Source organism: Schistocerca americana, chromosome 2, assembly GCF_021461395.2.
Source record: "Schistocerca americana isolate TAMUIC-IGC-003095 chromosome 2, iqSchAmer2.1, whole genome shotgun sequence".
Classification (NCBI taxonomy): domain Eukaryota; kingdom Metazoa; phylum Arthropoda; class Insecta; order Orthoptera; family Acrididae; genus Schistocerca; species Schistocerca americana.
In genome coordinates, this window is record NC_060120.1 from 436,705,142 (window position 1) to 436,849,320 (window position 144,179).

General features: G+C 40.0%; 1 long non-coding RNA gene across 1 annotated transcript; it reads right to left on the bottom strand.

Moving 5' to 3' along the window:
- Positions 1-46,199: 46,199 nt before the first annotated feature.
- LOC124596131 lies at positions 46,200-115,241 on the bottom strand. The gene is made up of 4 exons (XR_006978283.1): positions 115,178-115,241; positions 73,321-73,459; positions 54,318-54,500; positions 46,200-46,748 (listed from the first exon to the last, which is right to left on the bottom strand). It is a non-coding gene; the product is annotated as an uncharacterized LOC124596131 (long non-coding RNA).
- Between the last annotated feature and the right edge of the window lie 28,938 nt (positions 115,242-144,179).

Consider the following 144,179-nt stretch of genomic DNA (forward strand, 5'->3'; position numbering starts at 1 on the left):
GCAGATTTCCTAAGTCATCACACCAATGTTAGTAATGCTTATCCCTAAAAAAAAAACAACTTCAGATTACACCACTTCTCATTCAGTATTGTCTTGGTCATAATCCATGGAACTAGTATTAATCTAATCTAATCTAATCTAATCACACACACACACACACACACACACACACACACACACACACACACACACACACACAATCGATTACAAACATGCTTTGTAAACAAATGATGTCATCTGACAGAGATGTAACGTTAAAAATGAGAGGAATTTTTTATAAACAGAAACATCATACTACAATGATTGCATACTGAGGCAGAGAGAAAAGATTAGCTTCTGAATAAGTAGCCAATAATATTGTCTTTATATTTCTGTGTTTCATGATGCACATACCATGTGTACAATCTCCATGTGATCCACACCAGTTCAGAGGGTAGTGTGGGATGTGTCAGTGTGAGGGAAGCAGTGCAAAGGACAATGGTACTTACAGTGGAGCCACAGGTGTTCGTTGTTGAAAGTTAAATGACAACAAAGTCATGGATATGGTCTGATCAGTTATTTGCTGAGAAGTTTAATGGTGTCGAGTACCAGCAAAGAGTGCCATGCAGTGCTTAGTCCAAAAATGGTGTCAGACAGGAACTGTTATGAACAAGTCAAAAAACATTCAGAAACAAGCCCAAACACTGGGGTCCAAAGGTACCAAAAGATTAATGGTGGTCACTTTCGACATCAGCTACAGTTGGGTTAGTACTGTATTTCCTTTCCTCTGCTGTGTTTGTTTGTACCCTGTCACTTTGCGCATTGGGCCACTTTTATTTGCCCTACTTTGTGTGAAATATGTTTGAAAACTGTAAATGATTTCTAACTTTAAACCTAACTTGAACACAATAGTAATCAGATGACCAAGTGGTGGAGGAAGAAAGCAGAAAATGTTTAGAGAGCTGCTGGTAATGTCCTTGGTCTGGTATGAACTGAGTGCTTGCATTTTGAAGTAGAGCGAAGAAAAAAGTATAAGTGACAAACAAATGGAGATGCTTTAGATGAGTTACAAGCTGTGCCATTGGCCAAATGCAAATTACCAAGTGGTTTAAACCAACTAGGCAAGAAACAAACAATCAAGTCTTCAGCCAAACGAAAATTGCGAAATGGTTTGAACCGAAGAGGACGGATGTGGATGAAGCAAAACTTATACAACCTCCAGAAGTTAACTCACCTGCTGATTGCCACCAGAAAACAGAAGCCACAGACAAGAAAGATACTTTTTCTAGATCTATCAAAAGCTTTTGGCATTCTGGACCACAACATTCTGCTCAATAAATTAGAAAGACGAGGAGTAAGAGGTGTAACACATAGCTGGTTGTGTTCATACCTAAAAAACTGCAGGCAGAAAGTATCACTTCAGTATGAATTCAACAAAGTGAATAAAACAAGAAACAACTCCTTTCTGTCTAGCAAATTACCAATAAAATATGGTGTACCACAAGGCTCAATCTTAGGTCCACTACTCTTCTTGGACGACTTAGTTGAATATGAATCCCACAAAAACTATCCTGTTTGCCAATGACACCAGCATATAGCTCACTGGATCCAGTCGAGAAACTTTGTGGTCCACAGCAGAAAGTTCTATGAAAAGACTTTCTGAGTGGTTCAAGAACAACAAATTCATTATAAATACTGATAAAACTGTGTGTGTCGATTTTCATTTAATTCCTCCAACTAATGAAATGTCTATTTGAGCACAATTAAAAAATGATCCCCTAGAAAATGTAAGTGTCACAAAATTTTTGGGTCTATGGGTTCAGCAAGACTTAAAGTGGGACACATATATAAACAACTTGTCTAGAAAATTGTCATCTGTGTGCTATGGCCTAAGAATTTTAAAGGCTACAACAACCAAAACAACAGTACTGCAGGCATACTATGCACAGTTCCACTCACTAGACCGATATGGGATCATTTTCTGGGGATACTCAACTCACAGTGTAAAGGTTTTTAGAATGCAAAAAAAAAAAAAAAAAAAAAAGCTCTAAGAATAATTTGTGGCCTTAAAAATATGGAGTCCTGTAAATCCCATTTTACTGAGCTTGGTGTTCTAAATGTTCCAAGTTTATTCATTTATAAAACTGTCTTGTTCACTAGAGACTACCTCCTGAAAACAGGCAAACTGCTACAGAACAAAAATGTACATAACTATAGTACCAGAGGGAAATCAAATATACATCAAAAATATCACAGAACAACCACCTATCAGAGGAGCATAATTAACATTGGTGTACTACTACACAATAAGATATCAGAGGAAATAAAAAATGCTACTCATCCTATATTTAAAGCTAAACTAAAGGCATTTCTAATAAAGCACTGTTTCTACTCTGTCAGAGAATTTTTGAATATGTAACAAAATTAATTGTAATAGGTAGCTATTTTTAATTTGCCTACTGTTTTGCTAATACTATGTATTATTGTAGCTTATCTTTGACCTGTCCAATATCAATTGTACAATTTGTGCTGTATGATAAAACAGGGCCAATAAAAAAAAAATCAAATCAAATCCAATCAAGTAGCCTGGGAGCGGCTGATGTTAATTTAATGATAACGTGGTAGGCAAATAGTTTGACTTATTCATTTTGGTGCAACAGTTTGCAATTCTGGCAATGCTCTTTAGTTGTGGTGCAACAATCTGCTGTTCTGGTGATTATTTTTAGTCATTGTGTGTTAGTATGGACAACTGTATTGAATTTTATTTGAGAATCAGTTATTCAGTACACTATGTGAACTAGTTAAACGTGAAGAGTTAATTTACATTAGTGAGTTAATGTACTGGAGAATGCCACTGCGCAAGTAAATAGTTGCCTGTGTGGGAGCTAATTGTTTGCTTGCATTACTATGCTAAAATTTAATTATTTTGAATATTAACTTTTGTAATACTCCCATTCGAGGGAACATATTTTTTTAATAAAATTCAAATTGACTCTAAATCTGTATCAGCATACACCACTGTCCAAATGGACTATTCACAGTTCATCTTACTTGATGTTTTCATATTTAATTGTGCTTTTGATTTGTTCATTGACTGGTTTCATTAGGCTGGGCTATTATTATTAAGAGAATTTTCTTAAGGGTACAATGCAACTGCACACAACCAGCCCATAGACTATTAGTTTATCCAATAAATTAATTAAATGGTTGTGTGTATGCTCAGAAGTAGTTGTAGCAGAGACATTGTTATTGGTTTGCCTTGTCATGGAGTAATCAGTTGTAGCAAATCATGTTGAAGAGCCTGATGTTGGACGTGCCAGCAGGGCGTGGCGGGGGGGGGGGGGGGTTCTTCAGGCAATTCTTCCCCTGACAGCTTGAGAGGCCAACCCATCAGCAAGTATTTCAGGACCATCAGAGCAGCTGGTTGTGCCTCAATAGTGTAGGAGTGCCATAGGAATGTATAAATAACTCAATGATGAATTGCTTCATTTCACTGTGTGTCTGGAAACAAACTGTGAAGAGATACAGCACATCTGTTTTAAAGCACTGAGTGGAAGTGTGATAGTGAATGAAATATTGAAAATTTACCAAGTAGAGATCCCATTGATGAATGTGATGCACTGCACACTGGCAATTTAGACATGGGTCCAAAACAGTGTGAGAAGTGCTGTTTGTGGTTGGTGATAAGATGGAATTTGTGACCATACAAAAAACACAAATTTATGGGCATCATAGTGATGGCCAACACTTCCTTTCTGATTTGATAATTATGTTACTGAGCTGGAGTAAATGTCTTTGATGTAAATGTAATTATCCTGACCATACTATCCTCTGAATTTCTCTCATCTGGGGATGCTTCTTTTGCCAACATCAATGGGAAGTGAGGCTGGTAAGCCAACAATCAAGGTGCTAATTGCAGGGCTGTAGGCAATTTCCATAAAGATTTCTAGGTTTAACTGTAGGTAATTAAGAGATTTAGGTACATGCATATTGTGAATAACCCAGACATTATTTGGATGGCTAAAGACCTTCTTCACTGAGGATGCAACATAAACAGTTTACTGGTTGAGAAAAAGATGTATTTTTAATGGTTACACTTAAGACATTTCTGTGCAAAAGCTGCAAAAACCAGATGTATATTGCACAAATTTTCATCTTTCTTTTAACCAATGGTCAGAATATTGTCAAAATAACTCACAAAATACAGAATCCTGCAATAGCCTGTTCAAAAAACCTTCAGAGTATGGCAAGAACATTAGCTGCACCAAAAAGCAACTTATTGTATTGATACAGTCAGAATGGCATGTTCAAGAAAATGTCCTCTGTGAGTCTTCATGAAGAAAAATACAACTCTGCTAAACTGATCTATGTGTATGTTTTATGCAATGAAAGCTTAAAAAAGGCTTCTTTTGACAAGGCATGGGATAAGAATCAATGACCGCTTGAGCATTGATGGTTTGCTTAAAGTATCCACACAACCAAAGAGGATCTCCTAGGTTCCTGACTATCACTGGTGGTGAAACCCACTTAATGTGGAAAATGGGAGCAAAGACTTATGGTTCCAGTCTATCTAGTTCAGTGTTAACCTCTTGTTAATGGCCAATGAAATAGGGCTGGTTTGAACATACTGTCTGGATTAAGACAATGTGAGTTTGAAAGTCAACAGCTTTCCCCAAACCAGTTCAAACAGTGGCACAAACTGCACACAAAGTGTATCAATGGCAACATAGTGTACAAACAAGCTGAGGGATTGTGCTTCATAATGTAAAGAAAATCCAAAAGCAGAATATGCATTGAGCCCATATGTTCATGACTGATGGATCTGCCACAGCCAATAATGACCACGTCTGAAACACCTGATTAGAAGTGACTGTCAGTTGCACCTCGTGGTGGCCATATGCCAGCAATTTTGACTGTACTTCACTGAGCAAGGAAATACCCACACTAAGGTATGTAGGCTGGTTTATAACTGAGACCATTGTGGTAGTATTGAAAAGAAAAGTGACTGAACCGTCTTGCACTGTTGTCTATAATGAATTTGATGGATTCCAAAACCTGATCACTGCTTGAACTGTGATTTATTTGAATCAGCTGGAGCCCCCGTGCTATGGCATACTTGTGTAATGAGCTCTACACAATCATTTATAACACTTTCATCATAATATGGACACTCCAGTCTTGGATGCAAGGAGAAACAGTCTAGAAACTTGGAGAGAAATTATACCACTGTGAATGGTGCCTGGTACTATGCTGGGACTCAGCCTATCACAGAAACCTGCTGCGTTGTATGACTATAGCTCTGGGTCACATGTGAAATCTCAAATTCTGCTGAAAAAGTTTGTTGTCCTAGTAGCGATATTCCAAGAGTATGTGTAATTCACAGTATTTCAGCCTTGACAGGGTCAGACTGCCACAAAGATTGTATGTGGACCTCTTTATCAGAAGCTTACCGAATAACACATGATTTACCATGCTCTCTTGTAAATTTACATTTTTTACTTGAAGCCTGCAAACCTGCAGCCCAAGATGCATGGCTTACAGTGACTCAGTCCAAGATGCATGGCTTACAGTGACTGACTTGTGATATTATAAAAAGTCTAGCTTAGCTGCAACCATATGAATACTGTTGGGAAAATGCTCAGAGAATAAACAGAATATGCCAGGCAATGGTAACCCCAATGGGTTAGACAATAAGGATAACTTTTTGACCAAGTAATACGACAGAAGATCTGTAAACAGCAAATAGGTAAATTGGTATTCCGTATATTTAATCTCACTTGCCTGAAGGTGCAGTCCCAGGCAAATCTGATATATTTTCCAGTCTTCTTGATGCTTGTTAAATGGCTGAAATTCCAGGATGGCTGACAGTGCCTTTTACTGCTTAAGTGATATTTATGATCAAGTCCTGATGCTAGTTTAGCTGTCGTCATCAAAGCTAAAAAAAAAACTAGTTTCCATGGCAGCATTTGGTGAAATAAACCTGTGACCACCACACCAGCAACATTGTAACTCTCACTTAGAGCCAACAACTTTTTGTTGAATGTAACTTAGCACTGTAACAAAAATTCAAATAGTTTATCAATCAGTGAACAAATTTGTAATATTTAATGATTGCACATTCATCTGAGCCACAATAGAAATTAACAGGAGACAGTTCTTGATTAAGTTGAATAAAATCCAAGTACTACTTAGCTGATATACATATATTTAGTAATCAAAGTTTCATTAAGTCAAACATGTGAGAAAAAAGTTCGTAATTTGAAACACTATGCACACAGTAAACAGTCATGGCAGTCAGAGTCTGCAGGTAGGGGTGAGATGGATAACAGAAACTGAGGATAGACCAATGCCAGGTGACCTTATATTTCCTTCCTAAGGAATTCACATGACCAGCCAGAAATATCAGCAGTGCTCTTGTCTTATCTGATCTCGTTGGACATAGGTGACATTACACATGCAGATACATTTATATATTCCACATTGCAGCATTTCTTGGTTGTCTTCACCCTCAACATGGTGTTCCAGGAAATCTTATTATATGTGTATGTTGTTTTATAAACAATCACTGTGGCTCAGCTAATGGTGGTTTTACTTCTCAACAAAGCAGAACACTTGAAGATGGTTCTGCACAAACTATGATTCACTTTCATAGTCGATAGTTATGACAACAGAAGAATACTTAATCACTATGGTATCACATAATTACACAAAATGTATCCATTTAGATATTCAGCAGTTGATAGAGGATTAGATGCACCCTTGCTGGCAAGTTTATTTTTTCTTCAGGGAATGAAAATATTTTGTAACAGTTCATGAACATTAACTGTTAGATCATTGTGTAACATCTCCTGAAAATTTTTTGATGTCTGGTAGGAATCAGGGGATACAATGAAATGATGAATGAATGAAACTATCAGTAATTGTTGTTATATTTATGTCTTCTGCTATGTGCTTAGGCTTTGCAATTCCTAATGAACACATTTCATTCATACTGACACACCACTGCGTTATATCTTGGACATAAAATTTTTGTGGTTTTTGGAATATGGTATCTCACTTTTCTCCTGTGTGTAATGAGAAATTACAAAGAAAAACTATTGTTCCTCTATGATTGTTTTAATTGAGTTTGCTTATTTCTATGACTGTGTTTGTCACAGTATCAATGTAGTGCTTCATGAAGGCTAATGAGTATTCTATTGTTTTTACAGAGTCTAAAGACTCATCTAACAAGACAGGTCATATTACAAAAAACCTCAGAAGTCCTCCTCAGCAGGATCAAGCTAAGAAACCAGGTATTCATTATTCTTGTTGCTGAGGAGAACTTTTGATCTTTCTTGTAATATGTTGTGTCTAAGAAGACAGGTCACATTACAAGAAAGCTGAAAAGTCCTCCTCAGCAGGATCAAGCTAAGAAAGCAGGTAATTCATTACTCTTGTTGTTACTACACAGCTTAGATATATGCCAATGATATGGTAGTAATATTGTCTACTGTACTGTACACATAGAGCTTAAAACTTCCTCTAGTAGATGTAGGGGGAATAAAGTGATTGTAGTAACTTACAGCCTTCATCAAACCTATTTATTTTATTTGTATGACTGGTTATTGTTGTGTTCACCTATCCTATTTCTTGCACAATCTTTCAGCCCCCATTCTCCTTCCATAAAAGTCTTCTATTAGTTAACTTACCACCAGTAACCAAAATCAGTTTTAAGATATTTACAGTCTGGCCCTGTTAAAAGCAACAAAACATAAAATTACCAACTTGTGAAAAGACAATGTTTCTGTACCCAGTAACAGAATGCTATTAATAAAATAAAATAAAAGTCTTGTGATATTGATGGAATTCCAGACAAGGTAATCAAACATAGTTCTACAAGTATAGGTACTCACCTAAATGACATTATTAATACTTCTTTCAGGACAGGGCTGTTCCCATCAAAACTAAAACTCTCCATAATAAAGCCACTTCACAAAAAGGATAGTACAGCTGGCATAAATAATTATAGGCCAGTGTCATTATTGTCAGGTTTCTCTAAAGTAATTGAAAGAGTAATGTGTGAAAGGCTAGCTGACTTCCTGAATAAAAATAAAATACTGACTAATGCTAAAATGGGTTTAGAAAGAACAGATCCACAGAAATGGCAGTCTTCCAATTCATGAAAATGGTTCTAAATGCCTTGGACAAGAATGAATTGAGCTGTGGAATATTCTTAAATTTATCTAATGCATTTGATTTAATCAGCCATGACTTATTGCTTATGAAACTAGAATGTTACGGGGTCCATGGACTTGCCTTTAAATGGTTCAAGTCTTATCTCTCTGATAGACAACAACAGAAAGTACAAATATGTCATGAAGGCAAAGAGTATCTTTCAGATTTTTTTTAATTTAAAAAAAAAAAAAAAAAAAAAAAAAAAAAAAAAAAAAAAAAAAAAAAAAAAAAAAACCTAGCTAAGGAGTGCCCCAGGGTTCCGTGTTAGGTCCTCTGTTGTTCTTGGTATACATAAACGATTTGCCAAACCATCTGACAGTTGCAGAAACGGTGATGTTCGCTGATGACACTAGCATCTTTATAAAAGGATACACTGAGGATGATCTACAGCAGAGTGTCTCTAGGACAATAAATGAGATAGGAAAATGATTTTGTGATAATGCTTAGGATAAAACAGTATTGATGAATTTCAGTAATATTAAAAGTAAAGCTAGAAGAAGAGTAAAAGCTGAGTTAGGGAACTATGTTATTGCACAAGCTCCATACACAAAATGCCTTGGTAAATGGGTGGATGCACACTTGAGATGGAAATAGCATCTATAAGTTTTGGGTAAAAAATTAAGTAAATGCTGCTATGTGCTAAGAATGCTTCGGGAATGCTGCAACACTAAATCATTGCTGTGTGCCTATTATGTTTACATGAACACTTTGCTTAGATATGGTGTGATCTTCTGGGGAAATACAGGTATGGCAAAACAAGCTTTCAAACTTCAAAAAAGGGCTATTAGAATAATGAAAGGGTTTCCCTGCAGAGTGTCATGCAGGGAAATATTTAAAGTATTTAAAATAATGACTCTTCCTAGCTTATACATCTATGAATGTGTGTGCTTTCTGAAAACTCACTAGGAATTTCCAACATTAAATAATCAGGTTCATAACCATGAAACAAGGACCAGGGACGATTTTCACAGACACCCACAAAGGATCTCTCTACCAAAAAAGTGTAAACTACCAGCCCAAAATACTTTTTAGTGCATTGCCTTCTACAGTAAAGAAAATTAAAGAATTCAAAACCCAGAATAACCACCTTTTGCGATGCAGGCCACTGTGAGATGTGCAGAAAGAGATTTAAAGAGGTTCTGGAAGGTAACAACAGATATGGAGCCATGCTGACTCCAGTGCTCTGGCATGCTGCTCTATGTTTCTCAGTTGAGGATACATGGTGTGAACAGGCTGTTTGAGTTGGTCCCACAGATTCTTGATTGGCTTGAAATCCAGGGAGTTTGGTGGCCTGGGGATTACAGTAAACTCGTCCTGGTGCTCATGACCCATGCAGGTACACTGTAAGCAGTGTGACAAGTTGCATTATCCTCCTGGTAGATGCCATTGTGCCAAGGAAAAACAGACTGCATGTAGGTCAAACAATGGAAAATCCAGGTTTGAATGTATCAGTATTATGAAAAGGAAAGTGGCTACTCACCATATAGTGGAGATGATGAGTCGCAAACAGGCGCAACGAAAAAACTGTCACAAATAGGCTTTTGGTCAGTGACAGTCTTTTTGTTATGCCTCTCTGTGACTCAGCATCTCCACTATATGATGAGCAGCAACTTTCCTTTGTATAAGACTGGACTGCATGTTGGTGTGTACATGGTCCCCAAGGATCAATTAAATTATGAGATCACTCAGGGAATGCCATGGAAACATTCCCCATACCACAATGCATGCAGGGTGTTTGCTTTCAGATGTTTCACATTGTACACACCAATGGCCATCTGTCTGATGGAGCATGAAATGAGATTCATCTGGAAAGGCCATCTGTCGCCTCTCAGTGGACATCTAGCAGCAATACCGGGATGCAAATTCCGGCCTTCATCGCCAATGAGCAGTTGTCAATATTGGTGCATGAAACAGGTGCATGCTATGGAGGCCCACATGCAGCAATGTTTGCTGAATGGTCGCTGAGGAGTGTGTTGGTAGACCCATGATTCATCTGAGCGGTCAGTTGCTCAGCAGTTGCACCTCCATTCACCTGTACACATCTCTTCATCCGAGATTCATCCCTGATATCTAAGGCACAGGGTGCACTACAGTTTCCTCAATGTCGATTTTGGATAGGACCATTTTGCCATGTGAGATGAACAATTTGAAGACTCAGCCATTTCAGAAATGCTTTCACCTTTGGCCTGAAAGCCATTCGGATGCCAGATAAATCACCCTGTTTCCACATTACGACAACAACTGCAATTTTGTGTCACCCCCTCCTCCCTTCCAACAGACTTTATGTGCCTTCCACTGCTAGTGATGCCACCTGCTGTCTGTGAGTGGTTATTGCATGTTGACATTCAACATATTCAGTGGTTACATTAATGTGACTGGACTGTTTACATTCATATATGACGTGTTCAAAAACATAATTAATACTCAGTCTAAATAGCCGCACATAACACTTACATATGTATAACTATTGTCTCAGAAATAACCTGATTATTACCATCTGACTTTGAACCCCTCTAAAGCGTGTGAATTCAGTTCATGTCATTTATTGTAATCCATTCACTCATTCGGATGCCCTGTTTTATAAACTTGTTCTAATGAATCATATTAAAGTAAGTAAAACAGCAGAGACTTGCAGCTAAAATAAGCTATATCTGGATGCAGCAGTAACAAAAAACTGTAATTACTGTTGTTGCACTGATGGAAGTGGTATGCAGCTAGGTTACAAGGCTAGAAAAATGTAACTGTGAGCATAAATACATATGTGGCATATACATGTGTAGTTAATGCCTGTGTAGTGTACTCTCATCTGTGTTACGCTCCACAGAAGTTTTCAGGTTCAAACCCTGAGTTACAGTACTCAGCTTATGGTTGTACTGGTTGCTCAATATTTCTTTTATTTGGTGATTATAGTTCAATTCTTTTATCTTGACGGCTCACGCATGCCCGCCTAGACGCGGGAGATTGCTGCGTTGCCAGTTGCACACGACGCACGCGCCAAGAGAAGCAGCGCCATAGTATAGCATAGTTCGCAAGCTTATGTTTAGGGGGGAGCGCGCAGTTCATGAAGTAAAGCCACCACGGCCGCATTAACCCTTTCGCTGCTACAAAGACGTGCTCCCTGCATTCTGCGCTGTGGGCGATTTTGTCACTGCACTGCTCGCCTGTGCAGACACATTGTGTTCCGACTGCTTTGACACTCTTTATCATTCGATTCCACAAAAACTATTTGGCTCAAACATTAGATTTTTACCTATCTTCTTGACTGATACCTTCCCCCATAAATGACTTAATTTTGTTTTGATGTTCAACACAGTTATTATGCAGCATTAAATATAGTAAACCATTGCACGAAATTTTTAAGAATTTGCAGAGGTAAAGTCCATAGAGTATACTTTCCGGATGGTCGATTTTAGTTGCCACAATGTTGAGAATGAAATGTGGACAAGATACCTATATATTTCATTTAATTTAAGTTACCACATAAGTGTCATATGTAATATTGAGAAATATTCCACCTTTCACGACTGTAACAAAAGTTTTACTTACACTGGGCACGTTTGGCTTTATTTTAAAGCACTTCAATCAATCAAAAGGAAGTAGACAAAATACATTAAACAAAACTGTGGACTTACAAAAACATTAGGACTTGAATATACCGTCTGTCAGTGAAGTGCTCAGAGCTATGTCAAATATAATTTTGTGTGTGGCACACACAAACAGCATTTATTTGCTAAAACACTGATGAGCCAACACAAACGTTGAATATTGTGCTACCGCAGCACAAAACTACGAAAGGTGACTTGGCAATGGAGGACACAAAATACAGTCCTCATATGATGCTTCAAAAGAGAGAAACGCGTCTGGTCTAAATAAGTCGCTTATTACAGCTGCAGAAGAGGGATATATTTCAATACCATTGGTAAAACTGCGACTGTGGAACAAAAACAAGAAATAGAACATGAATACCATTGTGTATGTGCCATACCTTTCACCGATGGAAGTGCTTTAAAATAAAGCCAAACGCGCCCTGTGTAAATAAAACTTTTATTACAGTCGCGAAAGACGGAATATTTCTCCATATTACATACGACACCTATGTGGTATTTAAATTAAATGAGATATTGTTATACAGTAAATATTATATGAAATTTAGGTATCTTGTCCACATTTCATTCTCAACATTGTGGCAACTAAAATCGACCATACGGGAAGTATACGCTATGGACTTTTACCTCTGCAAACTCTTCAAAATTTCGTGCAATGGTTTACTACATTTAATGCTGCACATCAAAACAAAATTAAGTCATTTATGGGGGGAAGGTATCAGTCAAGAAGACGTGTAAAAATCAAATTTTTTGGCCAGATAGTTTTTGTGAAATCGAATGATAAGTGTGTCAAAGCATTGGGAACACCATGTGTCTGCACAGGCGAGAAGTGCAGTGATGACAAAATCGCGCACAGCGCGGAATGCGGGGAGCACGTGTCTGCAGCAGCGAAAAAGTTAATGAAGAGGCAAAGCACAAGAAATTTCATTCAAACGAATAAAATTCGTGAAGTAAGGCACTCCAATATTGTTTTTAAATAAAGAAAATATTAAGCACCGCACAAGGTTTGAATTCTTAACCATTCACTTGGCAGCCCAACACCTTAACCGTTCCGCTACCTCAGCTCATCGAACAGTGTAACTCCATAAGGACTCTAACATCTCACGCAACTACTTATAAACACTGTTGGTATGACTATGAATTACTCACGCTTCGTCGAAGTACAATAGGAAATAAATAATTACCGCTGTTCTTTATTGCGAAAAAGCAGTTGGTGAGATTGAAACAAACACCTTTCCTTGCTATCGCCTGAATTAGGAGTCTTATTGCTTGTCTGGTTTAATTAATTAATAGAATATGAAGCAATTGGTATAAAGAATGCTTTTTCCAAACTTTCTATAAAAGAAAGTCTGCTGTCAAGACATTGCTTTTGTTCTATTACTTTATTTATGACTGAACGTTTCAAAAACTGAAGACACTCGTCCGTGCTCTGCACTGCAGTCGAGATCTGGCAACGTCGTTCTCTGTTCATTGGCTGACTGTGTTTTGTGACGTCAATGTGCAGAAGGAACCTAAACTCGGCCGCCAAGATATATGATGCGCACTTTAGTTACAATCATTGCAATCATTGATGATGTTAGTTTACTTGGACCCTTAAGTACTGAGTGTCACATGAGACCACTGTCAACTCACTTGAATTAATGTCAATCCAGCCCCATGAGTCAGCAGTGGATGTATGTACAATTTCCATGTACACTAACTCTGCCACCTCAAATATCTCTGGAACAACAATAGATATTCAAAAACGGTTTTCACAAGCATGAACATATTGCAGGGGCTTAGGAAACCAAATACTAGGCGAAAATTTAAAATGTAAACAAATTATATTTTCAACACACACTTGTGTATTTTTAAAGGTACACTCCCTATTATTTCATATGCAATCAATAGCATGAAAAATCACAACAATAATGGCATTGGTTGCATCACACTATGTCAATTACATCCGGAGAAATTGTGAAGTGATCTTGATGCTCGAAATAAATGAAGTGCACAGCTAGCGCACGTCCTGAGACTCAAGCGTGCACCTCACACTGCCTGTGTCAGGGGCTCACACAATGGGAAGGTCTGCAGAATCCACAAAAATAAACAAGTAATATGTCCAACACAAAGTTACATTTTTCAAATTGTAAATGTTTGTTTCTTGTTGTTGTGGTCTTCAGTCCTGAGACTGGTTTGATGCAGCTTTCCATGCTACTCTATCCTGTGCAAGCTTCTTCATCTCTTAGTACTTACTGCAACCTACATCCTTCTGAATCTGCTTATTGTATTCATCTCTTGGTTTCCCTCTACGATTTTTACCCTCCACGCTGCCCTCCAATGCTAAATTTGTGATCCCTTGATGCCTCAGAAAATGTCCTACCAACCGGTCCCTTCTTCTTGTCAAGTTGTGCCACAAACTCCTCTTCTTCCCAATTCTATTCAATACCTCCTCATTAGTTATGTGATCTACCCATCTAATCATCAGCAGTCTTCTGTAGCACCACATTTCAAAAGCTTCTATTCTCTTCTTGTCCAAACTATTTACTGTCCATGTTTCACTTCCATACATGGCTACACTCCATACAAATACTTTCAGAAACAACTTCCTGACACTTAAATCTATACTCGATGTTAACAAATTTCTCTTCTTCAGAAACGCTTTCCTTGTCATTGCCAGTCTACATTTTATATCCTCCCTACTTTGACCATCATCAGTTGTTTTGCTCCCCAAATAGCAAAATTCCTTTACTACTTGTTTAGTCTAGCAAAATGACAACTAGAACTATAATTAAAGATAACACACTTGAATCCACTTTGCTAAACACATTTACTAGTGCCCTGTCACCCACAGAAACTGTATTGTTGCGCATTACATCCAGCATAGAAAATACACCCACATCTTGACCAATGAAACTGTGTCACATCAACATATGTTCGAAGTACCCTCCATTTGCTTCAGTACAAATTTGCAGATGAGTAACGAAAGAGTGTTGTGCAGATTGTAGAGTTTCTACAGAAATTGCTGCACATGCTGCAGTAATACAATGTTGCATATCTTCTACTGTTGTTGGGGGTTCTTGATACACTCTGTCTCTCACTGCAACTTGGCGAATCCAGTGGGGATTTTTCATGAACCAATAGTGCATGTTCTGCAGAATCATATTACCATGATTTGTAAATGAAGTTTCATCTTGAGCAACATATTGCTTAGGAATACTGGATTACCTTGCAACTGCTGAAGTGCAAAACGACAGAATGCAATGTGGAATTCAAAGTCATTCCTGTACAGTTCTTGGTGCAGTGAGATACGAAACGGGTGCAATCGATGCCAATGCAAGATTCTGCACACACTACTTTGGCTTATTCCTGCAACTCGTGCAATTTCTCGTACACCCGCCTGAGGATTGTGCAGGAACAGCAATTTCATTTCCATTGCCAGTTGTTGGCATTGTATGAGGGTAAATAAATTATTATCAGCAATTTCATTATATTTATGTTTATTTTGGTAGTACTGTCATTTTATGTTGGTGACACATGCTTTGTTTATTTGTTGTTATATCTTTGCAGTTTTCAAGCTGCTAGGTGAGTTTTGTTATCACTGCCATGCTTTTAATCATGGCTGCTCTGTTGTCTATTTGCACCAAAGAAGAGCAACATTCAGTGATCTGTTTTTTGTGGTCAGAATGCATATAAGGGCCGAAATTCATCGAAGACTTTTGGTACAGTATTGGAACAGCATTTTGCCACAGAGTAGTGTCTATGAATGGATTGAAAAATTCTGAAATGGTTGCACTAGTGTTACACATAATGAAGGAGCCGGATGACCATTTACCACCACAAATGAAGAAACCATTGAACATTCACGTGAAATGTTTCTCTGAGACAGACAATTAACTATTGATGAAGTGGCACATCATCTGCAAGTTAGTCATGGTTCTGCCTATGAAATCATCCACAACAGACTTGGGTTTCATGAAGGTTGTGGAATATGGGTCCCAAAACAACTCACACAGTTGCATAAACAAATGCCTGGACATCTGCAAAAAAGATTTGGATCGCTATGGTAACAAAGGGGACCACTTCTTAGACAGCGTCATTACTGGTCACGAAACTTGGATCCATCATTAGGAGCCAGAGAGTAAACGGCAGAGTATGGAAAGGAAACATCCAAATTCGGCATGCAAGAAAAAGTGCAGGACCAAACCGTCTGCAGGAAAACTGATGCTTATGGCTTTTTGGAATGCACAATGTCAAGTACTGGAACATTATGGGCAAAGGGGTACAACAATAATCAGTGTACATTACAGTCAGAGGCTTATTGCCAGGCTAAACCCTGTAGTTTGAAGCAAATGCCAAGAATTGCCGTGAAAAGGTGTTGCATTGTTGCACAACAATGCCCGTCTGCATACTGCTGCCCACATTGCTGAAATGGCCCAGAAACTCAAATTTGAAGTACTGGATCATCCTCCATATAGTCCTGATCTTGCCCCTTCTGACTATCACTTGTTTGGTCTACTCAAACAGGCATTAATTTGATTTGCCTTAGATGAAGCAGTGGAAGAAGCGGTGCATTCCTGGCTAGCAGCTCAACCGAGTACCTTATTTTATGAGGGCATCAGGAAGCTTGTACAATAATGGACCAAGTGCATTGAAACACAAGGAGACTATGTTGAAAAATGATGTTCTTGTAAGTTTCCTATTTGATTACAATAAAATTTTATAACCACTTTGCAGATAAATATTGACTTATCCTCATATGTCTACGTTTTGTGGGAGTCCAGCTTCCTGTTTCCGTGAGTGTCTTGCAGTTGTTGCCAATGGTTCAATGTGACAAACACCACCGATCTGAGTAGCTTTCACCATACAGTGTCACAGCTGCGGTTGCATTTGTGTGACATCCACTGTAAATTAAAATAATATCTAGTATTTCTTCATTACTGAAGGTCAGCATATCGGCTATATGATGGGAAATGTAACAAGCCACAAGAAAACAAGTTTTAATGTGGCAAAATATGTGAATTACAGTACCATATGAGAGCAGTTCAGTGGACCAGATTAGGAAACACTTGTACACTGAAGGTAGACTGTGCCATGGTGATATTGAGATGTTTATGGTAGAATACAGGTGCTAGTGGAGGTAACCCCTGCTCTGAGCACAGTACTACATTTCGTCAGAAACTGTGACGCCATTGGTATCCTTTACAAGCCACATATTTCAGAACTTGTGAGGGGTAGAAACGTGAAACCAAGTGTGTTATCACTAATTGTACCTCTAGTTGGCATTTTGCAACAATAAACATTATGCGCAGGACATCCATCATTCTGATGCTACATTATTTGACACATTATAAGAGGTGGACCGGTTCACATAAGGTACAGCTCAAGAAGGGGCTAAACTATACCCTTTAGGAGCCCCATCAATGAAATATAGGCCAATGATGTGTTGTCATACAATAGCACACCATCCATTAACACTCTACTGACGTAGTATGTCAATCACATCATGATTACCGGGCAGTGTGAGGTGCACGCTTGAGTCTCAGGATGTGTGCTAGCTATGTGCTTCATTTATCTCAAGCATCAACTTTGCTTTTCAATTTCTCTGGATGTAATTGACGTATTGTGATGCAGCCAATGCCATTATTGTTGTGATTTTTCATGCTATTGATTGAAATAATTGAGGGTGTCCGTTTAAAAACACACAAGTTTGTGTTGAAATTAGTGTTTGTTTACATTTTAAAATTTCGCATAGTATTTGGTTCCTGCCATACATTCAAGCTGGTGAAAACTGTTTTTGAATATCTATTGTTGTTCAGAGATATTTGTGGTTGCAGAGTTAGGTGAGACACCCTGTATATTAAAAGAAGAAGAAGAAGATGCATGCGCAATGAAGGAATTAATTGAATGGTATGGAAATCATTAGATATCATGTATATGTACAGAAAAACAAATGAGTGTATATGTACAGACAAACAAATGAGTAAAATTTCAGAAAAATTGGATGATTTATTCAAGAGAAAGAGCTTCACAAATTGAACAAGTGAATAACATGTTTGTTCACATCTCACCCTTATGCAAGCAGATATGTGGCTTGGTATTGATTTGTTGGATGTCCTCCTGAGGGATATCATGCCAAAGTCTAGACAGACTTGTTTTGTTAGATCATCAAAATCCCAAGATGGTAATGGAACTGCCTATAATACTCCTAACATTATCTGTTGGGGAGAGATCTGGCCAAGGTAGGGTCTGGCAAGCCCAAAAGCAAGCAGTAGAATCACTCACTGTGTGTGGGCTAACATTATCTTGCTGAAATGTAAACCCAGGATGGCTTACCATGAAGGGCATCAACGTACTGCTGTAAAGATGCCATGAATGACAACCAAAGGGTCTTGTTGTGAAAAGAAATGGCACCCCAGAATGATCACTCCTGGTTGTCGGGCCATTTGATGGCCGACATGTAAGCTGATATCCCACCACTGCCTGGGGCATTTTCAGTCACATCTTCAGCCAGGAATCTCATTCACTATAGTAGAACTGTCTTCAGTGATGAGCCCCACTTTGAAGTGAACCCTGATTGTCAATGAGGACATGTCTGGAGACACCCGAGGCAGCAGTGGGCTACCAACTTGACTGTCGGCTGCCATTCGGCCCACCAAACAGGAGTGGTGGTCCGAGATGCCATTTCTTTTCATAACAGGACACTTTTGGTTGTCATCCATGGTTCCATTACAACATAATGGTATGTCAGCAGTGTTCTACTGTCCATTTTAGTGCCCTTGATGGCAAGTCTCCCTGGGCCTACATTTCAGGAAGATAACGCCTACCCACACATGACAAGAGTTTCTACTGCTTTCCTTCATGCTTGCCAAACCCTACCTTTGCCAGCAAGGTAGCCAGGTCTCTCCCCAGCTGAGAACATTTGAAGTATTATGGACAGGGCCCTCTAACCAGTTTGGTTTTTTGATGATCTAATGTGCCAGTTGGACAGAATTTTGCATCATATCACTCAGAGGGAAACCCAAGAAATCTATCAATCCGTGCCGAGATGAATAACTGCTTGCATAAGGATAAGAGGTTGGCCAACATGTTATTGACAACTCAGATTGTGAAGCCCTTTCTCTTGAATAAATCATCCAGTTTTTCTGAAATTGTAATAATTTGTATGTTGGTACATGTACATCATGTCTACTGCATTATGTCCCATTTGAATAATTCTTTTGGGGTGCATCTTTTTTCTGTTATTTATAGTGTATTACTTCTCATGATGTTGCAATAACATCACATTTGCCATTGACAGCCATGTTACTATAATGAAAAGAGTTAGTATGCCATTGCTTGGGCTTCTGAATTGTTGGTACAGTGTGGTACCACATAGCCTGTAGCTCATTGCAGCTGCAAAGACTATATTTACTTTTACTTTTTATAAAGCACTTTATTTTAAGCACTTTATTTTTAATCACAACCTAAAATTAAATTCTACATGAGAATTAGAAACATGAAAATGAAGTGAAAAGTGTTTTTAACTGTGTCATATCCCTAATCCCATCACAGATAAACACACCTTTAAGTGCAATCAAAACAGCAGCATTTTCATACACTAGATAGTTGGTACTTTTCTTTATCACTGTGTTTCCATCTTAGAGTGGAATATAGCTATTTTTTCTGATCTGCTACATCAATGTTTTGCATTTGCTATGCTTTATTCATGTACAGGTAAAGGTGGTTCTTATAAGGAGGTTCTTCACTAATAATGAGTCAATAACTTGGGAAGGAGGATCAGTTAATGTAAGGGGTGTGAGAACAATGGAAACAGCATAACACAGTAAATTTGGTTAATAAATAATGTAAAGGTAAACAGGATTGTGGACAGATTCTGTAACAGTACAACTTATGTACAGTTGGTTGTCATTAACCTGCCCTTCAGGTTAGCTGAGAGTGTTAATGCGCTGTTTCCTGGACTCAGGTAGACACACTGGTCCCAAATTGAATCTGCCTGGCGGATTAATGATGAGGGCTGATGTGCCAGCCAGCCTGGATGTGGTTTTTAGGCGGTTTTCCACATCCCACTAGGTGAGTACCAGGCTGGTCCCCACGTCCTGCCTCAGTTACATGACTTGCAGACATTTACGACACATTGCGCTACTTCATGATTCACACTAGACACAGACAGCTGGGGTACACTGATTCCCTCCCGGGGGGTATGGGGTGGTGGCAGGAAGGGCATCTGGCCATGCCTTCAAACTAACCATGTCAAATCCGATTGCAACCATGCCGACTCTGCAAAAACTGAAGTCAAAGGCCCAAGCAAAAGAAGAAGAAGAGGTTGTCATTAATCTGAGTCACTCATTGCAGGTATTTCTCATATTCCCCATTACCAGGAAAGGATGGTATGACATTTGTGGTGAAATTTTATTTAAATGCCTCTTAGTGGCCCACAGATTGGACATATCATTTGGGAAAAGTGTTGTGTGAGAATCTGTAATCGGTAATCTAAATATTCAACTACATAATGCATACCATGTTTTATGAAGTTATTTAAATGTGTAACAAAACTTCAATTAATTCACATCATAACATACACACAACTCTTTCAGTAGCATATAAATTGCACATTTGCTGCTTTCGTCTGCACTGACAAGTAACACAGATTTCAGTGTGATGAATTCTACTGTCAGCGCAAGCAAGTGACTCATTTTTCTTGGAATGACATATCTGTAAGTCATACTAATTGAGTGCTGGACCTAATGTTTCAAGAAATGGACCTAGATTTTCATTACAACTCTATTTCATCTGGAACAACACAATCTGGAATGTCTGGCTAGAAAGTGGAAGTGAGGTGGTAATGTAACGTTTTTCATAGCACAGTTTGCACCAATATTCTGGATTAAATTCCATATCTCTCTACTGTGCATTATGAACTAAGAACAGGTGACTTAGTTGTTGGTGATACGTCTGTTGAATGGAGATATTGACTTAGTTGTTGGTGATATGTCTGTTGAATGGAGATATTGAGCTGGATGGTTATTGAAAAAGTGTGAGGGCAGACTATGTACCAGCACCAGGTTTCCCACTTCCTGTCTCTCATCATCATACAACGAAACATGACACCACACTATACAACAGATACATTTAAGGCAAAACTCTTTCCCTCATCATGTGAAAAAGGACATTATGCACAGAGGAATAAAACTCTTTGTAATTACAAAGCTGAACAACCAACTGTGCACCTGCATTAAATACCTTACATTCCTGAATGTAAGACTACACCCCTTGTTTTTAAGAGGCTACTTGAGAAAAAAAAAAATATTTTTAATTTTTTCTAACTAATTAAAATTACAAGCTGTTGTATTGACATAGAGCATCTGCCAAAGAAATTGAACATTATACGCATTCTAAACATATGCCATTTATTGATTTCCTACATTTTGACAGTACGGAGAGAAATAAAATGAACAAAAAGAAATGGTATACATTAATTTTTATCTTGGCTCCCTTTGAGTCCTTGGTATTGCTATTTTTAATAATCATCATCATCCTAAAAGCACAGCTCACATTACTGTGAGTGAAACAGGCATCAATAAAATGTGCAGTCATGGTTGTTACATATATTTGGCTGTTTCATCCAAATATGTTGTGATTTCTGAGGTTGTGGTTATGATGGGTGTTGAGAACACAACTGTTTTCTTCTAAATACATAGCAGATTTTTCATATGTACTGACATAAAAATGTCAAGCCCCCTTTACATCAAACCAAACATAATTGAATGTGCAACAGCAAATGAGATTTCTCTGTGGTGTAAATGCTAGGTACAAGTGTGCAAATAGCATCCAGTTGTATACAGTTCACATTTGCAGTTAATCAAATGTGTCTGGAGTGAGCAAGCCATTGAAGGAAGTTCACATCCTCTCCACTATGTTGCTATCAGTACAGTAAACTTTCATCTGCTGTTTTGTCTACTTGTGTTGTCATGAGTTACATGAGTGATGGAGTAAATAAAATGGATTGTGAATTGATAATCTGTGGTGACTTCAATATTGACTTTCTCACGAATAGTGGAAATAGGGAGACCATTTTGAACCTTGCAACGTCCTACAATTTAAAGGCTGAAGTAAAAGCAGCTACCCGAGTATCAGAAACTTGTCAAACAGCTCTTGATCAGTTTCTAGTAAAGAAGAGTTTACACAACACCTCACTAAAAATTTTCAATGCAGGTTTTAGTGATCATCTTGCACAAATATTAAGCATAAAAGTACAAGGCAGTATTATTAACAACATGTCTTTTAGATCACCATATCGAAGCTATAATCAGCATAATGTGAACTACTTCAACAACTTATTACAGAAAGAAAAATGGCTAGGAGTGTACAAAATGAACGATATAAATGAAAAATTCAACACTTTCATTGATACATTAACCCATTTCTTTGAACTTGCATTCCCACTGAAAACATTAACCATACGGGGAAACTCTAGAACAAACAGCTGGATCACAAAGGGAATAAGAGTTTCATGCCAGAAGAAAAGACTACTTCATGAAATATGTAACTCAAAAAATTCCTCACCTGTAGTACGCGCATACTATAAAAAATACTCCAAAATATTAAGAAAAGTAATAAAAGCAGCAAAAATAATGCATAATGACGAAATCATTTATAATTCAGCTAATAAATCAAAGGCTATGTGGAGTGTTATAAAAAAGAATGTGGAGAATACAGACAACCTTGGAAAAATATAACACTATCACATAAAAATAAAAAAGTAACAAACCACTTAGAAGTAGCCAACACATTTAACAACTTTTTCACGGGTGTTGCTGAAAATATGTTACAATCAAACTTTAAGAGCATCCAGGCAAATGAATATAAAATAAGTGCTTGTAGAGGATCAATGTACATCAGTTCTGTTTCACAAGATGAAGTAGCTAAAGCAATAAAAGGACTAAAAAATTCCAAATCGGCAGGTATTGATGGTATACCTGCAACAATGTTAAAGAAGAGCGCATCAAACCTAATTGAAGTACTCACACATTTATGCGACTGCTCACTTCAGGCAGGCACTTTCCCTGATGTGTTAAAAACATCAAAAGTTATTCCTGTATATAAAAAAGGGGATAAAGACAATGTAAATAACTGCAGACCCATCACAATTTCCTCCTGCATCTCTAAAGTACTGGAAAAAGTTATGTATGAGAAACTTATGAAGTTTATAAATAAAAACAACATCCTATGTAATGAACAACATGGATTCAGAAATAAGAGGTCAACGACAACTGCTGTCTATGAGTGCATCAATTCCATCCTAAACCTGATGGACAAAAAACAGGAAACAATAGGAGTCTTTATTGACTTGTCAAAAGCTTTTGACATGGTGGACCATAAAATTCTGCTATCAAAGCTAGAAAGATGTGGTATTCGAGGTCTGTCCAACAAGTGGATCAGGTCCTTCCTGACAAATCGTATGCAGGCAGTATGCGTCAAGCACACAAATATTGAACTAAAAACTGTATCTAATCACTTATCTGACTATAAACAAATAAAGTGTGGTGTACCCCAAGGATCCGTATTGGGACCCCTTCTGTTTCTTCTGTACATAAATGATCTAAGCTTAAATATTGATGCACACAAATCAATCATATTTGCAGATGACACCACAATTCTACTAAAAGGAGACGACGATGAACAGTTACAGCAGACAGTAAACACGGTCACGAAACAACTTAGCAGCTGGGCACAGAGTAATCAGCTTGTAATAAACAGTAAGAAAACCGTTGCTCTAAAATTCCACAATGTTCCTAATAAGGACATGTTTATCCCATCAGTCTCTATCAATGACGAACCAGTTGGTAACAGTACTGAAACCAAATTCTTAGGACTTTGGCTGCAGAGTAACATCAGATGGAATAAGCATATTGAATATCTCAATGCAGAACTGAGCAAAACATGTTATCTTCTTTGTTCATTAAAATCATGCTGTAGTGAGAAAACAGTATTGAATGCATATCATGCGTACTTTCATTCTCGTCTTAGATATGGGGTCACCTTCTGGGGAAACTCTAAAATAGCTAATAGCACTTTTAAACTACAAAAAAGGGCCATTAGAATCTTGTTTGGGTGCAAGCCTAGAGACTCTTGTAAACCCCTGTTTAAGAAATCTGGTATTCCCCCATTACCATGTGTATACATTATGGAAACCCTTTTGTTCTTTAAATTAAATGTAATAGGCAAGGACCAGAGACTACAAAAAAACTGTGATATACATGAGCACTTTACCAGACAAAACAGAAACTTACATATGACTCAAATCAGCACAACACTGTGCCAAAAAGGTACTTTTCACATGGGAGATAAGCTTTATAACAAACTTCCTGAAAACATAAAAGCTATCACTGAGGTCAATACATTTGGAAAATCTCTAAAGTCATATTTACAGCATCACTGCTTCTACTCCATTGAAGAATATTTATATTTATGAAATGTGTTAGATAAATACTTACGTGTAAAATGTATTATTGTAAGCTTAAATATGTATGCCTTGAAATTACTTTCAGACTGTATATTTATAACTTGACTTGTCCAATGTCTTATGCATAAGCTGCTATGTAGACAACAGGATCAATAAAATACAATCTACAATCTGAAGAAAATGTACTGTAAGTAATAGAAGAATATAGATACAATACATACTTCTGGGATCCAAGACACCTGATCAGTAGAAAATTGCCAAAGCACTCGGAGGTCCAACTGGGGATCTGTGAAAGATGATAAATTCATTAAATGCTTGCATCAGGTGAGAACAGAGTGAGTAAGCACAAACTTTGTAATTCTTTTTATTAGGTATGAAAAGCACAATAAATTTCCTGAAAATACCAAGTGTGGATCTCTGTCTGTTAGCACTCCATCTTTAGGACACAAGTGGTCCATCGGGACCATCTGACTGCCATGTCATCCTCTTCTGTCTATTACCCTGATTAAAATTAAGAGTATGTGAAAGATCTTATTTTTGTTACTGCTTACATTCTTGTTATCTGTACCTACATGTTTGGTGTATCACTATTATGTTAGGGATTTTTGATGATCACTAAAAGTGGCTTATCTGGAGTCGCATTATCTGCCATCTAACCAGCTATGTAGCAGCTTTTATCGAGTTATCTACAAGACAGGTTGTATGCATGTTTTACATTTCATTAGTCATATTTTATTAACATTATTTTACTTGCATGTGCTTTAATAAAATCCTTGAAGTGCTTCACATATGTCACTGCAGACATCAGCAACTAACACTAACCATTCAGGGAGGCCTCAGGTCTGCTCCAACTGGCTGACTGCTGCCTAGAAGATATTGTTATAAAGTAGCTATTGAAATACAAAATAACCACTAGTGTAAATGGCTTCAGTTGTTAATAACCAGAGTGTGAATGCCAGCTCTTGTTCAGGTTATATTGGTCTTAGGTAATTAGTGTTCTGCTTTTAAATTTCCTCCTTAATTGTAATGAGAAGCCAACAAAACGCATCAACCAACATATGTGCAATGTTTTGGGCTAATATTAAGGAAAGATGGATCTGAAATTCAGTGTTAATTGCACTGCCTCTATGCATTTACCATTTATGTTCAAACTGAGAGACTAAATTCTTCCTTTCCTAATGCAAGTTGTGAATTTTTGTTCTCCTTCATGACTATTATGTGCTCTACAGAATACAAGTTAAGCAACTTTACTGCTACAATGTTAGTGCAGAAAATTATACACAGCATGTGTTTTGATGTTTGTTTCTTCACATTCTCTTATGTTTCTTCACTGTAAATACTTATTTGCAAGTATAAGTCACTTGTGGTGTGCACTAGTGAATTCCCTGTGCATTGCTTGCAAATGTGGATTCACGTGTGCTCTCTTTGGTGTAAAGAGGACATGACAATATTCCTTCCTCTCTGTTTCCTTATGTATTGTATGCCCACTGCTCTCTCATTTGCTGTGTAGAACCAGCAGCTAACACCCCTCTCCCCTATCTTTTCTTGCCATCATACCTCAGAACAATCATTGACAACACTGTTGCACAAAACAATTAAGTACAGCACTGGCCCCAATCTAAAGTTTTACATCTCCTGCAGAAATGCATGTTGTTGCTGAATATTTGTCATATTTTAAAATCAGTTTAGTTCCAACTACAAATGGATTCAGACAAACTGCAGTTTAAATGTAATAGATGTTCATGAGAAGCTAAGGTACACAGTATACATTTCCAGGGTTGGCGCTTGACAGAATTTTCTGCCTGCTCACCACTACCCTCCCCATCCTTGTCCTAGTTCTTAACAAAGCTGGTGTCACTGTAACCTCTGCAGCTCTTCCAAATTCTTCAGAATATATCTGCACATGCCCTTGATTGCCAAAGCTTCATCTTCAAATGTAAGACTTCCTATATTAATGTAATACATAATGTAAAAATGTTGACCCCAGCAGCAATAGTTTAATTTATGAATGTAAGATGACACTGTACTGTTCACAGGACAAATTTGGGAAAAAAACTCCTCTTATAATCAGGTAAATTTGGTATATCACGTTTCTGATACTCTTCCATCAGAACTGGTTGCACACAATTTTTCCAGATGATTTATGGATTAAGAAGTACTGCTAATTTTTTGTAAACAATTCCAGAATATGCCTTATAACTGCTAAGCCATACTGTATATATTGCAGATTTTTTTTATTACTCTAAGAATTTTTAGTCTCTTTTCTGGAACTAGATGCTCATTAGTCTACAGAATCGACTCAGTGTTAGTTTGGTGAAGCCACTGAATTAAAAATTTTCCATTTGAATTAACCTCCCACATCTCTGTTTCCAGTGCCTGTATGCTCTTCGACACACAATTTCTACAAAATCTTGTCATTTGCTAACAGTGGTTTGCAACGTTGATGATGGTCTCTCAAGGCACTTCACAAATTTTTTTGTGATGCCATATTGTATTCATCATACCTTCATACTTTGCTACTGAAAATTCTTATTGCATATTCTGCACATCCTTTGCACTTTCTAAGTATTATTTACTGTACAAAATGTCATTTCCTTGTCATACATTCACTCATAATTCACTGGATATTTTATCTACCTAATAAATAAAATTGGCAACTGGAAGTCATGATTGTAGTTAAGACCATGGTTTACAGGGCCTATTTGTTATTAGAAGTGGACAGTTTCCTTTTTGCTACCTGCTAAATCACTCTTATCATCACCCTCATGACAATTTTGTAAAAGCTTTCCAAAACTTTTGGAAAAAAATAAATAACATAACATTAAAGAAAAAAAACCTTCATTGGACCAAAGCTACTAGGCCTTGTATGGGAAGGAGCACAATAAACAGGAGATAGTTGTATTGATCATTGTAAAAGAAAGGCTATTTTATGTGGTATAGCATTTTACACAGCCACAGCCAATCAAAGCTAATTTCTTCTGTATTCTATGAAACCGTAGAAATTGTATGAAATGTATGGGAACAAATCAGCACCTTCTGACTGTGTTGCACCCTTATGTTTTACTCAGTGAAAGGGCACTTCTGCTGCAGCTGGGGATTGCCGCAAAAACTGACGGGGGAGTATCGTCGACCAGCCTGGAATTTTCATTAGGTACTGTACAACTGGTTTATCTATATTCACAGTATTCATCTAGGGCTGTGTAATTATTTATGTGTGTAGCATTATTAATATTCTACTGTAGTTCAGCTACTGATACACTGCCACACACAATAATAATCTAATTTGCAGCATTTATGAAAAAACTTGTATTTAATCAATGTGTCAGAGACAAATCTAATGCCATGACACTGTTTCCTTTAATGAACTATTTTGCACCGACCTGTTAACCATTGCTCCCTAATCAAATAACATCTGTTTTGGCAGTGTATAGGAATTTTCATATTATGTTTGGCTTCTTTTAGTGCTACAGATTGTTCTTTTAAATGTTAGCAGAATTTTGTTTATTTTCATGCAACATTAGGCAATAGCCTGATTTTAGTTTTAGGGAACTATGCTCAGATACACAGATACTTCAAAATGAAAGCATCTACATGTGCAGAGGAGGTTCATCAATATGCCACTGCAAAGAAAGCAGTCATGTACTGCGTGGTCATAACTGAAGTGCAGCTAACCACTGAGGTCCAGTGTGGGCCGTAATTATCATGTCAGCAGAACTTGGTAGATATGCTAATGCAATAATGCAGAAACAATTTATGCTGGAAAAACATTAGTTCCAGTTGTAGCCACAGCTGTGAATCTGGTGCTGTACACTGTATGACAGTATGACATCAACACCATCATTTGACAAACATTACATGAATGAACAGTATGGCTATTAAGAAGAGAGACCATGCGCTGTTAGTGAAACTGTTTTCTGTGACTGGTAATAGCCCCCTTGCTGCATTGAGATAGTATCCTGATTGGAAGATCCAATGTCATTAAATAATTTAAAGAAGAGAGTAATGAAATTTGAAAATACAGGTGAGCTCAGTGTGGCACCTGAAAGGGGAAGGCATTTTATCCCAGTTGAAGTTATTGATGTGGTTGGTGTTGCTATAACTGACCATACAGCATGTCCCCTGGGTAGTGCTAGTGCTCGTGTAGTGTCACGAGATTTGTCCATCCCATGTTCAACAGCATGGAAAGTGTATTATGAGAAGGTATGTTGTTACTCACCATATAGCAGAGATGCTGAGATTAAGAGAGTTGTTTTGTTGTGCCTATCTGCAACCCAGCATCTCTGCTATATGGTGAGTAGCAACTTACTTTCTCATAATATTGTTACATTCCATCCTGGATTTTCCATTGTTTGAGTACGGAAAGTTTTGCATCTGTTTTACACTGACACCCATACAAGATCCATACAGTGCTGCAACTGAAACCTAATGACCCACAGCAGTGTTCTGAATTTGCTCTTCGATTTCTTGCATTTATCAAAGTTGGTGAAATGTGGGTATGCGACAGTCTATGGAGCAACAAGGCATATTTCACACTACAGGGTGCAGTGAACACATTGAACTGCTGAATTTGGGGTACTGTTAAACTGTGTGTTGTGCACAAAGAGCCATTGCACCCATGTGTGTGACTATGTAGTGTAGATTGACAAGCACCGTTGTTCTTGTCCGTTCTTCTTTGAAGAGAATACACCCAGTGGGCATGTCAGGTGTACTGTGTTGTCTGTATGTTATAAGAGACCTCCTTGTACAGGATATGAATCCTGCTTTGGAAGAGTGCAACCGTGTGGAAACCTCTTTTTCATGCAAGGTGGGCAATACCTAATGTCACTCACCCAGTGAAAGATCTGCTTAAGGCATCCTTCAAAGAACATGTCATCTCCAGATGACTTTTGGTTATGTGGATACTTGAAAGCATTTACAAGGGACATGTTCTGTCTCTGCCTGATATGAAGGCCAATATATAGTAATATGTTTCTTATATTCCACCCGAACTGCTGTGAGCAACTGTTGAAAACCTTGTTTTATGGATGCAGCATCTCATCGATTTCTCTGGTGCTCATGTTAAACAAATTTTGTGTGTGTGTGTGTGGTGTGTTGTCTGTTTCTGAGGAAGACCCTGTTAGCCGCAAGCTTACTTTTTGACAATCTTTTTGTTGTGCCTATCTGCGACTCAGCATCTCTGCTATAAGGTGAGTAGCAACTACCCTTTTCATAATATTGTCACATTCCATCCTGGATTTTCCATTGTTTGAACTAGTTTTTTTCCAGCACAAATCAGTCCCACATGTACCAAGTTTCACTGCCATTTGATAATTACAGTCCACATGGACCTCGGAGAGAACCTGAACTTCAATTATAACCACCCAGTACTAGAATATCAACCCCAGCTGGGGCGCGTGATTCGAAACATGAAGGTGCATTCTGAGAAGAGAGTGATTGAAGCAGATTAAAGAAGGAAGCTACAGGATTACTGGTAATCTGAAGTAGTAATCAAATTGCTGGAAGCTTGTGACTTTGTGTTGGTATCAGGAATGTAGTGGGAAAGACCAAGAGTGTAACTGCATGAGACAGAAAATGAGGCTTGGAGCTACCTGTAGGATTATCATAGGGAAGGACATGGCTCTGATATAGGTCTCTGGGGAGAAATGGGGAGCTCAGGGTGAAGATTAATCTTCATTTAAAATCATCACAAAGATGGTGTTAAAGGTTTGATTGAGGATTTGGTTCAGTTGTTCTAATCCTGGGTGGCATCATATAGTGAAGAAATAGGCCTCCAGCTGGTAGCAAGGAGTATTAGATTTTGTGGACTAAAATCTTAAATATTAATTGCTTAACAGAGTGAGAAGAGTATTGTCAGTTTGTGAAGATCTAGAGATGTCGTTAAACCTAGAGAAGTGTGTCAGGAGGAAAACTGTTTGTGAATTCAGTATAGTTACTCAGATAGAGAACTTATAGGGATAGATTTATTGCTGTGAAATAGATAGCATTTGTCAAAGTTCATTTCATTTGAAGAGATATTTCTACATCAGTGTTGTAATGATCAGTATACATGAAAGTGGCTCAGTGAACAAAGGTTTTGAAATGAATGAGAGAGATGGTGGTTGAGTTCATGAGCAATGTCGATAGGGGTCCTTGACTTACATCCAAGTCATGAATGATAGGTTTGGGATAGTGGGTTGCAAGTAGGAATTCCTCTACATGACCTCTGAACAAACTGACAAAAAACAGACACTTGTTTTCAACTACCTGCCAACGTACAAAGGCTTCACCATAATTGTCCATGGCTGCAGTTTTAATTTGTTTGTAGCTTCTACATTCAAAAGAGTAGTAGTAGCAACCGAGGATATTGTTAGTCATGGATTATTCAGTGACAGGTAGTGAATTTTGAGTGATCTTGCTGTTGAGAGACCTAGTATTCAGCAGTATCAAGCTAATCAACAGTAGGAGTGTTGGTATAGAGACAGATAAGAGTAATTGTAACAAACAGTGGACCAGTATAGAGACAGATAAGAGTAATTGTAACAAGCAGCAGACCAGTTTATTAAATGATAGGAATTGTGGAAAAGTAAAGAAGGGGGAAAGATCACCCACCAATGACAGATGTCCATAGGGAGGGAGCACAAGATCAGTTTTAGGAAGGCTGGGGAAGGAAATCACTTTTGCCCTTTCAAAGGAACCATGCTGACAACTGCCTTAAGCAGTTTATGGGAATCATAGAAATCTTAAATCAGGAAAGCTGGATGGGGTTTGAATTGTCATCCCCCCAAATATGAGTCCAGTGTACTAAACACAGTGCTACCTGCCTTGGTTCATGGAATAGTGTGCTGGCCACTGTGATATCTCTATCAGTTTGTGGAAAAGTGGGGATTAAGACATTTGTGTTTCTGGTGTAGGGAAGTAGGTTGCAGGCATAGGTAGAAGGTGATTGTGTGTGAGAGCAGTGATTCTTTCTGTGGTGGTGCTATAATTGACTACATTTTGATATCCTGTGTGATTATACTATTGAATATTGTGAATTAGGTAAAAATCTGGAGGCTCTTGATTGGAGAGAGTGAGATTTGAAACATGCCCAAGAGATAGGATCTGCATTTGAGAAAAAATTGTGGTTTGTGCTAGATTTGAGGTGGTGCCTCTACAGCAGGACTTTTATACATATGTTAATGACAGCTAATGGATACCTTCCACTAGGTAGTTACTGTTTTTTTCATGATGGCAGTAAGGCATTTGTATGCAAGTAGATACTTGAGATAGTGCCTGTCTGAGGTGGGAAGGGTAGTTCTTTCTGTACTTTTGAGATTGAGGAAACTGTGGAACTGTGAGCAGGATTCAGTGTTGGCTTTGGGTCTTACTGTACTCTCTTTTGTAAATGGAAGAATTGATTTCACTATAGACACTGGCTGAATGAGAGTAAGTTTATGACATGTTTAGTGTGATTAAAGTCTTTTGTAAGACTACTCTTTAGTGATTCTTATATCAGTTTATTTTGAGTCCTGATAACTATTATGTGGGGGCACCCTATCTATGGTACTCTAACATGTTAACAGTGCAAGTATTGACAGCTACTAGAGCATTATGAGAAATCCGGTGAAATCCACTGTTGTCATTACAGACATGTGAATTTCTAATAGAGAATTTAAACAGAGTGTGTTAGAAAATTTTTGTGTTGGCATTTGTGTTTTATTTTCTATATTGGAGACTGATAAGCTCTAACTGTAAGATAGTATGTAGGAATTTGAGATTGTATAGGACTAGCATTTTATGAGGACACAAATTAGTTCATGGATGCTTGTGTGTTGTACTATTTTGTAGGACTAGGATGGCATTTGCTATATAGACTGATGTAGCCTAAACAGATGTAGGAGTCTTTCTTTAGTATTTCACTTACATGGACTTCTCACTGTCTAAGCAGTGATGTGTGGACAGTATCTGAGATGGGTTTGTCTAGAAATAGAAACAATTTCCTTGCCAGTACAGATCAAAGGAGCAAATTGGGACAAGTAACAGGGTAACTGCTTGAAAGTTTCTTGGGCATAACATCAGATGCTGTCATGTAAACTGCACAATTTTCAAGCAACACAGTTCTCAGCATCTTCCTGTGTAACTAAAGATGATGAGCAACAACAACATCATTTGAAGTGACACATGAGAATCTTTGAAGGAGTAATAGTTGGGAAAGATGTGAGCACTGTGACAGGGAAAGTGTTGGGGAAAGTGGGTTGGCAATGTGTGCTCCTAAGGTAAGAAAGGAAGTTCTTGACAGGCCTGCAAAGCAAGCTTGCTTACAGCAAAGTCGAAAAGAATAAGTCTGAAAGAATTGTAATTAAGGAAAAAAATAAATAATGGCAATATGAAATAAAATAACTGCACTATAGTAATTGTGACCCTCAGTCTGAAGATTGGTGTAATGCAGTTCTCCATACTTGTCTACAGAGTTCATACTTCTTCATCTCTGCATAGCTACTATACCCTACATCCATTTGCACTTACTTACTATTTTCAAATCCTGGTCTCCTTCTTCAATTTTTTACTTGCCACACTTTCAGACTGACAATTCCTTGATGCCTCAGGATATATCCTATCAACTGCTCCCTTCTTTATTCAGATTGTGCCATAATTTTTTCATAGTTCAATTCAGTACCACCTCATTAATTATTCAGTCTACTCATTTAACCTCTAATCAAACAATATAAAATACAGGATGGAATGTAACAGTATTAGGAAAAGGAAAGTCACCACTCACCACATAGCGGAGATGCTGAGTCTCAGATAGACACAACAAAAAGACAAATACAGCTTTTGGCCTTTGTCAAAAATACACTACAGACACAACACGCTCACTCACGGAAATACAACTCATGCACACATATCTGCAGTTTCAGGCCACTGTAGAAACCTCTAACATTCTTCTGTAGCACCACGTTTCAAATACTTCTATTCTCTTCCTACATGAACTATTTGTAATTTGTAATTTATTTGCATGAAACATGTAATTACGTTCATAGCAATTAGTAGTACAATGAATACAACAGTATACAATCTAATTTTATTTTGGAATAGATACTAAAGCATACAGCTTAAATTATTTTACTAAATAATACACAAAATTTTAGTTTCTATGGCAGACTATAGTGGCACTGCTCAGTGAGCTATGATTTTAGATGTTTTTTGATTTTTTCACCACTTAACAGCTTCAATTCCTTATGTAATAAATTAAAATATTTTGCTCCTTTAATGTATGGACTGTTTGCAGTCTTTTTCACTCTACTGTTTACCATAAGATAATTTTGTGCATGACTAGTGTTATGTTCATGAATATCTGCATTACAGTATGTATATTTCATGTCTTCTATAGCTAGTGCTATTTATTCAGATGTACACGTAAAATAGATAGTCATAATTTTAAAACCTGTATACAACCTCTTGTATGATGTTCTAGTATTTTTTTTGCCTAATATTCTCAAAGCTGTTTTCTGCAATTTAAATATTCTGTCTACATGAGTTTTGAAAGCTCCATCCCATAATACAACACCATAGGCCCTATGCAAGAAAGGTGTGCATTAAACTGAAATACATGATCCTCATTGTTGGGATGTTGACATATGGAGCTATTCTTCATAAAACACGTAAGCTACTTCTATTGCCAATTTGTTGTGTCCATTTATGCATATACCTAAGAATTTGCACCCACTACAGATTTTCCCTGTTAATATGTCTTGAGAATCATAAAATTTTTGCAAATTATCAAATTGACGGAAATTGTATTTGTATTTTGTAAGTTGGCTTTTAGATTGTCATTTTCCAAACCTAGACTTCGCCATATCTATAAAAAATTTTACCCCTATACCGAGAGTAAACATATTATTCCCCAAACAAAGGTCTGAAGTGTCATTTGCATACATTGTAATGAAGGTACCATTTTTAAGTGTACTTTTGAAAATAATGAAATTGCATATAAAAAGGAAGAGACCAGTTATCGATCCCTGAGGCACATTGAATTTAATAATCCTAACCCTTGAAGTGTAACTTTTTAATGTTTCTCCATTTTTAAATAGGATGTAATAAGATGCTAACACTTCCCACTGATGCTATCTCTGGCCAAATTTGACAGGAGTACCTTATGATCAGCCTTATCAGAGCTGTTTTATAGTTTTAGGAAAACTCCAGCTATTTACAAGCCTTTATCGATGTTATGATGTTATCAAGAACTTTCAGCATAAATTGTAGTGCTGCTGTCATGGTGCTGTGACCACTCATTAAAACAGTGCTGAAAATCTCCCAGGAGTCTGTGCATATGATGATGCTCTAGTCTGTTTTTCAGAATTATTTTTTACATTAACTTAATAAAGACGGAAGTTAAGTAGAAGGGTCTGTAACTTTATACTACACTCCTGGAAATGGAAAAAAGAACACATTGACACCGCTGTGTCAGACCCACCATACTTGCTCCGGACACTGCGAGAGGGCTGTACAAGCAATGATCACACGCACGGCACAGCGGACACACCAGGAACCGCGGTGTTGGCCGTCGAATGGCTCGAATGGCGCTAGCTGCGCAGTGTTTGTGCACCGCCGCCGTCAGTGTCAGCCAGTTTGCCGTGGCATACGGAGCTCCATCGCAGTCTTTAACACTGGTAGCATGCCGCGACAGCGTGGACGTGAACCTTATGTGCAGTTGACGGACTTTGAGCGAGGGCGTATAGTGGGCATGCGGGAGGCCGGGTGGACGTACCGCCGAATTGCTCAACACGTGCGGCATGAGGTCTCCACAGTACATCGATGTTGTCGCCAGTGGTCGGCGGAAGGTGCACGTGCCCGTCGACCTGGGACCAGACCGCAGCGACACACGGATGCACGCCAAGACCGTAGGATCCTACGCAGTGCCGTAGGGGACCGCACCGCCACTTCCCACCAAATTAGGGACACTGTTGCTCCTGGGGTATCGGCGAGGACCATTCGCAACCGCCTCCATGAAGCTGGGCTACGGTCCCGCACACCGTTAGGCCGTCTTCCGCTCACGCCCCAACATCGTGCAGCCCGCCTCCAGTGGTGTCGCGACAGGCGTGAATGTAGGGACGAATGGAGATGTGTCGTCTTCAGCGATGAGAGTCGCTTCTGCCTTGGTGCCAATGATGGTCGTATGCGTGTTTGGCGCCGTGCAGGTGAGCGCCACAATCAGGACTGCATACGACCGAGGCACACAGGGCCAACACCCGGCATCATGGTGTGGGGAGCGATCTCCTACACTGGCCGTACACCACTGGTGATCGTCGAGGGGACACTAAATAGTGCACGGTACATCCAAACCGTCATCGAATCCATCGTTCTACCATTCCTAGACTGGCAAGGGAACTTGCTGTTCCAACAGGACAGTGCACGTCCGCATGTATCCCGTGCCACCCAACGTGCTCTAGAAGGTGTAAGTCAACTACCCTGGCCAGCAAGATCTCCGGATCTGTCCCCCATTGAGCATGTTTGGGACTGGATGAAGCGTCGTCTCACGCGGTCTGCACGTCCAGCACGAACGCTGGTCCAACTGAGGCGCCAGGTGGAAATGGCATGGCAAGCCGTTCCACAGGACTACATCCAGCATCTCTACGATCGTCTCCATGGGAGAATAGCAGCCTGCATTGCTGCGAAAGGTGGATATACACTGTAGTAGTGCCGACATTGTGCATGCTCTGTTGCCTGTGTCTATGTGCCTGTGGTTCTGTCAGTGTAATCATGTGATGTATCTGACCCCAGGAATGTGTCAATAATGTTTCCCCTTCCTGGGACAATGAATTCACGGTGTTCTTATTTCAATTTCCAGGAGTGTAGTTGTTTATCACCTTTCTTGCAGAAAAGTTTAACAATGACTAATTTTAAGTGTATCAGGGAACATTCCTTCTTTTAAGGCCCTATTAGACGCATCAAAAGATATACTAGATTGTATTGGCATTGTTTAAGTAAAAATGGAGAAATTTCAACCCATTTTTGTTTTTACCATATCTGATGAGATGCAAAATATCCTTGGGCTGTACTTCAGGAAGTTGATCAGGTTCAGAGTTGACCTCAGTGTGATTTCAAACATGTACTTTATCTGTAGTATAAAAGTCAGTTTCTACAATAGCTATGAAGTAGTCATTAAAAATGTGCCTTATCTCTGAGGACTGGTGAAAATATTGTTATTAGATATCTGTTTGTTGAATTTACTTTTCAGTTTTGTTTTATTGTCTCTATTTCGTTTACTATGGTCCAGCAAGTCATTTATATTGTCTGTATTTATCAATGTGCTCCTTGTTTTTTGGCTCTCTTTGTATCACATATTTCTTCCAATTTTTCTATCAGTTCTCTAGTAAACTTGTCAAATTCTACAGGTCTTAACTGTAGCATCTTATTCTTATTTATATTTATCTTTCTGATAGGAACAGTCTTATTTAGATGAAAAGTTAATGTATTTAGAAAGGCATCCCATTTATTATTTACTCCATAGGCTCGTAATACTAAATGCCAAGATTTCTGACTAAGGCTCTCTCTTAGTTTGTCAATGTTGATAACAGCTGTAGTAATATTTTCACATGTTGGTATTAACATAATCTATGGAGCTCATACCAGGTGGAGTGATTCTAACTGGTACATCTCCTAACAGATCTTTTGCACCATAAGAATAGATTGTCTTTAAAGCAAATCAAGGGAATTCAGAAATAATTCAAAATTTACATTTGGTGATCTACACAATGCTAAGATAAAGCACACAACAGATGAGAATTTTTTCTTAATAGCAATAACTTCACAGTGCTAATCAGAAGAAAATTTTTTTCCCAAGGTATATTTTCAGAAGATTCTATTAAGTTATTTGTTCTAAGGTATATTGCCTCTCCTCTGCCTTTATGGTCAGTATGATAGTAAAAACCAGATAAGGAGTAATTCTGGATTTTAAACAAGTGTATGTTATTGCAGATTTTTTATTTTCACTGACAGTGAGCATGTGGGGTGCCATATCTGTATGACAGTGCTCAGAAACATTTATCTTATTACACAGTCCATCTACATTTTAATGTAGAAAAGAATGATACATTTTGCGCATTTTCATCCACTCTTCTGCTTACTAGTTCCCCTTACTTTTTAGCAAAGCTGCACTCCAGACAAATACTTTCAGAAAAGAAGTGTTTAATCAAAGTTTAAAAATTATCTTTTTCAGAAATTTTTTTCTTGCTATTGCAAGTCTACATTTTAAATCCTCTCTGGTTCTGCAATCATAACGTATTTTGCTCCCCAAATAGCAAAACTCTTTCTCTAGTTTTAATGGCTCATTTCCTGATCTAATTTCCTCAGTGTAACCTCATTCATGCCAGTACCCTTGTTTACCTTTCAAGATACTATTTGTTCAGTTGTTGTTCATGTTGCATATTAATGATCTTTGAAACACTATTAATCACAACGTCAGAATTTTTAAGGCTGATGCAGTTATCTATAATGAAGTACTACCTGAAAAAGCTGCACAAATATTCAATCAGGTCTTGATACAGTTTCAAAGTGGTTTTTTAAATGTTGAGTAAAGTAAAACTGTGCACTTCACAAAACCCAGAGGAGTAGTATACTATGACTGCAATACCGATAAGTCTTATTTAGAACCAGTCAAAAAATATAAATATCTATGTGTAACAATTTTTGGAAATGTGAAACAGCAAACAGGTAATGTTGATCATAGAAGGATTCCAGAAAGGTTCCCTGAAGCACCTGTGACATTACTTCTATATCTGTTGATGACTCTCTATCCAAGATAACATGTTGTGCCCACCTTATATAGAAATCCTCTCGTCAGTCAGAGACTTCATTTGATACATCATGTAATCATACTTTTATTAATAAATGTTCATTCAGAATTGAGTCAAATATTCTTTTGGAAATCAGGAAGTATTACATATAGGTGTCCCTTTGATCCATGGCTTTCAGAATGTCACTTGAGAAAAATACAAGTTGAGCTCCACATCACCAATGTTTACACAATCCATGATGGTTGTCATACTTCTGTTTTCTCTCTCTGCTGCTTCATTTGCTGCAAGTTCTCTTTCTGCTATTTCTTTTGCTGCATGTTTTCACCTTTAGTTTATTTTCAAAAGCTTTTTATAAATTTTCAAGTGCTGTATATGTTGATATGCCTTTTTTTAACCTACCCTCTCATTCAGTATTTCCTCATATGTCTCTGCAGTTTCACAAACTCAAACTTAATTTCCCTATTTTTTCCCAGTTTTTTCATTCTTATGTAAACAATTGGTGTCAGTATTTTGCAAAAATGGTATATTAAACTGATTGTTCAGTAATATTCATACCCGTCAGCACCTGTCTTCTTCGGAATTATAATTATTACATTCTTCTTGAAGTCTGAGAATATTTTACCTGTCTCATATATGTTGCATACTAGGTGGAATAATTTTGGCATGACTGGCTCTCTCAGAAATCTCAATAATTCTGAGAGAATGTTATCTCCTTCAGGGTGTGAAGGGATGCCCTTCTCTAGCATTACTTCTCCTTAACAGAAGTAGTTGATATAAAACATAATTACAACTTTTTAAACAGTTTAATATTATCTCAGCTGTTTTTCTAAAAGAACCTCTTATGATTTTGTAGACAATATGGTATATTTCAGGCTATAATCCATAAAAAGAAATGCCACGGTCGCAGGTTCGAATCCTGCCTTGGGTGTGGATGTGTGTGATGTCCTTAGGTTAGCTAGGTTTAAGTAGTTCTAAGTCTAGGGGACTGATGGCCTCAGATGTTAAGTCCCATAGGGCTCAAAGCCATTTTTGAACTATAAAAAGAAATTACTCTATTTTAGTTGTTACAATCAATATGTACTAGCTCTGTATGTACTGTTAAAATTACTTTTTCTTTCTTTTTTTTTTTGTCACATTTAAAATTCCTACTATTAATAGTGCAAACTGATGATATTTGTTATGTTTACTTCTGAATTCACTTATAAAATAATGATAGTGGAGATTCATTTGTTTAGAAAATTTGTAAACTCTTTGGAATACTGTTAGTACCACAGAATGGATTAGTAGTGGGCATGTCTCTGTTGTGATCGGATGTGTTTTTATTTTTGGCAATAACAATATAATTTCCAGTTTTGTTGAAGTAGAAGCTGAAAGGACAGTGTGATACAGAAAAATGTGAGAGAATAAAAATTACAGAAACAGAAATTGCTGCTCAGACAACACTTCAACATTATTTACGTCAATTGGAGCAATGAGAACCTACAATGTCAAAAATTACAGCTTCAAGAATCAGCCCCTAGACATGAAGAACTGGAGCCAACAACAAGAAAAGAAGGTAAGTAAAAAGTTTATGTAAATTGTAAATCTTACTCCTCTCAAAACTTATTAAAACAGTTAATTATGAAGTCAGTGACAGCCAACAAATAATGGGAGGGAGGGGTATGTTACAAGTGGTGGCATCATCCAGGATCAATTGACTGATAATGAAGTTTTGTCTGTTCCAGAAGAAGGGAGAGTGGAATGTGTGATTTGTAATTTATGTATGAATGGATTTCTGATCACTCAAAGAAAGAAGAACAAAAGCTGCCCAACAAAGTAGTATCAACAGTGATGATGTACTACCATCAATGGCAGACTGGACCAAATGAAAGAAGACTTCACAACTATTATGAGGAACATCAAAAGGAAACATAAGTACAAACTATTTGTGAAATTAATTTGTTAGTGGACTTGTGTGCTTGTTAACAAAATGAATAGAGACGAGGGCAGGTATGATGTAGAAGTGATAGCTGTGGGACCCAGTCAGGACATGTTTGAGCTGAGTGAAAGCATAGTCAGCAAAGAAACTGTAAAAACTGATATTTTGCACATAATTTTGGCAAAACTAGAGGAAATGAAGGCAGATAACAATAGCAAATTTAGTGGCATTAATGATGAGTTAACTGAAATAGGAACAGATGTTGTTGTTACTGTGGTCTTCAGTCCTGAGACTGGTCTGATGCAGCTCTCCATGCTGCTCTATCCTGAGCAAGCTGCTTCATCTCCCAGTACGTACTGCAGCCTACATCCTTCTGAATCTGCTTAGTGTATTCATCTCTTGGTCTCCCTCTACTATTTTTACCCTCCACGCTGCCCTCTAATACTAAATTGGGGATCCCTTGGCGCCTCAAAACATGTCCTACCAAGCGATCCCTTCTTCTAGTCAAGTTGTGCCACAAACTCCTCTTCTCCCCAATTCTATTCAATACCTCCTCATTAGTGGGCATCAATGGGGAATGTAAAAAGTAAAAAGGTGGTTTACATTTGAAAAAGTTCTCTGATAAAATTACAGAAAGGCTAAATTCTTATACCTATTCCACAGATAATTTGGGGCCAAGGCTTACAAATAATACAAGTTATTCCAACATGTTATGTTGATTTATTATTATGTAACTGAAGGCCACTAACTATAGTGTCAGTAAATACATGACTGTAGTTCTTTGTGTTAACTGTCATATATTTACTACTTGGCTTCCTAGCAAATAGCAGTCCATAAGTCCTTAATTTTTTTGAAATATTTCCAATGCCTAATAAACTTAAACATGGCAGCTCCAAACATTAAACTATGACAAATAGGTTAAACTCTAATTACGTATTCTCAAAAAAAACTTGTGCAGTAGGCACATTACTCAAAATACAAGAGCAGTCAATCTGCAGTTTACAGCTAGCTTCTATCCACAATATTTTGGATATTGTGTTGTCAGCTCTGCAGAGAAAATTCGCAGGAGTAGTCCTAGAGGAGATGCCACTACAAACTCATTATCATCAGAACATCTATGCTGTGTGTCAGTGTTATATACTACTAACTGCAGTAGTTTCTTAACATGTTCTCCAAGGTAGAAAGAAACTGAAATGACTCTAGGTAGCAACACATGGTGCTGCTGTTCAATTACAATTACAGATAACGGTGATACACAATTATCTTACATGATAACCATTAAAATAAATAGTAAAATTGGTTTTGAAGCTCTTATAAACCATGTATTATACAATTTTGTGGCAAAACTAGTCCACTGTGTTGCTATTTAATAATTTACACCATCCCATACATCTATACAGTTTAATGCAGGTACTGCTTTGCCTTCACCTCTGTCATATACAAAAAGCCTGTGCTGTCGCATTGACAGTGTATCATTTTGCTACTTAGTCATTATAGTTGCATGGCAGCCGAAACTCAGGCACAACTTGCTCAGGTTATTTAACTAAGCTGCTTACAGTAATCCTTATAGTATATGAACTATATGGTAATCCCAAGAAAAACTAAAGCTAGAGGAGTAGAAACAGTGCTAGGCAACTTTTCAGTTAACATATATCTTTAATAGTGTCAATCATTAATATGCACAATGGTGTGATCCCTGCTGATCTGTTCTTATTCATGAGTGACAAGTCGGTCAATAGATCAAAGCATATGGTCATCTGCACAGTTGAGGGTTATTGGACAATTGTCATAAGAGTGCACCTCATGGTTAGTTCAGGTAAATACAACGGAATTCATTCCCAGCTTATATTGAAATTGTAACCTAGTTGTGCTGATAGCTTAAGAGAGGGTGTGATGATATTACAATGGGAGCTACTGAACAGCAGACTACTACCAGCCAAAGTAAGGAGTGAGTGCATGGTCATATCAGACTAAGGAAACAGTTGATGTTATATACATAGATTACAGTGTGCTGTTCCCGACAGAAATGAAAATGGGTGACTGTAGTGCAGTCACAACTACTCATGGGCACAGGGGTACAGTAATTTCTGCCAACATAATGGTTGACTTTCACAGCTGGAACTGTCTGTTCAAATTGTTAAATCCAAACACAATCAGTTGTTTGTTCTAATACAATGTTGCAAATCAATGTATTTGTTGGTCTTCACTAACAGCCAAGAAGTTGTGGGTCTGACAGGTAATGTGCTTCTGCATGGTTGTGCATACAACAGGAAAAGTATATAATTGATACCATTCAAGTTTGCAGGTGGTGCAAGTGATTGGTAGGTTTATCTATACAGTGAAGTCTATCATGAGGTCTAGCAGCAGCATAGTAATAGGAGAGGTAAGACCACTGAATGGGATAGATCATTTGTAGGGGTGCTATAATTCGAGCAGTAACATTGGTCAAAATACACACGAACAGATCAGCAGGCATGAGAGTGGCTCTAAGTTTATGTTGTATCCCTGTCTGGGTAGTTGTTGTAGTGTATTCACATGTAATTGAGCTGCATAGGAGTTGTAAAAATGTTCCGGATGGCTTGATTTATTTCTAACATGGCTGTGAGATTGTATAAGTCCTCATGTAATGTAGATAAGTATTGATCAATGGCAGTTTTAGATCTTCCATATTGCTTTGTTAATTCAGTGGCAACTACCCTAATCTGTTGAGTGTTGGTGATTAAATCATCCTCTAAATGCATTAGTTGTGCATGTTGGTGGATAAGGATGCCATGGCTGTTAACAAAAATTAAAGTGAATAGTGGATGGCTGCATTCCATCAGTCAGTGTCTTAATGATTGGGATTCTGAGTAGAGTTTTGAGTATCAGTTCCCCTTTCTCTTTACTTGGTGCTGTGGAGATGCTAGGTAACTATTTACCCATATTAGTAACCACTTTGATTATATCTTGTAAGGTCTGTAGGACTTACAGTGGACTCACATTCTAACAGTTTTTTGTCTATACACTGTGAGTTTACTTCCTCCTTTTGGAAAAGCAATAGCTTGATATCTATAAGAATTATGGCATATTGAGGCATACACAGTAAATTGTTAAGTCATTTAAATGAGACCTCAGATCAGGAAGTCTGGGCATAGAAAGGTGTTATCCTGATGATGGTGGGTAGCAAAATAAGTAGAGTATGCCATCTCCTTCTGGTGTGCAGGTACAGAACATAGAAACCCACACAGTGGTTGTCAGTAATGCAGCATAGGTGGTCAGTTTGGTGAATAGGCCCACAGCAAGGCCTACTCTCAATGATGGCAGTAGTAGGCACAACTACCTAGAAGACCAGTATTTACAACACTAGAAGACATGGTTAATGCACATCATCTGTGCGCCAGCAACAAAAAGGGATAATCAATTACCTAAGCGCTTTGGTAGGTGTGCCAAACAATAGACAGACAATAATTTATATCTGCAGTCACCCATTGATATGCACTAAGTTCTCTGAAACAATTTAGAAATGAAATTTTGGCTCAGAGGGGGTGGTTGGAACTGAGGCATTATCAGTTTGAAACTGCTGATGAAAGCTGGTTCATGGGTTTCCTATTAAGTGCTGGTTGTAAGAGGACACTTGATTTCAGCAAGACCTGAATGTGCCAGCAGTAAATCCTGGTTGTTGTGATAACTGAGAATCAATGTATGTGAGAGTCTTACAGGTGAAAGCTCAATTTTCTGCACTACTTGTTGGTATGAAAGATAATGACATATGAAGCAGGTGTCTGCAACATAACTTCAGTGAAAGGTTAATTCTGACCTGTTTTGCACTGGGCTTAGGGAAAGGCAAATTGCGAAGTTATGAATTTATATGTGGAGATCTTTACAGGCAAGAAGAGGGGAGGTTTCCTTTTCCTCCTCCTCCTCCTCCTTCTATCTCTCTCTCTCTCTCTCTCTCTCTCTCTCTCTCTCTCTCTCTCTCTCTCTTTCTCTCTCTCTCTCCCTCCCCCTCTCCTCCCCCTCCTTCCCGCCCTCTTTCTCTCTTTATCTCTGTCTACCTCTCCCTCCATTTCTTCCCCCTCTCTCTTTTTATTTTATTTTATTGTTTTTAATTTAAAATAGACTGTGTCAGGAGACAGCATGTATAAAATAATAATGGGCAGCTGGATGAACAGTGCGATACTATAGGACTGGAAAGATGCCATCATTATTCCAATACATAAGAAGATTGGCAAAGTGGCACTGGACAATTACAGAGGGATCTCACTACTGAACAGTGTGTACAAGACATTCTGTAGACTTTTGACAGTAGGGTGGAACAGCAGCTCAAATCAGACATTAGCAACTATCAGGCTTGTCCCCAAAAAGGGAGAAACTGTACCATATAGATTTTTGGACACAAAAGGATATTAGTAAACCATTACAGGAAACATGAAAACACTATAGTGACCTTTGTGGGCTTAACCAAAGTTTGTGATTCTTAGACTGAAGTGTATTGTTGAATGTCCTCCATGCCTGAGAACCAGACACAGTAACCCTTGAATTAGTAAGGGTCACCTTGAAAGGCACAACTCCTAGGATTAGGTACCAAAGTTCAGTGTCAGAAAGCTTTGAAAAGAAGAATGGAATTCATCAAGGAGAGATGGGTTGTCATCAGTTCTGTTCAACTTGTTGCTGGATACTGTTGTCCAACTGTTGAGACTTGTGAACAAAACCATTGCTACTGAAGGTGTACAAATGGGGTATGAAGTAAAACATAAAACCAGTTTAAACATTCTTGCTTTTGCCAGTGATATGGCATCCCTGCGTGAGAATGAAAAATATGTAAACATGGCAGTGCAATAGCTTGCTGTAGCTGCAGAGAAAGCTGGGCCCAAGATAGTGTACAGTAAGACTGAAGTCCTGTTTGCAGATTCTGGCTGTAAGATTGAAATTCAGTGGAAGACAATGTGAACAGCTTCTGTTATCTTCTGTTACCATTGATTCTAAAGGGTCAAAAGCAACCATACAAATCAATGATAGCCATCCAATAAATGAAACGTTGTGTGTAAAATTCCTTGAGATACATTGAATAACAATTTAAATGGTGTCAACACAAAGATAAAATAACCATGAAGTTCAGTTCAGCATGTTTTACTCTTAGAATCATCTCTTATCCTATTGACGTAATGACAAAATTGTTGGCTTATTTTGAAAATTTTCACTCCCTACTCTCTTGTAGAATTATTATCTGGGGAAGTGCACCTAAAGTAAATAACGTGTTTATGCATCAGAAGAGCAGTATAGCCTTACATCTTGCAGAGACTGTTATAAGATTCTTGAAAACTGACAATAAAAATCTCAATTTAGCTAAATTGTGATTTACACAAACACAGTACAAGACAAATATTATTTTCTTGTAGACTTTGATTTCTTGCATAGGGTTCATAATGGTGTTATGTACTCTGGGCTGGAAGATATTCAACAAGCTTCTGAATATTGTAGATACAGGTACCCAAAAGTTTTGTTAGCCTCTTGGCAAGCAGCAGTGTTCATTGTAAAGCTTCTTGAAAAATGATAATGTATTGTAAATAGGACACACCATTTACAGATGTAGGTAAACATGTTCTTTGAAAAATACTTCAGTTATCAAGTAAATATTAGCCTTTGAAAGGCAGATAAACAGAAGCTATCTATGACAGTTAAGGAGGCAGTCATTTTTTTTCAAAGTGACAGCATTCTTTTTAGTTTATTTGGTTAAATTTAGCTGACATAATCATGAACTATTGTAGTTAATACAGTATACAGATTAAGTTTCCATGGTGTTCTTGTCTCATGTATATGTATTCACTGTCTAGTTAGACATTCCTGACTGTTCCAATTCTTGATGGGATCTGCATAATGTGCTGAATGAACAAATCAGTGAATGCATGAATGAGTTTTTTGATGAGATTTATGTTACTTGGCACAAAAAAACAGATAACATACTTTCTGTCCATTTCTTTCAACAGGTTTGACTGTCACTTTGTCCAAGCTACACCTCTTACAGCAGATTTCATTATACAACAATAACCACACTGTAATTGATCTCTAAATTTCAAAATTTGTATTACATTACTTAGTTAAGAAACAATAGTATTTGGCATAATTGATTGCCAACTTCATAACTTACAATTTAACTAATTTTAGGATCACTTTATTTAAATCAGTTATTGCATCTTGTTTTAAACATAATACAACAGAGGTGTGAACATATATCTTTTAGTTACTCAGTGACATAATACAGTTCACTTGTTTGACTGAGTTCCAACATAATTATTGATCAGCACTGGTTGGTGAAGTTCATTGGCAAGGCGTGCTCGGTGGCTGAATTAGACACAATGTCAAACAAGGCAGTGTTTACTGAGGTGAGTGAGAGCTTCCTTCTGGCAACACATTACTGCTTGTTAACTGGAATACAGACTAAGTCCCTTGACATAATGGTCAGCAAGGAGTGCAATGATTTTCAGCAGGTGATGGCTTAGATGCTTGTGGATGTTCAGGAGCAGTGATGACCTGCAACTGGCTCTGCAATGGAACTGGTTCGTTAGCTGCCAAACAGTGTCTTAAGTACATACCTGTCAGAATATTATTCATCTGTCCTCTGACAGTATATGACCAGTCCATGGAAAATAGGCATCAAGTGATGCTGGTGACACAAATTTCTGTGGAGCCTTCCATGGGCTACCTTTTAAACATGTTGTAATATAGGCATTTGTACAGCAGCCAGTGTATTTATTTACAAGAAGTGTACTCTGAACTGTACTATGATGTCATTGATGGAAGCCTGCAGATACAGCAACTGGTCTGCCTTGACTGCGTGGCCGTGAGGCTACCATCTGAGGAAAATACACCTATTACCATACACAATCAATTTACATACCGCTTGATACTGTGGAAATAGGATAAAAATGTGAAAAATATTGCTTATCTAGCACATGACTGTTACTATTCACTTAAAAATAATTTATGGACATACCATTTCTGCTCCTCCAAGTAACCTTCTTAACTATTCAAGTTTCCACAGTTTGTATTTGCAGCATACAATAGTTATATACTAGGGCTATTCAGAAAGCAATGGTCATTCTACTGTGGTGCTAATATTTGTGCATGCAGCACTGCCATTGTCATATTTGCACATTTTCTGATTCAGTAAGTGTTGAGCTGTGAAAGTATGAACCTCATTCTTTCATGTAGTCATTTGTTATAACCTCAAAACATGAGCATTGTAATGAAAATTCTGTGAAGTGCGAGCAATAATATGATTTTTTTTGCTGCAGATTGTTTCAGCCAGCTGACATTCATCACCAGCTGCATACTATAAACAGTCCAAACTATATGAGTGCAAGCATTGTGCACTAATGGGTCCAATTTTTGAAAAGTGGTTGAACAAACATTTGTGCTGAAGAGAGGAGTGGTATGCCTACTGTTGTGAGCAATGATTTGCCAAGAAAATTGACGAGGAAGTCTATGAAATAAGAACATTCACCATCTCCAAAATTTTCTGAACAATTCCCACAAATTTCATGTACACTTTTGTACAAGATCCTCAGCAATACTTAGGCTACTGAACATTCTACATTTAGTGGGATTCAAAATTGCTCAAAGAGGTCACAAAAGCAAACAAATGGGCTCTGCCTTAAATGTATGATCATGTTATAATGTAGAAGGATATGGTTTTCTGAAGAGAATTGTGACTGCTGACAAAATTTGAAAGGCATACATAAGAAACAACAGTCTATGGCTTGCGGCCATACCAGTTCTCAACATGAGACAAAGAATGCCAGCCAGACTTTGTCATCAATGAAGGTTATGGCTATGGTGAGATGCTGAGGGAGTTTTGCAAGCTAAATTTATGTAGTGTGGAATGATGATTACTTGAGATGTCTAATGTGAAACTTTGATGAAACTTAAGTGAGCCAGCTGCTTGGTTGCCTTGTGGATGGAAGGACTGGGCAAACAGGGTTTGAACACCATTCATGACACAAATAAATTTTAAACACACTTTATTACAAGAACCAAGTTCCAGTGTATAACTTAACAATACAATGAAAATGTTAAATGAAGCTAAACAGAATAAGATTCAATTCCAACACCACCGGCTAATTGGGATGCTTCGCATGTTTGACTGGACGAGGAAGTGAGACATCACCTCAAAAAGACACAAACAAAAAATAACATTGAAGTGCATGTGATAACAACTGGTCAAATTTACACTTTAGACACTGCCATTAACCACAAGAATCTCTTGTCTCTAAAAAACAGTAAAATGTAAACTGAATGCAAGCAATCCCCAGTAGTTTCTAATTGTGCATGTGTATTCATAATAGTGAGCAAAACGCACTCCTCAAGGTAATTACCAACAAATCAGATGATACAAGTGAACATGCACCAAAATTTGACAGCAAGTAATCTGAGATTCAATGAAAGCAACTATGTTTAAACACGAAATGAAAGCTTAACACTTGACAAGAAATTTAAAAGTTACTGATTTTGAACCCAAATGATTTAAATAAATACAAGTGCAGTGGCACTTGAACTCAAGAGGACACAAACTTAATTACTCTGATACTCTGAAATTAACAATTAAGTAATGAGAAAATGAGTTTGAGCAGCATAAAAATTAATAGCTTAATAAAAATCAAGTTCTTTAATAAATGAGGAAATGCTAACACCCATTGCACATAACCTGCTTCACTGTATAAGCAATAGTTGGAGCTGAATGCATCCCTAATTACTGCACCCAGCAAAAGGTAGCTCTTGTCAGTACACTAGAGGAGAGCAGAAAAGTTCACAAATTTATCTTACAAATTGTTCTGATCATATAGCATATTCAAATAAAGCATAAGTTAGGAGAGTATAGTGAAATCATTTTATGAAACACAAAATTTAAAAGAGAACAGTTCTTAAAAGAGATTATACTGAATCAGGAATACTAATGGAGGGTGAGTTACGTGACAAACAATATAACTACTTAAATCATACTTATCTGATGACAGAAGATCATATCTATGCCAGCCAGTAACAAAAGGAACAGAATACACAGCATCATTGATTAAAACCACCGAAGACATTGAAAGAACTGATTGCACAGTGGCTTCTTAGCACTAAGGCCACAACGTGTGACACAGTGATGTTAATCACTGGCAAAGTTCCAAAACATGCTCACCTAGTAAAATCCAATAAGCTGCTAGAAAATGCAAGTTGACATCAGAGTCAGAGCCACCTTCACCATGTGCTTCTCAAACTGCTACAGCAGTAAACTGCAGGCAGTTTATTCCTTGCAGCCATTGTGACTCTGATCCCTCCAAGTTGCCATAGTCAGTATGCATGGGTCACATCAAAACGAACTGTGGCAACAAACTATGGAACCAGAATAGGAAGCCGCTCTAACCAACATCAAGTGAATTTGTGGCCCCAGCTGTGCTCCTTGAGCAACTTCGCCATACAAACATGACTGAACTTTGAGAGAACAAACCCACTTCCGCTGTGGCCTATCTGGCCACTAGTCATGCACTATGGCCATAGATGAATACTGTTGAGAGCAGGATGTGACCAGTCAATTTGTGACACAGCTCAGCTTACCCCTCCCATAAACTGAAACCTCCATTGTAGAGTTTAAAACAGAATAGATTAGTAACTTATCTAAGACCACAGCCCTTAATCTGGCTCAGGTGCTGTGGTGCTTGCATGTTGTTGATTCATTCCTGACCTGGAGTGTGACGGGGGTCAGCATTTCAAGAACCTGATATGACCCCATGAAACATGGTGCCAACTTGCCTGACATCCTATTAGAATAATCACGTCCACCAAAATCCTCTACAAACACTAGATCCTTCACCGTAAAATTCCCCAGGTGCCTGCCACAGGTGTACCATGCCGCTTCTCTCTGGTCTACCTTTTCAATGTTAATTAGGCACTATGTCAATTGTCCTCAATATTTTTGTCCTTAATATTTTCTGGAGTAATCTTATCAAGCAACAAATCCTTAGTGGACCAAATATTAGACAATGAGTCTCATGATTCGTGGTGCTGAAGGCTAAGTTTAGCCAAGGCAATAAAAAATCCCATGGGGTGTGGTCATCAGTATGGAATACAATTAATGCAGCATTTAGTTTCTGGTTGACCTGCTCTTTGAAGGACAGCTGACAATAATATGGTGTGGTGGTAGCATGTATTACACCACTCTGGAAACAAGACTTGCAATAGAGCCCAGACTCAAAGGCTGGAGCATTATCACTCACCATAACCTTGAGTGAACCAAACAATGAAAGAATTCTTCTAAGATGTTGGATGCTGGTTTTGACTGTCACTCCTCCACTGGGCACTAACCAGGTAAAATGAGGAATCTCACCCACTGCTACAAAGAAGTACTTGTGCTCTCCTCTAGTGTGAGATAATGGACCCGTGTAATCTATAAACAACAGTCCATGGTATCACACAATGTAGGCTTTCATGGCCGATGTTGTCTTCAGTTGAAACTTCTGGGCTGAGAGGCCATGGTCGGTGTATAAAATTTCTACCTGGCGTTTCGTCTCCAGCTGCGGGAGAGATCTTCTGAGGTTGTCCGGCTACTGCCACTGAGGCTCCAGGTACTCTAGCATTTATAGAGAGCATAAGGGCACCACCTTTCGTCACGTGATGCCAACGGTATGCCTATCTTTGGAAGGCATCATCATTCTTGATTAAGAGTAATCAATTGTCATTCTGCTGGTGCAATGTCGACATCCATATTTTGTCTAACTTTAAAACTTCCTCTTTTCTATTACAATTGTTATGGTGTTTGTGAATCTATATTGCTTCTCTATACATGCGTGCATGATAATGGGATGTTCATGCTAGAACACTTGTCTCATTAAATTTAATTTCGTGATTCCCATCTCGAAAAACATGCTCAGCTACGGCCGATTTTTCGATGTGTCCTAAGCGACAGTTTCTTTTATGTTTGGCTAAGTGGATGTTTACACTTCTTTTTGTTGTTTCAATATATACTTGTCCACAACTGCATGGAATATTGTATACCCCAGGTTTTGCTAGGGGGTGTCGGGCGTCTTTTGCAGTTCTTAAATATTCCTTAATCTTCTTGGTGGGCCTGAAGATTGTTTCGATCCCATACTTGGCCAGAACTTTCCCGATGCGGTCCGTGACTTCATTAATGAATGGTAGGTAAACTTTTCCAGTAGGTGAACGTTGTTGCTGTGGACTTCTGGCTTCTTTTCTTCTTTGATGGAGGGCTCGATCAACTTCCTTGCTGGTATATCCATTTTTCATGAAGGCTGATTTAGTTCATTTTGTAAGTAAGCGGGCTTGCAGGTTTTGTTGGCTCTGTCCACCAAGGTTTTCATGACACCTCTTTTTTGTCTTGGATGATGGTTAGATTCCTTATGGAGGTATCGATCCATGTGAGTGTTCTTTCTATATACCTTGTGGCCCAGCATCCCATCCACCCATTTAATTACCGATACATCCAGGAAATTGAGTTGACCGTTGCTCTCTTTCTCCATTGTAAACTGCACCTTTGAGTTAATACTGTTCAGATGCACCAAGAAGACATCCAACTCTTCTTGACCATAATAAGTCCACACTACAAATGTGTCATCAACATAGCGGTACCATTTAGTAGGCATTTTACTGGCAGTCTACAGCGCTTGCTGTTCGAAGATCTCCATAAATTAATTGACAACAGCAGGGCTGAGAGGGCTGTTCATAAAACTCGTTGTTATACTGGAAATAAGTTGTCATCAGGCAGTGTTTAAATAAAGCCACTATGTCAGTAGTAGAAATATATGAAATAGCTTCATTTACAGGCACCATGGTAAACAATGACACTACATTGAAGCTCACAAGAATATCACTTGGGCTGACGTTAATCTCCCTCAGTTACATTAAAAACTCGGCACATTTTATTGAAAAACTGATTATCAGTCTCGAGCAAAAATTCACTGCGTTCCAGGCAGAATTTGAATTTTTCAAGGTGAAGAGTATCACAAGAGCCTCTAGCTCATAGGTGGAATAACAACTCTCTGTCAGCGACAAGGACCTTAACATGTATGGTACTGTCTTACAGTTACCACCCTGTTCCTGCAGTAATACTGCTGCGACCCCTGAGTTTGAAGCATCTGTCTGTACAACAAAGGGACACTCAAAAAGTCAGGAACCGCCAACACAAGAGCATTACTGAGGGCAGTTTTTAGCACCCTGAATAATGCTTGTTGGCTTTCCCTTCTGCCACATCTTACGGAGGTGTGCAGCTAATTCCATGAATTTAGGTACAAACTTCTTAAAAAATTTGACATGCTGCCAAACTGAGCTAGTCGTTCATGGACTTAGGCAGGTGGAAGTTGTAGATTGCACTAGGCAAGTGGAAGTTGTAGACTGCCTTAGCGCATGAATGATCTATTCTGATTCCTAAGGCCAGAACCAGATGTCTCAGAAAAAGATCTTAACTTAAGAAGGCTTGATGGCAGGCCCCACCTCTCTCAACCTTGCCAAGACCAGTCTCAGATGTTCGAGGTAATGAGGAAATGACTCACAATAAACTTCCATGTCATCAGGTAATTGTAAATGAACTTGAATACAACAGCACCAGTAGTTAACCCAAAAGGCACCCTATTAAATTCATACAGGTTCTAGTCTATGACAAAACCTGTGATGGCTTTGGAATCCTCTGCTAATAGAATTTGGTAATAAACCCAGTTGAGATCAACTACAGTGAAATACTGCTCTCCAACAAACCTGGTAAAACAATTATGCAAATCAGGAAGAGGGTGACTGCTGGACTGGTACCTGATTCAAAAGCCAAATGTGGCACTCTGTCTTATCAGTTACACCCAACTTATCGGTGAGCACCTCAGGAAATTCCTGCAGTACTGCAGTACTCAAATCAGCTCTTGTGCTTCACTGGTTAAAAGTGTGCCACATTAACCTCCCCCCCCCCCCCCCCCCCCCCGATTCAGTTACTACCATAATAATTTTACAATGACCTACAATGTCAGCATCATCTAAATCTTTACAGAGGACAGAAATCAAAATAAAACAACCCATGTGAATAGCCCAAGACCAACCAACAAAATCATATTCCAACAACAGGTTAAACTCAGCCCCTTTGTCACAAATAAGTCTAGAGGTCAGGCAGAATCACCCATCCTACAATTAATACACAATGAGTGGTTGACCATTAATGATACTACAAATCTGAGTAACAGGGCTCAAATCAGAGAATTTACAAATAGACCAATACCTGTGATACCACTCATACTTCAATGACAAAATATTGAGTCCACCAAGGCACATGTTAGATTGTTGTTAATATGAGCACACGTGAAGGCGAGTAGGTCATTACTCGTCACCATCACCTTGTTACAAGTGGTCAATAAGACACACTCTGGAAAACGACTGCAGCCCTTCAGACATCAGTTGTTCAACAATGTCATTTCTAAAAAGCACTGGTGATCAGAGTGTATGGGGCCACCACAATGATAGCAACTAGCTCTGACATTTTTACTGGATGTTTCATGAGTGATGGAACCCCCCTCAACTGAACAGGTGTCATCTCACTCCCTCACTTGACATAGGCCTGTTTAGCCCCTTCAGTGCTGCTGGCTAAATGGTCTAGTTCGCTGAACGTAACTAATCCCTCAGAAAACAAAACTTGTGAGCAATTTTAGGTTACATCCCCTGTAAAATAGTAACTGTGATCTCGCATTCTGGAAGCTGCACATATTTATCTCTGTATATACTCGACCAGGGACTCCCCCGCACCGCATGTTGAACCTGATAGAAATACTGACTAATTAAATCATTTTTTTAATCCTGGCTGACAATCTCTCTCTCTCAGAACACTCTCACACTGTTCCTGCAGGGAACCTTGTTCCACCAAGCTTACACTCACTTTCTTGGGTAAGAAGCTATGACATACAGGGTAGGAAAGTTGGAAAATTTACCTGCCTCTCCAAGGTTACGGAAAACCATAAGAATTTTGTTACCTGTTGCATGGTTTGAATGTAAACACATTTGATGCCATGGAGTACACGTAGAAGAGGAATTGTGGATTTAGCAAAATGGCACATCGTACTGCCTACACTACTCCAATTATCCTGACTAGGAGAACTGCCATTGGCCTCTAATAACAAAGAGCTTTCCTTGTCACCATGCCCTGGGCTCTTGCTTAATTCTAATGCTTCAGTTTCATTTTCAATTTCATTGCCTTGGCCTGCAACTCATCTACAGGTAACTTCTATTGAGGATCTGTAACTATGAGACTCAGATCCTCAACCATGAAACCAATGCATAATATGCACCTGCATGCTATATGCCTGTGTGTGAGAGTGGTGATTACCTTCTAAGAAGGTAATATTCTTTTCTATGCCTGAGAGAGAAGTGGCGCAGTGCTCAACTACTGCACTCACCTGACCAGTTTGCGCCTCAGTTACCTGCACCAGATGCTCCGCCACACAGTGCAGCCAATAGTAGAGCTCCATGACTTCTGACTGTCCACATATCTGGAGTTCATATTGTAGTTGTTCTTTCTTTAGGCATCAACCCTCATCAGCCCACCAGTACCCTAGGCTTCTTCACAGCACTGAGCGCACCTGCAAATACATCAAACAAGTACACTCTGGAAAAACAAATTATTTTTATCCTGACAAAAGAAAAAATAAATTAATTAATTTGCATATTATAAATAAGGCTCAATAAAGACTAATTAGCTAGCCTGACCCTCCAAATGCATCCAAACTCTGCCTACCATTTTAAAACATGGTCAGCTGCCTGGTTGCCTTGTGGATGGAAGGACTTGGCAAATAGGATTTCAACACCATTCATGACAAATAAATTTTAAACATGCATGATTGCAATGAAAAACTTCCTTGACAATATGTATTTAGAAGTTAGCAGTACAAAGAAAAATGTCAGCTGAAGTTAAACAGAATAAGATTTAATTCTGACACCACCAGATAATTGGATGCTTTACATGTTAGACTTGTCAAGGAACTGAGACATCACCTAACTCTTAAAACACAGACACAAAATAGCATTAGTATGCATGTGATAACAACTGATCTAATTTACACTTTAGATACTGCCATAAACCATAAGAATCTCTATTTTATAAAAACAATCAAATTTAAATTGATTGCAATTAATATCCAGTAATTTCTAATAGCGCAAGCATGTTTGGAACAGTGAGCAAAAATATGCACCTCATGTTAATTACCAACAGTTCAGATGATACAAATAGACATGCACCAAAATTTGACAGCAAGGTGTTGAGGTTTAATGAATGCTCATGCACTTAAACACGTACTGTAAGCTTAACATTTGAGAAGAAATTAAAAAGGTTCTTAAACTTGATTGTGAACCCAAATGATTTAAATAAATGCATGTGCAGTGGCACTTGAACTAGAGGACACAAACTTAATCTGTATAATACACTAAAATTAACAATTAAGTAATGAGAAAACTGGAGTTATAGTAGTAATAAAACAAATAGCTTAATAAGAATAAAGTTCTTTAATAAGTGAAGTAAATACCAACACCCATTTCACATGAACGTGCTTCATCATATAAACAACAGTGGGTTGTTGTACCTTGGGTTACTGCACCAAGCAAAAGGCAGCTCTCATCATCACACCAGAAGAGAGTGGAATAAACTCACAAATTTCTTTTACCCTCTCAGGCAGCCTATTAAAATGAAGCATAAGTGGGGAGAGCACTGCAAAATCATTTTATGAACCACGAAATGTGAAAAAGAACAGATCTTCAGAACATAATTATTATATCAGAATTACTAATGGAGGCTGTGTTGCACCACACACAATTTAACCATCTAAAACATACATGTCTGGTCCCAGAAGATCGTATCTGCACTTGCCAGTAACATGAGGAGCCAAGCTTGAAAAAACTGGTCACACAGCAAATTTTCTTGCACGAAGGCCACAATGTGTGACGCAATGATGTTAACACTTGGAAAGTTCAAAAACGTGCTCATGTGCTCATCCTTAATAAAATCTGGCATGCTGCTAGAAAACGCGAGTTGACACTGGCATGAGAACCATCTTAGCTCAATACCTGTCTACTGTCTGTTCATAAGAACACTGTTACAGTGGTAAATGGCAGGCAGCTTACTCTTTTCACCCTTCCCCATTCTGATGCATCAAAGCTGCCATGGCCATCATACCTCACATGTACCAGGAAGAATTATGGTGACAAATTGTAGTACTTGCCACTTCCTGCTTCTCCTTATTGATGCTGACAAATGGCCAATTCTGCAAAGTTATTTGATTTCATGCACACAGCCACTGCTCAGCATGTTAATATGAGTTGTGTCAAGTTACATGTGAAAGTATTAATACCAATGGGCTGTTAGCAACAGCCAAGAATAATAATCATTCATTACAAAGCCGAAGAAAATTTAAAGTTGTTAATATGTGTGACACTATTTGCAAGTCATGTGCCCAGTGCTATTAAATGCAGCACGTAGTAAGCAGTATGCTTTACCCAGCATAAACTTTCGCACCATTACAGCACACCTATGTAAGTAAATAAAGTTATAGTGAACATATGCCAACCTTTGACTGAAAATATTACTTTATGCTTTCAAATGGATCATTAATCCATTAGTTTATCATATAGGTTCATTCACAGATTATTTTATAAATTTATTTCATAGCAAGACCAATCAGATTGGAACATTATGTATTCTCATCAAAGGAACTATTTCAGTTAATACTCTCTCTGTCAAAAAATGATCAGTATAGCTTTCACTCTTAAATGACATAAATAGTGTATCTTTATTTACCAGGTGAAGCCTGTAATATTTGATATTAAGGTTTTCTGCTGTAATGTCTGATGGCTGCTAACCAACAATGCTTTAACGGCAGAACTTTGCAAAGCTAGAAAAATTCTTGTTATTCAATTCCATATCACAGGAGGGAATTGAAGGTAAAGGAAACCATGACAACTTGAAATTAACATGTGTTTTATATTTGAACATACCTGCATGATACATACAGCTTCAACAAAATGATAATTCCATTGTTTATTTAGATACATTAGTACAGAAATGCTCTCTCTCTTGATGAACAAAATTTATCACATAAAAGAGATTTGTAATAATCTCTGACATTATTTTTGATTTTCTGTGGTACTCTTGTCACTTTCACACTGCCTTTTTAGCACAATACTTAACGCTCTATTTCATTCAATATTTATCATATTATTGGGGACAGCACAATTGCCCCCCTGAAAAGTTCAGCTAACAATTTCTGACATTGATTGGAGCTGTCATTTCATAGTGTCAGGCACTGGTAATTGTTTGTAAGATCATACTATGACACTGTATTAGTAGTTATGTTATACAGTATAATAGTCCATTAAGTTGCAGTCTGGTGCAGGTTACATTTTCTGGAGATGAAAGTTATTAAGCTTCCATGTATGGCATGGCCTGAGAGAAAACCCCAGCTGTCAAAAACCTGGCCGAGAGCCTTTAGACTGCCAGTGTCTGTTTTTCACTTATTTTTAATTTCATAAAGTTGATGTTACAATACATTAATAGTCAATTATTGATGTGCTTATTGCACCCTTTAGGTATCTTTCATATTGTGTATGACATATATTAACATCAATGGTTGCTTGACATACTACATTGATATATTACAAACTGGAAATAAGTAACATCAATCATATTCTTTACATAATACATAGAGAAACACATATACAGAGAATATGGATTTGGACAATTGTCGTTTTGTCTTTTGAACATCACGAAACTTTTAAGACATTGAAATAGTTTGACATTTGTATTAATGGCTATGCTGCGACAATGCTTGCAATGCCTCTGCCCCCATAACAGTGATCACAAGCCTGTGATGGTACGTGCAGTCACAGTGGTGAGGTTGGTGGGTGAAGTTTCATACCATGGAGCGTTGACCAGATATGCTTGTATCCGGGCTGGCGATGTGATTGGACAGGAATTCAGAAGTCAGCTTGTCCTTCACCTCACCCTGGGTTGAGTGCATGCAAATAATGTTGGCAGTATCAACACTCTACTAAATTGCAGATGGTTTATAGCTGTAAGGCATATGGCGCATAATCACATTAGAACACTGTGAGTGAGTTCAGTGTTTGTGTTGTTTCAGCTTAGTATTTTGTCAGTAGTTGTCTTTTGCTAATCTTACCAGTTCATTGCACTTTCATGTAATGTTGCTGCACAATGTTCACATATTTCAGCAATTGCCTGTAAATGGTGTAATTTATGAAAGCCAAACAAAAAACTTTATTTGCTCCATGACACATCCGACACTTCCCCACAGTCACATTTGTTATGCATGCACCATGATCCGCTACACAACAAAGTGTCAAGAATCCTTATTGTCAGTGTGTTTGCTCACTGGAACATGCTGACCTGAGAGTCACAAAAGAACAGCTGATTTCTGTCCATTGATGTGTTGCTCTACAGGAAGTAACCAAAGTTTTCACACAGCTGTGTTACCATTACTGTTTAGCATACCTTAGTTCACTGGTTTGTTAGACACAGGCAGTGACAAATGTCCCATTGAATTCCACTCAGGATTTATGGTTTAAAACAGTGATTTTTAACATAGTATCACATTTATCTTTACATTTTTAGTTAAATTGTGCTTTTGTTTCAACTGTGAACATTATGGTGTGTTACAGGTTTGGCTTGTTAGCCCCTTTACTTGTACACTTCACTCCTGGTAACTTGGAATTACTTATTCAAGACTCTGGCCTGATTTCACGAAGACTAGTCTCTGTAGCATGTGTTCCATGTAATGTATTTTGCATTTGTTTATTGAATTACTCAGGTCACCAGTGCGTGGTCCATTTTTTATAAATACCACAAATACTGGCTCCTGCTTCCACATTTACATTGGCCTAACTTGGGTCAAGTTATAAAAAATGCTTTGCAAGCTACAAAGCTATTTGCTCGTAGTAAGTCATGCTTCAAATGGACAAATATTAATTACTGTTACATTTACTAGGGTTGATGAAAGCAAAATTTAATTTAATTATTACTGCAGATGTCAAATAAACGTAGTCTGCAAGAGCTCATTTCTTAGAATCTGTATCAGAATTTTCTTAATGGTTAAATGAGACTTAATCTCAAGTACATCATTATGTAGCATTTAAGTCCACTATAATGTGTGGCTTTTTCACAAGTCCTTCCAATTAATAGCCATTCATTACACTGTTATTCACATTATAAACAATACATAACATTCTCACTGTTACAAATGATTAATGATTACTAGGTGCTTCTATGGACTAACTAGGATAATAAGTACCAAAAACGATGAGCCATGAGAACTAAAAGAAAATATCAAAATCCTACATCTATATATAAATAATAAACAACATTATTGAACATTATTGACTTTCCTTTTTGAAATCCCTTAAAGAATATAATCTTCTCATGTCCATTGCCATGGAACAAGCTAGTCTGTGGCTGCACCCCTGGGTTACCCTTATCAACTGGTAAGGCCCACCATAAAGTAATTGCCATTTATTATTTTAGCACTTTATGCTGGAAGAATTTTGATGAGTCCTCAACATATTTACATCTGGTTCCAGTCAAGGTAACTTTGGAATTGGGTTGCTCCAGTCATCTTCTGTACTTGGAAACACTATCTCTCATGGGGTATAGCCCTCTGAATTGCGTTGTAAACTATTAAATACTTCTTCAAATGTCTGAACATACTTAACCCATTTTGTATATTGTCTGTGAGCATATGTTCCAATAGATCTATTAAACTCCTTGAAGAGATCAATACCTGGGTTATCTCTTGTCCCTGTAGAAACTGCTTTTGTGCTGACAAAGTATGACGTGTTGTCAGACAACATGGCCTTTGGTTTACCAACAGTTGGTATATAATCAGTCATTATTCTCCTGATATTGACGTGGAAGTGGTAGTTTGCAAGTGATCAGAAGTGGCTCACAGACATCTGCTGATATTAATTCTAACGGTTTTACTGGAATTATAGGATGGAGTCCAGTTTCCATGGATATATTTGTGTGTTTGGCCTTCCAACATATAACACACTTCCATACCAAATTACACACTCTCCTTTTGAGGTTAGGGTAGTAACAGTAATTGGAAATTTTCCTAGTGCACTTTTGAATTTCAAAACGACCCCAGGTATTGTGTGTGTACCACATCAGTTGGTGGTACACAAACACATCAGTTGTCATCTTGCGCATTTTTCCATAAGGCCAAAACCATGGCTAATGCTTCTATCCCAAGAATTAAATATGCCCGCTCACACTGAGAAAGCGCTCTGCTAGAAAATCCTATAATCCTAATGTCTGTCTTCCCTGCTGTTTGGCACGATTGAGAGAGACACAGCCTCAGACCAAACAATGACACATCCAACACAATACAGAAGTCTTGCATCATATCAGGATGGTGCAGGGCTTCTGAATTAAGCAAGGCATCACAGATTTCTTCAAATGCCTGTAGGCATGTGGAAGTCCATATCGAAGGTGTATTTTTTCTCAACAAATTCTCCAGTGCAGCTTTGTTCAGAAGTTGATCAGGCACGAATTGCCTGAAAAATGCTGCTAATCCTAGGTATGCCTTCAACTACATTCTTGTCCTAGGTGTTGGAAATTATCTAATTGCCTTTAACTTCTTTGGATCTGGAATTATTCCTTCCCCAAACATCAAGTGGCCAAGAAACTTGATTTGTGCTCTTCCAAACTTTGATTTTGTAAAGTTCGTCGTTACCCCTGCATCTGCAAACCTTGTCAGTACTTCAGTTATTATATCCTTATGATATACCCAAGTGTTAGTAGCTATGACCAGATCATCAACATAAAGTCACTCTGCTTAATAGATCATAGCCTAACAAGGTGTCAAGTGCATTTATAAAGATGCCAGCACCTATATTCATCCCAAAAGGTAATACTTTAAATTGGTAACTTCTTCCAGCAAACAGGAAGGCCTTATACTTCTCAGATTCCTTTGTTAATGTGATTTGCCAATAAGAATATCTCAGGCAATACTCATCTGGTATTTAACATTATAAAACTTTTGGGTTTGTTCTTCCAAATGTTCTGACCTGATACAGACTGTTATTATTATTTTGTTTATATATATCCTGTGCTGAATCAAAGACTGGTGTATGCTGCAATCTGCTTTACCTACTGCAAGCATTGAACTACTATAAGGTGAGTCTGACACTTTATAATGTTCCATTCCAACATTTTCCATATTTCATGGTAACTTCTTCCTTCATTGTCCAGTGCACTGAATATGTGACTTTGCAAGACGTTTGGTGGGCATATGCCTCAATATGGTAAGTACAACCCTTAATGGTTCCAGGTTTCTCTGCGAACACAGTTTGAAATTTGACTAACAAATCTGCCAACTGTTTCTGCTGGTCCACACTTAATCACTCTGATTTCACCACTTTATTGCAGATCTGTTTAGTAATACTATTACTGTCACTATCCACCAATACCAGTGCTGGTATTTCTTTATTCTTCCACCATAGACCTGTGTTAAGATATCTCACACAGATACATCAGCAATATTTTCCAAGTACCTAATATGTTTTTACTAGCTAATTCAGCCTGATGGCCTGTATTGCCAAGATTGCACTTATCCATAGAGAGGTCAGTTCGTGCTTGCCTCTCCCAGAGGAAGTCCCATCCCAGCACGAAGGTGACAGACAAATTTTTAATTATAGGGAACATGCACTGAAATACATCATTTTCTATTGTCAAGTCCACCTGAGCCTGGTACTTGACAATTTGTGCTTTTGCACCAAAAGAACGGACAACTTTGCATCTGTGTACAGGAAGTGTAGGTATGGATCAGGTGGGTTCCTTACACAAATCTTTGTTTCCAATTATGGCGTGAATAGCAGCTTGTTCTACCTGTTTTGCCATGTTTTTACACTTTGCTGGCTGCTGACACAATTGGTCATATCATGTTCGTGTACACCACTACTGGGAGGTGTGGTATGGTCAAATCTAGTTTCCCAAGCTTGATGGGCTAGGTGGGCTCTCGTTATGCATTTCAATTATTTGTACTCTTTGTTCATTAGGAGAATGTCTCTCCAGACTGTTTTGCCAAGATATATATCTCTGATCACCCTTGTTTCAGTTTGCATTCACCCTCCATTGATTATTCAGAGATGCAGCAGATTTGTTTTGCCACTGGTCATAGTTGAACATCCCAGCCTAGAATTATTGGTACCCCTGAATCTGGCTGTTTATCGCGTCACTTTGGCACTTACTATTTGCATTTGGTGAACTGTCACTATTGTAATTGTTGTAATGTCCTATGGTATGATCATTCCTGCCTGATCCATAATCATAATTATTACTGTTGCAATAACCATTTCTTTTGTGGTTACCATTGCCATGACCATTTTCATTACCTTTGTTGAGATTTTTTGATGGAGAATAACTACTGCCATTGTCTCTTTTAGTATGCTCATGGATCATATCAATTTAATCCAGAGTAGCTAGAAATTGTTGCAGGCCTGTGTCAGGTGCGTTCACGAACTGTTTGTGTACCAACCTGGACAACCTCATTTTCAAAATATGTAGTACATCTGTTGTAGATGCCGTCTCATCCCAGTACCTCATTTTATTAATATACTTCTCTGTAACATTTCCCATACTACCCTTTTTCATGTTATATTGTTAAGGATTGTATACTTCTAAGTCTTTCCTGAGTGCAACAACTCCAAAATTTTGACAAAAATGCTCTTTCAAACTACTGGAGCATATCACAGCCATCAGCAGTCTCCATTGCCCATAACGCAGCATCAACTACTACGTGCATTGCAAGAAACTGGAGTTTCCTCTTTCTGATCAAACTTTGGGCAGAAAAATCTTAAAATTCTTTATAAAAATCACAGGGTGCATGATTCTTTTCTCATGACAAAAGTTCATCCTTTATTGAACTCTCTTCGATATTTATACTTGAGTAGGCCTGTGTGGCTTCTCATTCTGCAGGTACAAAAGGTCCTCTTATAGGACTTGGTGTGTCATAATCATGATTTACTGGAACAGGGCCTAGTGGATACCTTTATTCATTACCATATCTCGTATGCTGCAGTGTGCTCTCAGATTGCCCTCACTCAATACAAGCTATTTGTGACAAGATTTCATTTCTCCTTTGTGGCAAATCTTCATTTAAAGTTCATATGATATTTTGCAGTTCAGACTTTAATTCACTGGCAGGCTCTCCACTTCCAAAAGCTGACAGTGGTGGTCCTTGAAGTGGCTGATTGTATCACTGTATTTACGTGTTCCTTTATGTCAGCTCCCTTCTGTTGCAACCGTTGTTCTACAGTGTTGTCTAATTTTTTGTCATGTTCCTTAATGTGCTCTTGGATCTGCACTGCTTGTTTTATCTGCAGTTGATCCAGACTATTGGTCACTTTGTCTACCTGCTTATTCAGATTATCAGTGGAGGTTTGCCATTTCTGCAGTCCCTCCATAAGTTTGTCAACTGATTCAGGTAAGCCCTTCCACACTTTCTTTAGCAGAATTACTTTGGTAGTGATGCTCTTCAGACTATCCTCCATTCTTCTAAAACAGGTTTGATCCCTTTTCTCTGGTATCCAACTGTGATGTGAGGTTGTCACACCAGAGCTTTTGCTTTTCATCCCTTTCCTTTTTTCTGGCTCTTTGCTGCTCCCCAAATTGAGCTAGCAAGGCTTGATCTCTTTCCCTATACTTTATTGCTCTTCTTTTATCTTGTTCTCCCAATTAGAATCTCATAACCAATTAGCACAAGATGTGGTACCTGAGTTGAGAAGCACTCAGGGCAAAGTGAGTGGTGTATAGAGTACAGTGTCCACTCACAGTAGCACTGCTACCACTAATACAGTGCCAAGCGATTTTCATCTCTTCACTCATGCAAAGAAGTGGCTTATATAGCAGCACTTTGATGACAACAACAAACTTCAAAATGTCGCAAAAGACTGATGACATAACAGGCAGCAGAAGTCTATGAGAAGAAATTTGTAAATTACTGAAACAGTGTGTCAGATGCTTAAATTGGTGGCTATGTTGAAAAACAGCAAAAAGCTGTAGTTTCAAGATATATATATAATAAAGCAAATTTTTTATTTACAGCAAAATAGAGGCTACTGTTTGAACTGCCCTCTTATAATACAATAATTTGTCTTGTTCCTATTTTTTACATACTTTCTACATTTGAATTAGAATAAAACTAGGTACTGAAAAAGATTACTGCTCTTCATCTACTATTTTCAGCTGCTGTTTTCATCCAATACTCAAATAACCACATATCTATTTAATATAAATATTAAAGTTATGTATAACTTACATCCCTGGGTCCAAATATTTTGGTAAATTATATAAGGAAAGGTTAATTGAGATATTCTTTATGTTGTTTTTTAATATCTAGGAATTATCAGTTTCTTGTCTTATGCTAGCTGCTAACCTGTTGTATACTTGTGCACCAGAGTATAAAACTGTATGGAGAACTATATATTGGAATACATACATTGTATTTCTAGTATTGTGGTTGTGAGTTGCAGAGTTCTGTTAACCACAAATACCAGTAGGGAGTAAAGTACTTGCATGTGAATCTAAGTATCTCAAGTGTCCCTGAAGAGTTTTTCATGAGAAGTCCATTTTTCATATTACATGTGGCATACCATGTTTTGTTTTCAATTAAATTCTCTCATTAAATTTCACTGCTCACATCATTGTAAATAATCATTGACAACAAGTTTACTAAGCATGCTGCAAAAGTACTGTTTATCCCTTTTATATCTGACTTCTGTCCAACTGGAGCATCTGTATCAATACTACAGTTTAGCTCTTTCACATGTACTGTGTTTACAAACGGAAATTTTCTTTGCCAATTAACTGCTATGGCAACATTTAGGTTCATCCTGTGGAGTATTTTATCATTATTCTTGCAATGTTCATTTATCTCAACCTTTTTGGCAACTGCCAGCTTCCACTTCAGACCTGGATCTTCAGTATTTGTGGTTTGCCATTTTCAAAGTGCTACCAAACCATATTCAACAACAATTTAGCATATTTAAATTTTCCAGTTCCACAGACCAAATATGCAGTTCCTTGCTATGACTTTGGACAAAGCAGTTTACAATTAGTGAATAATATGACAACATGTTGATCATTTACATGATTGCCTCTCCTTGCTTCTTGCTAACACATACTTTGAGTTGTTGTTAACACATACTTTGAGTTGGTCTACATCATTGGAAATCATCATTGAAGACAAGTTGACTAAACATGCTGCTTGAATAACTTTCTGAATGAATGATACAATTAATGAATATAATCCATTTATTCATTGATGAGATCAGTTTCAGGCAACTGAAAGTTTCATATGTGCCAAACACACTTTACGATATTGTCAGAAGCTTAGAATATTGAATCAATTTGGTAGAAATCCACAACAAAAGTCTTTGTGATAACAATATATTAGGCTTGGAGAGTAATATTGATAGATATGGAATTCTTTTCTTGAGCAATACAAATAAAGCAAAGGAAGCATCAACATAAAAAAATAAAAAATGGCTACTAAAAATAATTCATGAAATAGATGTGGAGAATTCTTTTCTAATTCAAATAAAGCAAAGGAAGCACCCAGATAACAAAAGAAAGCAGTAATAATAATTTGTGAATCTGGTATCTCTCAGGATAGTGGAATCTTACATACATTTACCAATGTGCATTAGTCGCAGTTGTTGCTAATAGCAAATACCAGTTCCAGTTGAGTTTTGATTTATACACCAACAATAAAGAAATGTGCTGTCAGTACCTCTTGGATTACTGTTCAGAATGGTGGTCTGTGTTGTGGCTTGAAAGTTGTTGATAGTACCCTATCTAAACATAAAGCAGAATTCTAAACACACTAAAACAACTGTTTCTACAAAGACCTGTTGGATCCATAATGAGTGCCTATTTTTATTTTAAACAGTATAGTGCAATATAAGTAATGTTTTTAGAGGAAAGTCAATTACCTTAAGCAGTAATCAAGCAATCTGTAGAATTAAATAGTAGCTGTTTTATACATCTTTTTCAATGTAGTAGCATTTTTGGTAACTTTACTGGAACATCAATAAACAGAGAACTTTAATGAAACATTTACTGCCACAGATTGGAACTGAGAGAAATTATGTAACTATTATGTAAACCACATATTTTTTTTAACCTAAGGAATACTTGCATCAGTTGATTTTACAGCAGGGTTTTTACAATTTAAACTCTCTGAAAAATCTTCTGTTTGTGCAGTCACTCACGCATTACATGAAATTTCAAAAAATAAGTCAAAATGTAAATCTTGATCTGGTGATGGGTGACAAATTTTATTTTTTATTTATTTTTATTTATATACTTGTTCCATAGATCTGTACATGTGAGCAAGTCACTCAGATGTGGAACGTGTCAATGTACATAATAAAATACATAGAATAAAGACATGGTTATAGTATTAATAACAGTGCACAAAAGTCACTTATTGGCTTAAAAACTAGTCAACATAAATGTGAAGATAGCAGTTTCATATTTAGGGCATTATTGCATCTATTTTAACCTTGAACAGTAATCAAAACTCCCCACTTTGGGTTTAAAAGTGACCCAAAAATGGAAATGAGAAAAACAGGAATTTTTACATTAGGGCATTATTACATTAGTTTAACAGTAAACAGTGTCAAAAAATTTAAAAACATCTTTCCAATCTGGGTTTTACTTATTTCTCTGAAAGAATTCCTCTAGTGAATAAAGTGAGGTCTCAAGTAAATAATTTCTCAAGCTACGTTTAAATACTGATGTACTACTCCTTATACTTTTGATGCTGTTGGGTAGGGAATTGAAAATTTTCCAGCGTACTTTACCCCTTTCTGAATAAGTGTCAAGTTCTTTAACTCACAGTGGAAATCCTCTTTTCTTCTCGTGTTATGTTCATGATGTAGGCAATTCGTTTCATACAGAGTGGGGTTATTTATTATGAAGCACATCAGTGAATATATGTACTGAGATGTTGCTGTCAGTATTTCAAGTCGTTTAAAAAGATTTTGACATGAGGTTCGTGGGGGTACACCCAAATGATTCTTATTGCTCTTTTTTGTGCTGTGAGGATTTTCTTTGCGGCAGGTGTATTGCCCCAGAAGATGATGCCATAACACATGACTGAATGAAAATAGCCAAAGTAAGCTGACTTTGAGATGGTAATGTCATTGAAGCGTGACAAAATTCGTAAGGCAAATGTTGCCGACGTCAGCCGTTTTAGTGTTTGTAGAACGTGATGTTCCCAGTTCAGCCTACTGTCCACGTATACGCCTAGGAATTTTGATAAGTACACTTGCTTTATCATCTGATCATTCTATGTGATAACTATTTCTTTTGGGTTTTTGTGGGTTGTCTGGAACTGGATAAAATTGGTTTTTTTCAGGTTTATTGAAAGGGAGTTAATACTAAACCAACCCAGAACTTCTTTAAGGATATCATTGACCTCGGATTCTAAGTCAGTAGCTGACACATTATCCACCACAATGCTCGTATCATCAGCGAACATTGAAATCTACACTTCTTATTGATGGATAAAGGCAGGTCATTAACATATATGAGGAACAGCAAGGGCCCAAGCACTGATCCCTGTGGCACTCCATGCTGCACAATTCCCCACTCAGAGTCCACTGTATATTGTGATACACTATCTGAAACATCTAGAATAATCTTCTGCTTGCTATTTTGGAGGTACGATTTTAACCAGTTCCCTACAGGTCCTGTAATTCCATAATGACAGGCCTTCTTGAAGAGTATCTGGTGATCTACACAGTCGAACGCCTTTGATAGGTCGCATAAGACACCAATTGGCAGCCTCTTGCTGTTTATAGACTCTAGAACATCATTTGTGAATGAGAAAATTGCGTTATCTATTGAAACTCCCTTTTGAAAACCAAACTGCTGACTGTTAATGATGTTCAGGTCACCAAGATGTGCCACAATCCTGTTGTACAGAGCTTTTTCTAGGACTTTTGAAAATGTTGTTAATAGAGAGATAGGGCGATAGTTTGACACATTTGTAGCATCCCCTGCTTTGTACAGGGGCCTGACAACAGAGTATTTCATTCTATCTGGAAACACTCCTTGTTGCATGGATGTGTTGCAGATGTGAGACAAAACTTCGGTCACTTCACTACAGCAAGCTTTCAACAGCTTGCTTGAAATATCGTCGATACCAGCAGAATGTTTATTTTTCAAAGACTGTATGATTTTTTTGATTTCATTGGCAGTAATGGGAAGCACACTTATTTGACTGAATGGTTCTGGAAAATTATTTTTCATTATACGGGCAGCTTTATCTACAGAACCATGGCAACCTATCTGTGTTGGGACAGTTAAAAAATGTTGGTTAAAGATTTCAGCAATTTCCTCACTATTAGTTATCTCTGAGTTGTCAACAGTTAAAACAATATTTTTGTCTTTGGCCGGCCGCGGTGGTCTAGCGGTTCTGGCGCTGCAGTCCGGAACCGTGGGACTGCTACGGTCGCAGGTTCGAATCCTGCCTCGGGCATGGGTGTGTGTGATGTCCTTAGGTTAGTTAGGTTTAAGTAGTTCTAAGTTCTAGGGGACTTATGACCTAAGATGTTGAGTCCCATAGTGCTCAGAGCCATTTGAACCATTTTTTTTGTCTTTGGTGTAGTTTACAGTCCCTGTTTCTCTCTTTTACACATTCCAGATTGTTTTAATTTTATTTTCAGAATTAGTAATTTCAGATGCTATACACATACTTTTAGAGTTTTTAATTACTTTGGCAAGAATATTACAGTAGAGTTTATAATGTTTTAGCTGAGCAGGGTTGTTAGAAGTCTTTGATGCTATGTAGAGTTGTCTTTTTCTCTGACAGGAAGCTATGATGCCCTTAGTGAGCCATGGTTTTTTTGCAGCCCTTGCAGGTTGGACTCTGTATGACTTTTTGGAAATACACTTTCAAAGATACCTGTTATCTCATTTGTGAATAAATTGTATTTTGAATTAGCAGTTTCTACTAGATAAACCGGTGTCCAGTCAGTATGCTGAAGACATGATCTGAACGTTTGAATAGCTTCCTCACTTATTTTCCTTACTGTTTTCCATTTAAGTGAGGTGTCACTCAGAGGAATTCCCAAGCTGTTGAAAGTAACTCGTTGTCCGTCATGGTCAGACAGACCATTTATAACCATTTCAATATTAATATGGTTGACTTTACTCTGATCAACAAAAACGTTATCAATGAGAGTACTGGAAGAGGTTGTGGTTCTGGTGGGCGAGCTAACCACGGGAACAAGGTTGTACGTGCACATGAGATTTTCAAACTCCACCTTGCAGGGAGAATTAACCAAGAAATCTATGTTAAAATCCCCAACAACTACCATGCCCCTATTTTTTCTACTTAAGTACAACAAAAGAGTATCTAATTGTTTAACAAACACTTTAAAATTTCCAGATAGTGCCCTGTAAACTGCCACAACTGTTAATCTGGAGACAGTGTCTGGCACCTCTATAGCATATACTTCAAAATGTAGCTCAAAGCAGAATCTTTGTACATCTATTGTCGTGAACAAGACATTGTTTTTTACATATACAGCTACTCCTCCTTTGTCCATATAGTTCCTGCAATAAGACGTTGCCAAAACATAGTTGGGAATAGGGACCACTTCAATACCAGCAGTGATATGGTGTTCTGTTAGACACAGAATGTGGGCACTGTTTATACCTTTTGTGTCTTCTATATTTACTGTGAACTGATCCAGCTTGCAGTATAGGCCTCTTATGTTCTGACGAAACACTGTTAACTTTTGTTTGTCTTTAATTGTATTGCTGTTTGAGTGAACTTTCGTTTGTGTATTAATTACTTGTTGCAGATCTTTGTTACTGGACCAAATCGTGCTAGAGTTGGCCCAGCTCACTAGTTTCCCTCGTTAGTTAGGGCTATGACTGGTCTGCTTTCATGATCGTTATTGTTTAGGCCTATTATTTCATGAAAAGCTTTTGCAATGTCTGCTGCTAGTTTATTTTTGCCAAACTGATTTAGATGTAGTCCATGCTTTGTGAAGCAGTGACTCTCATACCTGTCTGTATCCAGTAGTGTCACATTCGTAAACTTAGTGCAAAAGTGTTTCAGTTTACTATTCGTTAGGCGAATTTCTCTGTTCACACAAGACCAGTCTGCCAGGTCATATCTCGTGGGCACAGTTGTTAGTATTATGTTTGTATGCTGTAATAACTGCAGCAATACGAGTAGCTTTTTAATGAAAGTGCTGGCCTCGTTGCAATAAACATCGTTTGCTCCTGCGATTATCGCAACACAGTCTTTTTCCGTGAATTTAGCACATTCTGTGTGTATGTCTTCTACCACATTCACGAATTTTGCACCTGGTTTAACAATTGCAGATATACACGAACCATCTTGAGCAGAGTTCGACATGCATGTCGAAATATTGCGAGCATGACTGCCTCCAAATATTTTTACGTTATTTTTCCGTTGTGTTTGTTTACGTACGCGATCAGAACTTTTTCTTACGCAACCACGCGTGTTTTGTGTACACGTGTTGCCGTCTACTACAATTTTAGATGCACTGTTTTTGTTGTTTGAATTATCACTGTTTATCAAGCACTGAACTTTGTCCACTGTTGAGGCTTCTTTATTCACTTGTGGGTTTCCTTTCTTGTATATAAATGTGGCGTCGTCGACGGTTACGTTTTCACGACGTACACAACACTGATCTACACACACTGTCGAAGCACTACCGTTTTGTAGAGCTGTATATCGGTCTTGGAGGACAGCGTATTTCACTTCTAGCACTTCAATATCGGTTTGTAGCATTCTGATTATTTCGTCCTTATTTTTGATAATGTTTGAAAATTTACTTTCACACGCGGCTGCTATGCACGGCTCACAGGTCCACAAATAGTCATCAGTTACGAGTTTTAAGTTGATCTTGCAGCAATTTTCATGAAACCAGTACTTGCAGGTTCTACACTGAATTCCTTTACGAACTTTTCTGATACACAATTTACAATTACTATTACTTTTATCCTCATAACTGGGATCTGAACCTACACGTACTTTCTGTATTGGCGCCATCTTGCCTGGAAGCAGTACACAGAGTGACATGTACAAAATTGCTGGGGATTCATGTTGATGAGAGCTTAAATTTTATTGACCATATAACGAAACTTGCACAGAAACTTAATTCAGCCTGTTTTGCTCTTAGAATTATAGCAAATGTTTATACCTCAGAGGATGCCTGGATGACATATTTTGGTTATTTTCAATCTCTTGCACTATGTGGAATAATACTTTGGAGTTTTATCTCTTGCTGCCTAACACAATTTTTTACTATGAAAGAGGGTATCTAAATAATAACACAGTCAGCTGCAGACACGCTGCAAACCCATATTCAAAAACCTTAAAATACTAAAAATATCTTCATTATATATGGACAGATGCATTTTTTATGTCAGCCCACCTTGCAGATTTTGAAGCAAATGCTCACTTCCATAACCGAAGTACCTAAAATAGCACAGCACTCCATACTCAATAAACAAGAAGAACAAACACTCGAAGACATGTGAGTGATGGGTACAAAACTTTACAGCAGACTACCAGTCAACATCAAAAAGTTAAAATATGAAAACAAATTTATAGCAGAATTTTTTTTTAAAAAGTCTAGTCAACCAATGTTATTACTTTGTAAATGATCATGCTGGCCAATAAACATATCTGACAATATCTGTATTAAGGCAAAATTGAAAATACTGTCTTTTGCCACCTAAACATTTTATTGTATGTGCATATCTAACAGAAAGCTGTTGTGTAATGTAAAATCTCTACTTAATTAATATGGTGGATATAAGAGAAAAAGTAAGTGCTTTGGAAAACAGGCTATACAGTTATAATACCATAAGCATACACATGTATAAAGTTGTATTACTATGTATTTAAACAATCGAAAGTCCAGACTGGGATATCAACAGTTATGAAAAGGATAGGTTTCTACTGACTGTAAAGATGACATGTTGAGTTGCAGACAGATGCAATGAGAAGACTGGTACACACTTGGCTTTTGGCCAGAGTCTTCTTCAGGAAAGAAGGGAAGACACACACATTGCCACAAGTAGGTGCACCTCATGCAATGACTGTTATCTCCGCCCACTTTAGCTGGAATGCTAATGTTATGTATTGTATGATCTTGTGTTATTCTTTGTTACTATGTATTGTATGATCTTGTATTATTTTGTTCATAATTTTTTGTTTATATATTTTTGCATTCAGTTTCCTTGAAATGGTTTCCCATAAACAAAACATACATTTGGACAGCATCCACACAATATTTATTGTCTATGGATGGAAAAATAAAGTAAATAAAAAGCTATGAACAGTAGATTACTTGGAAGTCATAACAAATAGTCAGTATCTCAGCTTTTAGTCAGTTAATGTCTAATACTCAAGCTAATGCAAGATGGTATTACTGCTCAGTGAATTCTAATCCTAGTCTGTCTACTGTTTCTTAGATTGATCCAGATTGAATCACATGGTTGCGGTAGCTACCTGCATCAGTGCTGTTTATTTTATTTTCAAAACTTTTTATTATTGTGACTATCTAGCTCTCAGGCTTCTTGAGCAAACTCTGACCTCTTATTCTCCTCCCAGAAATTTTTTTCTCTAATTGGTAATGATAGAACTATGTTTAATATTATATGCAGTTTTCCTTATCCAAATAGAGGAAACCAGTATATGCCAACCTAGGTTTTCTTGGCCATTATCATCTCCAGTAAAACTTCCAGATGTTTGACCACAATGTCTTGTTGTCTTATAAATAAATGTTGTGACTCAGAAATTGGCTCTGGTAGGTAAATAATACCTTTGTCATTTGGTCATGTGGTGGAAAGGAACCACAATCATTCATGGTGGTAATTGAAAGGAATGACATGCTACCTTTGTTTGATAAATAATGTTACCAAAAACCTGATGACTCATTCAGCCACAGAGTATACAGAAATCCTGTCAGCACTGGCAGATACTTGCAGACAATCTCCCATACTCAAATCAGAAGTTTTCCACAGGCACACATTAATCAAAAGAGCACACTGAATTGTCAATGCAAGACACTTGAAAGAGGAACTGCGGAAATTGTGGTTCAATGGCTATAGTAAGAGAATATACATAATACTGTCACATTGCAAAATGACGTGTTCATCAGGATATTAAGTAACTAATAGAGGTACAATTAGCAACAACTTTAATATATGAGACAGAAGTGCATTTTTAAAAGTAGCAGCATTTTTGTTAAATTTATAATGGCTTGAATGAGCAGTATTGGTCTATACTGCATCAGTGAGCATTAATTTGTAAAAATTGTTTAACAGCTGCTGCAGTGTACCTGTTCCTTGCAGTCTGCCGTAACAGCACCCACATGTATGTGTTGTCTGGCTTCTCTGCTCACCAGTATGTGTGGGATCTGCTGCTGCATAAAGGCCATCTTCTGCACCACGTTACTTTATTTGTATTCTTGTCAAGACCTGTTTAAAATAAAGCATGCTCCACAAAATATGTATTGCTAAAATTTCTCAAAGCAGGTAGCTATATGAAGAAGTACATTTCAGAATGTTTCTGATTTGTGCCTTATTTTGAAACAAACCATCCAACATGAAATTGTTTACAGCAATAATGGTAACACGATTATTTCTGTTCAGTGCAGTGCCAAGATATATCTATGAACTCAAACGGAACACTGTTTTTTACATACATGGCCACTCCTCCACTCCACAAGGAATGCCTTGAAAAACAGCCTGCTAACCTGTATCCTGGTAAGGGAAGCCTCTGAATTGTCAAATTATTTAAGTGGTGCTCTGACATACCAATAATTTCAGAGTCAATGTCTATAAGCAGTTCATTAACTTCATTTTCTAATACCTCTAATATTTTGATGAAATGTGCTAATTCCTTCTCTACTTGGAAACATGATGTCCTCTGAAGGTGATTACTTAGTTAGAGGGATTTCCTTTAAGCAGGTATACCTATCAGTGGACTTCTATCTAAAAAAGGTGCAGCTCTAACACCAACTACTACAGGAATTTTCCCATGAGTGTTCCCACCACTAGCCACTACTCTGTCACCTATAAGCTTTGCCAGCCTCCCCTTCCCATACCAATTGAGGCGCAGGCCATGCCTAGTGAAGCCCAATCTACTGATAGACTCAACTGACACCATTGCAATGTCACCGATGTCCTCTGCCATCAGTTCCTTCTCCAGCCCAAGTTAACACATTAAGATGAGGCTGGTCATGACAATGAAACAGCTGCAAGAAATGCACATTAGTGCCACCAGTTTGAGTAGCTATCTTTACCAGGTCACCACCCACATCATATTCCGCATCCCTATCAAGACTATTCCCTGCTCCACCCATTATCACTACCTGATATTCCTTCATAACATTTCTACATAACTCCTGTATGCTTTCTGTCACCTGAGCCAAACCTGCACTAGGCTTAACAATGCTGGTGACATGGTACTCACTCCCCAACACTGCCTGTAACTTCTGGCCCGCACCTCTACCATGTGAACCACCTAGCAGCAGAACCTTCTTCTTGCTGTTAGACTTTGCAACTGGCTTAGGCCTCCTAACTGCTGAGGATTGCTGCATGTTTCCTACACCTACAGCTACAAGAGGCTCCTCTCCACTTAACTCTGACAGTTGGTCACATACATTCCATATATGCAAAGTACAGCTGTCTTATTACCCCCTCCTCCTAGCTGCCTTCTTGCCAACTGCCAGTTGCTGTTCCTCAGCATCCTTCACCCTTCTCAAACTATCTAGTTCCTCCTTTGCATGTTGTAACTGCACCTGAAGGGCACAAATCTTATGCTCCTGCTCCTCTATCAACTTATTTCTACTATAGATTCTGCATTCCCAGGAGAGGATCTCACTAGAATACCCAATGGCTTTTCCACTGCATACACCAATGAAAATACTTTGAACAAATTCCACACCATAACCCACTTCTCACAAACCTACAACAGAGCCCACACTTCTCACTCATGATAAAATTTTACAGTTACTGAAAACAAACTGAACATCTATGTTACCTAAGTTCAGTTACATCAGTAGAATTATTTATAGAACTAACAATAGCAGTCTTCAAATTCTCTCTGTACTAAGAAAGCAACAACATATTATACGAATACCAACAAGACTTCACAAAATTTATTAGACAAAACGAAAAATTCAAGCAGCCACTGGAACACACAATAAGTTAAAACAGTGAATGGAAATTTTACTGAAATATTTCACTAAAAACAATAAGAAAATTCAGCTGAAAACTACAGCATGTAATTTACTAAATGACTTCAATGCACAGAAAACTCTAAAAAACACAGCGAGTAAACATTTCCAAATGTTTATTAAATCGTTATTCTGTCACAAACAGCATGAAACACCATTGAAAACTATTAAATTTAATAACTGTGTAACAGTGCACAAACAACTTTGTCAGTACTTAGCTTTATAACCGCTACAGCTGCAATGGCATGCTACGAAATGTAAACACACTACTTGCCTTTCTATAGAGAAAAGCTTTTACAGAGAAAGGTCAACAAGAAAAATTATACTATGAGGAGGTGGTAAAGATCCCAGCCTTTTGAGACAAGTTTCTGTAAGAGTACCAATGGTGGACACCACTCATTATTCTAATAGGTTTTCTTTCTTTCTTTTTTTTTTTCTTTGAACGGTGACATTTTTTGTTTTGTTTTTGTGAATGTTTGGTTCTCCCAGAACATAATAGCAAAAGACATTATTGAATGAAAGTAAGCAATGTAGGAAGCCTTAATGATATCCACTTCAGTCACAGAAGCAATAACTCATAGTGTATATACAGCTGAGCTGTGTTTTATAGAGATGAAGTATGTGGGTAAACCAATTACATTTGCTGTCTACATATGCACCTAGGAACTTTGCATCAATTTTTTGTATTAGTTGATCTCTACACTTTATGTTAATTTCTTCAAGATTTCTTTGTGGTGCATGAAAGCTCAAATAATATGCTTTGTCTGTATTGAGCGAGAGACAATTTGCAGAAAACCAGTTTAAAACTTCAGAGAAAACTTTGTTTGTAGTTTGTTCAAGATTGTTGTCAGACAGTTCATCAATGAGAATTGATGTATCATCTGCAAAAAGTATAAAATTACTCTTTGTATCAGAACAAAGAGGGAGGTTATTTATGAAAATAAGAAATAGTAGTGGACCTAAAATTGGGCCTTTGGGCACATCACAACTTAGGTACCCCACGCCAATGAAGAAGGTTCTCCAGAAGAGCCATTCAGTATTATGGTCTGATTTTGGTCCTTTAGGTATAACTGAATTGGTAAAAATACCTCCTGTGCTGTTTATTTCCTCACAATGTTTTTCGATTGTATGATGTTGTTATAACTTTAATTTCCTATATCTTTTAATTACTTAGGCTTCTAGTTAAACTAAGTGCATCATTATAAACAGGAAGATAAATATAAACAGAATTAAAAGTCTGGATGAGATATTGCATAAGTAACAATTTGGCATATTCCTGTTTGTATTACCTATTGTGTGTGCAGCTACATTAGATATAGAATGAAAAGTGAAAAAAAATTGTTATTCCAGGGACCAGGAAACAAAGATGGATTGTATTCCAACATGCTACATCTCAAACTAGAGTAGCTTTCACGTACTTCAGCAGCCTTGAGAACTGGGCTTCTAGTATGTGTGTATTCATTATATGTATCACTAATTCTGCTAGGTGAATGGACCATTTTAACATTCTTATATTTAGTCCATAAATATCACTATTCAAGGTGATCCTCAACTTTTTCATCATATCAGAAACATCTTGCACCTCAATCAATTGTAAACTGGATATAGTTATTAGTTTTGCAGTGTTTTTCAAAAAATACTTATGGTCTGTATCTGTGTTCTGAGTATTGATCTCCTTTATTATTTTTGGTACCATACCTGTAATGAAAGTTCTGAAAGGAATGTGCAGCATTCAGATTACTACTTCTTAACTGCTTACCCACTTTGCTGTTGCATTGACAATTAACTGTCTTGCATCTTATTTTCAGATCTGAATATTGTTACATCATTCCTCTAACATCTGGTTCCTTCTAAGGCCAGTAGTAACTGAATGCTATTGTTATTCTGCCCAAATATCCACAACAGTGGAAAAATGTTTCTCTGTTGTAGTTCCTTAAAGGTAGTTGATTGCATTCACACTTCTTTGACACATGAGCAATTTAACAGATATGTGGTAACACAGTAAGAAATAACAACTAACATTTATTAAGAGTATGTTTTTTTAAAAAGATGACATAAACCTAATACAATAATATCTAAATAACACATGTTGTTGAGGTGGTCTAATGTTGTAATTTATAATATTAAAATCAAAATTGCTAGATGTAAAATAGTTTATTTCATGACCAATTTCAACAGTAACTAGCTGTCATCTTCCAGTTATCTGGTCTCCCAGAAATGTAATTACGTATCAGTCTCATTGCTGTACTGAGAACATGCTGCAATTATAATAATACAGCTTCACACATGTCTGTCAGATATATGAGACTTGAAATTTTATTTTTCAATCTCTATATATTTGACAAACCAGCGTGCAGCTATATTACAAAGGTGCTGAGTGGACGACACCTCTGCATGACATCAAGAATCATCTGGAAGCGCCTTTGGCACTAAAAAAACATGATTATTCAGTGAATCATTTATTGTGACAACTTTATGAAGCGTGGTGCCCTGTTGACTGTAGTTGCCTCCTGCCCTGGTCACGCTGCACTTTCCTTGTGCCTGCATCCTAGGGAGACGCTGTTCCTCCTGCATCAATACATATGCTTAGCCCAGCCTGGTACTGCATGGATGCCTGCTGCCAGCTGAGGGAGTGTTCTTAATCCCACTCCGTGTCTCTTCTTCCCTGGACCACCCCATCTTCCGTGTGGTGTAGGCAGCAGGCGTTGAACCCAGTACTACCATCCTGGTCATAGTCGTCAGCCCCACACTCTGAGAATACAGCACCTGGTACTGCACTGCTGCTGGTAGTTCATCGGCTCTCCCATCCATAGTGGTTGGCATGACAACGGCACTGCACTGCTGGCTAGTACTGTTGTGCTGGTTGATCTGAGCCAAGACTTACTAAAACAACTTAGTCATGGAATGGAATGTCGTCAACACGGACTCCATTGTTCCCATTGACCTGAATCGTTCTCCGTAGTTCTGTGCGTGCAGTTTACTAGTGATGACTGCATGTGGTCTCATTATTCTGCTACTCTTGCTTTAATTCCCTCTTAGCAGCAAATTAAATTGGTCTGCGAGTGGTTTCCCTAGCCATGGCTATTGCTTCTTGCAGCATTCCACTGCGTGAATGGGCCTGTGTGTTATTTTGCTTAGTCATTGTCCTCTGTTTTCCTGCTGTGTGTGCTCTCTCTCTCACTCAGTTACTGTGGAGTTGTAGGCTGTGCTGCTTATCTGTCTTGCATCACCATGCTTCCATGGACCACTGCTAATCACGGCATAACTATCCTATTTTATGTCAAGATGCTTGAATTCCGTTAAAAATGTTAGAACTTGGAACCCATATTACTCAACATATCCCTCCCCATTGTTAAAATTTGTCTCAGATTTTAAGCTTCACATGTTCTTAGTTAGCCAATATATTCTTAAACATTAATTTACATTCCTTGTCATGTTAAGTTACAAGGTACAGAATAATTGTCATGACAGTATGTTTCATGATGAATTACCTCAATGTTGTACTCATAGCCCTTGACTGTTCCAGACTTGTCTGAAAACAATACCAAAGCTACTAGTTTGCCTTCATTGATCATCATGACTTCTCCATGAGAGAGGTCAATTCGTCTCTCTCTTTCCCTGAAAAGCTCACAACTTGAAACACAAGTGACCAAGAGTCCCCAGATGACAAGAAAGTTACTCAAGAGTCCATTCTGACAATGATTATGACTTGTTTTGATATTTAATCAGTTGGGACAGTGCTTCTGTGGCAGCAAAGTGAGTATTCCTTGGACTTGGGTTAGCCTCTTGAAAAACTCCACACTCGTCACGTTTGTGGAAGCTCCTGTGATGACTACTACTTTCACAGGTATATGTTAACACTACCTCCCACCACGGTCTAGTCTATCTCTTTCTCTGTACTTGCACAAGACCTATGTTCTAATCGTAACATTTGTCATTGTGTCTCAATAATTGTGATGCATGACTAAGATTGTGAATAAGTTTGCTCTTTTTGTCCTCCACGGCCAACATTGGAGAGTATATTGTGGCCAAATTTAGTTTTTCAATGCAGATGAACCTGGCTGATGTGCACCTGCTGCCACTTTGACTATTCTCACTGTTTGCTTGTTATTACCACTCCATTGTGGAGCATAAAGACTCAACACTGTGACATTGCTTGGCTAATTAAAATTATTATTTGGAGACTTGCATAGCTCACAACGTTGGCTCACCTGGAGTGTGAGATCATACTAAATGAATCTTTTGTCTCTCACTCCATGTTATAGGTAAGTTCCAAAACTACATATGAAAACAACTAGTTGAACTGACTTTTTGTCACCAATAACAGGCTGGAACTGTGTTTTCTTTATCAAACTCTCTTCCATGGGCAATTCTGACTTTGGAGATACTGCCCCCCACAACTGAACTGCGTTGCAAAAGACTGTGATCACATCCAGTTAAGTTGCTCACATTTTGTGACATAATCCCTTGCAGAATGTTACATGGGTTTTGTTGTCACAAACCGCACGGATAACTGCCAACATGTATGGCTCTGTGCTCACATTGAAACATACTAGCTTTGCCATACCTATCTGCGTTGCCTGTGTGAACATTATTATTCTGTCTGTTCCTGTTAACAGAACGGGTACTTGGTTCTACACTCTGGAGTACATGGCTTTGCCACAGTGTAGTATATGGATATGTGTGTGTGTGCGAGTGTATACCCGTCCTTTTTTCCCCCTAAGGTAAGTCTTTCCGCTACCGGGATTGGAATGACTCCTTACCCTCTCCCTTAAAACCCACATCCTTTCGTCTTTCCCTCTCCTTCCTTCTTTCCTGATGAGGCAAGAGTTTGTTGCGAACGTCCTTTTTTCCCCCTAAGGTAAGTCTTTCCGCTCCCGGGATTGGAATGACTCCTTACCCTCTCCCTTAAAACCCACATCCTTTCGTCTTTCCCTCTCCTTCCTTCTTTCATGATGAGGCAAGAGTTTGTTGCGAAAGCTTGAATTTTGTGTGTATGTTTGTGTTTGTTTGTGTGTCTGTCGACCTGCCAGCATTTTCATTTGGTAAGTCACATCATCTTTGTTTTTATATATATATATATATATATATATATATATATATATATATATATATATATATATATATATATATAAAATAGAGGGAAACATTCCATGTAGGAAATATATATCTAAAAGCAAAGATGATGTGACTTACCAAATGAAAGTGCTGGCAGGTCGACAGACACACAAACAAACACAAACATACACACAAAATTTAAGCTTTCACAACAAACTGTTGCCTCATCAGGAAAGAGGGAAGGAGAGGGAAAGACGAAAGGATGTGGGTTTTAAGGGAGAGGGTAAGGAGTCATTCCAATCCCGGGAGCGGAAAGACTTACCTTAGGGGGAAAAAAGGACGGGTATACACTCGCACACACACACATATCCATCCACACATATACAGACACAAGCAGACATATTTAAAGACAAAGAGTTTGGGCAGAGATGTCAGTCGACGCAGAAGTGCAGAGGCAAAGATGTTGTTGAATGACAGGTGAGGTATGAGTGGCGGCAACTTGAAATTAGCGGAGATTGAGGCCTGGTGGATAACGGGAAGAGAGGATATATTGAAGAGCAAGTTCCCATCTCCGGAGCTCGGATAGGTTGGTGTTAGTGGGAAGTATCCAGATAACCCGGACGGTGTAACACCGTGCCAAGATGTGCTGGCCGTGCACCAAGGCATGTTTAGCCACAGGGTGATCCTCATTACCAACAAACACTGTCTGCCTGTGTCCATTCATGCGAATGGACAGTTTGTTGCTGGTCATTCCCACATAGAATGCGTCACAGTGTAGGCAGGTCAGTTGGTAGATCACGTGGGTGCTTTCACACGTGGCTCTGCCTTTGATCGTGTACACCTTCCGCGTTACAGGACTGGAGTAGGTGGTGGTGGGAGGGTGCATGGGACAGGTTTTACACCGGGGGCGGTTACAAGGGTAGGAGCCAGAGGGTAGGGAAGGTGGTTTGGGGATTTCATAGGGATGAACTAAGAGGTTACGAAGGTTAGGTGGACGGCGGAAAGACACTCTTGGTGGAGTGGGGAGGATTTCATGAAGGATGGATCTCATTTCTGGGCAGGATTTGAGGAAGTCGTATCCCTGCTGGAGAGCCACATTCAGAATCTGATCCAGTCCCGGAAAGTATCCTGTCACAAGTGGGGCACTTTTGTGGTTCTTCTGTGGGAGGTTCTGGGTTTGAGAGGATGAGGAAGTGGCTCTGGTTATTTGCTTCTGTACCAGGTCGGGAGGGTAGTTGCGGGATGCGAAAGCTGTTGTCAGGTTGTTGGTGTAATGCTTCAGTGATTCCGGACTGGAGCAGATTCGTTAGCCACGAAGACCTAGGCTGTAGGGAAGGGACCGTTTGATGTGGAATGGGTGGCAGCTGTCGTAATGGAGGTACTGCTGCTTGTTGGTGGGTTTGATGTGGACGGACGTGTGAAGCTGGCCATTGGACAGGTGGAGGTCAACATCAAGGAAAGTGGCATGGGATTTGGAGTAGGACCAGGTGAATCTGATGGAACCAAAGGAGTTGAGGTTGGAGAGGAGATTCTGGAGTTCTTCTTCACTGTGAGTTCAGATCATGAAGATGTCATCAATAAATCTGTACCAAACTTTGGGTTGGCCGGCCTGGGTAACCAAGAAGGCTTCCTCTAAGCAACCCATGAATAGGTTGGCGTACGAAGGGGCCATCCTGGTACCCATGGCTGTTCCCTTTAATTGTTGGTATGTCTGGCCTTCAAAAGTGAAGAAGTTGTGGGTCAGGATGAAGCTGGCTAAGGTAATGAGGAAAGAGGTTTTAGGTAGGGTGGCAGGTGATCGGCGTGAAAGGAAGTGCTCCATAGGAGCGAGGCCCTGGACGTGCAGGATATTTGTGTACAAGGAAGTGGCATCAATGGTTACAAGGATGGTTTCTGGGGGTAACGGATTGGGTAAGGATTCCAGGCGTTCGAGAAAGTGGTTGGTGTCTTTGATGAAGGATGGGAGACTGCACGTAATGGGTTGAAGGTGTTGATCTACGTAGGCAGAGATACGTTCTGTGGGGGCTTGGTAACCAGCTACAACGGGGCGGCCAGGATGATTGGGTTTGTGAATTTTAGGAAGAAGGTAGGGGTGCGGGGTGTCGGTGGGGTCAGGAGGTTGATGGAGTCAGGTGAAAGGTTTTGTAGGGGGCCTAAGTTTCTGAGGATTCCTTGAAGCTCCGCCTGGACATCAGGAATGGGATTACCTTGGCAAACTTTGTATGTGGTGTTGTCTGAAAGCTGACGCAGTCCCTCAGCCACATACTCCCGACGATCAAGTACCACGGTCGTGGAACCCTTGTCCGCCGGAAGAATGATGATGGACCGGTCAGCCTTCAGATCACGGATAGCCTGGGCTCCAGCAGTGGTGATGTTGGGAGTAGGATTAAGGTTTTTTAAGAAGGATTGAGAGGCAAGGCTGGAAGTCAGAAATTCCTGGAAGGTTTGGAGAGGGCGATTTTGAGGAAGAGGAGGTGGGTCCCGCTGCGACGGAGGACGGAACTGTTCCAGGCAGGGTTCAATTTGGATAGTGTCTTGGAACCTATCCGAACTCCGGAGATGGGAACTTGCTCTTCAACATATCCTCTCTTTCCGCTATCCACCAGGTCTCAATCTCCGCTAATTTCAAGTTGCCGCCACTCATACCTCACCTGTCATTCAACAACATCTTTGCCTCTGCACTTCTGCCTCGACTGACATCTCTGCCCAAACTCTTTGTCTTTAAATATGTCTGCTTGTGTCTGTATATGTGTGGATGGATGTGTGTGTGTGTGCGAGTGTATACCCGTCCTTTTTTCCCCCTAAGGTAAGTCTTTCCGCTCCAGGGATTGGAATGACTCCTTACCCTCTCCCTTAAAACCCACATCCTTTCGTCTTTCCCTCTCCTTCCCTCTTTCCTGATGAGGCAACAGTTTGTTGCGAAAGCTTGAATTTTGTGTGTATGTTTGTGTTTGTTTGTGTTTCTGTCGACCTGCCAGCACTTTCATTTGGTAAGTCACATCATCTTTGTTTTTAGATATATATTTCCTACGTGGAATGTTTCCCTCTATTATAACCATATCATTAATTTGAACCCAACAATTACGTGTGTTATTGTCGCTGTTGCATCTCGAAATCTTTCCTGTCGTCGTATTTTCTCTTTATTTTCTCTTTCTGTTTTTACCAGTAGTCTCACTTTGTATTCACCTTCCCCTTTTTACCGTAATACAATTTTATCCCGCTTATATATACTCTAACATACGTAACCCACTTCCAAACCATAACCAAAAAAACTTTTATTTTGCGCTTTCAACAATACCGCTGCTATAAAATCCACCGTTTCTAGTTCAATAACAGCTGCTTTCACAATTAAACAACCATTTCGGCTAGTTCTAATAACTTTTACTTTATTTCCACTTCCGTTTTTCGCACATCACTGATCATTTTTAGCCGCTCCCCACAGGTTTTAACGTCATTACTTACAATTGTTAGCCCCATTTTCGTAATCGTTCACCACAACACCACTCATTTTAATACATTTACACGTTTTTTCGAAATTTTCCCGAATTTCTCCGTCCTTTAACGTGTTTTAGCGGCAACACAACCACCTAACCTTCATGCACATCGCTGTCTACCAACCCAAGTTCACCACAGGATCAACTTAACCAACACTTTTTCGCCTTTTTTCATACCAGATCTCCAGTTATTTTCTAGTTCACCCTTATCTCTCCCCATATATTTTTATCTTTCATTTTCATTTCAACCTCATGTTACACTTTCCACCTTCTAATACCATGTCACCCTCACAACACCCCCACCACGACCCCATTAAGCTTTATTTACATTCCCTCCGCAAACATGCCTTCACCCTAGCCAGATTACGCTCGCATATTTTATTTTCTCAGGCTTGTCTGACATTTGGCATAACCCCCAAAGGCCTCACACTTAAAGTTCCCATCTCTGGCTGCAATCCTTCTTTCCATCAGTCCCTATACCAGTTCCAAATTGAACAATCCATTGCCCTCACCCACCTAATCCTTCACCTACACATCAACTCAGCCAATGAACACACCCGTCAACTCCTATCCTTAATAAAAGTCCTCAATCTTTCCTCTCCCACATCCACACCGGCTATTCAGAGCATCCTCCTACAGGCCAACCGCAAATTAGAGCAGCATGCCACCCTTCACCTCAAAAAACTATCCAATCTCCTGGTTTCCCACCTCCGGAAAGGCAACTCACTCACCCTTCACAACCTTTCCAGCAAACCTCAACCACCTCTCATTGCACACAAACCCAGTCTCTCCCACCTACTCAGTCTCCCACTTCCAGCTCCACTCCCTCCAAAACCTCAAAATTCGAAGCAACACAATCTGGCACCACAACACCCTAATTCAGTAGTTAACCTTTCCTCCAAACCTCTCTCCCAATCCGAAACCCCTGTCCTATCCAAAGGCCTCACCTTCAGCCCCACTCCCAGATTCAACCAAGAGCCCTCGTCAAAGATTTACTGTCCTACACCCGTACTCTCTGCTGGAAGTATCACTTTGCCACGAAGAAAAATGATCCTAATCCTACCCCTAACGATCCAACTCCCCAAGACACTATCCAAATTGAACCCTGCCTGGAACAGTTCCGTCCTCCGTCACAGCGGGACCCACCTCCTCTTCCTCAAAATCACCCTCTCCAAACCTTCCAGGAATTTCTGACTTCCAGCCTTGCCTCTCAATCCTTCTTAAAAAACCTTAATCCTACTCCCAACATCACCACTGCTGAAGCCCAAGCTATCCGTGATCTGAAGGCTGACCGGTCCATCATCATTCTTCCGGCGGACAAGGGTTCCACGACCGTGGTACTTGATCTTCGGGAGTATGTGGCTGAGGGACTGCGTCAGCTTTCAGACAACACCACATACAAAGTTTGCCAAGGTAATCCCATTCCTGATGTCCAGGCGGAGCTTCAAGGAATCCTCAGAACCTTAGGCCCCCTACAAAACCTTTCACCTGACTCCACCGACACCCCGCACCCCTACCTTCTTCCTAAAATTCACAAACCCAATCATCCTGGCCGCCCCATTGTAGCTGGTTACCAAGCCCCCACAGAACGTATCTCTGCCTACGTAGATCAACACCTTCAACCCATTACGTGCAGTCTCCCATCCTTCATCAAAGACACCAACCACTTTCTCGAACGCCTGGAATCCTTACCCAATCCGTTACCCCCAGAAACCATCCTTGTAACCATTGATGCCACTTCCTTGTACACAAATATCCCGCACATCCAGGGCCTCGATGCGATGGAGCACTTCCTTTCACGCCGATCACCTGCCACCCTACCTAAAACCTCTTTCCTCATTACCTTAGCCAGCTTCATCCTGACCCACAACTTCTTCACTTTTGAAGGCCAGACATACCAACAATTAAAGGGAACAGCCATGGGTACCAGGATGGCCCCTTCGTACGCCAACCTATTCATGGGTTGCTTAGAGGAAGCCTTCTTGGTTACCCAGGCCGGCCAACCCAAAGTTTGGTACAGATTTATTGATGACATCTTCATGATCTGAACTCACAGTGAAGAAGAACTCCAGAATCTCCTCTCCAACCTCAACTCCTTTGGTTCCATCAGATTCACCTGGTCCTACTCCAAATCCCATGCCACTTTCCTTGATGTTGACCTCCACCTGTCCAATGGCCAGCTTCACACGTCCGTCCACATCAAACCCACCAACAAGCAGCAGTACCTCCATTACGACAGCTGCCACCCATTCCACATCAAACGGTCCCTTCCCTACAGCCTAGGTCTTCGTGGCAAACGAATCTGCTCCAGTCCGGAATCACTGAAGCATTACACCAACAACCTGACAACAGCTTTCGCATCCCTCAACTACCCTCCCGACCTGGTACAGAAGCAAATAACCAGAGCCACTTCCTCATCCTCTCAAACCCAGAACCTCCCACAGAAGAACCACAAAAGTGCCCCACTTGTGACAGGATACTTTCCGGGACTGGATCAGATTCTGAATGTGGCTCTCCAGCAGGGATCTGACTTCCTCAAATCCTGCCCAGAAATGAGATCCATCCTTCATGAAATCCTCCCCACTCCGCCAAGAGTGTCTTTCCGCCGTCCACCTAACCTTCGTAACCTCTTAGTTCATCCCTATGAAATCCCCAAACCACCTTCCCTACCCTCTGGCTCCTACCCTTGTAACCACCCCCGGTGTAAAACCTGTCCCATGCACCCTCCCACCACCACCTACTCCAGTCCTGTAACCCGGAAGGTGTACACGATCAAAGGCAGAGCCACATGTGAAAGCACCCACGTGATCTACCAACTGACCTGCCTACACTGTGACGCATTCTATGTGGGAATGACCAGCAACAAACTGTCCATTCGCATGAATGGACACAGGCAGACAGTGTTTGTTGGTAATGAGGATCACCCTGTGGCTAAACATGCCTTGGTGCACGGCCAGCACATCTTGGCACAGTGTTACACTGTCCGGGTTATCTGGATACTTCCCACTAACACCAACCTATCCGAACTCCGGAGATGGGAACTTGCTCTTCAATATATCCTCTCTTCCCATTATCCACCAGGCCTCAATCTCCGCTAATTTCAAGTTGCCGCCACTCATACCTCACCTGTCATTCAACAACATCTTTGCCTCTGCACTTCTGCGTCGACTGACATCTCTGCCCAAACTCTTTGTCTTTAAATATGTCTGCTTGTGTCTGTATATGTGTGGATGGATATGTGTGTGTGTGCGAGTGTATACCCGTCCTTTTTTCCCCCTAAGGTAAGTCTTTCCGCTCCCGGGATTGGAATGACTCCTTACCCTCTCCCTTAAAACCCACATCCTTTCGTCTTTCCCTCTCCTTCCCTCTTTCCTGATGAGGCAACAGTTTGTTGCGAAAGCTTAAATTTTGTGTGTATGTTTGTGTTTGTTTGTGTGTCTGTCGACCTGCCAGCACTTTCATTTGGTAAGTCACATCATCTTTGTTTTTATATATATATATATATATATATATATATATATATATATATATATGATTTAGTGCTAGATATACACTTCACTATTTTTACCCTGGTTCTGCTGGGCACTGACTATTCTGTTACAACAGTAAATTTTATATAAAACAAAGATGATGTGGCTTACCATACGAAAGCGCTGGCAGGTCGATAGAAAAAAAAACAAACAAACACATACATACCCCCAAAATTCTAGCTTTCGCAACCAATGGTTGCTTCGTCAGGAAAGAGGGAAGGAGAGGGAAAGACGAAAGGATGTGGGTTTTAAGGGAGAGGGAGCGGAAAGACTTACCTTAGGGGGAAAAATGGACACGTATACACTCGCACACACACACACACATATCCATCCGCACATACACAGACACAAGCTAGAATTTTGTGTGTATGTATGTGTTTGTTTGTTTTTCTATCGACCTGCCAACGCTTTCGTATGGTAAGTCACATCATCTTTGTTTTTAAATATATTTTTCCCGCGTGGAATGTTTCCCTACATGTGTTTTTTAAGCTCTTAACATTATATAGTCGATGCCCCATGTGTGTGCCACATTTGTAGTGTATAAGGTATAAAAAGTTGTGTTAAGATGTTTAAGGTGACAGAAATGCAGTTAGTGCTGTGTCCTTTGTTCGTATTAATGTCACCTGCAAGTGGTGAAAATTTATACTAATGTCAAGCTAACACTTTTGCAGATTAAATGGTTCATATTTGTTAGCATCTAATAAAAAAAGTGGAAATTGATCAACAGATGGTGCTGTATGTGTCAGAATACTTAAATGAAAACACCTGTCATACACATGACCCACTGAAGTTGGTATAAAAATGCCAAATACACAGCTTTCCCTCCTTTCACGTCTGCGACATTTGCCATGACTTTTGCAATGCAGAATCAAGCTCTGCTTGTAAAGCTCTATTACAAGAATGATGACTGTGCCCCCGTCACTCTGCAGAAGTTCAGAATGCTGAAGGGTTTGTAAAAAGACATTGGTCTGATGACTGCTGTGGGTCTGGAGAAAATGATTTGGAAATTCAAAAAGATGGGTTCCTTTGGTGTGAAACCTTGTAGAGGGAGGAAACGAATTGATTTGACATCAGTGGAAGCAGAGGCCACAACAATACAGGAGGAGATGAGTGGTGGTATGCAAACATGTAAAGCATGGAGGATAGCCTCAACATTGAACGTACAGGGCGACATATAAGAGACAGACAGTTTTTAATGAAATAATACTCAGCCAACTTTAAAATTAATGCATGTTTATTTACGCAAAACCAAAGCTCATTATTTGCAGTTTTAGTTAACAAAGTTATTTATGAAAAATAATGTCATCAAGGTGATGTCCATCATATCTAATGCAGGACTTAAGTCTCTTCTCAGAATCCTCCATCACACGGACTAAAATCTCTGCAGGTATGGCAGAAATTTCTTGAATGATTGCATTCTTCAACTTGTCCCAATTCCGTAGTTTGTGGTTACAGATACAGTTCTTGAGGTACCTCCACAGAAAAAAGTCACACACTGACAAGTTGGGAGACCAGGGAGGCCATGGAACAATGCCAAAACATGAGATAATCTGGCCAGGAAACATGCGTCTAAGAACTGTCACTGAAGTGTTTGCAGTGTGCATTGTTGCCGCATCCTGCTGGAACCAAACATGTTTTAAAAGGATCTACATCTACATCTACATCCATACTCCGCAAGCCACCTGACGGTGTGTGGCGGAGGGTACCTTGTGTACCTCTATCGGTTCTCCCTTCTATTCCAGTCTCGTGTTGTTCGTGGAAAGAAGGATTGTTGATATGCCTCTGTGTGGGCTCTAATCTATCTGATTTTATCCTCATGGTCTCTTCATGAGATATACGTAGGAGGGAGCAATATACTGCTTGACTCCTCGGTGAAGGTATGTTCTCGAAACTTCAACAAAGCCTGTACTGAGCTACTGAGCATCTCTTCTGCAGAGTCTTCCACTGGAGTTTATCTATCATCTCCGTAATGCTTTCGCGATTACTAAGTGATCCTCTAACGAAGCACGCTGCTGTCTGTTGGATCTTCTCTAACTCTTCTATCAACCCTATCTCGTACGGATCCCACACCAGTGAGCAGTACTGAAGCAGTGGGCAAACAAGTGTACTGTAACCTGCTTCCTTTGTTTTCGGATTGCATTTCCTTATGATTCTACCAATGAATCTCAGTCTGGCGTCTGCTTTACCTACGATCAACTTTATATGATCATTCCATTTTAAATCACTCCTAATGCCTACTCCCAGATAATTTATGGAATTAACTGCTTCCAGTTGCTGACCTGCTATATTGTAGCTAAATGATAAGGGATTTTTCTTTCTATGTATTCGGAGCACATTACACGTGTCTACATTGAGATTCAATCGCCATTCCCTGCACCATGTGTCAATTCACTGCAGATCCTCCTGCATTTCAGTACAATTTTCCATTGTTACAACCTCTCGATTAGCCTCAGTGAACTTCCAATGTTATCCACAAGGTCATTTATGTATATTGTGAATAGCAATGGTCCTACGACACTCCCCTGTGGCACACCTGAAATCAGTCTTACTTCAGAAGACTTCTCTCCATTGAGAATGACATGCTGTGTTCTGTTATCTAGAAACTCTTCAATCCAATCACACAATTAGTCTGATAGTCCATATGCTCTTACTTTGTTCGTTAAATGACTGTGGGGAACTGTATCGAATGCCTTGCGGAAGTCAAGAAACACGGCATCTACCTAGGAACCCGTGTCTATGGCCCTCTGAGTCTCGTGGATGAATAGCATGAGCTGAGTTTCACACGATCGTCTTTTTCGAAACCCATGCTGATTCCTACAGAGTAGATTTCTAGTCTCCAGAAAAGTCATTATACTCGAACATAAAATGTGTTCCAAAATTCTACAACTGATTGACGTTAGAGATATAGGTCTATAGTTCTTCACATCTGTTTCACGTCCCTTCTTGAAAACGGGGATGACCTGTGCCCTTTTCCAATCCTTTGGAATGCTATGCTCTTTTAGAGTCCTACGGTACACCACTGCAAGAAGGGGGGCAAGTTCCTTTGCATACTCTGTGTAAAATCTAACTGGTATCCCATCAGGTCCAACAGCCTTTCCTCTTTTGAGCGATTTTAACTGTTTCTCTATCCCTCTGTCGTCTGTTTCGATATCTACCATTTTGTCATCTGTGCGACAATCTAGAGAAGGAACTACAATGCAGTCTTCCTCTGTGAAATGCGTTCTTCCTCTGTGAAACAGCTTTGGAAAAAGACATTTAGTGTTTCAGCCTTTAGTCTGTAATCCTCTGTTTCAGTATCATTTTGGTCACAGAGTGCCTGGACATTTTCTTTTGATCCACCTACCGCTTTGACATCAGACCAAAATTTCCTAGGATTTTCTGCCAAGTCAGTACATAGAACTTTACTTTCAAATTCATTGAACACCTCTCACATAGCCCTCCTCACACTACATTTCGCTTGGCATAATTTTTGTTTGTCTGCAAGGCTTTGGCTATATTTATTTTTGCTGTGAAGTTCTCTTTGCTTCCACAGCAATTTTCTAACTCAGATGTTGTACCACGGTGGCTCTTTTCCTTTTCCATCTCTTATGATCTTGCTTGGCACATACTCATCCAATGCATATTGTACGATGGTTTTGAACTTTGTCCACTGATCCTCAACACTATCTGTACTTGAGACAAAACTTTTGTGTTGAGCCGTCAAATACGTTTGCAAAAGACACCAGTTGGTGTCTCCATGCAAAAAAATAAAATAAATACTCTGAAATCTGCTTTTTGTCACTTTCTAAACAGAAAAATCTTCCTACCTTTTTTAATATTTCTATTTAATATTCCAATCATCGATGCAGTAACTGCTTTATGATCGCTGATTCCCTGTTCTGCATTAACTGTTTCAAATAGTTCGGGTCTGTTTGTCACCAGAAGGACTAATATGTTATCACCACGAGTTGGTTCTCTGTTTAACTGCTCAAGGTAGTTTTCAGATAAAGCACTTAAAAAAATTTCACTGGATTCTTTGTCCCTGCCGCCCGTTATAAACGACTGAATCTCCCAGTCTATATCCGGCAAATTAAAATCTTCACTCAGAACCATAACATGGTGGGGAAATGCACTCAAAATATTTTCCAAATTATCCTTCAGGTGCTCTGACACAACAGCTGCTGAGCCAGAGGGCCTATAGAGACATCCAATTACCATGTTTGAGCCTGTTTTAACCGTGACCTTCACCCAAATTATTTCACATTTCGGATCTTTGTCAATTTCCTTTGATACTATTGGACTTTTTATCGCTATAAACATGCCTCCCCCTTCACTGTCCAGCCTGTCTCTGCGGTATACATTCCAATCTGAGTTCAGAATTTCATTACTGTTTACATCTGGTTTCAGCCAACTTTCTGCCCCTAGTACTATATGGGCATTGTTACCATTTATTAATGAGAGCAGTTCTGGGACCTTTCTATAGACACTCCTGCAGTTTACTATTACCACATTAATATTGTTATTCCCTGTTGCATTTTGCCTAATACTATCTTGCCGTGTCTCAGGAGCCGTTTTGTCGGGCCTAGGGAGGGAATTCTCTAACCTAACAAACACACATGTGCACTCCACACGTACTCCACTACCCTTGTAGCCACTTCCTGCGCGTAATGCATGCCTGACCTATTCAGGGGGACCCTACATTTCTCCACCCGATAGCAGAGGTCGAGAAATTTGGGATTTGTCGTCTTCTTAGTACTGGTTTCAAGAATGTTTCAAGTATACAAATGTAACGAACTGAATTAACAGTAACTGTGGCCCCATTCTCTTAAAAAAAAAGGTCCAATAATGCCAACAGAGCCAAGAGCACACCAGACTATTACTTTTTCTGAATGTAGAGGATGCTGGTGGATAAGGTGTGGATGCTCTGGAGCCCAGTAATGTAGGTTTTGTTTATTCACGGTCCCGTCTAAATGAAAATGTGCTTCATCGCTCATCAATTAAAAATTTCATTTTCATTTGATCCCAAAATCACTTGCATTCTGCAAGTGAAGTCTTCTCGTACAGCAAAATCAGTTTCCTTACATTGTTGGACAATGAGCATTTTGTAGGGATGGAATTTCAATTCTTCATGCAAAATTCGTCCAACCGATTCACGATTGGTTCATCATAACTCACTAGCATGACGTTTAGCTGACCGTCCTGGGCTTCTGACTGCCGCTTGCCTTACCCTTTCAACATTTTCTGGTGTCGTTACTCTGCGTCTCGTGCCAGGATGGTTCTTATCCAATATGTTTCCAGTTATCTGAAGTTTTCCACCCATCTGAGGATTGAGTCATGGCTCAGAACAGCTGCATGTCCACTGACATTAAACCGCGCACGAAACAAGCGCTGTATAGTAATAATATACTCGCCACTTTTCACGAAACTGTCATAGACAAACAGACGGTGTTGCAAGTCCCACTGCTCCATAGTGACTGAGTAAATGAAATGGCATCTTGTGTGGATCAGAACTATCCCCACCACAACCACCTCCCATCACCACTCCCTCAGTACTACGCAGTTCAAAACCGTCTGTCTCTTGTGTGTCACACTGTATATGTGAGCATAGTGCATAAAATCCTACAAAATATTCTTCTTTGCTATCCATTCAAAATTACTCATGTTCACGAATTGCTTCCTGTTGACCTGCCAGCAAGAGACACGTTTGCTTTAGAGTATCTTGCTCGCATGGAAGTGGACAATGATTAGTTGTGGAAGATTCTGTAGACAGACGAAGCCCACTTCCATCTCACAGGATATGTCAATACATGGAATTGTCAAATATGGGCAATGGAATATCCACACACAAATCATTCTGTACCACTTCATCCCGAAAAGGTCACTGTGTGGTGCAGGTTTATGGTACCATTTATCATAGGGCCATATTTTTTTGAAGAGACAGGTGCTCCTGGTCCTGTTACCTGTACCATCACTGGTAAGTGCTTTGAGTGTCTCTTGCACTACCACATCATTCCAGCTCTCCAACAGTGTAGATGGGATCATCTTTATGCAAGATTGTGCACCTCCTCACATTGCAAATGCAGTTAAGCAGCTGCTGAAGCATCATTTTTGGAATGCTAGAATTATCAGCTGCCATTTCCCTACAGCCTGGCCGTCCTGATCACCTGATCTTAATCCACTTGACTTCTGGCTGTGGAGCTGTCTGAAAGATGCGGTGTTCAGTGTTCAGATTGCAAACTTTGCTGCATTGAAGGCATGCATTGTGCAACACATTCTGAACATGACCCCAGAAACACTTTGACAAATTGTGGAACATGCTGTTTCTCGATTTCAACTCACTGCAGAGAAAACAGTGGACAATATATTGAACACGTTTTGCACCAGTCACATAGAAATTAATAATCTGATTTGATTGATGCATTTTATGCAGTTTTTTCATCTCAGAACAATTAAAAACCAATGTCATTGATGCTTTTTATGCAGTTTTTGGCCTCACAACAATTAAAAACCAATTTTTCGCATCCAATACGATATGACCTTGGCATGGTGGATAGGCTAACATAAATAAAATTATCACACCAGTACTCCCATGCATACTGAGTAGTACAGTTTGTTTAATGTCAAAGGTACCACTTAGACATTGTGAACAATAAATTTGTCATTAGTAGTCGACCACTATTAAATTATGATTCTTACAGTGCTATCTATTCCTACATTTTGTAACTATTTATTTTTCTTCTGCCATACATTTTCCCCCTTCTTCAATAATATTCCATTGCAATTTGACATCATTCTAACCAGTGGTGTTACTTCTACAGTGGTTTGAAAGTTAAACTTTAATTATAATCCCCCTGTGTTTGGTTACGGAGTTACGGCTAATAAAGGATTTTTCCTGAAATCTAGCAACTTCGCTAATATGAAGCCATCGAAAAACTGTATGAGGTTAAACTAAACAAAAATGTCTACACCAAGTTCAATGCATTTAGCTGCACATGTTTGAACAGATTTTGTTGCTCATTTCAGTTTCACAGGGTTGTTCTTAATTTTGTCTGTTGCATTCATAACATCAACATTTATTGTGAATGTATTGTGAAATTGTATGTACACTGTAAAACTTCCCTAACAGTGAGATTTGTTTCTTCTGGTTTAACATGTGCTACAGTATTATTAAAGGCAGATTATCTGACACATTCATACAGTTTCAATTAACATTATTACCAAACCTTTTTTGAAATTAAATTCTCTACAAGTACTGTTGAAAACTTTGTGCAATTGTCTGGGATTTAAAAAACAAATTGAGCCAAGCAGTTAATAAACAAAAATTTTACGATATTACGTCTTTGCTTCTCTGGATGTTCTGGAAAACTACTGTAGGTACACTTCTGGGACAGGTTTTATTAGATTCACCAGATCAATAAGAATGAAATAAATGAAAATCATGCTTTACTTTAACCTCATACAGTTTTGCAATGAATTCATTAGCAAAGTTGCTAAATTTCAGGGTGTATACGTGGACAAGGAAAAAAAATTCCCAGATTTCCCGGTTAAGAATACACTTTTTCCGTGTTAAGTGACAGTATACTCTTATTTGGCACTGTAAAACTCATCAATCCTTTGAATGTTTATGGTTTTATATACCGGAGTAGAATTTCCCGGCACTTTAGAAAACGAAACTCAGGGGGGAAAAACACGTTTTGAAAGACCTTTCATGTGCAGCAACATGTACGCTGCATATTTCCGTATTATGAAGGTATAAATTCGAATTCCACCAAACATTGCATGTCACTTTCCAAAGCATTGAAATCGAGATTTCAATATGCTTTTGTAAGACAGTCATAGCTCATGCCACGTGATCTCTCCAGCTGATGACAGCATAGGACATGTGATGTAGTCAGCCAATTGCAAGATCACTCTAAAGTAGCACGAACACATAAATAAGAGAAGTTAGTGGTTTAAATTAGTATACATAGCATGCACATATAATATTCGTCTCGAAGATTAATAAGCTGGAAGAGAAGCTAAGCTTCTACATATAACATTGATCTTTTTTGCACTTGTCACACATTAAGATACATCACACAAATGCCAGCAAAATTTTTAATAACGACGTTAATGTCTGATCTTCTGGGCTCGAAATTGTTCAATACGGTCGTCCTCAAAGAGTTGATTTTTAAATGAGAGTCAAATGCTTTGTGATTTAAGAAATTCATCGTTCATTCTCGCACATAGCTCATCTTACGTAAAAGGAAATCTGCTTTAAATGTAATGCTTTTCAAACCACCATTTGCAATATTTTCCCGTGACCTGTTAGAAATAGGTTTGTTTCAGCAGTTGCAAGAGAGCACCAGATAACAAACGTCACCGCGCTAGCGCAGCTACGATGATGCAGGAAACCCATATGTTCATACGTGTAAAACATTAAAAGATTTTACATTATGTCATAAAAGAAACAAGACATCAGAGGATACTTCAAGAGCGACAGAATTTCGTGAACCATACTAAAATGCATTATTCGGCTTAAAATGCACATTCATATGTAAATTTTCTTGGAGTACCAATACTGTATTATCTAATGTTTGGTTCTTTATTATGGCATATGCCATACGTGCACTTGAAATGCAGTGAACAGTTGAAACTAGCCAATAGTGTGAAATTAAACATTTCGTTTCAAATAAGAAGACTGCCTCAACAGAAATGATTAATAAAAGCCAAATCTCTTTAGCAAACCGGCAAAAATAACTTCATTGTTCTGTAAGGCGATTAATGTTTGACTGTCAGAAACGCGGAAATTAAATCTAAAACTAACAACATATTTTAGCCTTACGTAATTACGCGTACGTATTTTAATTCATTTGATAGCTCCAGGCCACAAAAATACGTTTTGTTATCATTTAACGTGAGAGTAATAAAGGAAGAGGAAACAACAAAATCACTGAACGTCAACACAGGTCACGTGGAGATGACCCACCTCCCCACCACAACTCAGACTGCTCTGTGCATCAGCCCCAGATTTACCAATTTCCGAACCGGGGCAATATAAAGTAGTGGCGCCCACGCAACTCAACTGCGCATGCTCAAAAGCACACCTGAAACTGCTCAAACGAATCTAATTTGAACAGTTGTCACGCCACGCTCATCGGAGGCAATTTGTTGTTACAATACATTGCATAGTCTTCCTACAGCCTTTGACACACTTTGCTGTTGGCAGACGCTTGTATGAGCACTGTTTTGTTGTTGTATATGGTGCATTTCATTTGCAACTCAAGTTTTGATTTTTTTTCTCTTGTTCATGTTTTATTGCTGCAGTATTATTCTGCAGTGGCGGGATACAGTAATATCCTTTGTTAGAGTATTGGTTCTTACCAGTCAGAAACACAAAAATTTACCTGAAAACTAAAACAATGAAACATTCCTGGAATCCTAAACAGTTCCCGGGTTTTTCCCGGATGAAAAAATTCCTGGGTTTTTCCCGGATCTCCCGGTTGTCACGGGTCATGTACACCCTGTCTTTGTAAATGCAAATGTCATGTGACCAGGGCCTCTTGTCAGGTAGACCGTTCGCCGGGTGCAAATCTTTCGATTTGATGCCACTTCGGCAACTTGTGCGCCAATGAGGATGAAATGAGTGGAGAAAATCTCCAACCCAACCGGGAATCGAACCTGGGCCCTTAGGATTGACATTCCACACACACACACACACACCTCTTTATGAGGCAATCAAATGATTCGCAAGAAATGTCGTAAAATGACTCACTCCTCATCAGTACAATTGGAAATTACACAGAGTTGTACAGTCAAGCCAGGATTGTATGTTTTACCCTTTTTACTTACATCACTTTCTGGTATTTAAATCAAAGGTTTTTTTGTTTAGATACTCGCCAGGATCATCTGTTCCAGGTATTAAACATTTGTTGCACTTTAGAGTGCAGTTTGTTTTAAACACAGTGAAATTTAAAAAGTCCACACAATGGCGGATCAAACGGCTGTCAGCGATAATCCTTTTCACTTCTGGAACAGCTGTGCTAAATTGCTGGAAAATCTCAAATAAATGGCAAATGGAGGTTATTATCTAATAAATGAATACATGTATGTTGCTTTACAATGTATCGAGAAACATGACCACGATACATTTACCACTATACAGATCTATAAGTCCAGATAGGAACAATCACTCTTATAAAAAAACGAAACATAAGAAGCTCGATATGACATATGAGCAACAATATCAAAATCAAACAAGCAATAAAGATCAATAGAGAGAGATTCTAATATTGAGTACCTATTTATACACTATTTACAATGGCAGTGATTCTTATATGTCTTTCATATAATAAATATCTGACATAATTACATAACTGTTCATTTTTATATATTTAAAATATTGTTTGTTAGTTTTTAATGTCACTTTTTCTATATGTTATATATCTAAAAACAAAGATGATGAGACTTACCAAACAAAAGCGCTGGCAGGTTGATAGACACACAAACAAACACAAACATACACACAAAATTCAAGCTTTCGCAACAAACAGTTGCTTCATCAGGAAAGAGGGAAGGAGAGGGAAAGACGAAAGGATGTGGGTTTTAAGGGAGAGGGTAAGGAGTCATTCCAATCCTGGGAGCGGAAAGACTTACCTTAGAGGGAAAAAAGGACAGGTATACACTCGCACACACACACATATCCATCCGCACATACACAGACACAAGCAGACATTTGTAAAGGCAAAGAGATTGGGCAGAGATGTCAGTCGAGGTGGAAGTAAAGAGGCAAAGATGTTGAAAGACAGGTGAGGTATGAGTGGCGGCAACTTGAAATTAGCGGAGGTTGAGGCCTAGTGGATAACGAGAAGAGAGGATATACTGAAGGGCAAGTTCCCATCTCCGGAGTTCTGACAGGTTGGTGTTAGTGGGAAGTATCCAGATAACCCGGACGGTGTAACACTGTGCCAAGATGTGATGGCCGTGCACCAAGGCATGTTTAGCCACAGGATGATCCTCATTACCAACAAACACTGTCTGCCTGTGTCCATTCATGTGAATGGACAGTTTGTTGCTGGTCATTCCCACATAGAAAGCTTCACAGTGTAGGCAGGTCAGTTGGTAAATCACGTGGGTGCTTTCACAGGTGGCTCTGCCTTTGATCGTGTACACCTTCCGGGTTACAGGACTGGAGTAGGTAGTGGTGGGAGGGTGCATGGGACATGTTTTACACCGGGGGTGGTTGCAAGGGTAGCAGCCAGAGGGTAGGGAAGGTGGTTTGGGGATTTCATTGGGATGAACTCAGAAGTTACGAAGGTTAGGTGGACGGCGGAAAGACACTCTTGGTGGAGTGGGGAGGATTTCATGAAGGATGGATCTCATTTCAAGGCAGGATTTGAGGAAGTCGTATCCCTGCTGGAGAGCCACATTCAGAGTCTGATCCAGTCCCGGAAAGTATCCTGTCACAAGTGGGGCACTTTTGGGGTTCTTCTGTAGGAGGTTCTGGATTTGAAGGGATGAGGAAGTGGCTCTGGTTATTTGCTTCTGTACCAGGTCGGGAGGGTAGTTGCAGGATGCAAAAGCTGTTTTCAGGTTGTTGGTGTAATGGTTCAGGGATTCTGGACTGGAGCAGATTCGTTTGCCAAGAAGACCTAGGCTGTAGGGAAGGGACCGTTTGATGTGGAATGGGTGGCAGCTGTCATAATGGAGGTACTGTTGATTGTTGGTGGGTTTGATGTGGACGGACGTGTGAAGCTGGCCATTGGACAGATGGAGGTCAACGCCAAGGAATGTGGCATGGGATATAGAGTAGGACCAGGTGAATCTGATGGAACCAAAGCAGTTGAGGTTGGAGAGGAAATTCTGGAGTTCTTCTTCACTGTGAGTCCAGATCATGAAGATGTCATCAATAAATCTGTACCAAACTTTGGGTTTGCAGGCCTGAGTAACCAAGGAGGCTTCCTCTAAGTGACCCATGAATAGGTTGGTGTACGAGGGGACCATCCTGGTACCCTTGGCTGTCCCCTTCTGTCTGGCCTTCAAAAGTGAAGAAGTTGTGGGTCAGGATGAAGCTGACTAAGGTAATGAGGAAAGAGGTTTTAGGTAGGGTGGCAGGTGATCGGCGTGAAAGGAAGTGCTCCATCGCAGCGAGGCCCTGGACGTGCGGGATATTTGTGTACAAGGAAGTGGCATCAATGGTTACAAGGATGGTTTCCGGGGATAACAGACTGGGTAAGGATTCCAGGCGTTCGAGAAAGTGGTTGGTGTCTTTGATGAAGGATGGGAGACTGCATGTAATGGGTTGAAGGTGTTGATCTACGTAGGCAGAGATACGTTCTGTGGGGGCTTGGTAACCAGCTACAATGGGGCGACCGGGATGACTGGGTTTGTGAATTTTAGGAAGAAGGTAGAAGGTAGGGGTGCGGGGTGTTGGTGGGGTCAGGAGGTTGAAGGAGTCAGGTGAAAGGTTTTGTAGGGGGCCTAAGGTTCTGAGGACTCCTTGAAGCTCCGCCTGGACATCAGGAATGGGATTACCTTGGCAAACTTTGTATGTGGTGGTGTCTGAAAGCTGACGCAGTCCCTCAGCCACATACTCCCGATGATCAAGTACCACTGTCGTGGAACCCTTGTCTGCCGGAAGAATGACGATGGAACGGTCAGCCTTCAGATCACGGATAGCTTGGGCTTCAGCAGTGGTGATGTTGCGAGTAGGATTAAGGTTTTTTAAGAAGGATTGAGAGGCAAGGCTGGAAGTCAGAAATTTCTGGAAGGTCTGGAGGGGGTGATTTTGAGGAAGAGGAGGTGGGTCCCCCTGTGACGGAGGACGGAACTGTTCCAGGCAGGGTTCAATTTGGATAGTGTCTTGAGGAGTTGGATCATTAGGAGTAGGATTAGGATCATTTTTCTTCGTGGCAAAGTGATATTTCCAGCAGATAGTATGAGTGTAGGACAGTAAATCTTCGACGATGGCTGTTTGGTTGACTCTGGGAGTGGGGCTGAAGGTGAGGCTTTTGGATAGGACAGAGGTTTCGGAACACACCCGTCAACTCCTATCCTTAATAAAAATCCTCAATCTTTCCTCTCCCACATCCACACTGGCTGTTCAGAGCCTCCTGCTACAGGCCAACCGCAAATTAGAACAGCTTGCCACCCTCCACCTTAAAAAACTATCCAATCTCCTGGTTTCCCACCTCCGGAAAGACAACTCACTCACCCTTCACAACCTTTCCAGCAAACCTCAAGCTCCTCTCATTGCACACAAACCCAGTCTCTCCCATCTACTCAATCTCCCAATACCAGCTCCACTCCCTCCAAAACCTCAAAATTCCAATCAACACAATCTGGAACCACAACACCCTAATTCAGTAGTTAACCTTTCCTCAAAACCTCGCTCCCAATCCGAAACCTCTGTCCTATCCAAAGGCCTCACCTTGAGCCCCACTCCCATATTCAACCAAACAGCCCTCATCGAAGATTTACTGTCCTACACTCGTACTATCTGCTGGAAATATCACTTTGCCACGAAGAAAAATGATCCTAATCCTACTCCTAATGATCCAACTCCCCAAGACACTATCTAAATTGAACCCAGCCTGGAACAGTTCCATGCTCCGTCACAGGGGGACCCACCTCCTCTTCCTCAAAATCACCCCCTCCAAACCTTCCAGGAATTTCTGACTTCCAGCCTTGCCTCTCAATCCTTCATAAAAAACCTTAAGCCTACTCCCAACATCACCACTGCTGAAGCCCAAGTTATCCGTGATCTGAAGGCTGACCGTTCCATTGTCATTCTTCTGGCAGATAAGGGTTCCACGACAGTGGTACTTGATCGTCAGGAGTATGTGGCTGAGGGACTGCATCAGCTTTCAGACAACACCACATACAAAGTTTGCCAAGGCAATCCCATTCCTGATGTCCAGGCGGAGCTTCAACGAATACGCAGAACCTTAGGCACCCTGCTAAACCTTTCACCTGACTCCATCAACCTCCTAACCCCACCGACACCCCGCACCCCTATCTTCTACCTACTTCCTAAAATTCACAAACCCAATCATCCTGCCCGCCCCATTGTAGCTGGTTACCAAGCCCCCACAGAACGTATCTCTGCCTACGTAGATCAACACCTTCAACCCATTACATGCAGTCTCCCATCCTTCATCAAAGACACCAACCACTTTCTCGAACGCCTGGAATCCTTACCCAATCCGTTACCCCCAGAAACCATCCTTGTAACCATTGATGCCACTTCCTTATACACAAATATTCCACATGTCCAGGGCCTCGCTGCAATGGAGTACTTCCTTTCACGCCGATCACCTGCCACCCTACCTAAAACCTCTTTCCTCATTACCTTAGCCAGCTTCATCCTGCCCCACAACTTCTTCACTTTTGAAGGCCAGACATACAAAAATTAAAGGGAACAGCCATGGGTACCAGGATGGCCCCCTCGTACACCAACCTATTCATGGGTCGCTTAGAGGAAGCTTCCTTGGTTACCCAGTCCTGCAAACCCAAAGTTTGGTACAGATTTATTGATGACATTTTCATGATCTGGACTCACAGTGAAGAAGAACTCCAGAATTTCCTCTCCAACTTCAACTGCTTTGGTTCCATCAGATTCACCTGGTCCTACTCTAAATCCTATGTCACTCTCCTTGACGTTGACCTCCATCTGTCCAATGGCCAGCTTCACACGTCCATCCACATCAAACCCACCAACAAGCAACAGTACCTCCATTATGACAGCTGCCACCCATTCCACATCAAACGGTCCCTTCCCTACAGCCTAGGTCTTCGTGGCAAACGAATCTGCTCCAGTCCGGAATCCCTGAACCATTACACCAACAACCTGAAAACAGCTTTCACATCCCGCAACTACCCTTCCGACCTGGTACAGAAGCAAATAACCAGAGCCACTTCCTCATCCCTTCAAATCCAGAACCTCCTACAGAGGAACCCCAAAAGTGCCCCACTTGTGACAGGATACTTTCCGGGACTGGATCAGACTCTGAATGTGGCTCTCTAGCAGGGATACGACTTCCTCAAATCCTGCCTTGAAATGAGATCCATCCTTCATGAAATCCTCCCCACTCCACCAAGAGTGTCTTTCTGCCGTCCACCTAACCTTCGTAACCTCTTAGTTCATCCCAATGAAATCCCCAAACCACCTTCCCTACCCTCTGGCTGCTACCCTTGCAAACCCCCCCGGTATAAAACCTGTCCCATGCACCCTCCCACCACTACCTACTGCAGTCCTGTAACCCGGAAGGTGTACATGATCAAAGGCAGAGCCACGTGTGAAAGCACCCACGTGATTTACCAACTGACCTGCCTACACTGTGAAGCTTTCTATGTGGGAATGACCAGCAACAAACTGTCCATTCACATGAATGGACACAGGCAGACAGTGTTTGTTGGTAATGAGGATCACTCTGTGGCTAAACATGCTTTGGTGCACGGCCATCACATCTTGGCACAGTGTTACACCGTCCGGGTTATCTGGATACTTCCCCCTAACACCAACCTGTCAGAACTCCGGAGATGGGAACTTGCCCTTCAGTATATCCTCTCTTCTCGTTATCTGCCAGGTCTCAACCTCCACTAATTTCAAGTTGCCGCCACTCATACCTCACCTGTCATTCAACAACATCTTTGCCTCTTTACTTCCGCCTCGACTGACATCTCTGCCCAAACTCTTTGCCTTTACAAATGTCTGCTTGTGTCTGTGTATGTGCGGATGGATATGTGGGTGTGTGCGAGTGTGTACCTGTCCTTTTTTCCCCCTAAGGTAAGTCTTTCCACTCCCGGGATTGGAATGACTCCTTACCCTCTCCCTTAAAACCCACATCCTTTCGTTTTTCCATCTCCTTCCCTCTTTCCTGATGAAGCAACTGTTTGTTGCGAAAGCTTGAATTTTGTGTGTATGTTTGTGTTTGTTTGTGTGTCTATCGACCTGCCAGCGCTTTTGTTTGGTAAGTCTCATCATCTTTGTTTTTAAATATATTTTTCCCACGTGGAATGTTTCCCTCTATTATATTTCTATATGTTATGTATGATTTACTGAATTCATTACTCAAGGGACACAACATTCTTCATAGTCAATTCTTCATGCAGAATATTATATGCACACTCAATTGAGATACCTACAGTCTCAGCAACCTCACAAATTTTTATTTGGCTATCTTATATTACTGTATCATGGATTTTATCAATAATTTTCTTCTTGGTTACCTCAGTTGGACAGCTGGAGTGCACTTCATCTTCCTACAGTCTCAGCAACCTCATAAATTTTTATTTGGCTATCTTATATTACTGTATCATGGATTTTATCAATAATTTTCTTCTTGGGTACCTCAGTTGGACAGCTGGAGTGCACTTCATCTTCAGTGCTTGTCCAACCACATTTAAATTCATTAATCCAAAAAGCAAATGGACTTCAGTGATGGTGAAGAGTCATGTGAACTTCATCCAGTTCTCTTTTGAATTGTGTGACTGTTCAATTCTTCAAATGAAAATAATTAATAAGAGCACAAAACTTCATTTTCTCCATTTAAATCACTGTTGATGCACTGACCAAATCAGGCGGCTGTTAACAGTGAACTGCATGCTGTACATACTTGAATTTCTTTATACAATCCTAGGAATAATCAACCTTACCAACCATGTAGGTGCAATAAAAACATTCCTTTCTTTCATGGAAATTTACCAAATTTATCAAACTAACCTTTTACATATATACTCCAAAGCCACAGCTTTCCTGTTCCACTTGCAACAGAGGAAAAAACTGTTGATACATTTCCATATAAGCACTAATTTTTCTTATCTTTATGTTCCTTATGAGAAATATACATTGGCGGCAGTAGAATTGCTCTGCAGCAACTCTAAATTTTCTCAACAGTGTTTCTCAGAAAAAAATCATATTCCTTCCAGGGATTCACATTTGAATCCCAGAAGCATACTTGTGTTATTCATACTTACCGGTAACAAATCTGGCAGCCTGCCTATGAATTGCTTCAATGTCTTCTTTTAACCTCAGCTGCTGTGGATCCCAACACTTGAGAATTACTCAAGAATGCACTAGTGTCCTACATGTACTCTCCTTCATGTTCCTACTACAATACTTACATACTTATTCCATTTCATTTTGCTTTGCAGTGTTGTACCTAGATATTTAATTGACATGACTGGGTGAAGCAGCACACTACTAAGAAATAATTTTGTCTGAGTCATCTTGTATGCTCTTACAGTCACTCAGCAATGATACATTTCTGTACACCACAGCATAATTGCGAACAGCTTTAGATTGCTGCTCACACTGTCTGCCAGATCATTTATGCATATAGAAAATAACGGTGGTCCTATCACACTTCCCTGGAGCACGTCTGATGATATTGTTATTTCTTATGAACACTCACCATCAAGGATGACATAGTGGGTTCTGTTTGAGCCACTCAGCATCTGGGAACCTATTCCATATGTTCATACCCTCGACAACAGTCTGCACTGGGGCACCACACCAAATGCTTATTGGAAATCTAGGAATATGGAATCTGCCTGTTGCCCTTCACCCATGGTACTCAGGATATCATTTGAGAAAAGGACAAGCTGAGTTGCACACAAGGCAATGTTTTCTAAAACAATGCTGACTCATGGACAGAAACTTTTCTGTCTTATCAAAATTTATTATATTCCAACTGAGAATATGTTCAAGAATTCTGCAGCAGAATGATGTTAAGAATATTGGTCTGTAATTTTGTGAGTATGTTCTTTTACCATTACTATGTACAAGATTTACTTGCCCTTCTTTCCAACTGCATAGTAGTTTTTGTTGGGTGAGAGATTTGCAATAAATGCAAGCCACGTAAGGGGCCAGTGCTACAGAGTATTCTTTGTAAAATCAGATTGGGATTCCACCTGTTCCTGCCAACTTGTTTGCTCTCAACTCTTGCAGTTGTTTCTCCATGCCAGGGACTAATACTATGTCCTCCATATGGGAGTCTGTGCAATGGTCAAACGATGATACATTTGTATAATTCACCTGGGTGAATAACTTCTTCTTTGACTTTCCTTTTGATAACTTTTACTGCCACAACAGACTGGTCAATGAGCAATGGATAAAGGCCTGCTTTTTCTAGCATAAATACTCACCAAGCCTTCTTGATTGATTTATTGACTTCAGTAACCATAGTCAATATGATGACATCATAATCACTAATCCTTATCTCTACACTGACATTGTCAATAAGGTGAGACTTGTTGTAGCTAAAATATTTTTATTGCTTGTGGGTTGTCAAACTTAGCTGCTCAAGACAGATTTTGGAAAATGTGTTCATAAGTACTTTGCAAAACTTTCTACCTGCAATCAGTCCATAGATGTCCCAGTGTACACCTAGTAGTTTACAGTCGCCTTCAACTAACAGTCCATGATGTGGATATTTTCATGCTATTGACCATAGACTTTCTTTTAATTACTCTGAAACTGTCACAGCAGAATTGGGTGGCTCGTAGAAACAGCCAGCACTTCAATTGATTACACCTAGACCTTTTATATGCAACCAGATAACTTCAATGTCTCGACCTCAATAGAGAAAATATTTTTGTCAACTGCAATGAACCCTCCCCCTATTATGGCATCTAATCTATCTTCTTTATATATGTTCCACGAATTGCTTAATATCTCAGAGCTTCCTATTTCAGTTTTCAGCCCACTCGCAGTCCCAAGAATAATTTGAGTGCAAGAAATTTCCAGGAGGCCAGCAAATTCAAGAACTTTGTTACAAATACTTCAAAAATTCAGTTTTGGGGTAAACTTCTGCCCATTATCTGAAAGAATTACTTTTGGGGTGTCAATATTAGAAAAATAGTCCCCTCTGAAACTGAAAACAATTTGATTTCTTATGAGGATACAACTTTACAAACTTTGAGTAAATACCAAACATCAAAAAGGTGTAATAAAATTTAACTTTAGATTTTGGTAAGGTGCCGTACATATCTATTGCTACAAGGTCTAATTGTTCATTTGTCAGAATGGCTTGTATTAACCCTCTGAAAGTCTGGTTTCTAACCTTTATTCATGGGCATCTATTGCAGGTAGCAAGTTTCTTTTTTTATCTCAAATCAATATGATAACTACATGTTTTCATTTAACTTTTGCATGCTCTTAGTTGGACCACATCATTTTGGATGCATGGGTGATGTATAAACATTACATCAGAAAACTGTTGATCTTCACTGTAACATATTACCCCCTAATATTGTACAGAAGCAGCCAGGAGGGGTTTAGGGAGGTGGGTGCCCTGATCAGTTGTGTTCAAGGACAAGGTATTAAAATCTAGTAGAAATTGGTCCCTCATGGGTGTATTCAAGATTAGGGAATACAGGAGGTAAGTCTGGAGAACTTGCTATCAGGAGGTGGACACTATGGCCAAAGTCTCAGACAGAACATTCTTGTAGATATTTGTGTCTATGGAATTCCCAAATTTGTCAGGGCTAAGGATGTTAATCTACATACTGGTATAATCTTTATTGATTAAAATTATGTAAACAATTTTTTCTAAAATAAAATATAAATGACATATTAAAAGTTAATTTATCATCACATAATGATTAAGAATTTCCCTTAGTTATTTCTACATTTCAAGAATAATCACTGAACTGCTTTGTATTGAAATATGAAATAAATAGTTCAGACTGGTATATAAGTAGCCAGTTACTGGCTAAAAAAATGTTATTACCAGCTTTACAGCTGTATTTTCCCAAGAAGAAAATGTGAAATATCGTTGTGACCTTCTGAAATTTGCAAACAAAATGTTGTCACTTGGTATTTATCACACGTCTGTTATTTAGATACTTCTTTACCTTCAGTCACTTTTGTGTTTGCTTTTTCTGTCACCTTTGCATCACAATACATGCAACAGAAGTTCCCAAGCAAAGAAGGTGATCTGTAACAGATTGATTGCACAAAGAGACATACATGCATACATGCACACTTTCCACAAGGTCTTGTGCATGCCCATTTCCCACATGAGGTGGCTCAGTGGTTAGCATACTGGACTCACATTCAGGGGGATGATAGTTAAAACCTGCATCTGGCCATCCTGACTTAGGTTTTCTGTGAGTTCCCTAAATCGCTTCAGGCAAATGTCAGGAGGGTTCCTTTGAAAGGGCATGGCCGACTTCCTTTCCCATCTTTCCCTAATCCGATGGGACTGATGACCTCCCTCAAATCAATCAACCAACCGACCATTCCCATTTATTCCTGTGTATCTGTGATTATGCACAAGGGAAAGAGGCATTGTGTGGACATAACTTGAGCAACTTAGGTCTGTACATTGCAGCGATCCCTCGCTTGCTATATCACTGTAATCTGCAACTTGTCTCGACCACACCACACACAAGCAATCTGCCAAGTGGTCTCACCCAGTGCTGCAAGGTACAAGCACTGCAGTGTGGTGAAGTTCTGCAATGGAAAACGAAATGCTGAGTTTAGTGGCAGCCGTAGTTGTGAGAGGTGATCCTGCTAATACTCATAAAAGGAAATATTGGACCGAAAAACAGCTTTGAAAGAGAGACAAAGTTATTTCATACTAATTTACTGAAAGAATAATGATTTCACCTGAAAGACTGCTATAATTACATGTTTATCTAGAGATCTAAAAATTGTTCCACCAGAGATACCATAACACGAAAAAGACACAAATATGAGGCAACCAGCATGAGGACCTTATAGCAACTTTAAGCTTCTTAGCAACTAGGAGATCTAATGAAGGCTTGAAATTTTCGGCAATGATGTTGCCACCATGCTTGGGGAAAATCACTACAGAAACATGTACAGCCACTCACAAATCTCTAAAGGAATGTTGTAATTAATTTTAAAATGCACAAATTAAAAAACTTAACTGAAATCTAGGGTCAAATTGTAAAGAAAATTTTGTATCTCAGAATTTAAAGCAATTTTGCCAGCTGTAATGTTCTTTATTGCTGCAGTATGATTATTTGGGTGGTGTCAGAAGTGTGGAATGGTAACTCAAGTTTCTTATTTTCCCTGTAAATAAAACATCTTTTATAACCTTCTCAGCATAGTGCCACTGCATGTATGAAATTACTCTTAGCCTACATGCAACTTTTTTTGTAAACATTTCTGCTGAACTTTCTTTATGTATTTTGTTAACTGTCTGTGTTATACCCTCAAAGGTTTGTCTGAAGCAGTCACCTCTTCCTCTTTAAATGAAGGTTGCTTCTGTGTATAATAGCCTGAGCACTGTTTTCTGCTTCTTCTTGTTCGCCCATCTTCTCGACCACCATCATCTCCTCCTCCTTCCCCACCATGTAGGATGTGAGCTGTTGCACTATTATCTGGTGGTACATGTAATAATTGAATTGTATTCTGTTGGTTGAACCTTGCGTCAGCACAACCAGATTTGAAAAAAATGTGGAATTTTCCTAACTGTCCAGGAAAAGTTGTCAGTTCTTCTGCTCCCATCTCATATTAGAAGCAGTTTCACAGTCAGGTGCTTTTTGCCATTGTTGATGCCTAATATCCCCATAAAATAGTTTGTAATAATTTGTAGCTGGGTTTGAGGCAGTCACCTAGACCTAGGGTATCATGTATCTTTATGTACCAGGCGTCACAAGCATGCTGTCCTCCTTTGACATTAATTAATCCCTGATGCCAAAAGGTTTGCCTAAGCAGAACAGTAAAGGGGACTCCACACCAACAGAGAGGAGACCCTACTAAACATAAGAAAGCGATTGAAAATAAACACTTTACAGCTATAGCTGGTCCTATAGCTCATCACTAGAAAACTTTCTTGGTGTAGGAGGAATGTCAGATTTGATTCCTCTGTAGGAGAATGATTGTCCCTAACCAAAAAATACATTCATGGGCCAAAGCATATTAATTGCCTGTTTTAAGGCAAGTCAACATATAAAAACTAATCTATTAACAACATATAATGCACCAATTCGTGCTTCACAGTTGGTAGCATTACACGAATGCTATCATATCTTTGATTGTAATAAAGAACAATGAATATCATAAATGATGTTCCTTTATACCCATGTCATAGACTGACAGATCTTTATAATTGCATTATTCATAATACAAATTTTCAAATGCATGTCTGCCTTGGATGCATTGATGTAAGTGACTCTCGGTATTAGCATGGACACCTCTTAACAATTCTGCACATTTTGAAGTGCAAGCATAACATATTCATTATTTTAATACATGTGGATTTTCCAGTTCCATTTCATAAACCCTAGCTTTGATATAACCCCATAAGAAATAATCTAAGTGTATTAAATCAGGTGACCTCACTAGCCACCTATCCACCGTCCCAGATAAACATTGTTGACATATTCCCTAAACCCTGTATAGTAAAGGGGGTGGTACACCGCCATGCTAAAACCAGTGCCTTCAGCCTTGTAACTAAATGGTGCGACATATCTTACAGGAGACGCCAAAGATTCAGCTCATTCTGTAGGAACTGCAAATGCAGCCGACAGGTTAGTCTGAGAGCCAAAGGAACTGGTCCAGTGAAATGATCTCCTAGAATGCCGCACTGTAAGTTAACACTCCAGCGCACATGCATGTGATGTGGTCATAAGCAGTGAGGTCTGACAGGAGTACAGTAATGTTGACTGACTCTGTTGATAGTGGTGTCATTGGCGAAATAGCATTCACATTTATGGCTACTTTATTTACGAGACACCTGCAGAACTATACTGTATTTTGGAAATCATTTCCATATAGCTGTTCGTGTTGTTATAGCTTAGAGATTCTATTTCCATTCCTCCAGAATCCTTTGTCCAGAAGACCTTGATCTCCCCAGATTTGATGCAGCTCTTCTTTGTCTAATTGCAGTGGGAAATAGGTACAGATGGGCGAGATCTAATGACTTTTATAATATTAATAATAATGACCATAATAGTGTTATTATTTTTATTATTACCATTATTGTTATTATTATAGGTAAAACAATACTGCAGCCTAAAAGCAAAGGCACGGTAACACTTTTGTTTATGATACATTGTAGATTCGCGTTATTTTCATGTAAGCTATGCTTACTGTGTGTGGGATGTGCTCCAGAATTGTCAATCACGTTCTGGGCAATATTGGGTACGCCACGTATTGGTCTGTCCAGGACCTGCAAAGCTCCCTCGGTTCTTAAATGCATCTATGCACGTCTAAAAACATGTGCAGGATGTAGACATCGCATCAGAAAGCGTCATAAATACAGCCTTCGGGCCTCAGCTGCATTGCGGTGCGTCTCTCGATAGATCAGTATCATAGCGATGTAGTCTTCATTGGAGTACACTGCAGTTGTTACCTGTTTCACTGTTAAGACCTGATTAAAACTACAAATCAGACGGCCACGCCATCTTATCTGAGCGGAATCAGTGGCACAGCTCGGAGGAGATTCGCTTATACATGTACTTCCCTTTTGGACAGTAGTGACGAGGCAACCCTCCTTACACTAACGTATGCAGGAAACATAACACTACAGAAGATGGCTTGTGTGGGCCACCACGTATAAAAGGCAATTGTCTTGACTACCTCACTCATCACCCAGCCGAACTGCTAAGGATTGTAACTTGAAATTTGGAGAAGGTTTGGATCTTATACTGTAGGTGTCGTTGGATTTTTCAAAACCTCAACCCTAAGGGGTGAAAAAGGGATGAAGGTTTGTCTTGAAAAAGTTCACTATTAAGACAATTTTAAATCTGGACCTATGAAAACTGATATTTGGTTTCTCAGTCAGAAAGAAACAAGTACGAGTTTCAGCAGTTTTGGAAATTTAATCCTATGGGGCTGAAATAGTGAGTGACAGCTTCTTTTGGAAATACATCATTATTAAAGAACTACTAAAGTACTTTTAAAGCTACATTATAAGTATTGGTATTTGACTTCTTGGTTGACAATTAAAAAAATTTGTCTTTCAGTGTTATTGGTAGTTGAACTCCTAAGATAGTAAAATAGGGGATGAGACTTTTTTTTATGAAAATAATTTATTATGAAGGCATTTTTAAAGCTAAATCCATGAAAATTTAAACTTGGCTTTTCAGTTAGAAAAAAAGTACATGTCTGACAGAGTTTGGAAATTGAACCACTAAGGGGGTAAAATAGTGGGTGAAAGTTTATTTAGAAATAAATAATTAGTAAAGAACTACTAAAGGACCTTTAAGGCTAACTCTATGACTTCTTTGTTAGAAATTAAAAAAAAAAAAAAAAAAAAAAAAAAAAACTTGTGTCAGTGTTTCTGGAAATGCAACCCCTAATGGAGTGCAATAAAGGATGAAAATTCTTAAGAAAATATTTCATTACAAAAGCTAAATTTATGAAAATTATATTTCACTTCTCAGTTAGATATAAAGAAATATTAGTTAGGGGATGAAAGTTACTATGGAAATACCTGTATCTCCACAAGAAAGCAAAAGGCATGATTAACAAAAACTTTGGACTGCAGGAACCAGAATCGCTTTCTGGTCAGAAGTATATTCGGAAGAGACCGTACTTATATGATCTTAATTAGCGTGAAGAGCTTAGAAGGTGTTGCAATTTGTGAACAACATAAAAAATTGATTAAATAAATAAAAAAAAAATATCTGCAGCCCATACAGTCCACACGAGTGAGGCAGTGGGCGCTAAGGTGGTTTTTAATATTTTAGAAGATGAATGGCAACTTGTAAGGAGCCATTAAAAATCTTCCAGTTCCCATCACGTTTTAACCTGTGTAATAGATACTGATATCTGAATTGTTTTCTGGAAATAAAATCACCTGAAAACACTATTGCAAGGTGCTGGGGCTAGCAGTGTATTTAACACTAAATTCTTCTAGAATCTCCATATGGAAATGATGCTCTAAGCCTCCCCCCCCCCCCCCCTTTTCTAACTCCGACTTTTGCTGTTGCACATGGATTAAGAAGAAACGCAAATTGACTGTAATTGATCCTGCAAGAGGAGTAGAAAACAGTTTGGCACCTGCAATAATTTAATTTGATACAAATTAATTTGATAAAGGAAAGTTTCATTAACCTAGTGAGAAATGAAAGGGTTGCTCCTCCGATCAACAGAATGAAAGTTCTGTCCAAAACAACAACTTGATTAAACTCAAAATAATAAACAAAACACATGAAACATTTACAATACGTCACATTGGATACTCAAATAAATGCTGTGAAGGTGAAGTTGTCTATAAACTAGACTGTGACATTTATGACCAAGTGGTATGTGGAGCCAATTCCTTGCAACTCAGATCTTAAGAGAAACACCCATCCAACCCAACCCAACACAGTAGTGAGAATTCAGACAATGAACACCCAAGACAGAACCACGTTAGAAAAGACGGGAACAGGCGCGCTCTGCTGAGCTCTGATTGTCACATAGCTAAATTCCCTAATCTGCCGGTGCTGCAGACATACATTGCCAAGCTGTCTTCTTAACTGCAAGGACACGATCTGGCATACCGGAGGCGATGGCTGGTTGTTTCGACGTCCCATCGTGGTAATGATAATGTCGCGAGTTTAGCCCAAAAGAAATTATCCTGGTCTGGTTGTTCCAGATTAGACTTCCTAGCAACACAAATGCGCCTCTAAGGGAGACAAAGAAGGCTCGCTACACAATCACTGACAGTACAGTGATTGATTTTAACAAGTGAAGTCACACAATAACTCTGATACAGTCAACTTTAGCCCAAACTGCTCAAGACGAACAACATAGGCCGCTTGTATGCAGAATGCACAATTGCCAACTGTACTCGCAAAGTTTCACTGAAGTCGAAACTTCAGCAACTTCGTCAAACAGTTACAATTAAATGAAAGTATATTAGACAGCCAACGGAAGGCAGGCTGTCCAGAGCAGTGAGAGCTCAGTCTTGTAACCTACTCCGACCGAAAGGCGAGAGACGACTCCCTCAAGAGTAGCCGTACAAGCTGAACACAGAACATTCCAGCCCCCACAATAGTGGCCGTGGTTAAATGTTCCAATCAGCAAATCGAAAACTGGCAGAAAATTCCACTCTATTGCCGAAGCACTACCATTCCACCAATGGACATACTTGGCGCCAATTTCTGCGTTGATTTTGCTACGTCATGGAGCTATCCCCTGAGCAAGCCAATCACAGTTATGATTTTTGCAGAAAACGCGGGAATTTGCCCACCAAGACTGCCTGGGAACACAAGCCATTCCCACGCCTGGCTGGTAGCCCATCAGAAAGGGTTTTCACTAAGTTTCTGCAAAATAACGGAATCTCTTGCCCCAGCTGCTCCTTCAGGCCCCTGTGGGTGTGTCGCCCCCACTCTTATGACAATGTTGGCGTCTGGAGAACATCCACTCAACTCCCTCACAACCATCGGCATAACCCTTTCAAGATCAGCAAAGCCCGCTGTCACCGGACCACCCGGGTGACAAGAGATGCTGCGTGGGAAGTCTGCATGTGAAGCAATAGCAGCTTTTCACCACATGCAATTAGAGAGGAAAATATTCGTATCTTCTGAGTTCTCAATACTAGCCTTGTAATGACAATACTCGGCCATACTTCCCCAAATCGAATTACTCAGAGTAAGATATAAATATGAGAGGGGGCAACTGTGTGCATCTAAAGGCATGCCACCTCTCACTATATTCATCCCTTTCCCTCAGAGCTAATGGATGGTGAGGGACATTGCCGCCCTTGCCCATGGGTATGGCGCCCTTGGATTATGTTAAATATGAACTACTTTACTTTCATTATGGCGCAAATAGGCGTGTATCTGACTGCGGTGTAATGGAGAATACAGATTTCCACATGAAACTTGAATGACACTATGAAACTTCCACAACCACCTCTGGTCAGTGGATGTACACTACCCTATGCATTTGTCGAAGGTAAGGCTTTTGTATCAAGTAAAATCTTCAAGAAATCTGTCTGTAAGAATCAACTAAACAGAGAACGAGGTGTTTTACAACTGCCAAGTGTCGCATGCCAGACAGATCGTGGAAAACACATTTGTAATAATGGTTCAAGGATTGATACTCCATTAACCGAATCGGGACAGTGAGGGTAAACTATGCCACGCGCTGGGGTGCTCGCAGAAGCATAGCGCAAGGCCTGATGATGTGTATACTGAGGGTCGTAGCGCACGGCCTGATCATGTGTGCATCGAGGGTGAAGAAACGGAAGGCGAGATGTCTTGATAGCAAGGCACTTAGCGTGCATAACACTTCGGAAATGAGGAACAGAAACGAGAACCAAATTGGCTGTTAGGGCCACAATTATGTACTCATTCTTTCCCGATTCCTGTGAGACAAGCACTTTAGTTGCATGTGGAAATCTCTCTATTTTTTTCCCAGCACAGGCAGAATAATCATCCGTCCAAAGAGTCAGATGAGCTGCTACTACTACCATTGATGCTAATAACTAAATGCTCTTCACGAGCTTTCACAATATTATCCGTGTTCCACTTTGATTTTTCAGTTTTTTGAACGTGCTACACTCATTTCTGCCACACATCCGGAGTTACTTCAGTGGCTGCTTCAACCAGAAGTTCTTTCGTTTAATGCACTTTGAAGATTTTTTTCCTTGCTGTGACGTAATTCTTAATCTGTGACCAGACAAGTTCAATGGTATTAATCTCACTGCAGCGTGCATACAAACGAACCACTGGCCCCAGTGGAATATGCAGTTTTAGCAACAGTTTCTGATGGTACTGTTGGATGTAAATAACATTCTGTCTTGACTCATTCAGAATAAGTTTCCTCTCCGAATTGATTTATTCTGATCTTTTCGCCCGTTTCTTAGGAATTAATGGCCTCTATAGCACTTGATATTTTGATTTTTAACATTGGAGGTAACAGAAAACATAGTATCAGAAAAGAAGTTGCAGACAAAACACATAAACAAAAAACTTGTGTTAAACGAAGATAATAATACTTACATTTCGTTAGTTACAATGTACAAAGCCCACTTACACAATTTTGCCGACACGTCTGACAGTAGAGCGTAAGGCGACAATAGCCTGTACTGAAAGAATCGCGTGCTTGTGTCTATCGAAGGCAGCAGCTGCTAATGTGACGTCACCAGCTAGTCATTCAGACTCTGCGAATGAACTATGGAGTGCGTAAGACTCGAATCAGTTTAATCCTAGGCTATAATGGCTAGTCGGACGCTTCACAGTTTCTTACGCAGAAAGAAAGAGTATCAGCACTAAAAAATATATAAGCTAAACGGGGAACTCATTGTTGTCTCCGTTGACTCCGAACAAGAGACGTGTGTGTAATGTTACTGCGCTTGTCGTGGTTTCTTAGTCTTCTGAAAAGTTTTTGCTACGGTCGCAGGTGCGAATCCTGCCTCGGGCATGGCTGTGTGTGATGTCCTTAGGTTAGTTAGGTTTAAGTAGTTCTAAGTTACAGGGGACTGATGACCTCCCATAGTGCTCAGAGCCATTTGAATTAGTTTGAAAAGTTTTGAGTGGAAACATTTTTGACGCTGACTGTACTTATGTAAAGCACAGGCAATGGCGAAAATGTCATTCAAAATCGTAAATGATCACGTTAGGTCATCAGTTTATACGATCTAAAGTTTTGTTATGATCATTTACTATTTTGAGTGACGTTTTCACCAGTTTAGCTTATATTCATTTTTAGTACTGATACTCGTCTTTCTAACTTTAATTTAGTACAGTCTTCCGTGATCGCCACGCCTGGTGCACAGTGCATAGCGCAATTTGACATGTAATATCTTTCCTTTTCATTTTTCACGATTTGTAATAACTTACAACCGATGTGGTTTCGCGTGGTCTTATTCAGAGGAGTCACAACGGAATTAGATGCCAGCGCAAAGCGTTGAGCTTTAAAATTATTTTGAGAGACGACCAATCGAGATCTACCGTCATTACATTATTCATCTACGCCTCACCAATGTGAGGCGGTAGAAGAATAATGTAACGACAGTAGATCTCGACCTATAACGTCGTCGTGTATTGCTTATCAATAATACTAACTAAAGAAAATTCTGTAGTGTGTTGTTATGTTGCAAGTAGTAATAATAACGACCATAAGACTGACTGTCTCGGTGTAAATCTGTGAGACAACTTCCGCCACAGCGTTAAGGGAGTATAGACGGTAATAATGCTTCTTTGAGTCGTTTCATATCAGCCGTATTTGTATGTGCAGTGAAGTATAACCTTTGGAAACAATCGAAGTGAATTTGTGACTGATTCATCGTGCAACTGATGTAAATCGTGTAAATATAAGTTTTGAGTCTATTAAATCTCGTTAATCATCGTGGATCAGGGTGGTAAGTATTCATAAGTACAGAGTGCATGATAGATACAAGACGCAATAACTCATCTTGTAGTTGCCCTGCATATCGCGTGACTAGTTCTTGACTTAATTCTAGTATCCTTAGTGTAATTTCATATTTTACATTTACATGTACCGTCTACAAATAACCCTAGTCGTAAGAAAGCTTAACTTAGAGCAGGGCGGAAACGACTCCAAATAATGGCGCCCGTAATTGTTGAAGTTTCATCAATGCTTCGATATATTAGTGTACAGTTACTTTAAAATATGTTAACCATGGATGCGAAACAGCAACTGTGTAAATCTGAAGAGGCTGAAAAGTCAGCCAACCAGTTGCACAAAAGGTTTCTTAGCCCTTGACGTAGGGTTCCATATTTGTAAAAATATCTTCTTCAGGAGTAACGAGCCTTGTTATATTATATGATGGCACATTAGACTAGATTTGCCAATTTTGTTTATGACAAGAGCTGCTCGGCTTCATCTAATCTAATGTACCATCGCGTGATGTAACAAATTTACAAATATCGAAATTTACAAATATCGAAACCCAGTTCAAGGGCTAATAAACCTTTATTTGCAACTAGTTGGCTGATTTTTTAATTTCTTCTACTTTAAAATAGCATTTTCAGCCCTTTCTCTGTACACTGTTTCTACGTGAATCATACAGTATGTACAACTTCGTTTGCCTCCGCATATATACTCCAGAAGACATCTGTGTTGTGGTCTCAGTGTTAAAGTCTATATTTACTCTCCATCCTGTAGCTTCTAATTTTCCTCACGAGGATGAGCTGCAATTGTATCACTAAGGAAAAATCACCGGCACCCTCTCCTGTTATATTAGCACATGATGGAAGATTATCGATATTGCTCTGTATGTGCCCACATTTATCTATGTTTTTCCTCGTTTTCACACGACATATAAGTTGGAGGAAGCATTACCACATGGTTCTTGACTCATACTGGAACGTGCACTTTGGAAGTTAGAGACTCCAGCTCTATGCACTGCACATCGCCTTCTCTGTTATTCTCTGACGCTTTCACGTTGACAAAACAAACCCATATGGAAACGCACAGTTATCCTCTGAAATTTCCTTATATTTTCCTCTCATCCTGCTTAGTAAAGGTCCAGGACCGCCTAGTAATACACAGGAAATGGGCGAAAGAATTTTTAATTCACCTCCTTCGTGAATGAATTACACTTTTTAGGATTTTCCGGATATTTCTCATTGGGGCACCTATCTTAACCATATTTGCATTTATATGCTCGTTTCACCATGTAACGATCCGAGTAGATATTCCTAGATAGAACAAATCAATGGGTGTGATTGTTCTCGGTGATCGATCATGTAGTCACGGGATACCAGCTTTTTCGTCTGTTTATGCACATTACATGTCCCTATGCTAAGGGTTAGCTGCAGGTCTTTACATAATGGCGAATCATCTGAGTCTTCATGAATGTGTAGAAATTTTCTAACAAGATAGTCTCCTTCCATACAAGTGCAACGTCTGCAAAGAAGCTCAACCACCAGTAGCTTAAAGTTTTCTTGATCTTGTAAACAAAGAGAAAAAGCTGTGTTTCATTGATCCTGCTGGGGAGTTGTTCCATCCTCCAAAAATTAGTTCTATGACACCACAAAATGTTTCATAATTATTTAATATATAATATCTTATAAGTCGACAGTTTGGCGTGTACATGATGTGACCCGTCCTAAGGACTGCAATGAAGTGAAAATTTATGCAATCAGTCAGTTGTACTAACGATCTGCGATAAACTGTAATTAGCAGAGAACAGAAATCATTTATCTGCATATTCAATATGGAATTCATCAACTGTTTAACTGTATTTCTTTGTTTTTCCATTTCGCGCTCACGTTTTAGTATCCCGGCTAGATGTATACAGAAACATTTGTAATATTTCATTTTAAGGTTTATAGTGTTGTTTGTCAAGCACTGTATACAGGAGATCAAACATTTTTATGCACGCTGCAACAGTTCAATGTGGACACTGTCTGCAGTTTGACAGATATCGAAGTGGTACTCAGCTTCTCGCCACATGTTCATGAGCACGACAGGTGTTATGACCTCTACTGCGGCGTAGATTCTTTGTTTCAAATGTGTCAGATTTCATTGTCTAAGATAAACTCCCATGCACTGAAGTCCTGCGAAGTCAGGTTGGGAGACTGAAGTAGCAGGCAATGGGATCTCCTTCCGTTCCAACGTTCAGGAAACGTCTTACAGAGAAATGTGGTAACATCCCATGATAGTGGGGTGAGGAACCAGCCTGCTGGAAAATGATGTTGGGAGGCATAGTTCGCCAACATGTTGAGATAGATGCGCCATGTCACGCATGCATGCGCTGTGCAACTCAGTGCTGTTCACGAAATGGTGATGATCACACCTTGGAGAGTGTCTCTATTGATTTTGTATTTAACCTACAACATAAAACGTCGAGTTATTTCGTTATAAGGATTTGTTTCTGTATACCTCTAGCCTGGATACCCTGTGTTGTAATCTTTGGTGGAGCAATTTCGGAAGACAGAACTTAATACTTCACACTTCATTTTAGCATCTTCCCTGCCGATCCATTGTGATCGTTGAGCATCTTGATGGATGACAATGAGTCGATGATGTATATTACATAAATTAAAACTTTCAATGAGTTCTTGATCACTCAGTAGGAATGACAGTGTTTTCGAATCTATTACACACTCCTTGCCTAGCTGTCCAGACGCTCATTTTGACACTGTTCAACTTTTGTTTGGCGGCAAACATTCGATTTCACTTGAACCCGCTATGCTGGGATGCATTTGAACTTAAACTTTCTGCTTAATGTATATTGTTGATTTCCAGTTGACCTAAGTTTGAATTGTTAAGTGTACAACGGTAGAGGTAGAAAAAATATTTAGCTCACTAAAGTTTCACATTTACAATATTCTGCCAGGATGCCATTCAAGGATTTTTATACAATGAGGTGAAAAATTCATGGGACACCTCCCAATATTTTGTCAGACTACCTTTTGCTCAGTGTAGTGTAGCAGATTGATGTGGCATGGCCAGCCGGAGTAGCCGAGTGGTTCTAGGTGCTTCAGTCTGGAACTGCACGACCGTTACGGTTGCAGGTTCGAATCCTGTCTCGGGCATGGATGTGTGTGATTCTTTAGGTTAGTTAGGTTTAAGTAGTTTAAGTTCTAGGGGACTGATGACCTCAGATGTTAAGTCCCATAGTGCTCAGAGCCATTTGAACAATTTTATTTTATTTTATTTATTTATTTTTTTTTTTTTTTTTATGTGTCATAGACTCAACAAGTCATTGGAAGTCACTGCAGAAATACTGAGGCATGCTGCTTCTTTAGCTGTCCATAACTGTGAAAGTGTTGCTGGTGCAGGACTTTCTGCACGAACTGATCCCTTGATTATGTCCCATAAATGTTGGATGGGATTCCTGTCTGGCAGTCTAGGTGACCATATCATTTGCTCGATTTGTCCAGAATGTTCTTCAAAACATTCACATACAACTGTGGCCTGCTGACATGCTGCATTGTCATCCATAAAAATTCTATTTGTTGTTTGGCTTAAAATGTTCTAGTAGCCGAATATAACCATTTCTAACCAACAGTCGGTTCAGTTGGGCATTCCATGTAAACACAGCCCACCCCATTATGGAGCTACCGCCAACTTGCATAGTGCCTTGTTGACGTCTTGGGTCCATGGCTTCGTGGGGTCTGTGCCACACACTAATACTACCATCAGCTCCTATCAACTGAAAGCAGGACTCTTCCGACCAGGTCTCGGCTTTCTGGTCATCTAGGGTCCAAGAGATGTGGCCATGCGCCTGAGAGAGGCGCTGCAGGCAATGTCATGCTGTTAGCAAAGGCACTCTCATCAGTCCACTGGTGCTATAGCACATTACACCAAATTTCACCAGACTGTCTGCTACATACCTTCATCGTATGTCCCACATTGATTTCTGCCGTTGTTTGATGCACTGTTGCTTGTCTTTTAACACTGACAACTCTTCACATGTGCCACTGCTCTTGGTAGTTAAGTGGAGAACGTTGTACACTGTGTTGTCCGTGCTAAGAGGCAATGCCTGAAGTTTGTTATTCTTGGCATGCTCTTAACACACTCTAGCTCCAACTACCATTCCACATTCAGAGTCTGCTAATTCCTGTTGTTCTGAGACAATCACATTGGATTCATGTTCACATCAATCACCTGAGTACAAATGACAGATCCACTAATGTACTGTCCCTTTATGCCATGTGTATGTGGTGCCATCACTGTCTGTATATGTGCATATCGCTACCCCATGACTTTTGTTACCTCGGAGTGTAAGATAATTTCTTCTGGCTATATCTTATGCTGGTCAAATTCAAACTAACAACAAAACACTCTCTGTCTCCTAATCTGACATACGGCTGGGAGAGCGGTGTGCTAACCACATGCCCCTCCATGTCCACATCAAGTGATGCCTGTGGGCTGAAGATGACACGGCGGCCGGTCGGTAACGTTGAACCTTCATGGTCTGTTCGGACAGAGTTTAATTTTTTTATATATAAAAACACTCTGCTTTTAGCTAAGTGGGCATGTGAGAGTTTTGCACCCTAGATAATTTTTGGGACTGCTAAACAGTGTGCATCATATCACAAACTTCAGTTTTGCTTCAGTTCATTGAATCCTAAGACAGAATACCCTGTTAGATCGTGAGTGACTTTGCAAGCTGCTGTGAGTTGGTTGGCATGGGGCCGGTATGAGGTACGACTTTTAATAGTAAATCTAGTAACAGTGGAAGTGACTGGTTTTTTTCTTTTAAAATATGTACTACTTAGAGATGTTTCGGTAACATAAATAAATTTCTGAATTTTATTCAAGTGTTAAACATTAAAAGATGAAACAAGTCATTTGTATGTATGGTTGTTATTGAGAACCTTAAAATCTTTTATTGAAAACAGAATTAGACCTACTATATCTTCCTAACTGCAGTAAATATATGCTATCTATTAAATTAAGTGGAAAGAACTAAAATATGAAATATAAGTTCTTCTTTTTAATTTAATAATCGAATATTTAATTCTATAATTTACAAATTATTTTACTTTCCATCGGAGAAAGTGGCACATTCATACAAAAAATGTAATGTAATTTTATAATTACATGCCAAAAATAGCACGAACTGAGTAAATTTTATGTTACGCCTAAAGGAAATTCACCAGTACACTGTAACATCTAACGTGCTGAAGTAGTATTGTATTTCTTGTTAGTGTAGACTTTATGTGAGGCTGAGCCCGATTAGAGAGGGATTTAATCGAGAAGGTCACATTTCAGACACTTTTATATGAACAAGGATAATATTACAGAGGTGGCTCGCAAACACACATTCGCCATCATTTCTCAAAAGGCTCGTCGCGAGATCCATGTTTACTGGAACATTTTTGTTTCTATCATCGTATATTTCTACCTCTGTGAGTTTTTGTGATTAATTGTGATATACCATGTATACATTTCCTTCAATTGGGTGCTCTGGCATCCCTCTCGGCTTAGCACCCTAAGTAACCGCTTGCATCGCTGGGGCTTTAAACCGGCCCTGACTTTACATAATTTTTACTCTTTTTCATATTCCACGCATCCATGTGACAGACTGCCATGGCTGCATCACTGGCTACCCATCATCAGGGGAATAGGAGGTACAGTAAGAGGAGAGTGCCCTGTGTGCTTGTGCAACACATGTATCTAAGTTTCTGCAGCAAACATCAGCTGTCTCATTGTTAGCATGGCAAGTGGCCCAATGTTGGCAGTTCAGGGTACAGCGTCATACAAGTACGGGTGTAGTACCTTTTCCCATTGGTTGGTGCTTCCATGACACACACACACACACACACACACACACACATACACACACACACATCAGAGGCAGTAGAATATCTCCACATTTCTTCTAGGATAACGATTTCTGTGTCTTCATAGCAGCAGTTTGTAATAAGAATGTAGGTCTTACAGTCCGTTCACGGCAACATGATTGAGTTTTCCGTGAGGTGTAAGGAACAGAGGGAGTAAGCTCCACCTGTCAACACATTGAACCTGTGGCGGAAGAGTGGCTTCCTGGAAGGATTGAGCTATGCTCTCTGGATCCAGCTCTGGCACCACCCTCGCAGTTACTGATTTGACAGGCGAGACTTTTGTGTGTGCAGAACCGAGATTTTTCTCCATTCTATGCATTAACCACTGTCCACTCACTCCAGGCGGGCTCTTACTCGTTGAAGCGAATAAATTTTGTGTTGTTGCTCTTTGTTTTTCTGTTCTGTCGATTTCGTTTGTTATGTTTGCCATTAAACTATAATCACAAAACTATAATCACGAAACATAATTTCCCCAAATATCCAAAAACGTGTGATGAGTAGATTTAGCTCTGTAGAATAAGTGATGGCATTTACATTAAAAGTGCTGCTTTCTGTAGCATACGGTAATTTTGAAGAAGAGGATTATTTACGAGATTCTCCAGACCGAATTTTTATGAAGGTCATAAAGTCGAGTGCAGTGACTACATTACACATTATTAAAGATACTTCTTCTGTTGTTTCATCCTCTAGCTCAGGGTTTCCCAAACTGTGTTCCAAGGGTCACTGGTGTTCCACAGTAAATGAACAAGTGCTCCACGAAACGTTCCTCTAGCTCGGGTTTCCCAAACTGAGTTCCAAGGCTCACTGGTGTTCCACAGTAAGTAAACAAGTGCTTCACGAAACCTTTAATAACGTGGCGTTTTTTCCGACAATTTGTCGATACCAATATTTTTTTAATTTTATTATGATTTCTGTGTTATTAGCTGAGATTTAAAATTGAAGTAATCTCTGAACAAAAAAATGTTTTCTCATTTTTAAAAATATCATTAGCCTTCAAAATAAACAAGATGTTTCATCAAAGTACCAGGACTCCCAGCGCTGATTGTATATACATCGCTGACTGGAGATCAAATTTGACGTTAAATCAGAAACTGGACTATGTAGAGGACTCAGCTCTATTGTATAACGCTAAACTTGGATCCACCGTAGCATGTTCTTAGATAGCACATAACATGCTTGACAACATGGCTAAAATCGGTATCGACCCAATTATCGCGCATTGACAGCACATATTTATGGTAAATACGCAGTATTTATCATCGAAGGTGTCGTGCTGTAACCGAGGAAGCAAGTAAACAGAAAAAGAAGCTATTGTCAAACATCTCTCAATATAAGTAAGGTTTGCTGCTGGAAATTGTGCTGGGCCAGTATAAAGAAAAAGTCACTGTGTCCAACAAGGTAAAGTTCCTGTTGACTGTAGTTTTCTCATAAGGCCGATGCCTCATGAACAGCTCTGCATGCTCTTGCTATGTCTGCTTTAAACAGATCACCAATCACTTTTTGAAAGGTTTCTTGGCGTAAAATCTTAAGTTTAACAGCAACATGCACATTGCTGGTATGTTTTCAGTAGTATGGTAATGTTGTTATAATTATCTATACGACCGAGAAAGTAGAACCGTAAGAAATAGAACAAAAATTTCAAAAATTTACGTAGGTTCTTACAGGTAAACTTCTACACTGCAGTTCACAGTTCTGATGCATTTGTTCGGGGTGGACGTCCCATGACACCTGTTCAGGTTCATTGTTGATCCATTCACTCAGTTTTTTACTAGGGAGCAATTAACCCTCTGACCGAACACGCTGAGTTATATACCGTAGCGTAAGCAAAATGGCGATTATCGAGAGAATCAAGAAATGTGCTGCGACTGAGTATCTTCATTTGAAGAGAATGACACTCATGGAAATTGCGGAGGACTTGCGGAATACACTTAAGGACAGTGCTCCATCTTATGCAACGGCGAGAAACTGGATGTCCGACATCAAAACGTGGAAGAACGAGTGTAGAAGGTGCCCCAAGGAGTGGAAGGCCTGTCACCGTAGCCGTTGATGAAACAGTGACTGCAATTCACGATACGATTTTGTAGGATAGTCAAACAGCGTTGCAGCACACTGAAACCTCATTTTTAATCATCTGTAGGCGTGCACATGGCATTGTTGTGGATATTTTGGGAGAATTCGGAAAGTTTAATCTCCATAGGTCCCAAAAGACTTGAATGCAGGTCGGATGAGAGTGAGTGCAGTGTTGTGAAGACATTGTGCGCCAGTTTGAAGCAGATGAAGACGGCTTTGTTACAAGATATGCAACAGTAGACGAAATGTGGGTTCACCACTTCGATCTTGAGAAAAAAAGCAACAGTCACAACAATTGAAACATCCTTCATCCCCTACCCCAAAAAAATTCTGGGTGCAAAAATCAGCTGGTGAGGTGATGTCATCAATCGTGTGGGATGCAGAAGGGGTAATTGCGGTGGATTTCTTGCAAAAGGGCGTAACTATCAATGCATCATACTACTGTATCCTCCTGCGCCGTTTGAAAGAAGATATAAAGAGAAAAAGTTGCGGAAAATTGGTGCGCGGAGTCCTTTTGCGTCAGGACAACTCACCGTCGCACACAGCCCTCGCAACACTGGAAACTCTGCGTGACTGCAGGTTCGAATTGTTACGTCGTACGCCATATTCTCTATATTTGGTTTGCCAAAGTTATTTGAGCTTGCCCGCAAGTGTATTAGTGAACATGGGTATCATATTGAAAAATAAATTGGTATTATGAAATTTCTGTCATTCTTTATTTGTTAAGGCAGAGACCCTGCCCCTTCCGCCCCCCCTCACCGAATATAAGTGAGGATGAATCGTTATTGCTTACTGTCAAAATTCCCAAGCTTAATTTTTCACTGCAAATATTTCGAATTACTACCCATGGTAGCCAGTAAGTTCCTTAATCTAACCTTCCAGATCGAAAAACAGTATTTTGAGCATCAGAGACGTGGGAATGGCTTAGTCACATTGTTCTTGCTATTTTTGTATGGATAGCAACTGTTTTATTATTTCAGTTTGTACCTGCTAAAAACAAAAGCAATGAATCGTAGTGTCACTACACTATAAACTGATGATTAGTGCTGAACTTGACTTTGAACTGTGAATCTTTGTCAGTCAAATATGATCAGACACCATGGAGATATGACTTAGGATTAACATTTATACAATGCAGATTTCCAGGTTGAGCTTGATCTAACGTCATTTTCTGCCTTAACCTAAGATTAAATGCTTTATACTATCAGCCCTCAAAGTGTTTCATCAGAGGAAGGGTTCAAGAGATTCGTAATTGTGCACTTCACACACTAGTATCATAATCACTGAACAAGAAGGAAATGGAGCAAACCACAGAAATAGAAAAGGGCTTTATTGAGGATGAAATTAAGAAATTTGAAAAAGAACTAACACTAATGTGAGAAATAAGTTACCTTTAATAACAGAAAACAGCACACCGTGAACAAAAAGAAATTACTGGTTCATGCTTTACGCAAACACAAGAAACGATGCTACAGCCTTTAGCTTGGATACAGAGCTGAACTAATGACTATATTTCACCAGATTTTATAAAACATATTTACAAACACACAAATTAAAAACTCATCAAACGCAAAAAGATAACCTATTGGAGTCGGAATGTGAAAAAAGAACATTCCTTTCACGCTCTTTGTCCAGGAAAACTTATATTTGCAAATAGCATGGTGGTTGGCATTGCCAACTTTGAAAAGATGGATACGTAATTATTTTCGGCGCTGTGCTTACCAAATTTAAAAGAACACAAAATCCCCAAGATTGACGAAAAATTTAGCGGGAACTTCATTGTGAGATGCTTTCTATAGTTTCAATAATGAAACACTGTCTCGAAATCTTGCCACACGGGGTAGAGGTTCGAATCCTCCCTCTGGCATAGGTGTGTGTGTGAGTGTTGTCCTTAGCGTAAGTTAGATTAAGTTGTGTGCAAACCTAGGCACCAATGACCTCAGCTGTTTGGTCCTATATGTGATTACCACAAATTTCTAAATTTTTGAAATCTAGCTGAAAATCCAAAGAGATTCTTGGTGTATGTGAAACACATCAGCAGCAAGACACAATCATTGAAGCACATCAGCAGCAAGACACAATCATTACATTCACTGTGCAATGGTGAAGGTATTATTACCGACGACAGTGCTGCTAAAGTGGAACTACTACACTACTGGCCATTGAAATTGCTACACCACGAAGATGACGTGCTACAGACGCGAAATTTAACCGACAGGAAGAAGATGCTGTGATATGCAAATGATTAGCTTTTCAGAGCATTCACACAAGGTTGGCGCCAGTGGCGACACCTACAACGTGCTGACATGAGGAAAGTTTCCAACCGATTTCTCATACAGAAACAGCAGTTGACTGGCGTTGCCTGGTGAAACGTTATGTGATGCCTCGTGTAAGGAGGAGAAATGCGTACCACCATGTTCCCGACTTTGATAGAGGTCGGATTGTAGCCTATGGCGATTGCGGTTTATCGTATCGCGACATTGCTGCTCGCGTTGGTTGAGATCCAATGACTGTTAGTAGAATATGGAATCTGTGGGCTCAGGAGGGTAGTATGGAACGGCGTGCTGGATCCCAATGGTCTCGTATCACTAGCAGTCGAGATGACAGGCATCTTATCTGCATGACTGTAACGGATCGTGCAGCCATGTCTCGATCCCTGAGTCAACCAACAGATGGGGACGTTTGCAAGACAACAACCATCTGCTTGAACAGTTCGACGACATTTGCAGTAGCATGGACCATCAGCTCAGAGACCATGGCTGTGGTTATCCTTGACGCTGCATCACAGACAGGAGCGCCTGCGATGGTGTACTCAACGACGAACCTGGGTGCACGAATGGCAAAACGTCATTTTTTTGGATGAATCCAGGTTCTGTTTACAGCATCATGATGGTCACATCCGTGTTTGGCGATATCGCGGTGAACGCACATTGGAAGCTTGTATTCGTCATCGCCATACTGGCGTATCACCCGGCGTGATGATATGGGGTGCCATTGGTTACACGTCTCGGTCACCTCTTGTTCGCATTGACGGCACTTTGAACAGTGGACGTTACATTTCAGATGTGGCTCTACCCTTCATTCGATCACTGCGAAACCCCACATTTGAGCAGGATAATGCACGACTGCATGTTGCAGGTCCTGTACGGGCCTTTCTGGATACAGAAAATGTTTGACTGCTGCCCTGGCCAGCAAATTCTCCAGATCTGTCACCAATTGAAAACGTCTGGTCAAAATACGCCAGTCACTACTCTTGATGAACTGTGATATCGTGTTGAAGCTGCATGGGCAGTTGTACCTGTACACGCCATCCAAGCTCTGTTTGACTCAATGGCCAGGCGTATCAAGGCCAGAGGTGGTTGTTCTAGGTACTGATTTCTCAGGATCTAAGCACCCAAATTGCGTGAAAATGTAATCACATGTCAGGTCTAGTATAATATATTTGTCCAATGAATACCCGTTTATCATCTGCATTTCTTCTTAGTGTAGCAATTTTAATGGCCAGTAGTGTAAATACAGTTTTCCCAAAATACTGTATGTCACCAAAGAAGACAAAGTAAGTATTCCAGAATTTGGATAAAGAAATGCTACCAAAATGAGTAAATTTCTTAATAAAAGCAAGTCCTCCGAGCCAGATTGTATACCAGTCAGATTCCTTTTAGAGGACACTGATATAATATGCTTAAAATGGCTCTGAGCACTATGGGACTTAACATCTGAGGCCATCAATCCTCTAGAACTCAGAACTACTTAAACCTAACTAACCTAAGGACATCACACACATCCATGCCTGAGGCAGGATTCGAACCTGCGACCGTAGCGGTCTCGCGGTTCCGGACTGTAGCGCCTAGAACCGCTCGGCCACCCCGGCCGGCACTGATATAATACCTCCATACTTAACAATCATGTGTAACCACTCATTCGAGGAAATATCCATACCTAAAGACTGGAAAGTTGCACAGGTGACTTCTAAACTCAAGAAAGGAAGTAGGAGTAAACCCATTAATTACAGAAATATCAGTGATTTCAATTTATGGTAGTATTTTGGAACATGTACTGTGTTCGAGCATTATGAATTACCTTGACGAAAACAATCCATTGACATACACTCAATACGCATACAGGAAATATCATTCTTGTGAAACGCAACAATCTCTTTAATCTCAAGAGGTAAAGAATGCTACCAACAGGGTATCTCAAATTGATTACATATTTCTAGATTCCCAAAAGACTTTTTATACCATTCCTCACAACTGGTTTATAATCAAATTGCATGTCTATGGAGTATCCTCTCAGTGGTGCGACTGGATTCGTGATTTCTTGTTGGAAAGGTCACAGTTCAAAGTGATTGATGGAAAGTGATCGAGTAAAACAGAGATAATATCTGGCTTTCCCTAAGAAAGTGCTCAAGGCCCTCTGCTCTTCCTAATCCGTATAAACGAGTTAGGAGACAATCTGAGCGTCCCTCTTGGATTGTTTGCTGATGTCGCAGTCATTTAGGCCTACTATCTAGAAAAGTCATCATAAGAGCAAAACGAATTGCTGAATGATCTAGACTTGATCGCATGTTGTGAAAAGCCGCGATAGATACTAAATAGTGAAAAGTGTGAGATCATCCAGATGAGTACTGTAATAAAAAAACCTGGTAAATTTCGGTTACACTATAAATCACACAAATCTAAAGGTTGTGAATTCAGCTACTGCCTATGAATTACAATTAGGGAGAACTTAAATGTTGTGGGGGAAGGCAACCAGTGCCAGAACACTTTGAAGATACAACAGGTTTACTAAAGAGACTGCCTACACTATGCTTGGCCGTCCTCTGCTAGAGTATTGCTGTGCACTATGAGATCCTAGCCAGGTAGGATTGACATAGCACATCGAAAAAGTTCAAAGAAGGACAGCTTCCTTCGTATTATCACGAAACAGAGAAGAGAGTATCACGGATAGTATAAGCGAGTTGGATGGTAGTCATTAAAACAAATGCATTTTTTAATGGGCGAGAAATTTTCATTGAATTTCAGCTGAAGAGTATCACTGCAATACAAACACTTCACCAAGATTAAACAATATGGTGGAGGCAGGATTCACTGATTTGTATTTGTTTAGTGGCAATCCTAATGCTTTCATGTGTATTTAGTTCGGATGAGTATTGTACGACATACAGCACAGTTTCTTTGGACTATACCCGGCTCTACAACGACCATACAACACTGCATTTTCAACTCAGAACATCAGGAGAGGTAAGGAAACAACTGCTGATTCAAATTCATTCATGACAAAAATATGAGCGAGTAAACAAGTGAGTGTTAAAAGACCCAGTTGGCTGGTGCATAACTTTCCTAATCATACTATAATCACTGGAAGAGACTCCAATTATCCAACAATCAAATGGGATGATAGTACACTGATGGGAAAAGATCGAGGCACTAAGAAGGAGTTTTTCGACAGAGACGAAAAAGTTGGTAGGCATGTTTCTACATCTGAAAGATGGTGTCCATTCAGGTTTCACACCAGTTGCATAAGAATGGCGCTAATAACTCCATTACGAGGTTACAAATAAAGTTTTCTTGAAATACACACTATAATTGTTGTGAGGGTTATTGACCTTTGAGACTGGGCGTGGTGAGTTGATGTTAGTCAAGAATGCCTTTAATGCAGCAAAGACACCATTCTAAATACCTCACTGAGTTTTAACGAGGTTGTGAAATAATGCTTTGAGAAGCCCGATGCTCCTCCTGTGATACTGCAGAAACACTGGGCAGGAGCGTACATGATTGCTGGCTGCGGTGGTCAGGAGAATGTACAGTCGCAAGAAAAGTGGGATCCAGATGCATTACTAGGAACCAGAAAGGACCCAATACGGACCCTTGGGGAACACCTACTTCAACCTGTTCTCTTCTTCTCATTTCCTTGCTAACACAGACAATTTGCCTATGGTCCTGTAGATATGACTTTAATACTTTAAGACCATTACCTTCAATGCTGTAGAATTCAATTTTTTCCGGAAATGGTGTGTGTTTTACACAGTCAAAAGCTTTACTTAGATCATAAGGTGGCTTGAGAAGAGCCTTTATCCTCAAACGTGATGCATGTATCGAACTACAGAGTCTATAGCATTGTGGCATCGATAGGTCAAATCGACCACACAAATTACAATCTTTGAAACATTAACTGCTCTGACGAGCCGCCATGTTTAATTCAGTATGCCTTTGTACTCCATGCGGTGTTCATGTTTATCAGTCTTTAGGGTAAAATATAAGTGTATGTAGGAAACTTGGGAACTGTTTATTATGTGTATTAAGATCCGTATCCAGAATCCCATATGGTTACCCCGGACAAAAAGTTCTACGTCTTCCGCGACTTCCGCACTAGTCGTATAGAATCAACAGGTTTCACGTATAACGCCATGGCTACATCACCCAACATTCTTTACAAAGATTTCGAAGCCAAGCTCTTACAACCAGGCCAACACAACCCTCCGCCGTCGGTTATTTCGCAGCTAACAGACAATGATCTACGATCTTCGACGAGAATAACTTCTACTTCAGCAACTCCACAACGACCGAGTGTTATGCAGTTACCTCAAACAATGGACTCACCTTTTTTTCGCCAGACCACACAGAACAACAAGTGAAAAGTGAAGTGGACAATCTACTAAATAGTGTGATGATTGATCGCTTGTACGAAGTTTAAAGGGACCAGAATTTGCACACGTACTATGACAATGCGACCGACAACAGGTTTCACCAGTGTTTGATGGTCCTACCACGAAAGGCGTGTGGCCAGTGCGTGCAGAAAAGTCTCGTCGTTGCCACTTTAAGCTCCAGGCCACTCCCTTTCCCCTACCCCCCTCACCCATGTGGGGCCACAATTCCGACCATACAACTGTTTGCTACTTCTGCAGTACCGTCTGTGTCTGCTATGCCGGCCTTGTGCGTCATTTCCGAGTTCGACGACGTCAGTGCTATTCCTGCAACTTCTGGTCCAGTTTACGGGCCCTCATTATGCGCCACTCGACGGTTTGCTCCCACAGTACTGACCGTGCCTGCTGCCTCTTGTTTTCTGGCATCTTCAGAGGCATTACAACTGGCCGTTGTTCTGAACATACGTGCTAGTAATATTTCTGCTCCGGTGATGCCGGATCCCAGCACGAACTCTTGTGCAGCGGGACTGCAGGCCTTCCTAGACACGCTGAAGCCACCTTCATTTCCACCTCCAGGCTGCCTACCCAAGCTACTTCCCCTATACGAGGACAATCCAGTTTTATGGCTCGCACTGGTGGAGCACCTCTTTGAGCTGCATCAAATGACTGATGACAACTCCAAGTTCCTATGTTCGGCCACACACCTTCACGACCACTCGGATTTAATTTGTGATCTCCTACTTTCGCCTCCACCGTCATCAAAGTACGAGTTCGCCAAGAAAAAGATATTGGGCTGACTTGCCTGCTCGCCACAGGAGTTGATAATCAAGATTCTGTACGAGGAGCACCTGGGGGACTGCACTCAATCACAACTTTGGCGCTGCCTCAGGTTACTTGTGAGTGAACACACGATGACAGACATCACTCTGTGGGCGGTATTGTCTGCCAAGTTACCTAACGACCTGCAGATACACCTACTGCCACACTTTTTCGAGTCTATCGGTTCTCGCCTACACATCGAAGATCAGCTGTAAGCACTTTTGCACCAGAAACATCCAGCTCATCCCCCATCGCTGTGTGACACTACACCCCCCTGTTTACCAGCCATCTGCAGGCAGGGGCATGCCTCGTTCCACTTCCATGCTTTATATGCTGCCAGGCAGTATTTATTCGCTCTCTCCTCTTTCCGAGCACTCAAGACTTGCCCACGCTCCATACATCCCAATTTAAGTCCCAGAACAGATCAACGAGGACAAGCCTCCCCCGCTATCACAGTCACCGCCACATCCAGCTCATCTGTACTGTTGGTACCACAAGAGTTTTGGGGCCAAGGCCAAGAAGTGCAGGTTACCTTGCCAACACCCTAACACCGACTGCAGGAAGTAAGTGACACTGAGTCCTGCAGGGAACTTCACAGGCATCCCCTAACATTGCACTCAGACCCCTCGGCCGAGCGGTCGTTTATACGTGACAGACATTTCATCACAGTTTGTCTACCTAATTGACACTGGCGCTGATGTGTCTATCATACCTCAATCATTGGCTCCTACCGACTTTTCACCAACAAAGTCTCTCCTACAATCTGTCAACGCATCAACGTTACAAACTGTCGGTTCTGTGAAAGTGATGGTGCACCTATCCCCTTCTCTGCATTTCCCGTGGACATTCTACTTCACCGACATCGTTGAACCAATTTTCGGTATGGATTTTTTGTCCCATTACAAGCTCTCCCCAAATGTAGTCAAGTGTTCAGTGTTACATCATCAGTCTAACACTCAGATACCTTGGTTGTTCAGTTTCTGCTGCAACATGGGATTTAGTTCGCGAGTGTTCTGTCCTTGCAGGCAAGATTGTGACCTGCGTCACTAACCTACTACGCGCAGTGCCTCGTGTTTCAAACAGTGTCTCTAATAACAGTTGCTCACGCAGCACAACCACGCCCACTATGCAGGCAGCTGCCCCATTTGTTGATAAACATTACCTCTCTCCTGCACGCCAGCTGAGCAGCTCGGCGCCCATCACTGTCCCTCGCGTGATGCCAGTGTCTCTCTCGTCCGTGCTGGTTACCCAGGGCAAAGTTAACAACAGACAGTCGCTGCACTCTCCACTCCGCACAAACAAGCACATGGCGCACTTGCTTAATAGGCATGTGACTTTCGTGCTGGCTGTTCCCACTCGCGCTCACGGCTACACCTCATCGCGCCCCACTCGTCCCAAAACTCTACGTCAGAACATTACTCAGCCTCGTGTGCAGTTCTCAGTCTCTTCCGCCAGTGACGGAATGACACACAAGATAATTACCACTGCCAGCCCTCCTATTAGGCACAAGGTTGGACACCTCAACCACATTTAGTTGCACACGGCCTGGCAGTAAATTGACGAACATCTGGAGGCAGGCATTCTACAGCCATCAGACAGCAATTGGTCTTCACCAATTCACCTCGTCACCAAACACGATGGTTCTTTCCTAATGTGTGGTGATCACAGTTGCTTAAATTCTTGCACTTGGCAATTACCCTGCGCCAAACATTAATGATTTCACTCATATGTTTTTGGGCCCCACAATCTTCAGTGTGATTGACTGCATACGTGCTTATCACCAGATTCCCGTAGCGCTGGAAGACATTCCAAAGATTGCGATCATCATGCTGCTCGGTTTGTTCCAGTCCAACTTCACGCCTTTCGGTTTAAAGAATGCGGCACAAACGTGGCAACGTTTCATTGACTCAACCTTACGACGATTCGAGTTCTGCTTTGCATACCTTGATGACATACTCATTTTCAGCAAATCGACTGAAGACCGTGAAGATCATTTATCCCAGATCCTCCAGACTTTGGCATCCAATGGTGTCGAGTTCAACAAAGAAAAATTCCAATTGTGTCAGTCTTCTGTGACACTTCTGGGTTACACTGTCTCCACAGACGGAATACAGCCTCCCAAATCCTGCGTGCAGGCTATCACGACACTGCCACCCTCATCTACGTACAAAGAATTCAAACGTTTCCTAGGTACTATACATTACTACTGCTGTCATCTACCCTCTGCCACTGCCTTGTAGGCCCCGCTGACGGACTCTCTCACCGGCAAACAAACTTTGGGCATTAAACCAGTCCGTTGCACTGAACCCATGCTAGAGACTTTCAGGGTTCTTAAAACAGCTTTAGCTCACGCAGTCGTACTCGCCCACCCCGATCCGTCTGCCGATTTGCTCATCACTATGGACACCAGCAGTATTACAACAGAGCAAAGGCGACACAGTTTCACCACTTCACTTCTCCTCCAAAAAACTGTCTTCAGCACAGAAGAAATATTCTGCTTTTGATAGAGAGATTCTGGCAGTGTATGAGGCTGTCAAGCATTTCCGCACTGACATCGAGGGCCATCTTTTCTTCATTCTTACTGATCACAAACTGCTGGCAGATGCCAGCTGCAACCCGCCAGAGGATCCTCCACCCCGACATTTCCGCCACTTCGACCTGGTCTCTCAATTTACTACGGATGTATGCTTCATCAAACTCATGGAGAATATCCCCACTGATTTCCCCTCGGGGATCAATGCCGTTTCAAGTATTGTCAATTTGTCCAACCTTGCCACTGTACAGGCTTTGGAAGAGGACACTCAGGTTCTGCTCATGGCCCCGCAGTCTTCGCTCATGTTTACCAAGGCTAAGGTCCCTGGCATTGCGAACGAAGTGTGGTGCGACTCTTCTACAGGCATTCTGCGGTCTATGCTCCTGTCCACACTGCGCTGACAGATTTTCGACACCTTGCATAATCTCGCCCACCCCTGCATCTGAGCCACCACTTGCCTTGTCACTGAGCGTTTTGTGTGGAAAGATGTGAAACGGGACTGTCAAACATGGGCATGCAGTATTTCCTGTCAACAAAACAAAATAGGATGTCACACCTCTCCACCACCCGTCAAGTTTGACATCCGTAAGGGACGTTCCCATCATGTACATATCGAGCTTATCGGTCCCCTGCCGCTGTTGGAAGGCCACAGGTATATCCTGTCCACAATAGACCGAATGTCCCGTTGGGTGGAAGCCATCCCCTTACCCAACATCAAAGCAGAAACTATTTCCAAAGGATTCGTTTCTTCTTGAATCACTAGATTTGGCTGTCCATCCACCATCACATCCGACCAGGGTCGACAGTTCGAATCTGCACTTTTTATGATTCTCTTTGCAGCATTAGAAAGATCCATATGACAGTCTACCACCCACAAAGCAACAGGTTGGTGGAACGATGGCATTGCACCCTTAAAACTGCACTCAGGTGCCATTACTGTCTCTGGTCCGAGGCACTTCCTTGAGTGTTGCTGGGCCTATGTTCTACATTTAAACCAGATTTACATGGGACGATTTCCAAATTCGTTTTTGGCGAAAACCCAGTTTTACCTGGGGAACTAATTCTCCCCCAAGATCCTGTGGATTCCTCCTCCTTCCCAGACTTTATCGGAAGGATGCGTGTACACTTTAGAAATACCCGGCTACACCCACCTGACACTTACGTGCCGACCGCACTCAGCTCGTGCTCACATGTCAGACAACCCTTACAACTCCCTTACCTCGGCCCCTTCTAAGTACTCTGGAGGGGTGAGATGACGTTCGACATTATGATAAAAGATCACCTGCAAACCATTTCTCTACACATACTCAAGCCGGCCTTCATAGACTCTGACACCCCTCTGTCATCCCAGTCGGATTGCCCAACCACATCTTCTTTTGACGAACCTGCTAATGAGTCCGTTCAACCTACAGTTGGGTTTTTTCCATCCAACAAGTCACCACCACAGTTCACAGGCACTTCAGGCATGTCATCATCATCCCCATTCACAGGTTGTGAAGACATTTCAGGTACTATAGGCGCGGACGCCCCCTCCTTCGTTTTGCAGTGCAACGTACCACCTGACCACGTCAATGACGTGTCGATTACGGTATATGCGATTGCAGTATTTCTCAGTACATTCCACTGATGAATTCTTCTCGGGTTATGAGCCAAGTGGTGGCTTCATCTTGTCACAACATTTCAATGAGTTTCGTTCCCATCATCTTCTGGCAAAGTGTCGGGAGGCTGTGTTTCTATATAGCTGCTTGGCCGTCGTCTGCTACTGTAGACCGGCCAATCACGTTCCTCTGGAAGTGGGGTACCACATCAGTGGTGGTGGTGGCGGGGAGGGTGGGGGGGGGGGGGGGGGGTGGCGCGTCCCAGTCTTGAGACCAGGTGGCTATCCAATCTGTCTGCAGACACCACTGCCTTCAGATTGGAGTGTTCCTGATGTATGAGGGTCACTCCAAAAGAAATGCATACTATTTTTTTAAAAATCCATCTTTTGTTCTATATGTTTGAAAGTCTTACAGTGTGTAGATACATCCTTTAGGAACAATATCTTCATTTCTCCACATAATTTCCATCCCTCTCAACTGCCTTACACCATCTTGGAACCAGCGCCTGTACACCCGCACAGTAAAATTCAGGACCAACCTGTTGGAGCCGCTGTTTAATAGCGTGTACAAGGGAGTCATCATCTTCAAACCTTGTTCCACGAAGAGAGTCTTTCAGTTTCCCAAAGAGATGATAGTCACATGGAGCCAGGTCAGGACTGTAAGGCGGGTGTTCTTCAGTGTTGTCCATCCGAGTTTTGTGATTGCTTCCATGGGCTTTTGACTGACATGTGGCCGTGCATTGTCGTGCAACAGCAAAACATCCTGCTTTTGCCAATGTGGTCGAACACAACTCAGTCGAGCTTGAAGTTTCTTCAGTGTCATCACATTTGCATCAGAATTTATGGTGGTTCCACTTGGCATGATGTCCACAAGCAAGAGTCCTTCGGAATCGAAAAACACCGTAGCCATAACTTTTCCAGCAGAAGGTGTGGTTTGGAATTTTTTTTCTTGGGTGAATTTGCATGATGCCACTCCATTGATTGCCTCTTCATCTCTGGTGAAAAATGATGGAGCCATGTTTCATCACCTGTCACAATTCTTCCAAGAAATTCATCTCCACAATTCTCGTACTGTTCCAAAAGATCGCTGCATACCGTTTTTCTTGTTTCTTTGTGAGCCACTGACAACATCATGGGAACCCACCTGGCACAAACCTTTTTTAACGCCAACACTTTCAGTTTTCTGCAAACACTTCCTTCCCCTATCCCAATGTAGCGTGACAATTCGTTCACTGTGATGAGTCTTTCAGCTGTTACCAATTCGTTAACTCTCTGCACATTGTCTGGAGTGTGTTGCAGTATGAAGCCTACCGCTACAAGGACAATCCTCAATAATACCGTGCCCACTTTCATCACGTAACCTGCTTGCCCACTGACTAATTGTACTGCGATCAACGGCAGCATCTCCATACACCTTATACAACCTCTTGTGGATGTTTCCCACTGTCTCGTTTTCACAGCACAGGAATTCTATGACAGCACCTTGCTTCTGACGAACGTCAAGTGTAGCAGCCATCTTGAAGACATGCTGTGAAGGCGCCACTCACGGGAACAGGTTGAACTAAGTTTGAAAACAAGCAGGAAGGATGTCTCTGCACGCTGTAAAACTTTCACACATGGATAATGAAAACTGTATTTTTACAAAAATAGTGTGCATTTGTTTTGGAGTGACCATCGTATTTTGTCAATTGTGGGATTACAAGCTGCACTGCGGTGAAAACCGCTGTCTCTGTTTACTAAATTGTTGTGCAGACGTATTTCCACTGCCTCTTTGAAGATCTAGTCCCAGAAACCGTTGGCACTGCACTACTACTTCGTTTTTTCGAATTCGAAGGTGTGTCCCTCAATAATTCTATGTTCTGCTACCGCAGACATGCCGCTGGATGATTCCTTAGCTCTACTCGAAGATCACTTCGATGAGGACACACTCATCGGACTCTTTCATCTCATGTTAACTACAACGTACTTCAAATGTGGTGGGAAATTCTATGAACAAACACATGTTGTTGCCATGGGTTCCCCCCTGGCCCCAGGTATTGCCAACATGTACATAGAGCACTTTGAAGATGTGGCACTGAACGTAAACCAAAAGTGCTCTAAGATACATAGATGACACTTTTGTATCGTGGCCCCATGGCAACGAAAAACTACAGGAGATCCTACACCATCTCAATGGCATACGTGACAGTATCAAATTCACCATGGAGGTAGAAGAGAATGGCTGCCTTCCCTTCTTGGATATTTTCACCAAGAAAAATTCGGACAGTGCGTTGGGACACTCGGTCTACAGGAAAAAGTCGCTCACAGACTTATATCTCACAGCTCGGACCTGCTACCATCCAGCACAACGTAACTCAGTACTTTAGATGATAAATTATCTTGGGCTCAACATGTACAGTATACAGGGTGGTCCATTAATCGTGACCAGGCCAAATATCTCACAAAATATGCGTCAAATGAAAAAACTAAAAAGAACAAAACTCGTCTAGCTTGAAGGGGGAAGCCAGATGGCGCTATGGTTGGCCCTCTAGATGGCGCTGCCATAGGTCAAATGGATACCAACTGCGTTTTCTAAAATAGGAACCCCCATTTTTTATTACACATTCGTGTAATACGTAAAGAAATATGAATGTTTTAGTTGGACCACTTTTTTTGCTTTGTGATAGATAGCGCTGTAATAGTCACAAACATATGGCTCACAATTTTAGACCAACAGTTGGTAACAGATAGGTTTTTTAAATTAAAATACAGAACGTACGTACGTTTGAACATTTTATTTCGGTTGTTCCAGTGTGATACATGTATCTTTCTGAACTTATAATTTCTGAGAACGCATGCTGTTACAGCATGATTACCTGTAAATAACACATTAATGCAATAAATGCTCAAAATGATGTCTGTCAACCTCATTGCATTTGGCAATACGTATAACGACATTCCTCTCAACAACGAGTAGTTCACCTTCTGTAATGATAATATTCTTCTCGGGTATGCAGCCGGATCATAACGTCTTCATGACACAATATTTCCGCGGTCCAACTGGCCGCCATCTTCAGGTGAGAGCGCTGGTGCACAATCTCGCCGGAACTGACTTCCCAGCGCAAGCGGCAGCCCCTATATAGGCCGCAGAAGACCCACAAAGCGTGCGCGAGAAGGTGCCGTAGATGCCCTCTAGCGCAGTAAACATGCCGCACCCCCAGTGGTGGAAAGAGGCGAAATCGAGATATCGCTGTCAAAAATAAAAGAAAAATTTTTTTTTTTTTTATTCCGACGATTGAAACACAGACCGTTGTTTTTTAATGTCAGATAACACCGGGTCCCAAGTCTTACTTAAAAGATAACCCTTGTCTCTATTAATAAGATTGTCAGATAAACGAATCTTTATGGATTCTTTTAAAACACAGTCGCAATAGCGAGATGCAGGGGCAACCATTTGTGTCGCATCATATAGCATTCTGTGTCCCTCGGTGAGACAGTGCTCCGCCACTGCGGATTTCTCAGGTTGAAGCAGCCGTGTGTGCCGCTAATGCTCAACACATCGGTTCTGAATGGTCCGGATTGTCTGACCAATATAAGCCTTCCCACAGTGGCAAGGGATCTTGTACACACCGGGCTTCCTCAAATCCAAGTCATCCTTAAAAGAGCCAAGAAGCGCTCTAATCTTGGCTGGCGGCTGCATACCCGAAAAGAATATTATCAATTATTACACCGGGAAAGCCTTCGTAGTCACACCTTCTGTAATGTTCGCACATGCATTGACAATGCGCTGACGTATGTTGTCAGGTGTTGTCGGTGGATCACGATAGCAAATATCCTTCAACTTTCCCCACAGAAAGAAATCCGGGGACGTCACATCCAGTGAATGTGCGGGCCATGGTATGGTGCTTCGACGACCAATCCACCTGTCATGAAATACGAGGTTTGTCCGGAAAATACGTATAAAAGTTGAATAATGTCTTTATGTTACAAGTTGCAGTCACCGCCAGGTGGGACTACTGCTGTAATCAATCCCATCAACGCATGGTTCGAGTCAGAGCACTCTGTGTGAAGGTGGGAGTGTGCGGCAGCTTGTTGACAGTTACACTTTTTCATCTGCCGTCGGCATGGAGCTCTCTCTGATTGAGGAACAGGGCATCAACGTCAAGTTTCTTGCAAAGCTAGCAAGAATGGCCGTGAGATTTTTGAGTGTTTGAAACAGGTTTACGGAGACATTTCTCTGTAGGAACCAACCGTGAACAAGTGGTTAAAAAGGTTCCGGGATAGCCGAGAAGAAGTGAACGATGACCCTCGCCCAGGATGCCCGTCAACATCGTGTTCCGATGCAAATGTTGAACGAATTCGGGCTTGTGTTCTTAAAGACCGTAGATTGACAGTCAGAATGATTGCTGACGAGCTGTCAATCCCCAAAAGAATCGTTCACGAAATCCTGATACAAAAACTTGAAATGAAGAAATTGTGTGCGAAAATCGTACCGAAGCTCTTGACGCCAGAACAGAAAGCAAAGAGGGTTGAGTGCTGTGAGGATTGGTTGGAAGCAGAGGAACGAGGGGACTTTCTCAACCGAGTCATCACTGGAGACGAGTCCTGGTTTTACGAATTCGATGTGGAGCTCAAATCTCAAAGCAAGGAATGGAAACTAGCAGGAGAACCGAGAACAAAAAAGTCGCGAAAATCAAGGTCCAATGTGAAGACAATGTCGATTGTTTTCTTTGATTCTAGGGGCATTGTTCACAAGGAATTTGTCCCTCCCGGCCAGAGAATGTATAGCCCATACCACAGACTGTCAAAATCACTGAACAGTAATGTAGAGTGGAAATCAATAACAGACTAAGTGCCAAAGAACTGATTCTGAGTTTTTTAGTTTTGACAAAAATATTTTAGTGAAAAAATCTGAACAATACTTGTCATTTGTCGTGAACAGTGAGAGTGATACAAGTAGTGTGAAAATGTTTTAAGTTCCCTTTATTTTATCATTGAAAATAAATATATTATTCTGAAGAAATCAGAACCTGCTAAATGCCATACAGAAATCAGAAAAAATGAGGTATGTGCCAATGAAAGAAATCTCAAGCATTGATCAGTTTTTTAATAATAAACATTTTACAAATATGCTACCCTATAATTAAATTCTTTTTAATAATATATTTAATTTTACAGAGTACAAGAGCAATTTTAATTGATCAATTTTAATTGATACCACATAGGACTGACGGAGTACATTGAAAAAGTTCAAAGAAGGGCAGCACATTTTGTATTATCGTGAAATATGGGAGAGAGTGTCACTTAAATGATACAGGAATTGGGCTGGACATCATGAAAATAAGTTGTTTTTCGTTGCGATGATATCTTCTCACGAAATTCCAATCACCAACTTTTTCCTCTGAATGTGAAAATATTTTGTTGACACTGACCTACATAGGGAGAAATGACACCATGATAACATAAGGGAAGTCAGAGTTGGCATGGAAAGACACGTGTTAATGCTTTCCATGCGCTATACGAGATTGGAATAATAGAGAATTGTGAAGGTGGTTCGATGAACCTGGTGCATTGATAGGTTGTATCGGCCATGATCAACACCATCTTTGGACTCTTATTGCTCTGACGACCCTCCATGTTAGTTTTTAGTTTTGTTCTGCATCTCAAGCTGTGTACACGTTTATGACTAAATATGAAATATATCTCTATGTGGAATTTAATGGGGATAGTTATTGCATTCGACCGATAATCATATCCCATTTCCATACTGGTGACCCCGAAGTTTCTACATCTTCCTCGACTTCCATACCGGGTGTTGTAAATCAACAGGTTATGCGTTTGACGCCATCGCTTCCTCACGCAATGCTTTGTTCAAAGATTTGGAGGCCCAGCTACGGCAACCAGGCCATTCCAATCCTTTGCCAATGGCTGGCTCTCCGCTAATTAACAGTGATTCGTGATCTCCAACCAAGTTAACTTCAAACTTTGTTGTTCAACAATGGTCGAGTGCTACACCGTTAACTCAAACAATGGACTCAGGTTTTGTGTCGCCGGACTGTGCTCGCCAACATGTGCAATGTGAAGTGGATAATTTTCAGAACTGTGTAACTACCGCTCGCCTTTCCCACAGTTCTTCCTGTGTCTGTCATGCCAGCCTTCCATGTCATTTCCAACGTGGACAATTTCAAATCTATACCTCTAACCTCTGGTCCAGTTTAAGGGACCGCCACACATGTTGTGCAACCACTCGTTCCCCTGGTCATGTTTTCACAACATGTCAAGGACAATGCAACCCACCGTTGCTTCGGACGTGCTTGCCAATAACACACCTATGCCTATGGTGCTGTGCTGCAGTACAGCCCGTCCTACCACGGACCAGCAGGCCTTCCAAGATACACTGAAGCCGCCTCCGCCCCCCTCCCACCTGGCCGTTTGCTGAAGCTGCCCCCCTTATACGAGGACAACCACGTATCATGGTTTGCACGTGTGGGGCATCTGTTCGAGTTACATAATGTGCATCTGTTCGAGTTACGTAAGGTGTCCGAAGACAACTCTAAATTCCTATGTCTCGTCACGCACCTCCACAATCACTCGGACTTAATTTGTGATCTACTCCTCTCGCCACCGCCTCCACTGAAGTACAAGTTCCCAGAGAAAACAATATTGGACCAACTCGCCTGCTCACCACAAGAAGATCGTCAAGATCTTGTACATGGAGCACCTGGGGGACCAAGCTCCATCACAACTCTGGGGACACCTTCGATTACTTGTGAGTGAACATACATGCCGGACGTTACTCTGTGGGCGGTATTGTCTGTCATGTTACCTACCAATCTACAGATTCACCTGCTACTGCACTCCTTCGAGTCAATCGGCTCTCGTCTTCACATTGCAGACCATTTGTATACACTGCTACAAAAACACCAACCAGCACACCAATCACCACTGGTTGGCACAACTGCTCCTGTTTACCAGCCATCTGCAGGCAGTGGCAGAGCTTGCTGCACCTTCACACCATCTACACTGCCTATGCAGTAACTGCTCACTCTCTCTCCATCCGAGCAATCAAGAATCGCCCATGCATCATACGTGTCAGTACACATCCTGGAACAAATCAATGAGGATGAGCCTCTTCTGCTGCCACAGTCGCCACCACCACCACCACATCCGGCTCATCCGTATTGTTGGTACCACAAGATTTTCGGTGATGATGCCAAGAAGTGTCGATTACCTTGCCAGCATCCAAATACTGACTGCAGGATCTAGTAGAAGCCGAGTCCTGCGGGGAACCTCACAGGCGTCCTGACACATTGCACTCCATCCACTAGTCTACCTGACCAAGCGGTCATTTATATGTGACCGACATTTCATCACGGCTCGCCTTCCTAGTCGACACAGGCGCTGAAATGTCTATCATACCCACATCGTTGGCTCCTCCTGCCTTTTCACCGATGAGGTCACTTCTATGAGCTGTCGACACATCAACATTACAAACGTCAGGCTCTGTCAAAGTTGTGGTGCACCGATCTCCTTCTCTGTGTTTTCCATGGACTTTCTGCATTGCCGACATTGATGAACCAATTCTCAGTACGGATTTTTTGTCACATTACAAACTCCTTTCGAACGTGGTTCAGGGATCAGTGCTACATAATCCCACTGACACTCATATACTGTGCTCCTGCACTTATGTTCCACATTCTGTTGCTCTTGTGACATGTGAGTTAGTACGCGAGTACTCTACCCTCACGGGCTACATTATGACCTGCGTCACTAACCTACTGTCAGAATAAGACTTGGCAGCACAACTCCACCGGGAAAACGACAAGCTGAAACAACGAATAGCACAGACTTACAATGAGCTCGTCACGGCTCATACCTTGCTGCTGATACTGCAAACCACAGTGTCACCACCAAACCGTGTTTCTCCAGCAGGCACCAACTTGGACACTCAGCAGGTTAGTCCAAAAATATTAATTGCATATGACGTTTCGTGTCTGGTAGACACTGCACCCCCGATGCGCTTGCCACATTCAGTGCAATGTGTTTCAAACAGTGGTTCTGATGGCAGTCCTACAGATGATATGACCACGACTAC